The sequence below is a fragment of the Rattus norvegicus genome, chromosome 6 (assembly GCF_021556685.1).
Source record: "Rattus norvegicus strain SHRSP/BbbUtx chromosome 6, alternate assembly SHRSP_T2T, whole genome shotgun sequence".
Taxonomy (NCBI): domain Eukaryota; kingdom Metazoa; phylum Chordata; class Mammalia; order Rodentia; family Muridae; genus Rattus; species Rattus norvegicus.
In genome coordinates, this window is record NC_141539.1 from 31443800 (window position 1) to 31581419 (window position 137620).

A 137620-nucleotide genomic window follows, 5' to 3' on the forward strand; every position below is an offset into this window, starting at 1 on the left:
CCTCTTGGTCTATGGTTGACTTTATTTAATCTTGTTTATAATATTCAAGCAGAAATGTCTTAGATTAAAAGTGTGTGCTAAGGCTGAGCCACACCACAATTAAAAAGTTTTTTTCCAGTAAATAACAATCTCAGAGGTCATAGTATGAGTAAATATCCTGCCACAGCAATGCAGTAACAGCAGAAGCCCAGAAACCACACAGTCAGTAGTATCAGTGAATGACTAAGTAGTTAACTGCATAGAGTTACATACTAAGTAATTAGCTACAAAGTTACATACTAATTAACTAAGCAGGCAAGCAGAAGACTAGAAATAGAACAGTATATAGGAATATGTTCACTTAAACATAGCCAGGCAGGAGCTGAAGAAAAGAAAGATCTCAGTGTTTAAAGGGGTGTGCTGCTCTTCCAGACGACCAGAGTTTCCCAGCACCCATGTTTGGTGGCTTACAGCTGTTATCTCCAGCATCAGGTGACCTAACACAGCCACATGAATGTGTGAATACTCTCTCTCACACGTGCACGCAAGTAAGAACTGATTTTTTTTTTTTAAGACAAACTAGACATGGAGGTTTGTGCTTGTGATGAGCACACTTCACAGGTTGCCGCAGAGCAGTGGTGAGCTTCACACCACCTGTGGTAAGGGATGAGGGCCATAAAGAAGGGAATCTCAGTATAAATACATAAAGTGTGTTGGACCAACAATGAGAAACAGATTAATTGCCTGTGGGGTCTGTGAAGTTTGAAAATAGCTTTCGCCCAGTGTATCTTAAACTTTGATCTACGAGAATTTTTTTTTTCCAAAATTAAAGTTACTTAAAAATTTTGTGGGCTGGAGAGATGGCTCAGCGGTTAAGAGCACTGACTGCTCTTCCAGAGGTCCTGAGTTCAATTCCCAGCAACCACATGGTGGCTCACAACCATCTGTAATGGGATCTGATGCCCTCTTCTGGTGTGTCTGAAGACAAGTGACAATGTACTCACATACATAAATAAATCTTTAAAAAAAATTGTGATAAAACCAAAGAGAACTTAACCAGAGGCAGCAGGATTTCAAGAGATTTTGCTCATCAGAGCAGTAAATCTGTTACTCCCTACAAAATGTTTAGGAGCCAATATCTAAAAGAGGAAAAAATTATCTAAAAAAGGAAAATGCTGTCATTTGGGCATAAGGGGATGTCGGAGAACTGGGTGTTCTCTTTCTTTCCTTTTAAATTTTGGCTAAATCTCCTCTTTTTTTGGGAGGGGGAGGGGAGGGGAGGGATACAGGATTACCCAGGTAGGACCTGAAGTCCTGAGCACAAGACTTCCTGGTTCAGCCTTGAGTATCTAAAGACTACTGGTGGGAGACGACGAGCCCATTTTCTCCCTTCTTTATTTTATTTTATTTACTTATTTTTTGAAACAAGGTCTAATATAGAACAGGCTGATTTCCAACTTCCAAGTAGTCAAGGATGACTTTGAACTGTTGATCCTCCTGACTCCATCTCCGGAGTGTTGGGATTGTACGTGTACACCAATATGCCCAACTTCCACACTTTTCGTAAATATTTAACCAAGGGAATTAATGGATAAGCCTATTTAGAAAGGGAAAAACTAGGTTATTCCACCTCTTCCTGTTCACTTTAGTCACCCCTCTCCTGTGTAAGAGCAGACCTGTGAAATTCACATGGTTTTTAAAAGGCTCTGGAAAACTTGTTGCTCTAGTTTTCTCCATCGGAGGCCACCTCCCAGTGAGGGAGTGGCTTGAGTCCTGGGCTGACTCGCTCCTTTCAAAGCGCAGCCTAAGCTAGGCTCCCTCCCGCTTGTTTCTTCCCTTGGCCTATTTCCAAGCCCCCCTTTTCATTTTCTTCCTGTCTTGGCTCATTCACTGGCAGCAGAAAATCAGTAGATCTCTGGCAGCTGGCGGCGAAGGATTGTCTCCTAGTCCGTCGAAGCTCGGGACTGCAGTTAAGAATCGGTGTGGTCTGGCTCTTTTCTCCATAAAGCCAGAAACCTGGGTGGAAGGGTAGGTCCGAACGCTCGGCGACAGCTAAAGCGCGACACTTTCCTCTTCAAAGCTTTTCGGCAAGGTTGCTGGTGAAGCCACAGTGCCGCGCAGGCGCCGACCTCCCCTTCCGGTCGCTGAAATTCCCAGAAGGCCCTGCAGTGTCCTAGGGCCGCGGAAGCCACGCCACAGCTTGAGGGAGTCGGAGGGCTCAGCGCTACACCGCGCCGCGCTGCATTATGGAACACAGAGTTTAATAGAAAGCTCGGCAGGGAACGCATTCCAGACCAAGATTGCGTTTACCTTGTCTCGGGGGCGGGGCAAGGAAGAGCCGATCAAGATTTCGTCATAAAACCGCGACCCGACAGGCGGCGCCATCTTCGAACTTGGACTTCCGGAAGGACTTTGGCGCGGGTGAGTGTACCGCAACGGGGTGTGCGGGGGACCCAGAATTACTCCTCCCATTCTTTTGCCGTAGCGCTAAGGCAATGGGAACAGATTCCCGATTCCTCTCTTACCCCCGCGCAAGGCAGCGCGCCTTCTAGCCTTTGCGCTTCTCCCCAAAACCGTCGAGCTCTCACCTCCGTCTCCACTGGGGCCACTGAGCATCCCCCATCTCTGCCAGCCGGTCTTACCTTCTTACCCAACTCGGCGTATGTAGCGCGGCAATCTGGGGCCAGGCTTCCGCGCTGCTTACGTTGAACTCGTTACGTTGAGCCTTTGGACGCGGGTGAACCTGCTGTTGTCCTCAGGCTTAGGGAAATCAGGGCTCGTCTGCTGCTCGAAAGCTGCCCCCACGGCCAGCATTGGGGAATGGCAGGTGGCGGTGTCTCGACTGATTGCAGTCAGTCCTGTTGTGCTCATTCCCACTTAACTGTGTCCCAGCCTTTTCCTCCAAATGGCTCTTACCCCGGGGGTTGTGCCCCGCGCGCTGCAACCCCATTGGCGCAGCCAAGGGCCAGTTATGTTTCCTTGTCTGGTTCTTTTATCCCGCGGCAAGTTGGCCGTCTTTTGGATAAGACAGAGATGGCGACTTTACCTCCACAGGAGGTAATTCACTTTTCTGGAGAGGTTTAGGATATAACCAGATCTTTTTGTCCTTGGAGGCATATTGTCACATAAATTTAAATTAACCTTTGCTAACGTTACGTTTTACCGTTATCAACTGTAGTGCCATTTTCCTAATAAGTTCGAGTTCTACTATTCAAATTTACATTCCTTAGTTTCTCGCAGTATCAACTGAAAATGTGAGTTGCAGGTTTTTGTGCAAAATAACATGTTCGTTTTTGTACCAGTAAAATTATCGGACATATCACCGTTGCATGATAGGAATACTCTGGGAACCGGTTATTAAACAGTGTATGTGAAGTGAGCCCGTGTTTAAGATGTAGTATTGGGGCTGGGGATTTAGCTCAGTGGTAGAGCGCTTACCTAGGAAGCGCAAGGCCCTGGGTTCGGTCCCCAGCTCCGAAAAAAAGAACCAAAAAAAAAAAAAAAAGATGTAGTATTATCTAATTGTTTTTCTTTTGCGAGAGTAGTCATGTTAGCAGCCTGATGCAGCAAGGAAAGCAGACAGTAAAAACTCCATTTAGAATTTACTGAACATTTCTTCCTTTACTGTTTAAATTTTGTATTGTAAGATCCTAAACAGGAATTCTACCACGCACTGCCACTGCCTTTCACAAGAGGTGAATCTTTAAAAGGGTTTTTTGGTATGTTGAGTCTGAAAAAAGTTACATGCTAATTCGTGCATCGAGTTCGATGCATGTAGTAAACCAGATAGGCAAATTCTTACAAACTTTCAAAGAAGATAGGTTTTTGTCTTGGTTTTGTCTTTGCTACACTCTGAGTTTTGTTTTGCAAGACTACTTTCTTTGAGACAGCTTTATATTCCTGGTTGACCTGGACTCCAGATCCTTTAGCTTCAACTCCTAAGGGCTGAGATCATGGCCAACTGAAGCTTTAAAAATTTGAAGTTAGAACCTGTTTCATAGCTACAGTTGCCATAGTTACATAATTTCAATTTAATGTTCCACTGTTGTAAATGATGCTAGTGTTTGATATACAGTTTCTCTATTAGAAAGTCTTCCCTCCCTCCCTCCCTCCCTTCCTTTCTGTACTGGAGATTGAATCTAGGATTTTGGGAAATGCTAAGCAAGTGCTCTACTCCTGAACTATTTCTCTAGCTCATAGAAAAGGAAAAAATTATGTGGATCTTAAACTTGCATATCCAGGATGCCATACTGCTGCCTTTACTGAATGATGTATCAGCTTAGTGAAGGATTTCCCAAGGCTGTAATTCTTTTCTGATTTCAAGCATTTGTGAGAACTTTGAAGCAGGTCTGTTGCCTTTTCCTCTGTAGGCGACTCATCTCAAAATCACTGAGATGAGCAGAGATGTTCCTTTTTGAAATTTAGTGTTTTCACTCAGATAGTTTGCTGTAATAATTGTTTATTGATTTTCTTTCTTTTTCTTTTGTACAATAAGCCATTTCTTTATTTAATGTTTATGGATGTTTACCTGCATGAATTGAATGCATGTGCACCTTTTATGTGCCTGGTGCTCTTGGAGCTCAGAAGGCATCAGACCCTTTGGAATTGGAGTTGTGGTTGGTTGTGAGCCACCACGTGAGTGCTGGGGACCACCTAGGTCTTCTCGAGGCTCCTAACAGTGGAGCTACCTCTGCAGCACCCCAGTAAATAGTCTTGATTTATAAATCCAGGTCTTGCTTATTTCAGTATTTTGGAGGGTGAGAGTTTGAGAGGAGATGGGTCTCACTGTGTCCCTGCTGGCCTAGAAGTCTTCATCCCTCTGCCTGTGATACTTTCCACTGCTGGGATTGCAGGTGTGCTGTAATCCCTCTCTTCTATTAAATTTTTTTGTTTTGTTTAAAACAGGGTGTTAGCTATGTACCTCTGCCTTTTCCAGTACTCCTAATGTAGACCAAGCTGGCCTTAATCTCAAGAAATTTAAAGCATGTGTCAACAGCCCCAACCTCTTTTAAGTTTTTTTTTTTTCTGTTAAACACTGAGCTCTCTCTCCCCACCTTGCTCTCCCCTGCCCCCCCCATCTCATTTCTTTATTTGTGAAGTGGGGGCTCTCATGTTTTCCAGACTGTTCTTGGACTCCTGATCTCAGCACAATATTTCTCAGTCATCATACTTGTCTTCTTTTTTAAAACACAAATTTCTTAAATCAGGGATGATGGAGCACACCTTTAATCCCAGCGAGGCAGGGATTAAAATTCTTGTCTGGTCAAAGGCAGCCAGGGCAGCCTAGTTTGAACCTGCCCCACAAACAACAGCAGAGCCTCTAGATTTACTCCTTGTTAGCTAGTGTCTTTCCTTTTCTTGTGTCATTAATGCCATGTCTGTCATGTCGTTACAGCTAACTCGTCAGTCCAGGGCTTTTCTCAGTCTCTTCATCTCACTGTTGCAGTGTGGTTTTAACATGTTCTTTCCCTTCCCTTGGACTTTAGTTTTTACTTGATTTCTTTCCCTGTGGTGTCCAGTTTACTCAGGCCCCCTGCCATTGTTTTCTTTTGTTTCCTAGATCCTGTAGTGTTTGTGTTTGCTGAAAACTTTCTTCTGTTTTCTGGAATAGTTCTTTTGAAAGGTACTTTTCAACTTTTTTTCTTTCTGTCCTGTCTGTGCATAAGTCTCACGTTGGATTTTTTTTTTTTTTTTGCATATTAAGGGAGACAGACAGGTCTTCTATTTACCGAAGAACAATGAACACCATATACAGTATCGTTAGCATATGAGTCTGCATTGTATCCTCATCAGTTGAGTTAGAAGGTTTACTGCTGTCATTTATTTTTTTAAAAGATTTTATTTATTATTATGTATAAGTACACTGTAGCTGTCTTTAGACACACCAGAGGAGGGCATCAGATCTTATTACAAATGGTTGTGAACGCCGGTCCTGGTGGCGCAGGCCGGTAGGATGTGCTGAAGAGGCAGAGGCAGGTGGATCTGAGTTCGAGGACAGCTTGGTCTACACATTTAGGGCTGGAGAGATGGCTCAGCGGTTAAGAGTACCCGACTGCTCTTCCAGAGGTCATGATTTCAATTCCCAGCAACCACATGGTGGCTCACAACCATCTGTAAAGAGATCTGATGCCCTCTTCTGGTGTATCTGAAGACAGCTACAGTGTACTTATATATAATAAATAAATAAATCTTTAAAAAAAAAAAACAAACAAACAAATGGTTGTGAACCACCACATGGTTGCTGGGATTTGAACTCAGGACCTCTGGATGAGCATTCAGTGCTCTTAACCACTAAGCCATCTCTTCAGCCCACTGCTGTCATTTATAATTAACTATAGCTACAGGATAGGTAGGGGCTTTAACTTACATATTTCTTTTAGTGTTTTTATGAGTACACCTTACCAATGAGACTGGTGAATTATTTATCTTTTAGTTATGTCTCAACTTATGGAGGTGTCCCTCCTGGGACTTGAACTATTTCTTTCCCTTTTGTCATAGGCAAACAGGTTGTCCTGACCCAAAACTGGACCCTTACAGAGTTGTATTTGCTCGAATTTTTGGTTTGTGGTCAATGTTTTGCTTCTGCCAATCTCCTTGGCCTGTGATTATATATCTGATATCTTTGGATTCATAAAGATAGAAGATACTTTAGTCTGTTATTTGGTGTGGGAAAGTTCTCTTAATGTGATAGGATAATCTTTACTTATGTCATAGACTATAGGCATCCACTATCCCCAATTCAAATGTAACATTGACGGCTAGGTTCCAGAAAACCCTTACTCTTGTTTTGTTTCTTTTTCTGTTTTTTTTTTTTTTTTTTTGGTTCTTTTTTTTTTTTCCGGAGCTGGGGACCGAACCCAGGGCCTTGCGCTTCCTAGGCAAGCGCTCTGCCACTGAGCCAAATCCCCAACCCCTCTTTTTCTGTTTTTAAGGCATGATTGCATATAGCCAAGGCTAGCCTTGACCTTCTTCCAACTTTAAAGTGCTGAGATTTCAAATTGCTCTACCCCACCTAGCTCAGTACAGCTCTTAATTCTTACGGAAATCTGTTCCTTTAGTAATGCTCACAGAAATGAATGTCACCTCTGGGTACCCTACTTTAGCTTGGTCTGTTTATAGCATCTGGCAGCTCTTCATGTTTAATAGAGTCTTGCTGTATTATACCCCACGCTGGCTCCAAATTCCTGGGCTCAAATTATCTTTTTGCCTCAGCTTCCATAGTTGCTGGGACTTGGCACCATACATTCATAACTGCTTGGCCCATTATTTACTCTGTTTTTTAGGAAGTTATGATTCTTATCCAGAGGTACATACTTTTTACTCCTTTTCCATTGTGGTGGGGGGAATCTGAATATGATTTATTATTTTACTTCTATAATACTGACTTCCATGTCTTTACAACATATGAGAGGTATAAGTAACATTCATAGAGCATTTAATATTATGCTTGGCATGTAGTAAACATTTAAGATAGTTTGTTATTATCTGCTTACTTATTGTTTATTTGCTACATGAGAATGTAAAATCTCAAGAACTTAGTATCTTACCTGTTTTTTTCTTTTGTTTTCTGAAACAGGGGCTTGTGTGTACCCCAGGCTGGTTTCAAACTCATAGCCTCTCCTGCCTCAGCTTCCCAGGAGCTGGGATTACAGGTGTACACTACTATGCCCCACTCCTTTTTTGTCTTTACTAGATCCTAGAACAGGGCTTAACATAAGTTTGTGTGTTGGGGGTACGTTTATTTGTTTTTTGAGCGGGCACACATGTAGCGGACCATATGGAAGTCAGAGTACAACTGTAGAAATTGGTTTTCTCCTTACACATGCCATGCAGATCAGGGGGGACTGAATTCTAGTCATGAGTCTTGGCAGCAAGCATCCTAATCTAGGAGGCCATCTTGCTACACCAGTAGTTATTTGAATGAATGAATGAATGAATGAATGATCAGGATGCTTGGGTTTCTGGTTATGAGATGAAGGGGTAATAGAGAAAAATCTGAGCCTCTACAAATAGCTTCTGTGTTACACTCATTGCTATATCTCTGTATGCAGGGCAGCCATTTTGGGGGGTGCTGATGGATACCTGCGGGGTCGGCTATGTTGCCCTGGGGGAGGCCGACCCCGTGGGGAGCATGATTGTGGTAGACTCTCCTGGACAAGAAGAACTAAACCAGCTGGATGTCAAGGCCTCCTCAGAAACGTCCAGTGTGGAGGCCTCCATCGAGATGTCACTACCTCCTCCTCTGCCTGGATTTGAGGATTCTTCTGACAAGAGGAGGCTTCCTCCAGATCAGGAGAGCCTCACCAGATTGGAACAGCAAGGTATGTGCCTTGATCTCTCTCTCTCTCTCTTTGCTTAACTTAAAATGAGAGAGCAGATTGAGCTCATAGGTTCTTAAAAACTTGGTGCAGTATTCTGTAGTCCAAAGAACTTGAGCTCTGATCCCATCTCACAGACCATATTCTTCCCTACAGATCTTTCTTCAGAGATGGCAAAGGTCTCAAACCCTAGGGCCTCAAAGCCTTCCGGGAGGAGAGGTGGTAGGACACCAAGAGGCGCTAAAAGGCCTCAGCAACGTAAACCTCCATCCGCCCCTCTGGTTCCTGGTCTTTTAGATCAGTCCAACCCTCTGTCCACCCCCATGCCTAAGAAACGAAGTCAAAAGTCCAAGGGAGACCTGCTACTATTGAAGTTGTCCAAAGGCCTAGATCAGCCAGAGTCTCCACATCCAAAGAGGCCCCCCGAGGACTTTGAGACCCCTTCTGGGGAACGACCCCGCCGAAGGGCTGCCCAAGTGTAAGGATTGTGGCGCACTGCCTGGTGGAGGGGTGGTGGGGAGGTGGGAAGGTTGGAGAGATGGGAAGATTGGTGAGGTATCAGGTAAGTAGGGTGGTATCTGGGTTCTGGGTGGGGGCAACCCATTAGCTCGTAAGAGCCACTTCTGTGGTATGTGTTGCTAACTTGTATCTAAGTAATTTCTTTCTGTACTTCATACTCCATCACATTTTGTTTGTTTTGTTTTTGTTTTGAGACAGGGTGTCGCTGCCCAACCCAGGTTGGCCTCGAACTTGCGATCCTCCCAACTCAGCCTCCCGAGTGCTGGGATTGCAGGCGTGCGCCACCACACCTGGCTCTCCATCACATTTTTCACAGACTTCCCCCAGGTCTTCATTGCTTTTACCACTCAATTTATTTCAGTGTTTCTGTGCCTTTCCTTCTTTCCCTTGCCCTTTATGTTCTATGTGGTAGGGTAAAGATGCACTAGCCTAGTGTTAGAAAGCCTTTCATTTTCCTTGGTGTTTGGCTTGCCTGTGCCAAGTCACTTAATTTCCGTGGATTTCTATTTCTGCATCTATTGGAGGGAAGGGGAGACTGGTAGCTGCTTCACAGCATTACTGAGATCAATAAAACAGTAATAAAGTCTAGAAATGTGGGCTCTGTTGAATGCTTGTGAGGATGGCTCTGACTCCACCCTGTCCCACAGGGCACTTCTGTATCTTCAGGAACTAGCTGAAGAACTCTCCACGGCCCTGCCTGCACCGCTGTCTGGGCCTAAGAGTCCCAAGGTGAGCAGCCCCACGAAGCCGAAGAAGACCCGGCAAGCAGCCTCTCAGGGTGAAGAAGATGGACGTGCTCGGGATGAAGACTTTGTTCTCCAGGTCGAGGGTGAGGATGAGGAAGAGAGTGAAGCCCCGAGTGAGAACTCATCTGATCCTGAGCCTGTCGCACCCCGAAGCACCCCACGGGGACCTGCTGCAGGGGTAACGTGAATTAACAACAAAGAGATGGGAAAATGGGAATTTTAGCATTCTGAGTACCCATGGCTAGCCAAAAATAGTAACAACAAAAGGAAAAACTTCAAAAATGTGAGGCACTGGAGAGGCTATACAGGGAAGAGTGTAGTGAATAGATTGCTCATCCTGGAGTATTCTCTACTGAAGACCACATGTGAGAACAAGGATCCTGCTTCTTAAAGTTTTCAGTGTACTGAATGCCACAAAGTGACTTGGACATGGGGGGATGAGGGGGATACTAACTGTTCAGATTTCACAGAAGGCAACAGCAGCAGAAGATGGGGTCCGGAATAATGTACAGAGATTGATGGAGAGGACAAAAGGACTTAGGTAGCTAGGTGCCAACACACACTAGTTTTGTTTGTTTGATTTTTTGTGATTAGTTTGTTTGGTTTTTGTGATTAGTATCGGTAACATAAACTTAACATTTAAAAATGTGCAATTCTGTGGCTTTAAAAGTATCTGTACTGTTTAGTTTAGACTCATCTCCTACCTCAGTTTTCTTAGTCCTGCATTACCAGTGTGGACACTACACCCTGCTTAAACAGGAACTTGGTTGGGTAGACAGACAAGGCTGCACACACATGTGTCCTTGCTCATGTATACATGTACAAGCAAACTTGTGGCCATGTCTGCTAAGGTGTGGACTAGACCTTGAATCTCTCCTCTATTCTCCATTGTGTGTATGGTTTGGTTTTTTTTTTTAAAGATTGGGTCTCTTTCCTCCCTAAATGCTGGGCTTAGAGGCATACTTGGCCTTTTCTTTTGTTTGTTTGATTGTTTGTTTTTTGTTTTTTTTGTTTCTTTCTTTTTGTTTGTTTTTTGATTTTTGTTTTTCAAGATAGGTTTTCTCTGTATAAATCTAGATCTGCCAGTCTCTGCCTCCTAAGTAGTGGGATTAAAGGCACACAACACCATGTCTGACCTATTTATTTCTTAATTTAATTGAATTTTTTAGTTTCCTTTTTTGCGTTACTCCTAAATATAGCTCTGTAGCCTACAATTTGTAAAAAAAAAAAAAAAAAGTTGTGACTGAGTCAAGTTTATAATGATGCTAGCTTTATAATGGGACTTAAAAGTGGTAATCAGGGCTGGAGAGATGGCTCAGCGGTTAAGAGCACCCGACTACTCTTCCAGAGGTCCTAAGTTCAATTCCCAGCAACCACATGGTGGCTCACAACCACCTGTAAAGAGATCCGATACCCTCTTCTGGTGTATCTGAAGACAGCTACAGTGTACTTATATATAATAAATGAATAAATCTTAAAAAAAAAAAAAAGTGATAATCATCCCTGGGCCATGGGTGAGATTCCAGGGCGGTGTCCTCCTCAACATGACCTGTCAGAGGAAGGGGGTCTAGAAAGGAATACTGAGTGTGGGAGGAATAGGTGACGCTGTCCCACAGGGTGGGAGTTTGAGGACATGTAGGAGAGACCTCTGAGCCAAATGTTGTGGAGGCTGGAGAAAGGCGAGCAGAGAATGTTTTAATAGATATAGAGTAACTGGAGCACAGATCTCTTTAGAGGCTGATAGGATAGTTGGTAGGATATGTAATGCCAAGGAAAATTCAAACACTGAGAAAGAAAGCTCTCTTCTGGGACTTTCTCTAACCTAGAATGTTCTTTTTATATTTTCTTTACTTTGATCCTTAGAAACAGAAACCACACTGCCGGGGCATGGCTCCCAATGGCTTACCCAATTACATCATGGCTCCTGTTTGGAAGTGCCTCCACCTCACCAAGGACCTGTGAGATTGGGAATAAAGACAGGGCGGGGGAAGGGGAAGTATAAGGACCTAGAAAGAGAAGCCCTTGCTTATGTGTGGAGTGGTGGTGGTGTTCATTACTAAGGGACAGTGTTAAAAGGGCACAATCTCTTAATTCTTAACCACATTTCAAGTGCTGGTAGCTACTTACCTCTAAACCACAAATCATTCCCACCCTCTGGAAAATGGTCTTAGACAGTGCTATTGAAGAGTTCCTCTCCTTTTCCATTGACGACGCTTCTGTTTCTCTAGCCGAGAGCAGCAGCATTCATTCTGGGAGTTTGCTGAGTGGATTCCAGTAGCCTGGAAGTGGCAGTTGTTATCTGAACTGTAAGTTGAGTTGACGACTCTGACGCTGTATCACCTCCCTTTGCTGTGATAAAAATGCCCTGGCCTGGCAAAAGCAACTTAACGAGAGAGCATGTATTTTGTCTCACAGGACAAGGCTGTAGTCCATCATGGTGAGGCAGACCTGAGACAGCTAGTTACACTTTATTTACAGTTAGGAAGGAGAGAAGAGTGGGTGTGTGTACTCAGCTAGCTTTAATTTTATGTAGTCCGAGACGGACCCAAGCCTATGGGATGGTGCTGCCCACATTTAGGGTGAATTGTCTTATTTCAATTAACTGAATAAAGAAAATTGCTCACAAATATGCCCAGAGACCAGCCTAATCTAGGTGACCCTTCACAAGTGTGCCCACAGGCTTGCCTAGCGGGTGACTTGAGTCTTGTCAGGCTGACAGCATTAGTCACCATAAGGCTTGAAGGAGATGACAGACAAGTGATAGAACTCTAAGGATCATGATGGGAATCCTGGGACAGCAATCTTGTCGGTTCAGACTGACATTTCTGATTCCCACAGTGAAGCGGCTCCCTACCTGCCCCAGGAGGAGAAGTCTCCCCTGTTTTCTGTACAGCGTGAAGGGATTCCTGAGGACGGCACAATCTACCGAATAAACAGGTAAAAGACAGCAGCAGCTTAGCCTTTCTCTTCTTCCCTGACAGTGGAAGAGAGAAGTAGGAAACACTCATGTTTCAGGGGCTGGCAATTAGCCCTTTCCTCTCCTGAGTGCTGAGCTCTGTAATGCTCAGGATGGACTCCTGGCTGGAGCAGGCTGATCCTCTCTAATACAGTGGTCAGCTTTCTCTGCAAGCTGGACCCAGGGAGGCTTGGGGGTCTTGGGAGGCCAGTTCACTTAGCATGAAACCAAGTCTTGAAAGATTTGAGGGGTTCCTTTCTGAGCAGGAAGTGGGGGAGGTGAGCAGGAGTCGTGGCAGAGTCCCACTCCAACCAGACTCTGATTTTTAGACCTTTTTTTTTTAATTTTTTAACTTTTTTTATAAAGATTTATTCATTTATTATATATAAGTACACTGTAGCTGTCTTCAGATACACCAGAAGAGGGCATCAGATCTCTTTACAGATGGTTGTGAGCCACCATGTGGTTGCTGGGAATTGAACTCAGGACCTCTGGAAGAGTAGTTGGGTGCTCTTAACCGCTGAGCCATCTCTCCAGCCCTTTAGACCTTTGCCTAAGCCAGACATAACTTGTTCCAATGGAACTTCTCCATTTTGTCCTAACATTTTTTTGTTGCTCTGACTTTTCTCTAGATTTAGCTCAATCACAGCACATCCAGAGCGCTGGGATGTGTCCTTCTTCACAGGGGGACCGCTCTGGGCTCTGGACTGGTGCCCAGTGCCTGAAGGGTCAGCAGCCTCACAGTATGTGGCCCTTTTCTCCAGCCCTGACATGAATGAGACACACCCACTGAGCCAGCTTCATTCAGGCCCTGGGCTGCTGCAGCTCTGGGGCCTTGGGACATTGCAGCAAGAAAGCTGGTGAGGTGGGGCTGGGACACTGCCACAGGCAGGTGGGTGAGGGAGAAACGGGCAGGGCTTGTATTGGGCTGAGACAAGACAAGGAAGTGGAGCTCCATTAGTTATAAGCTCTTCCTACCCACTGTCTCCCTGTGTTTCTTTCTCCAGTCCTGGCAACAGGGCCCACTTTGTCTATGGGATTGCTTGTGACAGTGGCTGTATCTGGGACCTCAAGTTCTGCCCCAGCGGGGCATGGGAACATCCAGAAACCCTTCGGAAGGTACTTCTAATTGACTGAGCTAGCCTTGGGAGTTCTTAGGGTTGGAGGAAGGAAGGTTAGAGTGTGGCGGGTGGGTTTTTCCAGCAACCCCATGTCATGTTTTAAGGGACCAGAGCCTCGGGTTTTCTGAGAGGCACCTGAAAGCAGCAAGCCTCAGCACAGATCTGCTCTCACCCCCCAGGCTCCTCTCCTGCCTCGCCTGGGTCTCTTGGCTCTGGCCTGCTCAGATGGGAAGGTACTGCTGTTCAGTCTGCCGCATCCTGAGGCCCTCCTGGCTCAGCAGCCCCCAGGCAAGTTGCATAGCTGCCATGGTAGTAGCCAGAGCTCACAGGCCTGTCTGCCTCCCGTGACCTCCACTAGTGTAGTCTCTAGCATGAAAGCATGTTCAGTTAAGCCTTTATGATAAGACTATGACTTTCATTGGTCATTTTTGAGTTCAAATTCTCTCTCTTTTGCAGACTAACTGCACCCTTTCAACATTTTACCAGTCATTTCTCCCTCTTCCATATTCTGTGCCCTTGGAAATTGACTGTAAAGCATTGCTAAGGGTTGAGGCTGACAGGTGGTACTTACCTTTAGCTGATGTTTTTTTTTTTTTTTTTTACCCAGTGCTGATTTCAGGACCCCCCAGAGATCTATGTCCTCCCCCATACAATATCTTTTAGGAAGAGTCAAGAAAGATAGATTCTGTCCCATCCCCCACCCCTGTCCGCCCTCGCCTCCCCAGTACTGAGTATTTAAGAAGAGGGCATCTGGGTATAAGCCCTAGGAGGTTTTGTATTTGGTGGTCTGACCAAAGGACTAGGTTGAGGTGGAAACAGGAAATCAGGCATGACCAGCCCTTTGACATTATGTATGATGTCATCTACAAAGTTCAGTCCCAGGAACCTCACAGTTAAATACCAAAAGAAAAAGAACAATCCGCTAATGTGTTGAGACACATTCTTAGCTGTTCTTGACTGCATGTGGCGTAGGGACTGGATATACCTTAGATAACTTCTTTAGAAAGTTTAGTTATAGCAGATCACTTAGGAGGCAGGCAGGCAGAGCTCTATAAGTTCAAGGCTATGTAGGTAGACCCTGTCTCAAAAACATACAAAAGAAAAAAGGTTGATTATAAAGGGAGGTGACCTGGTGGATGTGGGCCAAAGGGAGGTACTTGTGTATTTCTTTTATTGTGTTTTGAGGCAGGGTCTCATGTTGCCCAGGCTGGTTTTGAACTTGCCCTGCAGCTGAGAATGATTTTGAACTTCTCTTTTCATCTCCCATGTTCTGGGGTTGCTACCCCTGACTTTATGTATTTAATCCCATAGAGGAGGCAATAGGGCATGTTTATATAAGAATGCAGGATCAAGTCAATAAGGAAAGAACAAGTAGAGAATGCAAAAAACCAAAAACCAAAAACCAAAGTTTTAGGTAAATGAGCAAAGTTGTAGAGACAAAGAAAGAAGATATCAGGTTGGAGGAGGCAGCAGTTCCCACAGAAGGAAAGCTAGTGTTGGGGAAGAAGGTGAAGGCAGGAAGAGATAGGGTCAGAAATTATATGCTGAGAAAAAGGATGAAGAAGTCATTGCTCAAACATGAGATCCTGATCTCAAAGCAAGGCCTGAGTAAGAGCTCAGCCCTCTGGATGCAGAGCATCATGTTTACCGCCGATCTTCCTTCCCTACAGATGCTATGAAACCTGCCATCTACAAGGTGAGTGAGGAACCTGTTACCATACTTGAGGCACCGTCCTCCAAGAGCCTCTTTTTACAGATTCTACAGTGAGTCTTTCCCTTTGGAATGGGTCCCTTTTTGGATTAAGAACTGATTGGAAACTGGGTGGGGTGGAGGCAGAGACAAGTGGATCTCGGAGTTCAAGGCCAGCCTGGTCTACAGAGTTCCAGGACCACTAAGGCTACACGAAGAAACAGAAACCCTGTCTAAAACAAAATAAAACAAAAAACAAAAACAAACTGATTAAAGTTTTATTTCAAACAATAAGGACTTCTTAACCCTAAAGTTATCTCTTCTGTCCTTGCAGGTCCAGTGTTTGGCAACTCTTCAGGTGGGGTCTGTACAAGCTTCAGACCCCTCTGAGTGTGGTCAGTGCCTTAGCCTGGCTTGGATGCCTACCAGGCCTCACCACCACCTGGCTGCTGGATACTATAATGGTAAAAACAGAACGAAGACCTGTTGCTCTTTAAGCGTTACATGTGCTTGGGTTTGGATGGTGCTTACTTTGCATGGCTTAAGCCTTTTCATGTTCAGTCCCTAGCACTACGTGAATTAGGCATAGTGTTACATGCCTGGAGTCTTCATACTTGAGAGGTAGAGGCAGGATGAGCAGAAGTTCATAGTTGAGGGTATAGCTACGTAGTGGAGCATTTGGTGGTCATCCTTGAAAATAGCTATTTTAGGCCAGCTATCTTTGACTTCTTCTCAAAGAAAAGGAAAGAGTGATGTGAACATAATTTAGTACACTCCTTTATGAAGATGAGATAACTAAATATTTGCTAGTTTAAAGAAAGTCAACTCAGAATTAAATGGAGGTGCTGGCAAGATGGATGGCACAGATGAAGATGTCTGCCACTGAGGCGCTGACCTGAGAGTGATCCCTGATCCCACATAGAAGGGAGAGAAGCAACTCCTAGGTGTCCTCCGACCTCCGCATGCCAGCTCGGACATGCATGGACCATACATGTCACAGACACACAAAATAAGTATGATTTTATTAATTAATAAAATTAAGCAGGGAATGTGGAGAGAGCTCAGTGGTTAAGAGTATATGCTCTGCCAGAGGACCATAGCACCAGTGTCAGGCAGCTCACTCTCTTGTAACTCCAGCTCCAGGGCCTTAGAGGTCCTCTAGCAGGTCAGGGCACCCATGGCATACACATTTAACGTTTTTGTTTCTTTTTTTAAACTGGCTGACAGTGACACACACCTTTAATCCCAGCACTTGAGAGGCACAGGCAGATGGTTCTCTGAGTTGGTGGCCAACTTGGTTTACAGAGCAAGTTCTAGCAACAGTCAGGATTATACAGAGAAACCCTGTCTTGCAAATAAGCAAACAAGCTACACACACACACACACACACACACACACACACACACACACACTTTTTTAAAGAGTTGGATGGCTAAATAAATAGTCCAGAATATATTGGTACTTGCTGTCAAGCCTGAAAACCTGAGTTCAATTCTTAAGACCCACATGGTCAAAGAGGAGAACTAATTCCTTCAAGTCAAGATGTACTTCTTCGTACACAGGCTACACTACACACATACAAAATAAATTAATGTAATTGTGGTTGTTTGAATAGGTTCGGCCCCTTGTAGATTCCTATGTTGGAATGCTTGGCCACAGATAATGGCATGACTAGAAGGTGTGTCCTTGTTGGAAAAAGTGCAGTCACTCTGGGTGGGCTTTGAGGTTTCCTGTGCTCAAACTCCACCCAGTGTGGAACAGTTCAGATCAAGATGTAGAGCTCTGGGCTCCACCAGCACCACGTCTGCATGCACAGTGCTACATACACTTCCCACCATGATGATACAGACTGTAAACCAGCCACGGTACGAGTTGCTGTGGTCATGGTGTCTCTGCACAGCAGTAGTTGGTACCAGGGACTAGTGATAGGCCTAACCATGCTTTTGCTGGGAGAAATGTGGATTTAGGGACTTTGGAAAGCAGTGAAATGCTTTAAGTGGGGTTTAGTGGGCCTTCCTAGCAGAAGCATAGAAGACAGTGGTGTTGAGGGCGATTGGAACTGTGGGAGGCTGGCTGAAGAGATTTCAGAAGAAAATTTTAGTTTGTGTCCTAGAGACTATTCTTTTGATGTTTTGGTGAAGAATGTAGTTGCTTTTTGCCCTTGTCTGAAGAGTCTGCCTGAGGCTAAAGTGAAGAGATTGCATTGACAAAGGGAATCTCAGAATAGCTTCGCATAGACTTTGTCCTGTGGGTCACTCTGTGGAGAGCCTTTTGATCAGACATAGCAAACTGAGAAAGGAAAAATACACAGTGTATATGCTTTAAAGATTAAAAGGGCACCAGGAAGTAGAATGGAGCTAAATCCTGTATTCAAATATTAAATGGAATTAAGGAAGTGGTGACCTCAGGGCAAGATCCCACCCAGCTAAGCTTATTGTTTATAAGTTTGCAGTTAACAAGGGAGAGTTTTATCATGTTAGGCATTGTTATTACCTGGTTATTGTTTTCATTCAGTCAGAAGGAGATGTGATTGTGAGTCTGGTTGACAAGGGGTGGATTATGAAGGCTAGTCTCAGTTCTCAGCTTGACTATCTGGAACAAACTACAACCCAGAGTGGAGGGCATACATATGATCCAGATTAATGCTGGGAGATACAGGCTTGTGATCCAGATCTTGAGGCATAGTAGTCATGTCTCTTGTGAAAAGGAATTACAGAAAAGCCTAGGACCAGGCATAATCCCAGCACTCATGAGACAGAGGCATGCAGCTCTCTTGAGGTCAAGGTTAGTCTACAGAACAAGTTTCAGGAGAGCCAAGTTTAGGCAGTGAAGGAAAATCATTGAACAGAAAGCTGGTGAAGATGTAATTGAACAAGGGGACCATGTACCAGTCCCAGCAAAGCAACAGAAATCGACAGCTTCTGCCATGGTTCTGGCTTTAGAGTCAATAGTAGACAGAGTTACTGAGACAATTGATGCTGGTTCGCTGGAGCTAAGAAATTAGCAGTGATTAAGAAGATAGTGTTACTGAGGTGGAATCTGCGATGTGTTCTCAGAGCACAAAGAAGCTTTGGTCCAGAGATAGAAATCATGGTGGCAGTTGAACTTGATGTATAAGAATCACCCAGGTGGTACTGGTTTTGAAAGCATGAGGGATCATGACAAGTAGCTGAGTTTTGGCACTGTGAGAGGCCAAGAAAGGTCATTGGTAAATGTGCAGTTTCAGTGGCAGTTGAAGGCCCTGTCGTGCAGAGAAGTTGAAGCTGGGCGCCATGAAGAGAACCTATGAGGGATTGTGAAAGTGCACCCTAGTTGTAGTGGAAGACCCCAGTGTAAAATTTGGAGGTGCAGTACTATGAGATTACCAGCAAGAACAGCAGCAGCAGTAGAGTGGGGTCAACCAGACCCTGGAGTGCTACAGAGGCCAGAGCTGGAGAAGTGATGCAAGCCCTTTGGAGGAGCCTAGAATATCATGTGGATCCCAGACATTGGAACAAGAGCTATAAAATTAAAGTTGCCTTGGCGACCCCAAGATATTAGAGATGCCAGAGCCGTGGGCCACCTGCTGGGGAAAGCTACTAATGGAGTTGACCAGCCAAGAGAAAGAATTGTAGTCAACAAACCTGAAAAGGAGTTGGTCATCAGACAGGAGATGCAGAGTTTGGAGTTTGCCCGGCTGGTTTTGGTCTTGGCTTTGGTCCATTACTTCCTCACTCTGACATTTTGGAATGGTAATGTATATCCTGTGATGTTGGAGGTACGCGATCTGCTTTTTGATTTTTGACTTTGTAGAGGATTATAGTTAATAGATTGCATGACGCTCAGAAGAGACTTTGAACTTTGGAATTTTAAATATTGTGATAGATTATGGGGACTTTCAAAGTTGGACTAAATGAATTTAGCATTATGTTATAGCTAAAAGCCTGCAGAGGCCAGGGAGTGGAATGTGGTTTGAATAGGTTTGGCCCCCATAGATTCATGTGTTTGAACGCTTGGCCATATGGAGCGGCACTATTAGGTGTGGGATTATTGGAGGAGGTGTGGCCTTATTGGAGGAAGTGTGTTACTGTGAGTAGATATTGAGGTTTCCTATACTCCACTCAGTGTGGAACAGTCTTGGCTGCCTTCAGATCAAGATGTAGAACTCTCAGCTCTTCCAGCACCAAGTGTGCCTTTATAAGAGTTGCCTTGGTCATGGTGTCTCTTTGCAGTGATAGAAACCTAACTGAGACAGGAAGTTTGAAAGATAGATGGACAAAACTGGTAAATACAACAGACTATTCAGCAATAAAAAAGTGATGGTCTCCTGACACATGAGGAAACATCTAAGACAGTCACTGGAAGAAACTACCCACAGTCACAATGCCTGATGATTACTGGTATGGTATTTAGAAAGTTGTTTGTCTCACTCAAAATAGATGCAAAGAGTCATAGGAATGTTAACATTTATGGAAACACTTGGGTTCTTGTTGGTGGGGTTATCTCACTAGTACAAGTAGCTAGCAAACTCATGGAATTGTGTGCTTGAAATTAATATGCTTCAGATAAATGTTCCATTATAAAATAGAAAAGAGAAAAATTCTCTGAAAATAAGCACACAGGAGTTTAAAGAAAGACGAGTTTATAGAAAAAAGATCATACTATATAAGCTGTTTAAAGGTGTAGAGAGCTGGAGAAATAGCTTAGCCGTTAAGAACACTGGCAGCTCTTTCAGAGGACGTGGGTTTGAGTCCCAGCGTCCACATGGCAGCTCACATGGTGACTCCAGTGCTAGGGGATCAGTGTTCTCTTGAAGGTGTTGGAGGGCCTAGCGGTGCAGGCCTATATCTCATCTGCTGTGAAGCCTGAGGGAGGAGCACCAAGTACAAGGAATGCCCAGGCATCTTAGACCATATCTCAAAAGTAAAAGGTTAGCAAGTGCTTTGTAATATTCATAAGGTCCTGGGTATAATCTCCCAGTTCCTCAAATAAGTATAATTTAAAGATATTTAATTACATATCTTTTACATTTATTTGGGGGGAGGGTGATGGGTGGAGTTTTGAAGATTACTTGTGGAAGTTGGTTCTTTTTTTTAACCATGTAGCTAATCCCTAGGGTTCAAACTCGGGTTGCCAAGTTTGGCAATAAGTGCCTTTACTGCTGAGCCATCTCACCAGCCCTGCCTTTATTGTTTTTAAGTGATGGTTTCATAATTATCATAGCAGTAGACTTTCTGTCAGAAAGCTCAGGCCATTAGCACCTTTTTAACCTTCCTCTATCACACTTGCGTCTTCTGTTTTCCTTGGTGGTATTTCCTGGTCAGGATACATGCTTCTTCTGTCTTTACATCCTCCCAGGACTGGTGATTGAACTCAGTCCTGGTGTGAGATAATTGCTGTGGTTTTAAGTGCTCTAATGATTCTCTTCCCCAGGCCCCTTTGGCTCCTTGCTGGGTTGTTTTCATTGCTTACCTACAAGTCACTATATTCTTTTTTGGTTTTGTTTTCCAAGAAAGATTTATAAATGCTTCACTCCCTAAGTTTATGTATACAAGGGGTTTTAGCTACAGATATGTTCCTAAACTATTATAAGATTTTTAATGTCCTTTATCCTTTATTTTTATCTGAATTACATTTGAGCACCTCTCCTTTGCCAGCCTTGTCAATCAAATTTTTTTGTTTGCCATTTGTTGTCTTTTCCTCTGTACTTTGTTACTTTTATTATTCTTGTACAGAAGAATTAGATAATGCACCAAATAGAAAGGATTTTAGACTTTATGAGCTATTTTGCCATTGTTGGTATTACATTCTGCTATTTGGATATGCAGTCAACCCTGACTGAGTAAGTGTGATTGTTTGTTTCACTGGAATTTACTGAGGCAGGCACCTAAGCCAAGTATTGGGGCTTATAATTATCATCCCAACACAGTGTGGGCAGAGCAGAAGCATGCGGTGAGTTTGAGACCAGCCTGCATACTCAGAAGCTGGCTCAAAGGAGCATTATGCAGTGAGGGTCTAACTCCATCCCTGTGAAATGGAGCACTTGCCTGGCATGCATGAGTACTAAATAAAGAAGGCAGCACTCTATCTGTCTGATTTGTTGGTTATAGTTTGACAGCTGCTATTCTAAAGGAGTTCTGTTTTGTTTTGTTGAGATATGGCTTCAGTGTGCCCCAGGCAGATCCTCCTGCCTCAGCCCAAATGCGGAGATTATAAATATGTCCCCCCATATCAGCAGATATGCACTGTTTTAAAATCCTGCTCTAGGAGATCCAGAACCACCTTCTGGCATCCATCTGTACCTACATTTACATATGTACATACTCCCACACTGACAAATACACATAATTTTAAAAAATCTCTCTATGTAGCAGCCATCAGATACACTCAGAGTGAAACCTTTCAAATGTGGGTCTAGGATTCCACCGCCATTTTTTAGTTAGTGTCAGGTTGGGTATTTGAGCTGAGCTGGGAGGGAGAACTGAGGCCCGTCATCATTGTCCTGCACTTTCACTGCAGTGTGGATTTGAGAGTAGGAGGCAGTCTGGAATCTCAAAGGAAGAAATAAGACCACAGAGCCTTCCTAGTGTAGCAGAACTCAACCCTCCTAGTGTCAGGGTGCTTTAGTGCAGTCCCTCACGTGGTCTGACCCCAGCCATGACATTATTTCGTTGCCACTTCGTAACTAGTGTTGCTACAGTTATGAATTGTAATGTAAATTCTTTTGGAGATAGAGGTTTTCCAAGGGGGTGGTAACCCATGGGTCAAGAACTGCTGCTCTGATGTCTCCACATTCTATCTCTACTTTAGGCATGGTAGTTTTCTGGAATCTTCCCACTAACTCGCCCCTCCAAAGGATACGACTCTCTGATGGCTCCTTAAAGCTGTACCCCTTCCAGTGTTTCCTAGCCCATGACCAGGCTGTTCGTACAATTCAGTGGTGCAAAGCTAACAGGTACAGAGTACGAGGGCTGTGGAGCGGGGAACTGTAGCAGGCCCACTCTTCCATACAGGCTCTGATCTCACCTCCCATTTTTTCAGTCATTTCCTGGTGTCTGCAGGGAGTGACCGGAAAATCAAGTTCTGGGATCTTCGACGACCTTATGAACCAATAAATTGTATCAAGCGCTTCTTGAGTACAGAGCTTTCCTGGCTGCTCCCCTACAATGGTGTCACAGTGGCTCAAGACAACTGTTATGCCTCGTACGACAAGATGAAGATATGAGTTCTGGGGACAGGCCCTGCGGGTTGGGGCGCGGAGCATGTCAGATTGTGGGACAAGGAGGGTTGAGTTTGTTGGCTGAGGTATCTGAATTCTGGAAGAAACAATGCTCTTAGAAAAAGGAAGGTTTATTTTCTTTCTCTTCTAGTTACGGGCTCTGTGGAATTCATTACATTGATGCGGGTTACCTTGGTTTTAAGGCCTACTTTACTGCTCCACGGAAAGGCACTGTCTGGGTGAGCCTCTCCTTTCTCCAAGTTTCAGTATGCAGGAAATGGTCATTCGCTCACTGTAGTAAGTCAGGAGCAGACAGTAACAGGACACCATTCAGGGCACAGGAGGAGCAGGTGTATGGTAACTGTATGGTTAGGGACAAGAGTGTTTTTTTGTGTGTGTCTCGCCTCAACCTCAGACTATTTAGTCATTATCACAGGAGTGAATGAGTGGATGGGTGAAATCAATATGTCTCTTCCTATTAGAGTCTTTCAGGTTCAGACTGGCTTGGGACAGTAGCTGCAGGAGATATATCCGGGGAGCTCATTGCAGCTATTTTACCTGACATGGCGTCAAACCCAATCAATGTCAAGAAACCTGCAGAAAGAAGATTTGTAAGTCTATGAACATTTGTCTATTAGATCATAGTCTGGCCAGCTCAAGGTAGAGTACAAGCTAGTGCTCGTGCCAGCCTCTGACACTGTCCTGTTGTAGCGAGGACTTATGTATAACCTCCTCTACCCTGTTAGAACTGAACATGTTTCCTAAAAATTGTTACTGGCATTATACTTATTTCATGTGTATGAGGTTTGGTGTAGCCAGAGGGCGACCTTGGAGAGTCCTTCTCTGTCTCTGCCTCAGGTCATCAGGCTCACAGCCCTGTGCCAGCCTCAGGGTGTTCTTTCTGTTCTTGAGACTTGGCCACTGTGAGCTGGTTTCCTTTCTGCTTTTGTGTTGAGTATTTAAAGTCTGTTTTGAGAGCTGGCTTAGCATGTAGAGACACCAGCTGCTAAGCCTCTCTGAGCTGAGTTTGTTCCCCAGGGTCCTCAGGATAGAAGAAAGAATTGACTCCCATGCATCCCATAGTATGTGCGAGTGCATGCAGTTATAAATAAAAAATAAAAATTTCAGATGCTAACCTTACGGTTTTCTCTTTAGCCTATATATAAAGCAGATCTGATACCATACCAGGACAGCCCTGAAGACCAAGACTACTCCTCGACCTCCTCTGAGACCCCCAACCCTCCCAAGGCGAGGACCTACACTGAGACCATCAACCACCACTACCTGCTCTTTCAAGACACAGATCTGGTAAGTCGTGACTACAAGTCATTGTGACATTAGGACAGATAGAAACCTTAGGTAACAGGGAGTCCTAAGAAACTCCACCTATGTTTCCCAGAGCTCCTTCCACAATCTGCTTCGTAGAGAACCGATGCTTCGCATGCAGGAAGGAGAAGGGCATTCTCAGCTTTGCCTGGACAGGCTGCAACTTGAAGCTATTCACAAGGTGAGAGCTTGTCTTCCATCTCTCCTGCCCCACTCTGTGTCTGTGATCAGTGAAGTGAGAGGTTTAAAGGCAGTGAGATGGCGGGAGGGGAAGCAGCCTTGATTCTCTCTCCTGGGTCATGGTATACAGACCTCATTCACTGACTGTCTCACATGGTCCAGTCATCCTGATTGTGACTTTATTTGTTTGGGTGTTTGGGTGGTTTTGATACAGGGTCAGTGGCTATCCTGGTCACCTCGTAGACTAGGTTGGCCTCAAACTCACGGAGATCCGCTTGCTTCTGCCTTCTGAGGGCTGAAGTGATCTGAAGTGGTGCGGTGATCTGTTTTTAAAGCTCATGCAGGCAGGGGTTTGCCCAAAGACACAACCCCTGAGGTTCTTACGGTTTTCTCTTCTCTTCACAGGTACGTTTCAGCCCAAACCTGGACTCCTATGGATGGCTGGTATCTGGGGGGCAGTCAGGGCTGGTTCGGATCCATTTTGTCCGTGGACTCACCTCCCCGCTGGCCCACCGTGTACAGCTTGAAAGCCGAGCCAACTTCAATGCTATGTTCCAACCATCCTTTCCAACTGAAGGGCCTGGTTTCTCTCCAAGCAGCCATTGCCTTCTCCCTAATCCCTAGTCTGGTCCACACAAACTCTTGGATTGAAGTCTGCCAAGAACAAATGGCCCCTATGCACAGAGCATAGGACCTGGGCCCTTCCTGGACAGTGATGGTGCCAGGCCTACATCTTGAGGCCTACATGCCCCAAACTCCTTAAATCCCTCTCCTTCTACAGACTTCTATGGTTATAGCTCCCTGCAGGTAGGGGGGCTCCCCCTCCACAACAATTCCTATGCCTAAAACCGTGGCTCACAAGAAACACTCAGGCCAAACCTAGGCTTGGGAGTCAAATTGCTCATATTGAGCATATGTGAAGGAGGTAAAGCTAAGTAAAGGCACTGGGTGTTTTTGAGAGCACTTGTGAGTGGGTATTTGGAGAGTCGGAAAGGACATCTTCATGAAGGCTCCTGTCTATTTCCAGGATTTGATGTTATTGCCTTCCAATCTTCCTCTTTAGAATAACCAACACACAGGCCCAGTGGTGGGGACAGTAATTTATTGGACTGAAGCTGCTCGTAACTTAACTGTAACCGAGGAGACCATAAGCACCTGCCAGTAGGACAGCAGCTAGCTCTTAACTTGTTCCCAATCACTGACATGGGACACTACTTGAACACTCCTAGATAGTGTTTTTAAAATTCTTGAAGCTGGGTATAGTGGTGCATACCTGTAATCCCGGCTCGTGGGAGGCCAAGACAGGAGGATCACAAGTTTGCGTTCAGTCTGGGCTATCTCATAAAACCAAAAAGTTAAAAAAAAAGAAAAGAAAAGAAAAAAGAAAAAAAAAGATCTTCCTTTATATCAAGTCAGAGTATACCTCTATTAATTTTAACTGATGGGTGTTAGGAAATAGTCGTTCTTCCCTGCGGCTGCCCTTTTTAGTACTTCACAGTAGCTATCATGTGTTTCCCAAGTCATTTTTTTCTCTAGATTAAATATCTTTAGTTATTTCAATCATTCTTTTACAAGTCATGATTTTTGATCTTTATGATATGGTCACATTGCTGACGTATTAAACATGTTTAAACTCTGTATAGAAAGTATTTAGAACCCAATAATGTATTGTTCTCTCAATTGAGTCCTCTATGGATAGCTGCACCTCACATGACTGATTACTGCCTTGAAAACACAGGCAGCCCTGTGATGTGAGATTGCCAGATCACAGCCAGGGGACACATTGACGTATACAGGCTGAGGTTTGGAAGGAAGTAGTTAGGCCATCTTAGGAAATAGGAAACAAGTAGCCTGTCTCCTCTTAGATGGGATGCAGTTGACATTAGTATTGCCCTAAACGAAATCTAGACTTTAGAGCACTCAAAATGGGTCTGTTATATCTGGGGACAGCTTTCTGCCTGAATAGTGTAGAAGATTTGTCAAATGCCAGAAGATTTTAAGAAGAGATTTAAGTAGTTGTGTCCCCTTCCTATACAGAAGAGGAAACAGACCTGTAGGACACAAAGATCCTTACACAGCAGAAGGACCCACAACTGCATTAGTGTTAGGAGCCAAGTGTTGTACCACTCTGTTGCGATCCAGCTCAGGCTGCGTCGGGCTTGCTTTTTGAACTAATAAAGAAGTGCCTTCCATTGCAGAGAAGCTTGGCTTGTCCTGCAGAGCAACCCATTGACACAGCACACCTGTGTTTCCCTACTTCAGTGGTAGAGAAGGTGGGATCCGGGGGGAACTAAAGCTGCGGCTGTAGGCTTGTGCCAGCAACCCTGCTCCTGGTGTTCAGTCTTGAGCTCAGAGGTAAATGTGGGCAGTATTTCCTGCTGTTTTATGCACTTTCCCATGAGCCTTTTCTCCTCAGTCCATTTTTCTCCCTACCTTTCTTACCTGGGTCTGTACTCTTGGTTCTCACTCTTCTTCCTCTGTTCCTCTATTCTGCTGCCTTCTCCATCAACACCTAAATCCTCTTTATCCTCCAAGATCCCATCTTGGCTGGGATGCGGCAGTGGAAGAGCATGTACTTAGTGTGTACAAATCCTTGGTTTACTTCCTTCCCCATATCTCCTCCCCTCCAGAAACGCCTAGGTCAAATTTCTCTGGGGAACTTTTTATATTGCTCTAGTTGGGGTAAAAATCTCCATGTGTTTCAGAGAAGCGGGATGGATAAAGGATAGTAAGCATTTGCCCTGCCTGAGGTGCTTTCAGACATATTGAGCTCTGTGGGGTAGGTACTGTTTTCTGTAATACGTAATGGCGATTGGATTCTGAGAGGTTAAAGCATCTGAATAAGGTACATAACCACCACTGGGGTTTGAATCCATATACCCTTGCTTAAAAACACCTTCCAGTCTTGCACATCCAGACTCCTTACTGCATCTACTAGTGAAATTCCGTTAGCACGTTCCATACACAGGAATCTAATTCCCCTGAGTCCTTACTCTCTGTAGTAGATAATAGAATCCATCCTTCATTAATCATTCAGGAGTTGAATAAATGAGCTGGTGGTAGGCAGAGGGCAGGAAAGTTGACCTTTCTCAACACTTGGGAATGTATACATCCTTACCTATCTCAGGAAGGTATTTTCAGGGAGTTGGGTGTTACAGCTTGAGGGAGACTAAGATTCCTAAACTGGTTTTTAAACAGTTTATGCTTTGTTTAAAATTACTCCAGAAACCTATAAAACAAAGCCCCCATTGAGTCCCCTCTTGTACATCCCTAGACGAGGACCCCTGATTGCTAGCCTGCTAGCCGGGTCATTTTACAAACTCATGACCTAGGTTGAGCAGTCTTGAGAAGACAGCATGGGCACTTTCAGGTTCTGCTATGCCAGTGGCTCACCAGAGAGTTGACTGCTTATTCAAAACTTAAAATGTTGGTATGAAGAAAAAAAATGGAACAAGTCTGAGCTCCGCTCACTTGGGAACTTGGGTACAATACAGAAACAACGTGTGCAGACACCTGCATTAAAGCAGCATTCAAGTTAAACTGAGAAGGGAATCCAGACCTGGCTACCACCGGGAGTACGGGTTTAGGGAAGGGAGACTGTATCACACCGAGGTTTGGTGCAGTCCACGATAAGGGGGCTGCCTACTATTAGGTAGCGGGCTGAGCCGCCTTCCTACTGGTATCAGAGGCCCCACCCACCTGCATTCTTCCTGGACTGCTTGAGTCCAAACAACAGCCCGGCCCGCAGGCGGACGGAAGAGGCGGTGCTCGATACGGAAGTCCCTGGGCCCGCTACGGTCACGTGAGTGAGGTTCCGCATAGAACTGGCACTCAGGTGAGTGGAGTTTCTTGGCAGTCACTGCCTGGAAGCACTGTGGGCCGAGAGTTCTTACAGGTCATGTGACTTTACAGACCCAAGTCCTTGGTTTATTTCCGGTGTGTAGTTGCACTCCTAAAGGATGCGGATTAGTTGCAGGGGAGTCTGAATTTGGGGACCTATCGTGTTTACTTGGGGGGTGGAACCCAGGCTCTGACCTCATGAGTTTCTGGATTAGGACTGGATGCCTTACTGCTGCTTCTCCAGTTGTATAGTGACCACGAGGCAGGAACGCGGCCCAGTAAGCAACTTTTCTGCGGCCTCTGTCATTTGCAGATTTTGGAAGTAGGGCGAGTGAGGATAAGGAAGTGGCAGGCATGTTCTTTACTGTGAGGTGCAGTGGGAGTGACTTCTCCTCTTGGTTTGACAGGAGGCATGGCACTCTGGCGAGCATACCAGAGGGCCCTGGCTGCACATCCGTGGAAAGTCCAGGTTCTGACAGCTGGTGAGTGTCACTCTGGAAACAGAGTATAATTAGAGCAGCTGATTTGAGGAGAAGGAGACCCATATCGCGACACCCATTTCCTCCTGGTTAGCCCCCAGAAGTGTTTTGCTTCTCCCTCACTATTATGTCTGTTTTGGAGGGTAAGCTGTTTTTAAGAGACACAGGTGGGAGAGAAGGGGGGTAGAGAGATGGCTCAGAGGTTAACAGCACATACTGCTCTGTAGAGGACTCAGCACCATGTCAAGTGGCTCATAGCCAACTGTAGCTCCAGGGGACCTGTCACCTCCAGCCATTTGAGGCACCTGCATTCACTTGCATAAACCAACACACAGACCTCACACAGTTCAAAATGATAACAATAAATCCAAAAGGAGAGAGATACACAGTTTGTCCTGCAAGACTTAAAGTCCTCAAAGAGTTAGGTGATGATTTTTGTTTTGTTTTTCAAGGCAGGGCTTCTCTGTGTTCCTGGCTGCTGTGGAACTCAGTCTGTGTGCCAGGATGGCCTTCAACTGACAGATCCACTTGCCTCTCCCTCCCAGATACTGGGATTAAAGGGTTGTGCCACCACTGCATAGCCTAAGTAGTCCATTCTTAAGAGCATTTCCCCCAAGAGACTTCATCTTGGGAAGCTAAATGTTTTCCTCTTACACTTTATAGTGTGCTGAGCACATTGTGTACATGCTTGGTAGTGTCCAAAGTTCTGTTAGCTGGAATGACTCCACATTAAATCACACATCCAACAAGTGCTGATGTAACCTACTCTAGTTTATTTTTGTAAGTATTTTTTTATTGTAAAGTGTACAAACCAGTCATATATTTGAAGTATATTTGAAGTCATATTAAAACAACACTTCTGAATCAGTAATCAGCTTTGGGACTCTGTTAAGTCCCTCTCCTCGGTTAGTATATTCCTCCTTTTTATTTCATTTTTATTTTAAGATAAGATTCACACTAGCCCAGGCTGACCTGGATTTACTATGTAGCTAGACTGGCCTTGAACTTGCAACAGTCCCGTCTCAGCCTTCTGAATGCTGATATTTCAAGTGTAAGCTGCCAGAGCCGGCTAGGTGACCTCTTTCCTGAGCTTAGCCTACTTCACTGTTTGTTTTTCTTACCAGCATATTCTCAGCATACTAACTAACTCTGTCAGTGATGAAATAGCAGCTTCACAGAGTACCTCCAGGTGCCTCCTGTGTCTGTTTCCACCTTCCTTTTGCTGGCAGCTAGTACAAGGCGACGGGACGAGGGAATATCAGCAGGCCTCTGATCACCAGAGCAGTGCAGTGGGCGAGCAGGTAATAAACAGGCCTTGTCTATGCTTAGAGAAAGAACCCATATTCTAAGGAGGGCTGTGGGCTTCTGAAGGGAAAGAGAGGGGCTAACAGGTAGGTAGAACAGAGGTCCTGTTAGCAGATAGCCATATAGCATTAGAAACTGCATGACTGGTCAGGAGATGGACTCTTACTCCTCTCTGGCCCCTCGATAGCATCCTATGCCCATCCACCTCTTGTCCTCAGCGTGTCCGGCCTGCATGACTCACCTGGCTGAGTGTGCCGTGACTCATGCTGGACTTGTGGCTGTGATGGGAACTGACATTCTGGCCTCTGCCCAGCCTCAGATTCCCTCAGGACCCTGCTGCCAGATAGACGGCCCCCTTGTGGCCATAAGAATGGTGAGCAAAGGACAGTGATGCTTCCCTACCTAAACGATCGGTAGCTAACGAAGGTGGAGTAAGGGCTCCAAGGGGTCTAAGTGCAGAAATGTGGCTGCTGGGGTCCCTGGTCCACCCGGGATGGGGTCCTAGTCCGCCCGTGGGGCTCGGCTCTTTATATGGTCTCATGTGTTCGTCACTCAGGAAGCTGCTGCATCTTCACCTGGTTCTGAAGCAACCTGTAGCCTCACAGCATGTCTTGCAGACTTCCCCTTCTTTACTGACAGGGTGTTTGGACCAAACTACAAATAAAAGGTGGGGTGGGCTTAGCTCACCTAACCATTTTGGACTGTTGTCAGAGCACAGTGTCTCCAGAAGTCCCATGGGATAGCTCACACTGAGAAACAACAGAGATCTCAGACTTGGAGGTAGAAGGCCAAGATCTAAATCTCAGAGCATAGCACTTAGTAACTGCCTAATTAGTCCACATCAATAAACCTCTTTGGGACTCAGTTTCCTCATTTAGAACTTAAAAGGTCAGTTACAGGAATTATCTCTGAGAAGAAGCTTTGGAAGTGTTATTTATTTATCTATTCACAACACTAAAGGCTGGGTAAGCACACTCTCTGGACACTGGACACTATGCCTATCTTTTTGTGCCTTTTATTTCATTTTACATTATTTATTGTGTTGTGTACACATGTGTGTTATGTGACTATGCAGTCAGTTCTCTCCTGGGACTGACTGGAACTTTTTTTTTTTTTTTGATTTATTTATTTATTATATATAAGTACACTGTTGCTGTCTTCAGACACACCAGAAGAGGGCATCAGATCCCATTACAGATGGCTGTGAGCCACCATGTGGGTGCTGGGATTTGAACTCAGGTCCTCTGGAAGAGCAGTCAGTGCTCTAAACCACTGAGCCATCTCTCCAGCCCGGAACTTTTAAAATGTATAATAAACTTGAAGGTTCAAGGAGTTAGCCCTTTGTATCATCATTGGCAACTTGTGTATAGCAAGTGCCTTTGTTTGTTTTTATGTTTCTTTGAGACAGAATTTCTCTGTGTAGCCCTGGCTGTCCTGGACTCATTCTGTAGACCAGGCTGGCCTCAAACTCAGAGATCCTGCTTCTGCCTCCTGAGTGCTGAGATTAAAGGCATGCGTCACCATGCCCAGGTGGTTATTTTCAGTCAGAATCTTGCTGTGTAGCTCAGGCTAGCCTTGAACTCATCAGTCCTTCTACTAAAGCCTTTCAAGTGCCTGGATCATAAGGCTTGCACATACCCAGCTACAGAGAAGTATCTTAGCTTTGGTTTGCCAAAAAACAGGGTCTGAAGCTTCTGTGCAGGCTAGAAAGTCCTCCTTCCCAAGGGTAAAGGAAGAGCGGGTACGAAGGTGTGTTAAACCAGCTGCTTTTCAGACCTCTGTGGCTCCGTACCTTGGAAATAAAAAGCAATTTGAAATGCCCTGTCAGATGAATAGTCATTTCAGAAGAGACCTCAGTCCACCAGCTTCTATTCCACCCTGGGAACACTTAACTCCTCTCTGCTACAATTTCACACCTGTGAAGTCCCCAAGGGCATTAACAGTGAGAGCCTGGGTACGCTGGGCTAGGCCTGAAGGAGGCCTTTCTGTTTCAACTGCAGTAATGACTAGAGCAAGGGACAGGTGAATCCAGACTGAAGTGGTTCAGTGGAAGTGTCTAGTACACCAGCTTTGGAGCCAAGCTAGAGTCACAACCAGGGCAGCCTGGGGGAAGGTTGACTGTGTTCTGCAGAGTCTGAGTCAGCCTCATCCCTTCCTTTCTGGAGGGCTCTTCCAGACTCCAGTGGGCCCAGAGCCCAGGCCTGGTCCCATCCATTGCAGGCCACGAGAGCAGCTAAACTGTGAACACTTATTTCCCTGAAACCTGAATTAAGCCAGAGTGTGAGTCTCACAGGCCTCGATACTACAGAAAGGGAAACTGAGGCACAAGCAGGGTATGGTGTACACTTAGGCATCGCATAGTCAGTTCTAGAGCTGGTCTTGGAGTCTAGGACACTGCTTCCTTTACTTGGGACACTGTCAACCCAGCTGGTCTGGGTCACACTTGGCAGACTGCAGAACTGGCCTTTTTGTCTCATTTTCTTCTGTGGGACACTTACGGATAGTAGTGAGCTGAGCATTCAGACCCATCCCAGGGAATATGCTTCCCCTTCGCCATAAAGTTCCAGCTGCCTCTGGGTCCTAGGTCAGTTCAAGCTCCTGCCCCAGCCAGGAGGGCCCTCAGTCAGCAGCATTGCTGGTTCCATACCAGGAATATCTGTACCTGCGGACCCCTCCTTAAAGGCACATCTCCTCTCATTCCGGAGAGCCACTCCCTGCGCATCTGCATTCTCATCGTCCAGCAACACCGTATTTGCCTATGTATAAGTAAGACTCTCTGCATATCAAGTGTAAGAGCAAAGGGACTTGGGGAATTTGTCTCTACTCGTGCTGTGGAAGAAAGTCAGGGCTTTTCCATTCACAGGCAGGGCATGGTCTCAAATAGCTCAGCCCAGAGCCAAGCATCTCTTTCCCCCACCTCCTGGATCCACGGGGAGTGACGAATGAGAACTGGCACCTACCCAGAGGTATGATGTCATCATACTCAGAACCAGTGTCTACTTGCTAGGCTCCATGCCCAGCTTGGATTTTGGGCCCCACTGCCCAACAACCCTCATCCCATTTCACCAGGGCTCTGGCATTATGTGTTTTTGGGCTCCCAGATCCAGCTCTCAAGTCCAGGCATAGAGGAACCAGATCACTATGCTATCCTGGTTAACCAGATCATTTTCTTAAAGTCACCCAGAGGTCAGGTGCTTTGATTGTTTGAGTTCTGGGCTGGAGAAAATAGGATAAAGAGTTTGAATGTCTGAGTCCTTCCCATTGAAGACTCACTTGGAACGCAGGCTTTGCTCTTGGCCTGGACCAAAGCCTTTGGCTGTCCTGGACTTACTGCAGGTCGAGTGGCCATAATCTCTTATGAGCAGAAGACTAACTTCCAGGCACTGCCATGTCAGAAATGAACGGACCTGGGCAGACCTACATTGGCTCTCCTCACCTCATCTCCCTGAAGATGGCCTGTCACCTGGCACTGCCTCGGGCTTGATGGGTGCAGTTTGGGACCTAGACTTTAAGGTTTGGGCTAGGGGATACTCAAACTGTGCTCACATGTGCCAACTCTTCTCCCTCTCCCTGCTCTTACGTGAGGTGTAAAAGAAGTAACAAATGCCATACTGTGGCTGTCTGAGTCTGTTCAGACATTCCCACTTCCCCTGAGGAGGGCTGTGGAGCACCCTAAGAAGTCAGCTACGATCGGCATCTACTGTACAATGGAGGCACCTTAACTAAAGGGATGAATCCTTCCCCACCCCTGTTGTCCAGAAATCAGACAGTCTAAATAAAAGCAAGCACATATGGGCTACTCAAATATAGCATGGGGCTCACCTCTCAAAAACCAACCAACCAACAAAACCCTATAGTAGGGATACCCTTTACCCTCGCGGACACTATAGAGAGGCCTTTTTCAATGACTAAGGACTTCCAGAGTCGTGGAACTGGTTTTTATTCCAGTTATGCCTTTAGCTGCTATGACTATTGATAAGTTATGAAAAGAGAAAAGATGCACATCTCTATTTCCTAAGAGTTGTCCTGCCTGCTCTCCCTATGGGTAATGAGAAATAGAGGCAGTAGAAACCTGGGCAGTGCGTACACAAGTGCTTAAGTATACAATAAGCACATATGTGCACATATGTGTGTGAGACCAGAAGAGGCCACTGGATCTCTTGAAATGAGCTAGAAATGGTTGTGAGCTGCCGTGTGAGTGCTGGAAACCAACTCTGGGTCTTCTGCAAGAACTGTAAATGCGCATAATCAATGAGCCCCTTGTTTGTTTGTGTGTCTCCTATGTATTCTTGTTGTTTTGCTTGAGACAGAGTCTCACTGCACAGCTCTGGCTGGCCTTAGGCCTCACAATGTAGACTTCCTTCGAGCTTGAAACAGTCCTGTGTCTCTGCCTCCATGTGCTGAGGTGACAAGTGTGTGCCACTGTGCCTGCTCAGGAAACACCTTTGCCATGTTGTCCCTTTAAGACGTTCCTTGGTTTGGAGCCTTGGGTAGCCCATGGCCTCTGAGCTTGCCCTCTGCCTATCCTCTTACCTTGTTCCCCTGGCTTGAGTTGATCCAAACTCTGCTTCCTACGAGGTCACTTCCTATCTCCAAGACTCCCTAGTCAGATGGACACGTGGCTACTGACATCTCAGATCTTTTGCAAGGATTCACTGATTCCTTTGTGAACTGTCACCATCTTATCATTGTGGACTGTTGTCCCTTTATCACCCGAGAGCCCAGGCCATTTTCCCCCTTTGTGCGTGGCTGCAGTAGTCCAGGAGAGAGAGCTGGAGAGAGAGCCCTGAGCACACAGCTGATGGTCACATAGTGGGAGGTGGTGGGGCTGAGGGAAGTGTTAACACACCGGGGCCAGGCAGCACATGTGGGTTCCCTGACATCCTAATACCTGACACATCTCCTCAGGTTTAGCATTAGAGTTCCTCATGCCTTCCCTCAAGCAAGCTTGTTGTTTGGGGCTGTGAGCTTTTAATTATTTCTGACCACATTTTGGGGTCTTGGTTAGGTGTGGGGAATGGAAACCACTATGTGTAAGCTCCTCCTTTGGCTGCCCCTCACACCCACAGATCCTGATGATGGTTTGGGGTAGATTCAGGGGAAGAGAGGCAGTACTGGTTGGCTGGGAGGCTGAGGGAGAGGAAAAGCCACTTGATGGCCAGCTGCCCGGGTCACGTAGGGTTGCCCATCGCCAGCTCTAGCTTCTAGCTTTCCCCAGCTGCCTCCAACTAGATGGCTCTGAGGAAGTGCCGTGGAGAAGGCGTGGGAAGGGCAGAGCTGTGTGTGCAGCCAGCATGGACGTCAGAGCCAGCCCCAGAACAAGGAATAGGGTTAAAGATGTGTTTGCCCATTGCTAATTGAGGGCACAGGGACAGTGGTAGCTTCGGGGCTGGAGGGGACTCTCATTACTCACTGAGATGGATGGGCGAGCCGGAGATCATGCGGTCATTCCCAAGCGGCCCTGTGACTGTTTGCAAGAGAGTGTCACACCATCATGACAAACTGGAGGCTCTAAATAGTGATGATTCCAATTCTGTCTTGGCTTCTAGGGGTTGGTGTCTGTAGTTAGAGGAGCGGGAAGCAGGTGCAGAGGTCTGAGGGGAAATGGCTCTAAGTCCTGTTGCCAACTCAAGGGAGAATCTGGGCTTGACTTCCTGTGTGTAATAGATGGCCAGGACTTTTCCCTGTGGAGGAGGCTTTTAATATCGAAACATTCTCTCTGGCACCATTTGAGCACATTTTAGAAAGATTTATCCATGCTGCTTTCTACTAATAAAGACCCCTAAAGCCAAAGCAGAAGACGCTGGCCAGAGTCTTGCTTTGGGCTGGCAAGAGAGAGAGCATCTCTCATTATCCCGAGCATAATCTGTTGGTATTTCAGAGTCCTCAAAAGGACAGTATTGGGCTTGGGGGTTTAGCTCAAGGCCCTGGGTTCAGTCCTCAGCTCCAAAAAAAAAAAAAAAAAAAAAAGGACAGTATCTAGGAGTCACATTACCTGCCTCTGTCGTATCAGCTGTGTGAAATTGTGGGCCTTCGTTTGCATCTCTAGAATAAGAGTTGAAGTGGAATGTTCTAGAAGACCTTTTCCATTCTGGCCTCTTGCTCTCAGCTGCGGAGTTTAGACTTTCATTCTTCTATCTGCATTCAGTCCTAGTTTCCTACAACTTACTTTGTGTTTGTAGATCCTGGTCTTCTCATTCCACTTCCCGTGGTCTCACTATGTGCTGACTGGTCTGGGACTCCCTAAGTAGCCCAGGCTGGCCTCAAACTCATAGCAGTCCTCCTGCCTCTGTCTCCTAAGTGTTAGGACGCCAGACATGCACCACCATACCCTTCATCCCGTGTCTGATAAGACACACGAGAGATGTCACCATTCTTGAGAAGCAGAGGGCTTCAAGGCAGCGCAAAGGGACTGGTCATTTGCCAGTACAAAGCCCTAGGTAGGACTCAGTGCCAAGCCTCATTTGGTCAGCAGACTTTCCTTTTAGGGTATGTCCTGACATCACCCATGTACCTTGTACAGGGTCACTGATGGGCCTAGGTGACATTATCTCACAGCAGCTGGTGGAAAGGCGGGGTCTCCAGCAACACCAGACTGGCCGGACCTTGACCATGGCATCCCTTGGCTGTGGCTTTGTGGTGAGTTCTGCTTGCAGTGGGGCTGCATTGCCTCGGCTGTGGAATTCATTCCCGTGGTTTCCATTGGCCTCTCCCACCTAGGCCTGCCTGTGCCCTGTTTGCTCTTAGAGTCTGCCTTCTTCAGGAGTTGGTTTCTGCTGCCTGAGGGAGAAGCTTTGTATTATAAAAGCTGAGGAGGGTCCATCATTGTGACCTGCTGTCCTGTCTCTTACTCTAAGGGCCCTGTGGTCGGAGGCTGGTACAGGGTTTTGGACCACTTAATCCCCGGCACCACCAAGGTGAATGCACTCAAGAAGATGTTGTTAGATCAGGTGAGCTGAGAGACAAGGGCCTGGAGGAGAGCCTGGCCGGGCCGTTGGGTGCTCTCACAAAGCTTTCACTTGGCTCCTCTTCCCTAGGGGGGCTTTGCCCCATGTTTCCTTGGCTGCTTTCTCCCACTGGTAGGGGTACTCAATGGAATGTCAGCCCAGGACAATTGGGCCAAACTGAAGCGGGTGAGTGGATCTCTGGCTAGCAGGTGAGCTGCCCCAGGGTTAGGAGACAGGAAGGAGTGATGTGCCAGGAGCGTCTCGGGCTCAGGAGGAAAGGAGCATAGGGGGGATTGGTCCGGAAGTGTCTTCTTGGAACAGAATCTGTGTGTGATATCCATGCAGGAACATGGCAGCCGCTTGGATATGTAAGTGTTAACTGTTCCTCCCTGTCTTTGCAGGACTACCCCGACGCCCTCATCACCAACTACTATGTAAGAGTTGACCCTTCCACTAGCTGTTCAGTCCTGAAATGCCCTGAGCTTGGGGCCCTCAACATAGGAATCCTCTGTTAGGGTCACTTCCTCATTCCCCACGAGGAGTAACCCTTCAGCCTTTTCTTACGTAGATGGTGACATGGGGCCAGGCAGGACAGGGGTCTGGGTATCAGGGAGGGGTACCTACTGACCGTCCCACTTTCTTCTTGTAGCTCTGGCCTGCTGTGCAGTTAGCCAACTTCTACCTGGTCCCCCTGCATTACAGGTAGGACAATCCCTTCCTCACCCTTGAAGGAAGATCTCCGTATCTCAGTTGGAAACAAAGTGGTAGCCATCCCAACCTTGACCTACTTTAGGACTTCAACTAGTAACATTTCGTCCTTGTCAGGCCCCCTCAGAGTCTCAGGAGCTACATTCAGAACCTTTGAGGCATTATGGAGGCCATCTTAGAGTGTCCCAGGCTGACCGGCTAGCTCCCTCGGGAGGCTTCTGCTCCCGAAAACCTTGTTTCTGTCCCACCCGAGTGCCGTGTTTGGTGCCTCACCTGCAGGAACAGTGCCTGACTGCGGTACATTGGCAGCCTACGTTAGACATAAAGGTAGACTCAAGGCTAAGTAGGAACCTTATCTGGTTAGCTCACTGTGGAGGATTATTTTGTCCTGGTAATAAAGCTTGTTGCTGAACAGCAATTAAAAAAAAAAAAACTGGAAAGTTCTGGAGAGATGGTTCAGTGATTAAGAGATCTCTCTGCTCTTTCAGAGATCGAGGTTAGATTCCCAGCACCTACATGGTGCCTCCCAACCATATGTAACTCCATTTCTGGGGTCCTACATCCTATTCTGGCTTCCATGGGTTCTGCATACACATACACGCAGGCAAAAAAACCCATAAAAGTGAAATAAAATAAGTAAATCTAAAATAAAGATTTTAAGAGTGGCATTCCAAGGGGCTGGGAAAAATGCTCACAAGGGAGGGTCCTAAGAGCACAAATATGAAAGTCCTCAAGATTTCATATGGTTGACAGTTACACAAGTGGCTTAGCTAAAAAGAATGCAGCTGTCTGAGCTAATCCTAAACATAGGAGTCTTTGGTAGCACTCACAAACTAAAACAAGGTCAGCCACATCAAGCCTTTCTTTTTTTTTCCCTTTGGTTCTTTTTTTTTTTTTTTTTCCCCCCCGGAGCTGGGGACCGAACCCAGGGCCTTGTGCTTCCTAGGTAAGCGCTCTACCACTGAGCTAAATCCCCAACCCCATTTTTTTTTTTTTTTTTTTTAGAATTTTTATAGACTTTCTTTTTTTTTTTTCTTTTTTTTTTTTTTCGGAGCTGGGGACCGAACCCAGGGCCTTGTGCTTGCTAGGCAAGCGCTCTACCACTGTGCTAAATCCCCAACCCCCCACATCAAGCCTTTCATCCCAGCACTCAGAAGGCAGAGGCAGGCGGATCTCTGTTACTTTGATACCAGCCTGGTCTATATAGTGAGTTCCAGGATGGCTGGAGCTCCATAGAGAGACCCCGCCTTCAAACAATCAAACAACTAAAGCAAGATTGGGAGTTCAGGTCCCTCCTAGACACATTCGCTCCTGCCTCAAAAAAACTTTTATTTATTTGTATATGAATGTCTAGCCTTCATAAGTTTATGTGCACCTCATGTATGCTGGTGCCCATTGAGTCAGAGGAGGGCATCAGATCCCTTGGAATTGAATTTACATACAGTTGTGAGCCACCATGTAGGTGCTGGGAACCAAACCCAGGTCCTCTGCAAGAGCAACCAGTGCTGTAGATTTCTCCAGCCGTTGAAAAACAAACAAAAAACATTTTAATTCAAAATATATTTAAATAGATGACATGAATTAAAAATAAAAACAAGGGGTTGGGGATTTAGCTCAGTGGTAGAGCGCTTGCCTAGCAAGCGCAAGGCCCTGGGTTCGGTCCCCAGCTCTGAAAAAAAGAAAAAAGAAAAAAGAAGAAAAAATAAAAAAATAAAATAAAATAAATGTAAGTTTTTATTATTGTTTTTCTTTTTTTTTTTTTTTTTGTTCTTTTTTTCGGAGCTGGGGACCGAACCCAGGGCCTTGCGCTTCCTAGGTAAGCGCTCTACCACTGAGCTAAATCCCCAGCCCCAATTGTTTTTTTTAAGATTTAAATTTTTCTGGGCGGCCTATGCCTTAAGTCCCAGCACTCAGAAGTAAAGATAGTTGAATCTCTATGCGTTTGAGGCTAGCCTGATCTACAGAGCAAGTTTCCAGGCTAGCCAAGGCTATAGAGCGAGACCTTGTCTCAAATCAAACAAATTTTTGTGTTTTTTTTTAATGTGTGTGGCTCTCTGCATGTGCAAGTAGGGGCACAGACACCAAAAGATGACATGGGATTCCCTAGAACTGCAGTTACAGAGCATTGTGATCTGCCACACAGGGGTGTTGGGAACCAGGCTTGGATCTTCTGAAAAGACCAGGTGTGAGGGTGCCCACTTTTTCTTTTTTGGTTCTTTTTTCACCGAACCCGGGGCCTTGCGCTTCCTAGGCAAGCGCTCTACCACTGAGCTAAATCCCCAGCCCCGAGGGTGCCCACTTTTTACCATAACATCAGAGAGTCAAAGGTGGGAGGATCGGGAGTTCAAGTGTTCAAGACTGTCTTTGGTGACATAGTGACCACAAGAGGTCTCTCTCTTTATGTATTATCTATGTATGTATGTATGTATGTATGTATATGAATTTTATATATACACATATAAATGAGGATATATATATATATATATGTGTGTATATATATATATATATATATATATATGGATGACGGAGGCAAGGCATTATTTTTAGAATTGAAATCTTGGCTGATAGAAGGTATACAGATATATTTGGAAAGGTCTAGATAGACGAGTCATTTGTTGACTGAGCTGCCGGTGGACCAGTGATATGACTCAGTGGCTAAGAGCCCTTGCTGCCAGACCTGATGCCCCGAGTCCATTCCTTGGAACCCACATGGAGGAAGGAGAGAACCAGCTCCCTAGAGCCGTCCCCTGACTTACATGTAACACGTGCACACAGAGACAAGTTAATAAGTAAAGGGAGTGAGCTGTGGAGGTTATTTAAGCTCTGAGGCCTTCGCCTGACAGGAACTCGGAGATAGAGCAGAGCTGGACTGGTTGTCTTCTGGTCTGAACCTACAGTCCCTACAGCGGCTCAGAGGAAGGCAGCCCAAACCTGGGACTTCCCAAGACCTTCCCATTGCTCTCCTAGCCTGCCCCTTCTCTTCTTCACAGTGGCATTCCTGTCCCTTAGGTTGGCTGTTGTCCAGTGCGTTGCTGTTGTCTGGAACTCCTACCTGTCCTGGAAGGCACATCAGCTCTAAGCCTGCCCTGTTCCGTGGTTCGCACCTTGCACTGCTGCTCCGTGGCCCTCTAATGCTTGGACAGCTTCTTCCAACTGAGCACAACAGGACTGGAGAGGTGGCTCAGCCGTTAGAGCATGGACTGACTGCTCTATAGGAGACCTAAGTTTGGTTCCAAACACCCACATCGGGTAGCTCACACCTCCGTGTCTCAAGCTCCAGGAGATCTGATGTCCTCTTCTGGCCTCTGAAGCACCTGCACTCACATGTACATATCAACACATAGACACATTCGTAATTAAGCACACAATGAAATCTTTTTTTTTTTTGGGTTCTTTTTTTCGGAGCTGGGGACCGAACCCAGGGCCTTGCGCTTCCTAGGTAAGCGCTCTACCACTGAGCTAAATCCCCAGCCCCTGAAATCTTTACAAGGAGGGAGTGTGTCCGTGATTCGAGGTTGCTGATCAGAGTAGGGCGACCACTCTAAAAACGTAACTGCTTTTGAAATCACTAAGACCTTTATAGTATTGCTGTCACTCTGGCACTTAACTGATGGGGACACACTAGAAGAATTGTGTCCTGAGCTAGAGAAATGGCTCAGAGGTTAAGAGCACTGACTGTTCTTCCAGAGGTCCTGAGTTCAATTCCCAGCAGCCACACAGTGTTTCACAACCATCTGTAATGGGATCCAATGACCTCTTCTGGTGTGTCTGAAGACAGCGACTATTCATATACATAAATAAATCTTTTTAAAAAAAGAATTGTGTCCTTTAGCAATTTTGTCACTGTGTACACATAGTAGTATATACTTAAACAGATGGTAACAGTTGCTTACATGGCTTCTCAGTCAGCCTGACATGCTGTACGGTTTTACAGGGGGCTTTTTTTCATATGTAGAACATTTTAAAATAATAAATATAGCAAATTCATGAATCAGTAACTATTGTTTATCACTAAGGTATATGTACCATACATAGTTGTACAAGCTATACGTTCATATTACTGCCAGTGTGTTTCCACCAGCATCATCAAAGACACGTGAAAAAATTCACCAGACTAAGACATAACTAATGCTGCTGTGTGGGCGGGATATTTCAGCTCCGCTGTGATTATATGAAGCCAAAACTGCGTGTGCTGCCATCACTGACTAAAGGGTCATTATGCAACGTGACCGTAGTATATTCCGCACAGATACTTGTAGAGTAATATGACCTTGCCACCCTTACACCTATGTCCCAATAGCTAGCACACGTCCCCACCCTCTATAGATACAACTTTCTGTCCAGTGTTGAGGCTTGAACCCAGCCTTGGGCATACTAGTCAAGTGCTCTAACACTGAGCAACGTCCCTAGACTAGAAAATGTTTCGTGGGGTTGGGGAGTTAGCTCAGTGGTAGAGCGCTTACCTAGCAAGCGCAAGGCCCTGGGTTCGGTCCCCAGCTCTGAAAAAAAAGAAAAGAAAAGAAAAAAAAAGAAGAAAAGAAAATGTTTCGTAATGTTTCTAGGTCCTAGTGCCCTTCCAGACCCCCCTCTGGGACTTTATAGACACACAGAAATAGATACATTATTATCTGGAATCTGCAGTGGCTGACATGTCTGTAACTAAAGTGGAGGCTTTTCATTTACAGACACCAATGATTTTGGAAGTGAGAGACCTGACCACACCTCGAGTTGATGTGAGAGCAGGAACTTGCTCACTTCCTAACTAGTGATTTCTTGTGTGTGTGTGGGGGGGGGGTGTTCAAAACTGGGTTTCTTTGTGTAATCTTGACTGTCTTGGAATTAGCTCGGGTCGGTAGACCAGTTTGGCCACAAACTCACAGTTCTGCCTGCCTCTGTCTCCCCGGTGCTGGGATTAAAGGAGTGCACCAGTACCCCCACCCCTAGTTCCTCACCTAGTAATCCTAACTAGAAGATAAAGGTATGAAGTACTATTTCTGTGGGTCCTAGGAAGTTTACTTTGGCAAACTCAGGAGGTGCGTTAAGTTCTGAAAGCCGAACGCCCTTTTATGCCATTCTGACACCTGTAGATTTTAGTTTCTACTGCTGTACCACAATGGTCAGTAGAATGGGAGGGACCTATTAGGGTGGGAGGGGCTTTGGGTGGGACTGTGTTGTCTGAGCCCCTTCCAGCACAGCATTCCTGATCTCAATCTGGGGACCCAGTAGCCGACCTAGGGAACTGTGTCTTGGCAGCCCAGGGTTCTCCCCAGAACTTCTGCCCAGATTCTTAGCCGTGAAGAAATTCAGAACCACGGACAGCTCCACAATCCTACCAATCCGTACTTGAGCAGAGAAACCAACCCCTGACTATCCTATTGTGGAGAGGCTGGTGGTGGGAAGGACTCTGTCTGCATCCGGAAAGATCTATCTTTAAGGCTCCGTCAGCCTCTCCCTCTACAGCCAGGGTGCTTCCAAAGATAGCTCCAGGGACACAAAGTCAGGATACGTGCCCCTCTGGGGGCTCGAAGCTACTGGACTCGAAGCTGCCAGTGTCACTGTTTCTACAATCAGTTCAGTTCTTCGCTGACGTCAGTCGGAGCTGTCCCGGTGCTATATAAGGCTGGCGGCGGTCCCGGGACCGACCCCGTGCTCCCCAAGGCGTCTTCAACCCGTCCCCGGGGACAGAGACTGGAGCTCCATCTTGCACTGGATAGACACTCCGATAACCTGTGAGTGGCTTGGAGCAAACGATCCAGACTCCCTTACCGCCAGGACTCTGCACTAAGCCCACCCACTTTGACCTGCCCGGAGGGAAAGGAGGGAGGGGTGGAACTGGAGTGGCACAGCGCCTTGGGCTGGTGGGCAGGTTGTGGACACCAGGCAACAGCTGGAGGGTCCTAGCGGGGACATTGGGCGTGTGCGCGAAGGGGCTCGTGTCACCTGTGACTGCTCCAAGTGCATCTCACCCTATGCTGCCCCTGTGTGTCCAGGGCAGGCGGCACCATGAGGCAGAGGGGACGCGCTACGCTCCTGGTAGCGTTGCTGCTTCTGGTTCAGCTGCGCCCGGAGAGCAGCCAGTGGAGCCCAGCGGCTGCGGCGGCGAATGTGGTCCAGGATCCGAATCTGCGATGGAACCCCGGAGTGCGGAATCAGGGCGGAGGTGTCCGCGCACTCCTCTTGCTGTTAGCGGAGCGCTTCCCGCGCCGCGCGGGATCTGAGCCTGCAGGCGAGCGGCAACGACGAGACGACCCGCCGTTGTCCATCGACCTCACCTTCCACCTGCTGCGGACCCTGCTAGAGCTAGCTCGGACACAGAGCCAGCGCGAGCGCGCAGAGCAGAACCGCATCATATTCGATTCGGTGGGCAAGTGATCGGCCCCGTATGGGGTCCAGAAAGCCTTGACCCTTTCCCCCACCTACCCCGGGGCTGGAGCGCGCACAACCGGAGCTGGCTCAGTCCCGCGTTGCAGCGCCGCCCAGAGTTACCCTGAACACTCTGACTGGATATTTTTTAATAAAACTGCCCAAGAGCTTAGCCTCTATCTTCTGTTACAGGGGTGAGGGGGCACCGGCAACCACAGTAGGGTAAGAACTTTTGGGAGAGTGGGGCTCTCCAGGCCGGTAGGAGAGACAAGCATGCGTAGTGGGATGGGAGAGGCAGCCTATCAGTAAAGTTCCTATGGCCCTTCCCCCAACCCGCCAAATCCCGGAACTCGGTGGTCTGAGACCCCAACCCAGACACCTTTCAGGGTCTCCGGCTCAGGAGGCCACCTCTGATGTAAAGGAGGTGCCACTTCGGACTATTTCACCTCCACCCCTTCAGATGGTCTGGGGTTGAGAAAGGGCAGAGTAATGGCGAGGTTGCTTCTATAGTTGAGCCTAGGAGTGGGCAGTGAAAGGAGCTGAGGACGTGGGACGTGGGACACATGAGTTCTTTATTGAGAACCATCCCTGGGGGTGGAGGCCGAGATGGGTAGCGCGATGGTCTCTGCGCAGATCCTCAGCATCCCTTGGCTCCCGGGCGTGCGCTCTGGATCAGAGTCGGATCAGTGCAAACCTGAACCGGGGGAGGGGGGAATGCTCGGTGGGTGGATGCTCCAAACGAACAAGGCCCTCCCGACAGCCAACGCTCCCAGGCAGCGGGATTTCCACTACTCCGGACCCTACAGGCTCCCCAAAGCCGTGGGAAAAGGAGTGCTTTTCAGAGCGCTAGGGGGTGCGCTTTGAGGTTCCTGTACAGTGGCATGTCCTGGTATCGCCGGGAAGACAGTCACCCAAGGGGCCACGAGCTTGCTAACTACTCTTCACCCCTAAACCTTCGTCCAACTCTCACCTTCTGGCCCGTCCAGCCGCTCCTCCTCCAGCCCTGTGTTGCCCTCTTCCCCGTCCAAAGTCACCTCGTCATCCTCTTCATCCCCAGAGGCGCCTAGGTGGAAGGGCAGGCCTGGTGATGTGGAGCCCCTGCTCTCCTGGCCATAGCGCCCACCTCATACCCCTTCAGCACGTCTAAACAGTCCCTCCCTCGGCTCCCTCACCCGGCTGGAAGTCGATGGTCCGCAACATTTCCGCCACGTGCTCCACGATCACAGAGAATTGCTCCATGCTCTCATAGCCTGGCTCCGGCCGTCCAGCCAGCTCCACCTTCGACATTGCCCCGACCCTATGATGGCCACAAGGGCTCAGCAGGGGGACTCCTCCTCTCCCTCAAGCCCCTCCCAGGTCAGAAGGAAAGAATCCGCAGGGTCCCTTCCTTTCCCACCGAGCAGTCCACTCACTTGTTGATCAGCTCCTTGGCCTGCTGCAGGGGAGAAAAAGAGGACGAAGGTGAGGACTGGGCCAGCCCTGGCAAAGCCCTATTTCCGACTCTCACGAATTCTTGCGGGGTAGGAGGGGATTTATATCCCGATTCATTAAGAAGGAGAGAGAGAGAGAGAGAGAGAGAGAGAGAGAGAGAGAGAGAGAGAGAGAGAGAGAGAGAGAGAGAGAGAAGCGCGACTCGGAAAAGTGACTTTTCCCAGGTGGTGGAAATTCTGGAGGGAAGACTTGACCCCCCCGCTCCCCAAACCCTGAGTCCCGACACCCTGAAGGCCCTCCGCCCTCCCTCTCCGCCCACCTGGAGGTAGAGAGCCATCTGCGGCTCCTCCATGGACTGGATGGCGGACTCCACCAGCTTAGAGGAGGCCTCCAAGTGGTCTCCGTACTGGCGGATGAGGCTACGCACGCGCTGCAGCTTCTCCTCTTGCACCCGAGCCAGCGCTTGAAGCAACTCGCCCTTGCGCTCCTCCAAAACCGCGCACAGGGTCTCGAACTTCTGGTTTAACAGTTGTTTCTGTCTGCGGCTGTTGTCCTGAAAGACCACAGCAAATCTGAATGAAGAAGGTCTCTCCTGAGCACCCCCAGAGCTGCGAGAGCAGGGCATTTTAGTCCTCTCCCCACTTAAGAAAGCCAAGAAGGAAGGCGATCTGGCTAGGGTCACACCTTGAGTTAGGGACACAGAACCCAGCTCAGATGTTTTCAGTTAACAGGGATGACAAAGGTGTCAAAGAATTTCAAGGCTGCTTCACTGGGAGCCAAGTACCACGCGGCTGGCTTTGGCTTTGTCTTGAACGAATTTTCACTTCCTTGTTAAGAAAATCAAATGAGTGGCTACTGTGTGACTACAAGCATCACCTTTCAAAGTTAATTGGGTTGATCCGGGCGCTTTTGGCCCAAGCCTTTAATCCCAGAACTCAGAGGCAGACAGATCTCTAGGAGTCTGGTCTACAGAGGGAGTTCCAAGGCAGCCAGGGCTACATGGAGAAACCCTGTCTCAAAAGCCAAAATTAAAATACAAGTAATTTTTTGTCTGTTATGAAATTAAGCTTTATTTCAAAATACAGACATTGGTTAGAGAGGTACAGAAAGGGCTTTGCTGTTAGTCTGTCCTCCTCTTGCAGAGGACCTAAGCTTTGTTCCAAGAATTCTTGTTAAATGACAACTTCCTGTAACTGCAAAGGATCCACAAGCTCCTCTGACCTCCATGCATGCTAACATTAGTGTGTACATGCCCATACACAGACACACAGGAACACACATAATCGAAAGTAAAACAATAAATCTAAATTTCTAGGATTAATTTACTGGAAATATTGCCACAATATTCAAATATGTTTGGTTAACTATGTATAATAAGGTATGTAATTGTTTCTCATTACATAATTTTAATTAAATGTATTCATTGATAAATGAATATATACACTGATATAATCTCACGTCCCAGCCTCTTTTCTCTCCCTCCATCCTCTATAAACCCCTCCTCCCCATGCCTCTCACATTTATGTCATTTTATTTTGCTTATTTATTTATTGCCACAATTTTATTTGCATTATTTTCAATTGGGTATACGATGTGCTTGGTGTATTTGCCCATGGCGATCAGAGGTCAGAGGGACTGAATTCTCTAAGCTGGGAGTTACAGGCAGTTTTGACCTTGCAGTGCAGGTGCTGGGAACTGAACTCTGGTCATCTGCTGTAGCAATACCTTGTCTCAATCACTGGGCAGTCTCTCCCGTCCCACTTATTTTCGAGACAAGATCAAGTGGGCCTTGAATGAGACATCCCCCTGTCTCAGCCTCCAGAGTGCTGCCATTATAGTTTGGGGCTCTCACACCCTGCTCAATTATTTACTTATTTTTTTTGAAATTTTATTTTTTATTAGATATATTTCTTTATTTACATTTCAAATGTTATTCCCTTTCCCAGTTTCCTGCCCATAAGACCCCATCCCTTCCCCCTCCCCCCATATGGTTGTTCCCCCTAATCCACCCCCCTCCCCCCCACATTCCCCTGCACTGGGGGTCCAACCTTGGCAGGACCAAGGGCTTCCCCTTCCACTGGTGCTCTAACAAGGCTATTCTCTGCTACATATGCAGTTGGAGCCCTGGGCCAATCCATGTATAGTCTTTCGGTAGTGGTTTAGTCCTTGGGTGCTCTGGTTGGTTGGCACTGTTGGTTTTTTTTGTTTTGTTTTTTTTTGTTTGTTTGTTTTTTTTTTTTTTTTGGTTCTTTTTTTCGGAGCTGGGGACCGAACTCAGGGCCTTGCGCTTCCTAGGTAAGCGCTCTACCACTGAGCTAAATCCCCAGCCCCAAGCACTATTGTTTTTATGGGGTTGCAAACCCCTTCAGCTCTTTCAATCCTTCCTCTAATTCCCCACAAGGGGTCCTGTTCTCAGTTCGGTGTTTTGCTGCTGGCATTGACCTCTGTATTGGACATGCTCTGGATGTGTCTCTCAGGAAAGATCTATATCCGGTCCCTTTCAGCATGCACTTTTTAGCTTCATCAATCTTATCTAGTTTTGGTGGCATATATATATATCATATATATACTTATATGATATATATATATCACATACATGTGGGGTAGGCTCTGAATGGCCGTTCCTTCAGTCTCCTATTTAGTTTATTTAGAAATAGGATTTCCATAATTCTCTTAGGCTGGCCTGGAACTTGCTATCATCCTACCTCCATCCCTCTGGTCATCACCATGTAATATAGCAAAAAAACAAACAAAATGAAAGCCTGGGAAAGGGAAATAATGTGACCAACGTTACAGAGCTGCTGGGTGCCAGGAGCAAGCTGGTTAAAAACAACCCACCATGAGCTAGAGTCTGGAAACTTTTTGACCAGCCTGACCAGAAGTCAAAGAACTCTTCTCTGTGTATCTCGGAGACTCTGAACGGACCACTTTGTCCCCTCTGTCCTGCCAGCCCGAGCTTACCTCAATGGTCTGGCACACCTCCTCCATCTGCGTGATCACTGCCTGCACACGGTCGTTGCCTGCCACCAGCATCGCGATGCCGTCACTCAGCTCACTCTGTCACACACACATGGGCCAGCGTTAGAGCTGGAAGTCCCAGCCCCAACCCCTCTCGTCCCACCTGGATCATTTGGGGACATCTGCAACGATCTAGAGGGCTGGGGAGGTGACACTATCTAGACACCCACCATGTACCATACTCTGGGCTAGATGCTTCATGAGCAGGGTCACAGCTTTCATTAATTCTGGAGGTCTTGGGGCTACCCACTCAGACAACACTGCTCCCTTCTATTCATGTCCTTCTGGGAGTCCAATAGGACTGTGTCCGCTTTCCCATTCTCCACCTGCCACTTCCTGGTGCTACTGCATTCTATTTTTTGTTTGTCCTTTTCACTTGTTTGCCTGTTTGTACTCTTCCTCCATTCAGTGATTCTTCTGAGAAATCCATCACTTGGTCCGTCTACTGATTTTCCCACAGTTATTAGCTTCCACTCAGTTCTTTCTCAGATCTATTTTCCCTGTGTTTTGGTTTGGGTTTTTCTTTGATTGGGCCTTTCTATATTATCTACACTGGCTTTGAATCTGATATCCTCTTTCCTTGGCCTCCCTAGTCACTGAGATTACAGTGTACATCACCACAACAGGCCGCTGCTGTTACATGGTCATTTTATACGTCTGTTTCAGGTCTGGGAATCTATCTAGGGCTTTGTGCTAAGGCAAGTGTCCTATATCTCCAATTCCACCTTTCGTTATTGTTGTTATCGTTGTTTTATTTCATCTTTATTTTTCTTTAAAACAGGGTCTTTCCTTATACAGCCCAGGCTGACTTGGAACTCTTTATGTAGCCCAGGCTGGCCACACAGCATCCTGAGTGCTCGACCACACCTGACATTATTCTATCTTCTAAAAACACCGTGTACATAGCAAGTTTCCGTTCTCAATATCAGCTTTTGAATTCCCTGAGGGTTCACAGTGTCACTGTTTCTTTCTTTTTTTTTTTTTTTTTTTGAGCTGGGGACCGAACCCAGGGCTTTGCGCTTCCTAGGTAAGTGCTCTACCACTGAGCTAAATCCCCAGCCCCAGTGTCACTGTTTCTGATAACTTCACTCATGTGGTCCATTTCTCTGTGTGTCTTCCGTTGAGAGAGATTGTGGCATTGATCCTAATCTAAGGGCCTGCACTGAAGGTATTTTCCTCCAGCTTGACACTTGCATTTGTTTGTCAAAAGCCAGGTGACACAGCTGACTGCCTTGATATCCTGGGACTTCAACCCCAGCTGATGTTTGGGGACTCAAACACACCTCTACCTGTACACGTTTTGCAGGTTTTGTGGCACAGCCTCCATCTCTAGCCAGAACTGTGCCAGCATTGGTCATCTGAGGAGTGGCATCTCTCCTGTCTACAGGACTTCTCTGGCCCTGCCCTCCCAACCCCTCCTAGGATGCCCTTCTCTTCTCAGAGGCCAGCTACTGTGATCTTAAAACCGTGCATATCTAGAAGCTAGCTGTGTGGTTTCACACTCTTGAGGGCATCTGGTCCTTTGGTGGATACGGTCCTGAAGTGGCTCCCGTCAGGTATTAATTAGCTGATGCTGTGACGACAGCAACTATGTCTTCACCTCGCCTGTCCAGAGAAGGCAGGCAAGGCCAGCGAGGTCAGGCAATTGCCTCAGGGTCATGTGCAGAGTCAGGACCAGAGCTGGGGATTTGCCCTGCTCAGCTACCCCTTACCTAAGTACAGTGAGAACTGCCCTGTCCAACCCCCTTCCCATCCCTCCCTGAGTACATACCTTCTGGCGTTTGTAAATGGTGGGCAGAGGGGCCACCTCACAGTCCTTGTGGGCGCCAAAGACCTTGCAGAGAGAGCAGGTGGGCACCTCACAGCTCAGACAGTAGATGTTAATCTTCTCGTCTTCATGTTCCTCACACATAAGGTGCTGTTCAGCCTTGGAGTGCAGTGGCCTGAGGGTCAGGGGCAAGACAGAGCGACCGTCAGGGAGTCAGGCTGTGACCAGTGGTAGGCACCTTACACACACAGCGCTCTCACTTTGGGGAAATAATGCTCAGAGGAGGCCTGGATCCAGGAAGAGTCCATTCCAGGGGACAGGAAGTCATGGGGGGTGATGAGGTCAAGGACATTGAGGTGGACTTTGGTCCCGGACCAGGAGGAGGGAGTAAGATTGAACACTGGCTCCCTGGAGGATCCCTAGGTTCTCTCCTTTCCCCATTGTCTCCTCCTCCCTGCGCTGGGGGGAATGTCCGCTTACACAGGCTAAAGTCATCTGAGAGGAGGGAACCTCTCAAGAAAATGTCTCCATAAGATGGGGTTACAGGCAGGCTTGTGGGGCATTTTCTTTTTTTTTTTTCTTTTTTTTTTTTTTTTTTGGTTCTTTTTTTTCGGAGCTGGGGACCGAACCCAAGGCCTTGCGCTTCCTAGGTAAGCGCTCTACCACTGAGCTAAATCCCCAGCCCGTGGGGCATTTTCTTAGTTAGTCATTAGTGGGGAGGGAGGGTCCAGCCCAGTGTGGGTGGGGCCGTCCCTGGATAGGTGGTCCTCTGTACCTTAACAAAGCAGGCTGAGCAAGCCACGAGGAGCAAGCCAGTAAGCAGCACCCCTCCACGGTCTCTGCATCAGCTCCTGCCTTCAGGTTCCTGCAGCCATTTTTGAATTCCTGTCCTGGCTTCAGTAATGACTATGATGTGGAAGTGTGAGCCGAACAAACCATTCCTTCCTACATTGTTCCATGATAGCAATGAAAGCCCTGAGACAACTCCTCTATCCCCGAGGGTTCAGGCTCTTCCCTCCAGAGAGGCAGGCAGCCAGGAATCTTACCGGGAGGACTCCTGTTTGTAGATGTCAATAATATTCTCCACTAGCAGGTTCCGCTGCAGGCCGTAGACGCCATGCCGGTCCAGGACAACCTCGTGCCTACAAGATGGGCAGCGGAAACGTCCTCCTGAAGACACAGTTGTGGAGCCCCGGGATTGCCACAGAGGGTTAGAGGCCTGAGAAGACAGGCGACAGGACAACGATGTAGTGAGGTGACAGGGAAGGCAGTCGGTGGGCTGACACAGGAGCTCTTCTCTGCATCTGGTGTTCCCAGACAACAGTCTGACAAATGATTTCCTCTGCCTCTGCTCGAGTGTCCCTGCATGCAGAGCCTCACATGGCGTCCAGCATGTGGCTTTGACAGGAGTGTGGACTGTAGGCAAGAGACTGGCAGCATAGCTAGTGTCCTCCAGCTTGGACCCTTGTGAGCACATGAAAGGTGGTGTGCATGTGTGTGCGTGTGCAGGTATGTTCGGCAAGATCATAAAGCTCATTGCAAACTCCACGTGAATGGAAGATAACCTTGAACTCGTGATCCTCCTACATTGACCTCCCAAGTGCTGGGGTTATAGGTTTGCCTCCCCCAATTCCCAGATCTGCCCCACCCCCTTTCTCTGACACAGGGTCTTAGGTAGTCCAGGCTGTCCTCAAACACTCTATATACACAAAAATGGCCTCCAATGTCTAGCTACCTGTCTCTGTCTCCCAAATACTGGGATAAAACACTGGGCCACAATAGAGCTTCTCTCTAGTACTAGGAAGAGGCACACAGATCAAATGCTGAACAGGGGCCGAGGAATTGCAACCAGGACTGGGGTGTGGCTCAGTTGTAGAGTGCTGGCCTAGGTTTGAACCCCAGGGGCATAGTGGTGCACTTGGGAGGTAGAGGCAGGAGGATCAGCTCCATAGGAGGTCTGGGGTCATCCTCAGCTACAGCATTGGGAAAGTTGAGAGCCACTGGACTAGAGACTCGTGACCTCGTAGAAAACAGTGGAAACAGTAGTCACTGCTGACTTTGCATGGTTGTGAGAATTTTGTACAGGGGGGCTCCTGGGGTCTCTAAATCCATGTGTGCCAACGGGGATGTAGGATCAGAAGACTCTTGGTGGCTACGGCACCATTTCATCACACACAGAGCCCCCAAAGTGCTCCGAGTCTCCTTCTTTTCTCCGGTGGCCAGGCAGGAATCATGGCCCTACGGAGCCGGATAGCTTTGTTTGTGGAGAGCAGAGAGCTCTGCTGTAAACACAGCTCTTCTTGGGGTTTCTTGAAAGTCACGGAGCTGGAACAGGAGGGTTTGAGATTACTGAAGGCTGGGCGGGTAACCCGTCTTTCTTACTTCCCCTAAGGATTTTATGAACACTGGCAAGTTTAGGGAATGTTTAAAGGGTCTGGTCACGGGTGTGAACTGACGTCAGAAGCTTTGGAGAGCCATGCCCATTGTAAAGATTCTTCACCACTGGCTGGGAACGGCCATGAGTGTGGGGAGTTAGAATGTTGCACTGTTGCAGGTCCACAGCCAAATTATCTGGCTTTTAGTTCTCTTAATGGCCATTCATTGCTCACCTCTGTGTCTGCCCTGATATCCATCTCTGTGGTGACTCGGCAAATTCCTTCTGTAATGTACAGACATACCACTAGCTTCCGCTACTGCCCCCCCCAATTAAAAATGTCATCTATGATACCCAAAGGCTGTTACCAGAGTCTTCAGTACTTGACTCTAACCCCCTTACTTGAGATTTCCACTAAGATACTTTTTTTTAAAAGATTTATTCATTTATTATATATAAGTACACTGTAGCTGTCTTTAGACACACCAGAAGAGGGCATCAGATCTCTTTACAGATGGTTGTGAGCCACCATGTGGTTGCTGGGAATTGAACTCAGGACCTCTGGAAGAGTAGTCGGGTGCTCTTAACCGCTGAGCCATTTCTCCAGCCCAAGATACTTTATTTTTAATCAATTAATTAATTTAGAGACTGTTTCACTATGCAACTCTAGCTATCCTGGAACTCACTATGTAGACCAGGCTAGCCTCAAACTCACAGAGCTCCATCCGCCTTGCCTCCAAAGTGCTGGGATCAGAGGCGTGCACCACAGCTGCAGAGCTCCACTAAAGTATTTCATAAGTGCCTTCATTTACAACTTTTTGCTTCTGCTACTGTAGATACTTTATAAGGACCAGGGAGAAGAAAGGTCGCCCAGTGATCTGAGTCCCATCCCCTGGACCAGTATGATGGAAGCCGCTACACCTCTGACTCCCACACAGAAGGTACACACACAGGATAAAATGGAAACGCCATCGAAACACTTCTTAAACTGATGAGAGCCTTCAAGTAACTCCCACCATGTTGGAACAAGTTGGGATAACTTGACCCTGTCTTCCCAAGTCTTCGTCACTCATATTCGCTTCCAAAATAAACTTTCTAATTCCTTTTTAAGTGAGAGCCATAGTTTTTGTTTGTTTGTTTGTTTGTTTGTTTGTTTTTGTTTTTCCTGCTCGATACAATACCCTATCAATATTTAGAACCCAAATAGGTGAGGCAGTAGCAAGAGACCTTGAGGCCTGTTTGTCCTGGAGGGAGCTAAATTACTTGACTAAAGCTGGCACTCATGAAGCATGTTCAGGAAAAGCTTGAGGGAGGAGAGGGGCCTCCCAGCAACTATGTCTTCACCTATCACCTAGCCTGTCCAAAGAAGGCAGGCAGGGCCAGCGAGGTCAGGCAACTGCTAAAACAGGTGTGTGTGTGTGTGTGTGTGTGAGAGAGAGAGAGAGAGAGAGAGAGAGAGCGAGCGCGAGCTGAGATAGCGAGTTTAAATGCTTGCCTCACATGATCGAGGATCTGAGTTCAAAACCCAGAACCCATGGGAAAGCTGGGCGGGGCGGCGCATGCTTGCAATCCCAGCATCGTTCCCTAGGCAACAGCAATGCAATCTGAGTAAAAGGTACAGCTCGTCAGCGTATCTGACTTCTTTTCTTTCCCCTCTCTCTTTTGACTTTTATCTTTCTTTCTCTGAGATTAAAGTTGTCACAGCAACTTTTTTCTTTTCTTTTTAGACAGGGTAACCCAAGTTAACCTTAAACTCCAGCTCGAATTTCCGATTTTCTTGCCTCCACCTCCCAAGTTCTTGGGTTACAGGTGTGCAGCACCACACACAATCGCTTCTATATAATTTCCAAATTTCTTTTTTTTTTTTTTTGGTTCTTTTTTTCGGAGCTGGGAACCGAACCCAGGGCCTTGCGCTTCCTAGGTAAGCACTCTACCACTGAGCTAAATCCCCAGCCCCAATTTCCAAATTTCTTACAGGGACTCTGGAGTTTGAAAAGATCAAACACAGAACTAAAACCATTCGTTTGTTCAAAAAATTCAATGCTCAGACTACTCGGGAACAGCAGGGGGCGCTAGAGTGCCATAAAAAAGAACCAACCAAGTAAGGTTTGGGAGAACCTTAGAAAACTATTGTCAGTTTGCAGGGTCCGATATTGAAAGTGCCACTTGGGATGGGTTTGAAGTCAGGATAGACAGATTGCCAAGAAAGAGGTGCTGAAAACCACTTGAGGAGATGGAGAGGCTACGGGAGCTTGTATGAAAATTGGGAAATCGCCCGCTGGTGGTGGTGATGGTGCATGCCTTTAATCCCAGCTCTGGAACGCAGAGTGAATCTCTGTGAGCTCGATGACAGCCTGGTCAACCGGCAAGGCTACATGGTGAGACTCTGTCTCCAGAGAAGAAATGAAACCACAAATTGTTTCTTGGCCTTTGTCTAAGGTCAAGTGTAGAAAGGGTCGTGGACTTCACAGACTGAAAGTTGGGTGGTCCACAGGACAAGAAAAGGAATTACTCTCTGCCCGGTATGTAGGTCCCTAAATTTCCTCATCACAAGTAGAAATTTTAGATTCAGGGGTATTGATGGAAACCTTAAGGAATATTCAAAAATATGGCAGATTCTATTCTGGGAAAAGATCTCTGCACCTAATTAATATTCAGTTATCAAAATCTGCTCTTCCATTTCTGTTTATCTTGCTACCTTGAGAAATAGCTGACTGTCATATGCCACAACTGTCGTCTTTGGCTCAGAGTCAGCCCCGTAAAGTACATTTTATGCCACCATGATATGTAGTGGAAATCCCACCGCCCTAAGAAACAGGACAGGACACGGGGATGAATGTCCCTACCCTGTCCCTTCGTGTGACTGTGACCTGTATTCAGTGTTCTCTCTCCTGCCACAGGCATAGCAGCACTCAGTGGAATCATGTCTGTGAAGGCGCCCAGTGAAATAAGAAGCACAACGTGAACATGAAGGAAATGTCCACGATCTTAAATCTATGGGAAAATAGATGATCACATAGAGCCATGGGGTATGAAATAGCCGCTCCCCTTCTCACGTGAAAGTTAAGAGGAAATGAATGGATTGAGAGGTGAGGCTCTGTAGCCTGGTACTTGGTGTGCTCCATCCTCAAGACCACGGAAAACAAGAAGAATGAAGAAAACTGTCTGAGGATGTCCCTCAGTTGGCAGTGTTTGCCTGATGTGCACAAGGCCCTGGGTTTGGTCTCCAGCATCATGTGATCTGGGTGAGGTGGGAGGCACTGCCTCTACCAGCACTTGGGAGGTAAAAGCAAAAGGATGAGAAGTTCAAGGTCAGACTCCAGTATGGACTGGGTTCAAGGTTCTCCTGAAACACAGGAGACCCTGGGCCAACCAACAAAAAATGGGGTGAAGGAGCTGAATTCTAGGCTTTGTTTAAGGATTTGGTGCAGCCATCATGGTCTGAACCTTTCTCTCAAGGCCTGCACGATGCCTTCTGGTCCCTCTGTAGTCTGTCTAGAGAAGTTCTATCAATCGAGTCACTCTGGCAAAGGTGCACACATAGTGTTTCCCTCTTCCCTGGTTACCCAGAGAACGCTAATATGGTACACAAGCTCAGTCACCCGTGTTGGAGGCTACCACTCCCGACCTGCTGGCTCTGTGGCTTTTGCGAGCCTAGATCACACTGGAAAAAAGCACAGGGATAGAATAGGCAGAAGACATCTGGTGAAAGGTGGCCCAGCCATAGGAAATCCAGTTCTTACTTAAAGCTAAAATGTTGTCTTCGAGAGGAGGGAAAGGCATAGACCTGGAGCTGGGAAACAAGGGTCCACTCCTGACCCAGGGACTGAGAGGCAGGGAAGAATGTGTCGTCAGCTGGGGACCCTGATAGCAGATGAGAAAGGCTTTAAATGTGATCACCCATACAAGCCCTAAGTGGAAGACGTCTGCTGTCAGCCTCTGTCCTCCACATGTGCATGCATGGGAGGAGAGGAAGGAGGGGATACTGCGGTCGGGAGGTAAAACAAGCAAACAAATAAAACTTTAAAAAGCTATAAATTAAGCAGAGCAGACGTTTCCCAGACTCCTCTCTTCTCTCTCTCTCTCTCTCTCTCTCTCTCACACACACACACACACACACACACACACCACACACACACACACACACACACACACACCACACACACACTGTCTTTAATAGCTCAGGCTGGCCTCGAACTCACTATGTAGAGGTAAGGATGACTTGTGACATTTCTGACCCTCCTGCCTGTACTTATCAAGTACAGCGTTTACAATTATGAACCACTACACCACTCTGCCTCATTTCTGCAATGCTGGGGGTCAAAATCAGGGTTTATGCACACTAGGCAAGCTCTACACTCACAGAACAAAGCCACAGTCCAGAAGGCTTCTCTTTGCAGCTTCCTATGTGTGTAAAGTTCTCCCTGGCTTGCCTTCCTCCTTCCTGTTCCTTCTGGTCTCTTGCTAAATGACAACAGGTTGCTTCTCAGAAACAAGTTGCCCACAGCAAAGCGGAGGCAGATACAAAAATACACTGAAGGCTGGCTTTAAAGTAGCTTGGACGTGAATAGAGTTTACAAATAGAGAAACACAGGGGAAGATGTTTGTGTCCAATTCCCACACCAACAGCTTTGCTCTCGTCAAAATTTTTGGTAGCTGAGTGGGTGCAGGTGTGGAGAGGGAGGGGGAGAAATTAGAGGGGTTAATGCCATATTTTGAAGTTTTCTGTTTCAGATTAGGGGGAAGGAGAGTTACAGCTCTAAATAGAATAATAACAGCAGCCGAGTAGAATAGTAGAGAGAAGAGGGATTGAAGGTAATCTGGTTTATGAAAATACTGGGGAAACTGAGGCAAGAGAAGAGTTACGAGTTCAAGACCAGCCTCATTTACATAGTGAGTACCAGATTAGCTTATGCTATGGTGAGATTCTATCTCAAGCAACAATGATAAAAGTATTAGGCAAAAATGAAGATAATTATGTTAGGTGAGCCAGGATTAGATCATAGACATTTCCCTCAAATCCTTAATCTTGATCAACAATTGCCCCTGGAAAAAAAGAACAAAACAAAACAGTGTCGTGTGTAGCCCGGGCTCTCGCCCAAATCACTGCATTGCCGAGGATGATCTTGAACTTCTGGTTCCTGTTTCCACCTCTTGTGTTGGGATTATAGATGTGTAGCAGCACGTGTGGTCTATGTGGTGTTGGGTTTCAAACCCAGAGCTCTGTGTGTGCTAGGTAAGCACTTTACCAACTGAGCTCCACCCGCAGCTGAACACAGCAATCATAGCTCCCCCAGCAAACAGTGGGTGATCACTAACATTAAACATTTTAGCAGGTGGATTGAATAGACGGTGGCCCGGTCATAACACTGTGCTGCTACCTCAAACAGGAAGCACAGCTGGGTGTGGTGGCTCACATCTGTATTCGGGCTCTTGGGAGGCTAAGGCAGAAAGTTAGCCTGGGCTACAGAATAAGATGTCTCAAAAAGCTAAAATAGAGCCAGCAGAGCTAAAGGGAAGAGACATTTGCCCCACAGCCCTAGTGACTTGAGTTTGATTCCCAGAAACCAGGCAAAAGTGGGAGAGAGCTGACACTATAAAGTTTACTCTGACTTCTATGCATGTGCCCCACCAAAAATAATATGTACTTAAAGATAAAATAACCAAATCATATACCAAAACAAAAGACATACTGTGTCTTCAACATATGGATATGGGACAATTTTTAAAAAATAAGGTTGGGCTTTCTTCTTTAATCCCAGCATTTGGAAGGCAGAGGCAGGCAGATCTCTGAGTTCAAGGACAGTCTGGTCTACAGAGCAAGTTCCTGAACAGCCAGGGTACACAGAGAAATCTTGCCTCAAAACACATACAAGGAAGAAGGAGGAGGAGAAGAGGGGCAGAGAGAAGAAGAACAGGAGGGGAGGAAGAGTGGGGAGGGAGAGGAGGGAAGGAAGGGGGAAGGGGAGAGGGAGGAAAAGAGGAATAGAAGGAGGGGGAGCAGGGAGAGGAGGGGGAGGAGGGGGAGGAGGGAGAGGGGGAGGATGATGAGGAACTAATTAAAAAAGATGGGCTTTGGGGTTGGGGATTTAGCTCAGTGGTAGAGCGCTTGCCTAGGAAGCGCAAGGCCCTGGGTTCGGTCCCCAGCTCCGAAAAAAAGAAAAAAAAAAAAAAAAAAAGATGGGCTTAGTTGATGTGTATCTACATGAGCAAGCATGTAGCTAAGCACGGAGCTTTCTAGAAAGTCTCAGAAGTATGAGAATGATAATGCCTGTTTGTATTTGGTGAAGGGAATTAAAGATCGGAAGTTAGCAGTGGATTCATTTTCCATGCTACAAACTTCCAAGGTGTTTGAAAAAAAATGTACACATAAAAATTTAAATGTGGTATACTGGCATCGTGTTCATAACTGTTAACTTTCTAGGCAATGTTCTGAAGGCTTTTTTTTTCCCTTAGTGGTTTGAAGTTGGAGGAACTAAAAGTCCTATTCTTGTCACCGTACTTAGAAAACAGACAATCTGATTATGCCTAGACTTGTCAAAATGTGGAGGCAATGTGTGAAAAATGAAATATGCTCATCTCTCAGACTGAGCTGGGATGAATAGACAGGGGGTGCAGCTGGGTAACTGGGTCAGCCTCCCCCAGGCCCTCCCAAATAAAGCACCAGGGACTGTGCTGTCCACTAGCTCCCTGAGGAATGCTGGGTGCTGTGCTCCAGATTACAGAACCATCATAGAACCTTGAGGGCCTACAGGGTTTCATGTAGCCCAGGCTGGCCTCAAACTCACCATGCCTCCACCTCCCGAGTCTGGGTTTATAGGCGTGAGCTAGCACACTTGGTTTGCTTGGTGCAGGGCTCTGTGTGAACCAGGCGAGTCCTCCGTTAACTCCTGGCTCCTTGTCCTCAATATGGGACTCAAAACTCACAGGCTCAAGTGATCTTTCTCACCTCAGCCTCCTGAGCGGCACCAACAAGTGTGTGCTACTGCACCTGCTCCTGCACAGATTTTGTCCCCAAATCTTCCTAGATCTCTCTGGGCCCAGATACGCTTTCTAGAGCTTTGATATTGTGCCTGGAAGAAGGAAGGCTATTCGTAGTCTGTGCTACAAACTTTATTATTCTCAAGTCAACATTCTCGAGTTTGTTTGTTAGACAGGGTCTCGCTACAGAGTCTTGACTGGCCTGGAACTTGGAATAGACCCACCTGTCTCTGACTCTTGAGTGCAGGGGTTAAAGGCATGTGCTGCCATGTCCAGCTCTGGGCTACTTTTTACAGAATACTTTTCTTAGTTTTCTAAACTTCTCTTTGGCTTCACATATTTTGGCTTCTAATAGCGAGATACCTCAGGGCCAGGGAGACAGCTCAGTGGGTAAAGGTGCCTGTCGCCAAGCCTGACGACCTGAGGTTCAATCCCCGCCTTCCACAGAGTGGAGGGAGAAAACTTATTCCTCCCAACGTGAGCCATGGGGAGGCATAGCCACTTACACAGAACTAGCTATGCAGCACAGGCTGGCCTCGAACTCGTGACAATCCTGCTGCTTCAGCCTCCTGGATACTAGGATTACAGGAGTACACCACCACAGGTGGCAAGAAATTTGTGTTTTATTTGTTGGTTTGAGACAGGGTCAGAACAACATGCAATCTAGGCCCCAAGACAGAGAAATCCAGGCCTCTAGTCCCAAACAATAGCAAGTTTAGATGCTCAGAATAAAAGGAACCCTGAAGAGGACAATGGAAGGAGAAATTCTGGGGTGTTGGCTACTCAGTGAAGGAGCAGAAGACAGATGGGGCATACACACATGCTATGATGTCCTAACTTAGCCCAATCGTTGCCTTCAAATATGCTGTACCAAGAAACCTGGAGGCCTAATCTCAGTGAAGCTAAGATCCACTGAGGAGGTGGGAGAGGCAGCCTGGCAGTTGCTAGCACACGCTGCTCTTTCAGAGGGCTAGAGTCTGGTTCCCAATACCTACATAATCGCTCACAAACACCTACAACTCCAGCCCCAGGGCACCTAAGACACTCTTCTGGCTTCCATGGGCACCTGTATGCACAGGCATGTGCACACATATGGATGGCAAATAAATATTTAAAAACAATAGCCTGTATGGGGCTTGTGGTATAGGTCAGTGGCAGGATGCATGCACACAAGGCCCTGGTTAACCACAGCACCAGAGGAAGGAAGAGGGGGGAGGGGAATCTGTGCTCAACTCATTTCCTCACACTGTGATAAGGAGGGAGAACTCTTACTCTTCTACTTTAAAGATTTATGTTGTGTGTATGTATTTTGCCTGCATGCATGGTGTCCATGGGGGTCAGAAGGGGGCATCAGAGCCCCTGGAACTGGAGTTACAGATGGTTGCGAGCCACCACGTGGATGCTGGGAACTGGACTTGGGTTGGTTGGGAGAGCAACAAATGCTCTTGACCACCGAGTCCTCTCTTCAGCCCCAGACAGTTATCTTTTCCTCTTTTGAGACGGGTCTTACTCTACAGGTATACAGGTATACTTGCTACATAGAGCAGGCTAGCCTCCAGCCTGTGGTGCTCCTTCCTCGCTGGATCCCAGGCTGGCTCCTGGCAAGAAGTGTATTCCTGGTGTTCCCATCACAGATTGCCCACCAGGAGAGCCAGCTCTGAGGAATCCAGGTTACTTCATCTGTGAGGTCCGGTGTCTGTACATGTGAGTTCTGTTCCTTCATTCTCCCTGACCTCTGATGCAGTCATAAACTACTCAGACCTCTACCAAGACACAGAGCCAGGAGGCAAGCCTAGGAACTTATAAAGGACTCTGGTTTATTTATTTAGTTAGTTGGTTAGTTAGTTAGTTGGTTAGTTAGTCAGTCAGTTGGTTAGTTAGTTGGTTAGTTAGTTAGTCAGTTGGTTGGTTAGTTGGTTGGTTGGTTAGTTAGTTGATTAGTTAGTTGGTTAGTTAGTTAGTTGGTTAGTTAGTTAGTTGGTTAGTTAGTTGGCTAGACAGCGTCTTATGCAGCCCAAGCCAGCCTTAACCTCCCAAGGGCTGGGTTTGCAGCCGTGCTCAGCTCTTCTGTTTTTGCGTTGGAGATGTGTAGATAAAATAGTGCTGTGACTTCACCTAGTTATGCTTGGCCTCATGACCACAGACACCCAGGCATTTCTGGGAAGTACAATTTTGTTTCTGCCGTCTGTCTGTCTGTCTGTCTGTCTGTCTGTAAGTCGCCTGGATACCATTTATCTCCTACTAGGTCAGGAAGGATCACCGGTGTGAAACTGGAGAGAATGTTCCTGCTGTGGCCCACTGTGTCTTATCAGACCCCTCAGGGACAGAGGGCTCTGCCTCAAATACACACAGTTCTGTTGGTATGGAAGGATTTCTCACCGGTTTACCAACAATTTTTTTTTTTTTTTTTGGTTCTTTTTTTCGGAGCTGGGGACTGAACCCAGGGCCTTGTGCTTGCTAGGTAAGCGCTCTACCACTGAGCTAAATCCCCAGCCCCAACAATTTTTAATTTTAGTTTTCTCTTTCTTATTTACTTTTTGAAACGGTCTTGTTTTGTTGCCCAAGTTGGATCAGAATTCACTATGTAAATAAGGTGACACTTGCTAGCATGGCAGCGATGTCTCTAATCCCAGTACGAGAGAGGCAGAGGCAAGAGGATCTTCTGTGAGTTCAAGGTCAGCCCGGTTTGAATAGTGAGCTTCAGGACAGCCGCCAGGGTTACAGAGACCCTGACTCAGAAACAAAACCAAACAATGACAATCCCCTTGTTTTAGCCTCCCAAGTGCTCGAATTACAGGCATACATACACCACCACACCAGGTTATTGTTTAAAGTGTGTGTGTGTGTGTGTGTGTGTGTGTGTGTGTGTGCGCCTGTCTGTCTGTGTTCATATAAGTGAAGGTCAGAGGTCAACTTTTGTGAGTCAGTTCTCTCTTTCCATCATTTATGTTTTGGGAATCAAACTCAAGTTGAGGTCTGGTAGCCACACTAGCTAACACACACACACACACACACACACACACACACACAGAGAGAGAGAGAGAGAGAGAGAGAGAGAGAAAGATCTCAATATATCCTTGATCTTTTCTCCAGAGTTTGTTTAAAAAAATTTATCTCTCTCTCTCATATGTGTGTGTGTTTGTATATGTATATGTATATACATATACATATAAAAGCCTCAAAATGAATGAAATCTAGTCCAAGCTCCCACTAAGCCCATGCGAGACCATCGATCTTCCTTTCCAGTTTCTGCTGTGCTGGGTGGACCCCACTTTCTAGTTGCTGTAGACACAGGTTATGCTTACCAGCCTCAGGGTAGCTGCTGACTCATGCTGACTCTGGGACCTTACTCTGGGACCTTACTCTGGGACCCTCAACTCTCCTGCCTCTCAGCCAGGGCAGTTTCACCGGCTCCCAGGGGTGGGCTCTCCCCCACCATCCGCCACCTGTCCCCCACCTGTCCCCCACCGTCCCCCACCGACCCCCACCATCCCCCACCTGTCCCCCACCATCCCCCACCTGTCCCCCACCATCCCCCACCTGTCCCCCACCACCCCCCACCTGTCCCCCACCATCCCCCACCTGTCCCCCACCTGTCCCCCACCGACTCCCACCGTCCCCCACCGTCCCCCACCATCCCCCACTTGTCCCCCACCTGTCCCCCACCTGTCCCCCACCGACCCCCACCTGTCCCCCACCATCCCCCACCTGTCCCCCACCTGTCCCCCACCGACCCCCACCTGTCCCCCACCGTCCCCCACCTGTCCCAGCCCACCTGGAAGACGTCGTTGGCACACTTGCGGCACAGGTTGTGTTGGCACGGCAAGATCACCACGGGCTTGGAGAACATCTCCAGGCAGATGGGGCAGATGAGCTGCTTCTCCAGGTTGTCCATGTTGTGTGCATCCCCCAGCAGCGGCTTGAAACCCACCGTGAAGTTCATCCCGCGGTGCTCTGGTGCCTTGCTGTGGCCCTGTTGCTGGCCTTCTCTCCCCCTGCCTGCGCGCCCTTCCGCTGTCAGTTTAGGCTGACTGTAGATTCTTGGGATCCCTGATATTGCTCCCTCTGGAAAGAGCGGTGCTTCCTGTCCCTTCCTCTAACAGCTCCTCTCTCCCTGGGCTATTTCCAGACACTCTGTCTGCTCGGAACCCTCACCAGGCACTTGTAGTTTATCTCTCTCTCCCTGTGAGATTCTCCTCCTGTCTCCCCAAACCACCCTCTTGCTCGCTCTGCGGGCAGCACTGTTTGTTCCTCCCGAGAGAGACTAATGTTACTGTGGGGGTGGGGACACAGGGGCACCGCTGTGACATTCCAGTTCCCAATTTAGCTCATGTAAGGCGAGACACAGCTGTCCCAGACTGAGTGGCCATGACTGTCAGGAATGGGTGGCCAGTGGCGTGTGGGGCTCTATCGCTGTCACTGAAAAGGCTCCTCCGAACACTGGTCTCCGTGCTCTGGCTTGGGACCTTCTTCCAAACAGAAACGCAGTGTAAACTAGCCTGTGGGAGAGGTGCCATACCTGGGCCCAGGTGGGGGGCAAGACCTGGACAGACCTGTAGACTGCGTCATCGCTTCCTCTACAGGCTTAGCCAGTGACCCGGCCCTCCTCCATGATTCAGAAGTGGAACGGCAGACCAGAGAGAGAGAGAGAGAACATCTTGTTCCATATGTCTGCCCCGTATTTGTTCTTGCCCAGCCTTTATATAAAAAAGCAACCCTACACTTATTTACTTAGGGGGAATGGTGGGTGCAACCTGGAGCACAAGTGGAAGTCACAGGACAAAAGAAAATTCTTTTTCTGCAGCATGTGCCAGAAATCCAACTCAGGTCCTCAGAACTGGTGACAAGTGGCTTTCCCCAGAGAACAATCTCTTCCTTCTCCCTTATTAAAGACAGGTTCTTGAGTAGGACAGGCTAGCTTTGAACTCATTCTCGCCATGGATGACCTTGAACTCCTGATCCTCTTGCCTCTACATCCGATGTGCTGGGTTGAGGGGAAAGCACCATTATCCCCATTTATGTGGTGCTGGGGGTCAACTCGGGGTCTCAAGCATGCTGGAGAAGCATTCTGCTAACTGGGCTACGTCACCAGCCCTTGGCTCGCCCTTGTGGCATCATCCTAGGAGAGCAGCTCAAAGGCAAGAGGTGGCTGCTGTACCAGGCCCAGACCTGCCTTAGGATTATGACGTGAGAGCGTGTGATTCTGGTCCACAACTACATTAGTCCATTGCAAGGATGCTAAATTTGCTTAAACCTGAAACAAGCATAGACTGGTGATGCCTCAGTGACCGGGAGAGCCTGCTGTTCAATCATGAGGACTGGAGTTCAAATCCCAGCACTCATACCCATCTGTAATAGTAACTCCAAGAGACTCAGCGCCCTTCATGGGCTCACAGACACGTGCACATAGACATTTACACGGACACATGCATGCAGATGCTCACACAGACACACATAAAGAAAAAGAAAAAAAAAGTTTTGAGAAATGGATCTGACTGGAAAAATTCTGCATCTTGGAAAGTTATTTGTACCCAAGCGAATCGCTCTGCAGAGAGGTCATAGGACACTGCCAAAGCCACCACCATCAGGCTCTGGGCATCATTGACTCCCAGCTCCACAGTGACCACAGTACTCACCATGCCAGCCTCATCCCAGGCATGAGAGCTAGTCATTGGTCTCTTTCTATCCCACACACACCGGAATTGGACAAAGCTTTTTTTTTTTTATTATTGATATTCTTTAGCCTTTCTCCCAGTGAGTACAGAGAGGTTTGACGGTTCGTTCCTAGGCTGTGACCCCACATGGGTAAGAAAGAAAAGATAAGGAGGGATACAGAGAGGATGCCAAGCACAGAGGGGCTAAATGACATATCCTGCGAGGTCTGTCCCCGTCACATTTCATGTCCCTGTGCTAAGAACAAGAGATAAGAGGATCGCCCTGCGTGAAGTATCGTGAAGGACAGAGGCAGCAGGACTGGAGCATGGGCTGCAGCCCGTCCACAGGACCACAGCCAAAGTCCAAGGGGAAGCCACAAACACAAATTTCCCAAGCTGTCTTACGAGTGGGATGTCAATGCCAGGGGTGTAGGTGCCAGAAGATGGTGAGACCAGCCTTCCAAAGGTGTTGCAAAGAAATGAGGCTGGTGCTAAAAGGTATGCAGTGTTCCAACAAAGGAGAATCAATTGGTCCAACAGCTCTTGGGATGGGAGCCACCTTGTTTGGTGATCAGGATCTTGGTGGAGTTACTGGTAAGTGCTCATGGGCCTACCCAACACTGACCCAGGCACCCACTGGAGAGAGCTGCACACACTCAGCCAACAGTTGCCAACACAGCTTGAGGGCTCATGTGGATAAAGACAGGAGTGAAGCTAAAAAGAAGAGCAGCCAGAAGGTTCTGTGGGGACAGGTTCTGTGGCACTGTGGAGGGCAGAGTTGTCCTTACGAGGATGTCATCATAGCTTCTGAAGCAGGGGTTGTTTTTTAAGAACAGGAGTCAAATCTGGGTCAGTGTCAGGACAGGGCTACCTGCTTCTCTCTTCAATGTATCCAATGGGCTGAGTGTCAAGAGACTCTCGCTGAGCTAGTACCTAATGGTAGAAACAGATGGGAGCTGATTAGGAATAACCGCCAATAGCCAAAAGCACATTCCTCTCTATGTAAGCAGCTGGGGTTAGTGCTATGAGAATACAGATTTCCCAATAATGACCCACCTGAAGTCCTCCTCTCCATGCACACACATGTAACGTGTATCTACTCTGTGTATACTATATGTAATGTAGGTGTCTGTATGTGTGTGTGAGTGCATGCTCCTGTGTCACAGCATGTGTGCAGAGATCAGAGGACCGTCTGCAGGACTCAGTTCTCTCCCTTCATGTGGGTCCCAGAGGCCTAACTCAGGCAGTCAGGCTTGGTGGCAAGCACCTTTACCAGACCAGCCATCTCACTGCTTCTCTTACTCTTTACCCATCGCTGCTTCTCCATTTATATACCCCACTCCTCTTCACGTCTCCTTAATTATCATCACGTCTTAATCCTCTTCTTCAATGTTATCTTGTGTTCCTGTGGTGGAATTATCGCCTGCTTAAGTAAACATAATAACAACTGGTCAGTTTTTTGGTTTTGTTTTTTTCAAGTCTACAAACCCTTACCTTGCAGTTACCCATTAGCACCACCAGAGGGCATTCCTCCTGCGCCATCCCCTCACGAGCACACACACACACACACACACACACACACACACACACACACACACACACACACGCACGCTCGCACCCGCTGGAGATGAAATCCAGGGCTTTCCACGTGCTAGGCAAATGCTCTGCTCCTGGATCATCCTTCTATTTGCATAAGTTGCATCTGCAAACAGCCTTCAGCTATTTCCATTGCAAGATGTGCTTTGCCAGTTCCTCCATAGGAAAGCCTACACTGAAATGCCAGTCTGTAGCATAAGGAACATTGGCTACCTTCTCAGTCTCTCTTCACCCCAATGAGAGACTCGAGACATTCACATTTCAGGGTTAACTGCTCCGTTCACACCAGTCTTTCTCACTGGCCCCTCATTCCACTCTACTTTGTCATGCCCGACTGAGACCTGACCTCCAATCCCTGTCTCTGCTCCTCACTTGATCTTGAAGGCTGAGAAGAGACATTCACTTGGTAATTCTCATTTTCTTCCTCAGCTGATGGATTAAGTCTACCACAGCATAAACAGCAGCAGCAGCAGCAGCAGCAACCGGTCAGCAGGCAACAAAGAATAACAAGTGTCTACAAGAGAGGAGAGAGCCCTTGGTCCCCCCGTCCTTTTTGTACCTTCATGCAGATCCCCCTCTCTCTGTCCTCCTCACACCCAGAAGGGGAGAACAGACACATTCGTCTTGAGAGGAGGGCAGCCTTTCTTCCTTACTCTATAGACACAGACAGTATCTTACTATATAGCCCAGGCTACCCAGTGTCTCCCAAGAGCTGAGCTCAGAGGTATGTGCCACCACAGCTACACGTATGTCTGGGCGCCATGTGCATGCCTGGTGTCTTCAGAAGCCAGAAGGCAGCTCTGGATCCCCTGGGACTGGAGTTATAGATAGTAGTGAACTGCCATGTGGGTGATGTGGATAAACCCAGGTCCTCTACAGGAGCCGAAGGTGCTCCCAACTGCTGAGCCATCTCTCTAGCCCCTCTAACTCCTTTCTTACTTCTGAAGGGATAGGAAGCGTGGTGTAGGAGTAGGAAGCACGGTGTACCTTGAACCAACAACTGTTCACTATAAAATAGGTTCGGACACCTTCTTCACCGAAATGGTCGTACAGGTATAACCCTAGCGAGCCGTGCCGGTCATAGATCTTCTTTTTTGTAGGGTCAGTGAGTACGGCATGGGCTGCGTTGATGTCTTTGAAGAATTCTGCCGCTTGAGAGTTCCCTGGATTCTTGTCTGGATGATACTGCAAGGCCAGTTTCCTATCCAGACAATAACCAAAAGGACAGTGGGGAGGGCTACAGGAAGCCACTGAAACAGGAGATCAGGATGAACTGCAGGTCTGGGTCTTTAGATAATGCACGGGATATAGGAGATGGGGCACAGAGGTTGCAGGCGAGGGACGCAGGCGAGGGAAGCAGGCAAGATCTACATTTCTTCTCATGTCAAGATAAAAGTGTCTTGGGATTTTTTTTTTTTTCCGGAGCTGGGGACCAAACTCAGGGCCTTGAGCTTGCGAGGCAAGCGCTCTACCACTGAGCTAAATCCCCAACCAGGATTTTTTTTTTTTAAAAGAGATTCAGGGACTGGAGAGATGGCTCAGTGGTTAAGAGCACTGACTGCTCTTCCAGAGGTCCTGAGTTCAATTCCCAGCAACCACATGGTGGCTCACAACCATCTGTAATGGGAATCTGATGGCTTCTTCTGGTGTGTCTGAAGACAGTGACGGTGTACTCGTATACATAAAATAAATAAATAAATCTTTAAAATAAATAAGGCTCGAAGATGCTAAAGTTATTGGGGAGGCGGGGGTTACCAAGGGTGAATAAAGAGTATTGAACCTGTAGGCTTTTTTGATCTCTTCAGGCTGAGCACCCTTCTTTAGTTCTAGCACTGCATAGAGGCTTTTCCCATCCTTGGATAGTCGCTGGGTTGCTTCATACGCACGAGGCATGCTCTGGGTCAAAGGGTCAAAAATATTAGTCTATTCTGACTTGAATCTTAAGAATGCAGAAGAACACAAATGTCAAAGAGGATATAGGTTCCTCTTATATCACATTTCCCATTGTCTGCCATGTACCTCACAGACCAGAGAGTCCTAACAAGGAGAGGTAGGTCTGAAACGAAGACCAGACTGACTTTGTTTAAAGCTCTTGCACGTGAAGTAGCTCTACACCTGTCCACGCTGGCGGCCGAGTTTGAAATTCTGGGGTAACCCAGCCACTACATAGGTTGGATCAGAAATCAAAGTCATAATAGTCATGGAGAGAACTAGCCAGACCAAAATTGGCTGCGGGAGGAGGTCAGGTTCAGGACCCCAGCAGGACCTAGACGCTTTTCCTCTCAGCTCAAGCCCACAGCAGTGAGAGCGGGATGGCTCTCTGGACAGAGGGGAGGTGACAGGAACTGTTGCAGGGGGGCACACTTTGGGGGAGGTCAGTAGGCCCCCAAGGGAACGAAGGCAGATAGCTCTGGGTGTGCTGGGACAACCTAGCATCTTGTGTTGACTCCAGCCCTAGCTTATTACCTCAGAATTGTTCTATAAAGCCAGGTAGGCCTCACACAAGCTTCCTTCTTCCCGGTGGATGTGAACTTTCATATTGTCTCTGGGGCTATGGCAACTGCGCTTGCGCACTTTGGAGGAAAAGCGAGTCCTTTTTTGGCGCTGCCAGCAGGACGGAGTAGGGAGCCCATATTGGGGAGCCCGGAACTTATGTCGCTCCAGAAGCCTCACCTTCAGGCTCAGGGCTGAGCGTTACTTCCAGCACAGCCTTCCACATCATCCCTCTTCCCTTAGGAGAGGCCATGACCATCCCGATCACCGTCACGGGTCTTCAACTCACTCACGGAAAAACTATGGGCTTGGTGACCTAGCAGATGAGAGGTAAGGCAAGGACTACCTTTGCAGACTTCCTCGGACTCTTCACTTGCCCCTTTTTATTTCCCTTCCACAAAGAAACTTCTCTACAAAGGTTGAAACTCACCTCAAATATCAGTGTTCCGGAAAAATTCCTCCTTCACCACTCAGTTGTCTCCTTTTAAGGCATTTGCGGCAGTAGACGGAAACAGTTTGTCGGCACGTCCCTTAAAAATGATCTTTTTGATCCTTTCCAAAAGCCACATCACTACTGTTCTTCCAGAATAAGGAGATACTACAATGTAATTATATAATCTAGTTTGTATATTGAGTCGTTTATAACTACTTGAAGGTATGTTAACCCTTTTCATCAAAAAGCTTATAGATGTCCTTGAACAAATTCCTGATTTCCGTCTAAGGATTGAGTAGTGGAAAAGGAGCTATTGGAGTTATTGAGTTAAAAGGAGAGAAAAGAAAAGGTGTGTGTGTGTGTGTGTGTGTGTGTGTGTGTGTGTGTGAATACACACATTGTGTGGACACCTGCGGTGACTAGCATGTGGAAATCAGAGGACAACTTGTGAGAATTAGTTCTCTCCTTCCCGTATGCTGGTCCCAGGGATTGAATTGAGGTGGCCATGCTTCGTGACAGTTACTTTCACCCAGTGAGCCATCTAACTGGCCCTGAGTATACACTTTTCAGCTTTCCCAACTTGGCCCTTTTATTTTAAGATTTCTTTATTTAATGTGTATGGGTGCTTTGCCTAAATGTATGTGTACCCAGTGTATACTTGGTACTTGAAGTCACAAGAGAGCATCAGAGCCCCTGGAATTGGAATTATAGAGGGTTGTAAGTCTGTGGGTGCTGGGAATTGAACCTGAATCCTCTACAAAGGATTAGCCTGGTCTATATAGTGAGTTCCAGGACAGCCAGAGTGAGACCCTGTCTGAGACAACAACGACAAAAAATGAAACAAAACAACAAAAAATGAAACAAAACAACAAAAACCAAAAGCGGGGTTGGGGATTTAGCTCAGTGGTAGAGCACTTGCCTAGCAAGCACAAGGCCCTGGGTTCGGTTCCCAGCTCCGAGAAAAAAAAAAAAAAAAAAGCAACCCAGAAACCAAACGAAAAGAATAGGTGTTTCTGTGCCATGCGGTGCATGTGGAGGCTGAAGCCACTCTTAGATGTCAATTCTCAACTCGCCCTTCCTCCTTTAGTGAGTTCTGAGGATCAAATGCAAGCCATTGGGCTTCCCCCCACCCCCAGCAAATGTTTTTACCCACTGTGTTACCTTGCTGACCCCAAATTGACTATTTCTGAAGTTCTTGGTCTATGCTGTTAACTTCCTTACTAGGGAAGCTCTGAAGGAAGCATTTACATCCACACCTGCTGGCTCGTCTCTACCTGACCGGACTTCTTGTCATTCCTCACAGGAGGCACTAGTGTTGCCTTCCTTTGCAGAGGGGAGTTCTCAGTGCCTCCTGGAACATGTAATGGAACAAGCTTTCTCACAGCAGTCACCCCGGTCCGTCACCCCTTGTGTAGATTGTAGTCTTTATTACAGCTATTCTTGCCGTTCCCTTTCTCGCCTGGGTTTTAAGTGTTAAGTCAATACTTCATTACTGAGATGCCAGTCACCTAGGCAAACATACTCACCAAGCCCATAGGATCAGGTCAGATGAGATTTGAAGTTACCCACGCAACCAGGAAAGGGGAAGCCACTCACGTACTGGTTTGTGTCGGATTTGGTTTTCCAACCTCAATTTTCAACAGCACCAAGTGTCAATAGAACCAGTGGGACACAGCAGCTCACTTAGGACCTGCGGGGGAGGGAGAGCAGTAGGCACAGAGCCACTTACAGTGGATTCCTTACCTCTGTTTCCCAGGTCAGTGTGGCTCTGCCCTGCCCCTTCCTCCAGGGTCTTGGAGAACCTTTGTACTGCTTGCCCTGCCGGGGTTTGCCTCCCTCCTTTCCTGTCACTTTGAGGACAGTGTTTCCTCTTCCCTGGGTTCTTCCTGAGTTTCACACCTCATCTTCATAGGTCTCAGGAGCATGCTTCCCCAGACAGGGTTTTTATCAAGACAGGGTTTCTCTGGGCATCCCTGGCTGTCCTGGAACTCACTTTGTAGACCAGGCTGGCCTCAAACTCACACCGTTGGGACTAAAGGAATGCACCACCATGCCTGGCTTTAGCCAGGGTTTTAAACTGACTTCTTTTCCTCCTTACGTACATCGTAACCTTCTCCGTGATACAGACAGACAGACAGACAGACAGACACACATTTTCTTATTAATTTGTTTAACCTTTGACTTTCTCAGTTGATGCCCATAGGGGCAGGGACATTGTTGGTTTGTGTCTCCAGTACCTACATCTATGCCTGGCTCACGGTGAATCCATGATTTGCCGAATGAACTAAAGGATCTCCCTCCTATAGAAAGTAAGCCTGGAGGTTGGCCAGCAACAGTTCCCTGGGCTAGAAGCCGGGGAAGTAGACAAGGTGACAGAGTATCTTTCCCCATACAGTTCTAGAGTTGAAAGCCAGGGGTGGGGGGGCACAACGGATAATATGTAACCATAATATGTAACATGTTCCCGCTACTTAGTTCTTAGTATCCAGCTCTTAACACAGTTATGGGGATAGTGAAAGTGATCAATGAATGCTGGTTGGTTGAAGGAAAGAGCACATGTGCCTAACCATCTCTGACCTTGGATGTAGACAGCGTGATTTACTTGCTTTACGGAGATGAGCCGAGTCTTGCCAGAGGCTCCAGAATGTGATTTCTTTTTATTCATATCCTCTGGTATTCTAATTCATCCTAGTCTGTGGCCCTTGAAAGAGCCTTTCATTCTTGTGAAGCTCTGCTCTGAATAAAAAGATACCGCAGCCTGGCGACCTCAAAGGGTTAAACAGAACAGGCAAGAGGGCCTGGTGTGCTGTGACCCGAGGCCTCTATGCTCTGCTTTCCAGACACCAAGGGCTCTTTATTGGTCCATGAGCAGGCTCTCTTCTCACTCCTGTTACTGAGCCTGCAAGTCAGACCCTAGATCTCCGTTCTGGCTCTGGTTCTAACAAGCCATGTGGTCTCAAACAGATCCCTGCACCTCGGACATTTTTCCATGTCTGTAAAATCACCTGCTACTCCCATTTGATTCCAAAACTTAGATTTGCTTGCAAAATAATAGGAAATGAAACAACAAAATAACCTTGTCAGATTCAGTTTTCTGGATTCTTTATTTTCCCATCATACCTCGAGTCAGTGAGCTTATTGTATCCCACAGCCTACCCCACAGCCATTTGGTCCTCTTTGAAGAAACCATGAAGCATCCTTTATTTATCCACAAACAAAAACACATTGTAGTCATATAGCTAGAATACACAAGACAGCAGACACTGGCTTATTTATACCATATATATTTGTATAAATATGAACATATGTAGTAGGAGAGAAAGAGAGAGATCATAATTTGTCACACCCAACAAGCAGGTTCTAGAATGACAGATTTTGAGCTGAAAAGAACCGTAAGATTTAATTGCATCCAGATTCCTTCATTTCCTAATTGAAGCACGCATTTTCCAAAGAGAGGGGCTGAGCTACTACCGAAAGTCACCCATGGGGTCCAAACTGTCTCCTGACTCCAACCTAGGGTCTATGCAATGACTGCCCTCTATGGTTTCTGTCCCATGTTAGTCAGGGTGAGGTCTCTAGAGCAACACTTCTCAACATGTGGGTCAAAACTCCTTTGGGCTTGGATGACCCCTTCACAGGGGTTATGATTCACAACAGCAGCAAAATTACAGTTATGAAGTAGCAATGAAAATAATCTTATGGTTGGGGTCACCACAACATGAGGAACTATACTAAAAGGGTCATAGCATAGGAAGGTTGAGAGCCACTGGTTTAGAAAGACAGAACTGATAGAAAAAATAGATGATACAATATATATATTCATATAGGATTATCTCAGGTTAGTGTTAGGAATATAAATACTAAAAATGCTATATATTAGGTTAGGTTATATATTATTAATATATTAGGTTAGAATATATATTCTATATATACAGATGATACAGATACAGATACATGAGATTTATTAGAGCGGTTTATAGGTTTTGTCCCCACTGTTGGCGGAATGTTTCTTTTTTTTTTTTTTTGGTTCTTTTTTTCGGAGCTGGGGACCGAACCCAGGGCCTTGCGCTTCCTAGGTAAGCGCTCTACCACTGAGCTAAATCCCCAGCCCCTTGGCGGAATGTTTCTTGTTGTGGTAAATCTCCAACCCCAATAAGCCCATGCAGCGATCACACAATTCAGTTATAATGTTTATAAGCTGCCTGCCTAGATTGGACAGATTCACCACTACACTACTCTATTCCCCAGCTATGAGATCCCTTGTCACTTGGGGCTTCTCCAGGCCACGTGGTTCTGCTCCATCTTCCTCCATCCTCCTCTCTCTCCTCTGTTCTCCTCTCCCCTTCCTCTCTCTCTCCCCAAAACTCCCAGCCCCACCTTTCCCTTCCACTGCCCAGTCACAGCTGTTAGAATGGGGAGAAGGTTCGGTGAGATCACCTGAGGATGTGACCCACTCCTCAAGAGGTCAGTCCCTCTCTGGAAGCAGAATTAGCGTCAAAACACAGACAGCACCCAGGCAATCCACAACAATTTCTGAAATGAGCCCTCTAATGAGGGTGGGAGAAAAACGACGTCAGCCGTACACATAAGCTAAGATAGCTACTGAAAATCTCTGATCCTGGGTGCCGTTTGTATTCTCATTTTATAGTCCACATTTATAAACCACAAGGCGGGGCAGTCAAGCAACCAAGATTTTACAGAGTAGCGGCCATCGGGTTGTCAGGGACCCACTGTTTGAGCTGCTTTCCCAGGTCATCTGCTTCAGGTGGCACGTGAGGTCACGCTTCCTAAGTAGGCAGTCCAAGCAGAGCTTTGAGTAAACCACTCATAAAATCAGCATCTAATAATTGGTCTTTTCTACCTTAGTCTACTTCACAACTATTCTAACAATGGCTGTCTCGAGACTGAATGTCTAAGAATCCAGTAGCTGTTCAGGCCACGAGGCTGGTTATCTCAGCTGGTCTTCAGGAGACACCAGAGTTTCAAAGAAGTAGGCTCTGACGCCAGTGTAGGAATGAACTTTCCAGAGAGTGCCAGGGCAAACAGGCAAAGAGCAAGCTTCCTTCTTCCCTGTCCTTTGTATAGGCTGCCCCCAGAAGGTCTGGTCTAGGTTTAAGGTGGACCTTCCCATCTCAGAAGATCCCAGATTTAGGGCGGGTCTTTCCGACGTCAGATGATTCAGTCATGAAAATTTTTTCCCGCTAGAGAGATAACTCAGCAGCTAAGAGCCCTGGCTGTTCTCCCAGATGTCCTGAGTTCAATTCCCAGCAACCACATGAAAGTTCACAACCATCTCTAACTGTATACCCATGGGAATGCCCTCTTCTGGTGTGCAGATGTACATGAAGACAAATTCTCATATGTGTAAACAGATAAACCCTTAAACAAAACAAAAAGAAAACAAGAAAAATTCCTCCTCTGTCTGGAAAAAATAAATAATTAAACTAAAGGCTAAAACTGAAAAGTTGGTTTTTAGTGGATTCTGATTGTAGCCAAATGGACAAGCATCTCATTCCATCATGTAGGTCTTGGGAATAGAACTCAGGACATCAGGCTTGATGGATGCCGCCTTTACCTGCTAAGCCATCTCCGGCCCAAGTGTGCTTCATGATAAATGTTTATTGCCTTTGTGAGACAAGGTCTCATATAGGTCAGGCCAGGCTTCAACTCTGTGTGTAGTTGAGGATGTCCTTGAACTCCTGATCCTCCTGCATCTGCCTCCCAGGTACTAGGATTATTGTAGTATACTACCCCACCAGGTGTATCTATCTTTTTTTTTAAGTGTAATAATTATTGTTACTATCATTGTAATGATGTAATGTCTTCTCTCCCCCTGACTTCAAAAAGAAAGAAGTTGCTTTTCTCTTGACTCTAAAAAGAAAGAAAAAAAAAGTCAAATCAAGGATTATTCTTCTGTAACTGTCCCTGGCATCCATCCTTCCTTCCTTCCTGTCTGTCTGTCTGCGATTTTTGTTTGGTTTGGTTTTTCAAGACAGGATTTCTCTCTGTAGCCTTGGCTGTTCTGGAACTCTCTTTGTTGACCAGCCTGGCCTTGAACTCACAGAAATCTGTCTACCTCTGCTTCCTGAGTGCTGGGATCAAAGGCTTGGAAACTGTGTTCCACCCACCCTGGTGTCTTTCTACCCCCACTTAATGCATCCTTCTCCCAGGCTTCTTACTCCACTCCCAATGCGTAAGTGGCATTGAATTCTGTAGTCAGGACCTGCTTACCCTCTCAGAACTCAGAGTCTCCCATTCCCTAACAGCCCTTCCACGGCCACCCACCTGTCCCTACTGTTCCCAAGCCGCTCTTCCGCTATGTTTGTTGTTCTCAGTCCGTGTTCCCCTCCCTATGAAATATCTCTTTTTCTTTATCATCAGTTAACTTGTTCAAGAAGTATCCACTAAGTACCGCTGATATGCCTGGAGCTTAGATACCTTGGTGAGTGGCCAAATTTCTTTAAATTTTTTTTTCTTTTTTTCTTTTTTTTTTTTTTTTTTTTTTTTTTTTTTTTTTTTTCGGAGCTGGGGACCGAACCCAGGGCCTTGCGCATGCTAGGCAAGCACTCTACCACTGAGCCAAATCCCCAACCCCGTTTCTTTAAATTTTTTAAAAAAGATTTATTGATTTTCTGTGCAAATGTTTTGCCTACATTTGTGTGTTTGTGCCACGTGTATGCTTGGTGCCCATGGAGGCCAAAGAAGGCACTGGATCCCCAGGATCTGGACTTGCAGATGGTCGTGAGCCATCACAAAGGTTCAGACCTGGGTAACAGGCGTGCTAACCACTGAGCCACCTCCAGTCCTCCAGAGTCCTTTTTTTTTTTTCTTTTTTTCTTTTTTTTCGAAGCTGGGGACTGAACCCAGAGCCTTGCGCTTGCTAGGCAAATGCTCTACCACTGAGCTAAACCCCCAACCCCCAGAGTCCTTTTTAATAGATTTTTTTTTTGGTCTTAATTGTGTATGTGTTTGTGTGTGTGTGTGTATGTGTATGTGTGTGTGTGTGTGTGTATGTGTGTGTCTGTGTGTGTGTGGTGTGTATGTGTGTGTATGTGTGTGTCTGTGTGTGTCTGTGTGTGTCTGTGTGTGTGTCTGTGTGTATGAGTGTGTGTGTGTGTGGTGTGTCTGTGTGTGTATGTGTGTATCTGTGTGTGTGTCTGTGTGTGTATGAGTGTGTGTATGTGTGTGTCTGTGTGTCTGTGTGTGTGACTGTGTCTGTGTGTGTATGAGTGTGTGTGTGTATCTGTGTGTGTGTGTAAGCCTGGAAATGCCTACATCCCCAGGAGCAGGAGTCACAGGTGGCTTTGAGCCACCTGACATGGGTGCTGGGAACCCAACGCTGGTCTTTTGCAGGAGCAGTAAGTGTTCCAATCTGACACCCATTTCTCCAGCCCCCAAAGTCCTTAAAGTCCTTGTCCTATCACCTAGTCTCATAACCTACTGAGAATCCCACTAGCTCTTTAACAAATGCTGGTTAAGTCCATCTGTTGTAGGTACTGGGGATAAAGACAGAAAACCTTTAGGGTCTCTCAAGGTGGCTCAGTGGGTAAAGTTCATGCTGCTAAGCCTGGTGACCTGAGTTCAGTTCTGGGTACACACACAGAGGAAGAAAGAACGGACTCCTCCACCTGTATACAGTGACACACTTTATCCACATACATACACACAACAACATAGACATGATATACACACACAGACACACAAGCTCTAAAGTTTACGTTTTTTGTACTATTTTGCTTATTTTTTAAGCTTTATTTTTAATTTCTTTTAAGGGCATGTGAGGTATGGGTATGTGCTCATGAAGGAGTTACAAATGGTTGCAACCTTCCTGATGTAGGTGATAGGAACTGAACTCAAATCCTCTGGAAGAGCAACAAGCACTCTTAACTGCTGAGTCTCTGTTCACCCCCACCTTTTTTTAGGCAGGGTCTCCCTGTGTATCCCGGCTGGCTTTGAACTCACAGAGATCCATCTGCTTCTGCCTTCTGAGTACTGGGATTAAAGGCGTGTGCCACCAAACTCTGTCTAAAAAACTTTTGGGGGGGGGTTGGTGTCTTGAGCTACCCCCACACTTAACATCCCATTGTTTGTTTATTTCGTGTGTGTATGTTTGCACGTGTGCCTGTGTGTGTTGGCGTGGAGGGCAGAGGACACCCAGCAGTGTTTGCTTTTCTCTTTTGGGCATGTGGTTAGGAATTGATCTCATGTTGTCAAATTTGGCGGTAAGTGCCTTTATTCTGCACCATTGTCCTGGTTCTGCTTTGCTTTAATTTTAAATGAGAAAGGGTTCTCTATCTGCAGCCCAGGCTGGCCTCAAACTCTGAATCCTCCTGCCTCAGCCGCCTGAGTGCTGAGATTACAAGCAGATGACAGCACATCTGGCTTGGAGCTTACATTCTTCTACTGGGCAAAAATGGTAAGAAAGGTAAGTAAAAGGCTAGAGCCAGGTTTGTAGCTCAGCAGTGGTGGAGTACTTTCTGAGCGTGCACAGGCCCTGGGTTTGAGACCTAGGAAATAGAACTAGGTCACTGGCACACTCGACAGAGTTCCCTACAGTTAGAAACATGGACAAGGGCCAATGTCCTGTGGCAGAGGCTTGTCTGGTATGTTTAGCATTGTGGGACTCACAGAAGGTAAGGGTAGCTGGTGAGTGGGAAGTGAGTTCAGTGCAGGGACCTGTGGGCTAATGGAAGGACTGTGACCTGTCCTCTCCATAAGAGAGAAAATGACTAGCAGGGCGGTGGTGGTGCACGCCTTAAATCCCAGCACTTGGGAGATCGAAGAGACCGATCTCGGAGTTTAAAGACAGCCTGGTCTACAAATCAAGGATAGCCAGGGCTACACACACACACACACACACACACACACACACAGAGAGAGAGAGAGAGAGAGAGAGAGAGAGACAGAGACAGAGACAGAAACAGAGACAGAGACAGAGACAGACAGAGAGAGAGAATGAATGAGAATATGAACGAATGAATCTGACCTGTGCTGCCTGGCTACCTGACTGGGAATGGGGAGGTCACTGGGAGGTGAAGGCAGCCACTGGGAGGACAGGTCAGGTGGTGTGGAGGGAGCAGGCTGTGCTGACACGTTGACTCTTGACAGGATGGCTGTAAGGTTTGTGGCCAGAGCAAATGGATGGTGGTGTTGTGGTCTGACATTGGAGCACTTCCGGAAGAGGAGAGTTGGGGTTGGGTAGTAACCAGGAGCTCAGTTTTTAACTTTATAAAACCTGAGGCGTGCGCGCACGCGCACACACACACACACACACACACACACACACACACACACACACACGAGACACTTGAGGTGGCATGGAGATGACACCAGGAAGGAACCATCATCCGCAGATGCTTTGACTCTTTTAAAATACATTTCAAGGGGTTGGGGATTTAGCTCAGTGGTAGAGCGCTTGCCTAGGAAGCGCAAGGCCCTGGGGTCGGTCCCCAGCTCCGAAAAAAAGAACCAAAAAAATAAATAAATAAATAAAATACATTTCAAACAGAAAATAGGATGATGGTTTCCCTCTACCCCGAATCCAGCCTCCACAGCCACCGCTGTCTGTTGTTACTCGGCACCATACTCGGCACCATTTAAAGGCTTAAGGCAGTAGGATAGCTCCGTAGGAGTGAATGCCAAGTCCTGGACTGATCCATCATTAAGAGATTGAAAAGACGAAGCAACAAGGAGAGAAAATAGGCAGGCAGCGAAGCAGGAGAGAAATATCCTTGGAGCCAAGTGAAGAGTCAAACAGCTGTTGAATGACAGTTAGAGTTCGGTGTGGTGCCTGTTCAGGCAGAGGAGGGAGGGTGTTTCGTGTGAGACCTGACCCAGTTAAGAGCCAGGGAAGGCTCCCTGGGGCTGAGGAGATTTAAATTGCAGGCTCTCGGCGGCCTCCTCTGCCCTCTACAGCCTCAGCCCACTTCTCCTGTTTGGAATGGCTTAATTGAGGACCATGTGGCAGCCACTAGTGGGGCGCTGGGGCACAGCATGCTTAGATTGCAAATTTCACCTGAGCCCAGCTTTAATCCTGACTTCAATGCTTCCACTCCCGATGGGAGCTGGTTCAGGGTGGACTTTTAACCTGGATACCCTGCAGTTTCTAGGCTGTTCTGACAGAGGCCCTCTGGAATCTGGCCCTGAATTGTCCTTCTGGGGACATCCAGAATTTCCTGCGTCACTGGAGCCTCTTGGAAACTAAGAAATGAACAGTGAGTCACCTTAGGGGAGACTGTTAGAGAGGGCATAGCAGGGCAGGTGGCTGGATGTATCAGTGAATCAGTATTACACTGGTTAACAAAGGACCATGGAAGAGAACTCTGTAGAAAGTATTAGGAGAGGGAGCACGTCTGTCTCACCCATCACCAATCCCCAGCTAGGATGGCAGTGGAGGGGGAGGGTAGGAGTCATATGGACTAAACTGGACAGTTCCATAAGGCCTTAGGCTGGCCTTCCAACATTGTCTCCAAGTGCAGTATGATTCACCCATGCCTGTCATTCATACAGACCCTGTGCAAAATTCCAGTAGGGCCTCTTGGTGCCTCCCAGAGAAACAGGCACAAACGCGGGTTTTACTGCCAAGCTTTTCTTACATAGCTTCCCAAGCGAAGGCAACTGTTGGTCTTCCCCCTGCCGGCGCTCTGGGCTGCTGGAGGCGGTGCATTAGGCAGCCAGACACACAGTGAGGCTGTCATCCATCCGACGTTTCTTTCACTTCCAGGCCTGCCGGCTTCCCACCCGGTGTTGGGTCCGGCACCTGCCAATATCGGCGCCCCCTCCCGGGCAGTCGGGAATGCTCTGCGCGCGCTACGGGCTGCCCAGGAAGGGAAATCCCAGAGGAAGCCATTGTTGTCATGCTCCCTGTTGTCGTCATCGACCGAGGCGTGTCTAAGCCGGTTCCTCATTCTGGAGCTCGCCCGGGCCTCAGGGAGGGGGGATTGGGGCGGGGGGGGGGGAGCTAGCACACTGATCTCTGAAGTGCGGAATGGCTCTTTGGCCACTTAAGCACCAGCGCCATTGGAATCCGGGGAACTCCAGGGCAAGCAGTAAATTTAGAAAACCGACGGTGCTGGGCAAGATGAGCTCGCTGGTTTAGCTGGACAGACACATGATTTCCACCTTTGCTCTGACATGGGCCGACAAGGTGACCTTGCCTGGTGGCTGGCTCTCCTCAGTATGTCCTCCTGAGACGCAAGCCGAGAGCTGAGGCCCTCGAGACCGTTGGGAAGTTGGAAGGAGAGAGCCCCCTTTGGTCCAGACGCCGGCACAGAGGGAAGGCGGACAGTGGCCCCGGGCGCGCGTGGGCGTAGGCCCGCGTCCAGGACATGCAGACAGGGTTTTCTGCTCTGTTTCCCGCTCACTACCATCCCTTTGCGCACGCCGCCCCGCAAACCTGGCGCGAACTTAGCCGCACTCTCCCCCGCCGGAACAACAGCCTGCCCGCTGCCCGGTTTGTCTAATCCGTTTTAAGCCTCACCTCCTCCGCGAAGCTCTCCCGCCTTAACCCCATCACTTCCAGACACGGTGTGGCTTTCTCGCGGTGTCTTTGACTTTATCGTTTTTTGTTTGGTTTGGTTTGCCTTTTGGAAATGCACACACGATCCCCTTGTTTGGAACAGAAGTGCTGAGGGCAGGTATCAATCCCAGGGCCTTAAATTCAGAAGGCTCGGTGTGTTCCAAAGGATGCGGTTGGTGGGTTTATTGCCTGGGCTCACTAACCCCCCTTTCCGTCCTTGCTCTCTCCCCTCCTCCCACGGACCCTCCTCTTCACAGACTGTCACAGCTGAAAATGTACAATTCAATTCTCCTCCTCTTTTCATCCCACAGTGGCGGCAGGTGCGAAGAGTAGAGAGCACTGAGCATTTGAAGTTTCCGTCAGACCCCAGCCTTAACCACCGACGGCTGTAAGTCAGTCCTTTCTCAGGGCTTTTGTCTTTCCCCAAATGAGCACCGCGTTACAGTTAAGTAGGCAAGGGAGGAGTCACGTGCTGACCAATCTGAACAAGCCGTGGCTGTGGACCCTCGAGAAGTGACAGAGCACCTCCCGCCGCCCCAACCTCCCTGTGAGAGGAAGGTAGTCCAGGCTTTTCAACTGCTAGCCCGTCGCTAGCAGGTGGGGGGAAAGGATGGGGCGTTTGTTCCAGGTCACGTGGCCTTGTACGCTTCTGGGACTTAGTTTACTTGTGTGGAAAGTAAGGATAGTGTATGGGCAGAAGGACAGCAGGAAGCTTTTTGTTACCCAAGGTCCCTATGTAAAAATACATGATAATTAGCGGTACAGTGCTTGGCAGCAGATTTTGCTCATGAATTCCTATTCCAGAGCCTCCACAGTGGGATTTCTGGCTGGAGTCCTTAGAGTTGTTTGGGAATGTGTCACTGCTCACCCCAGATTCTCTCTGTTTCTCGCCAGATCGATTTGGCACCTGTTTCTGCCTCCGCGTGGGGGCCAGAGCCGCAAAGTGATTGGGTGGTGGGACGACGTCCCTAGGCCGGCATGCACAGGGCAATCAGTGTACCTTCAAAAAGTTTGGTGTTAGAAGGGTCCCTTGATGTAAAGAGCCAGGCTGGGAACCGGTGGGCGGGACTTGGGGAGAGGGTGCTGTGGTGGTTCACCCCCACTGTCACCCCCACCCCACCCCACCCCACCCCACCCCACCGGGTCTCACTGGTGCGGGGAAATGGGGCTTTGGATTTGGGGGCGGGTCCTGGAAGGCGGGTCTTAGGCGTGGGAGATTGAGACTGGGGAGCCTGGAGGCGGGGTTTGGGGAGCTCGCCCCACGTGGGGCGGGGCTCCCGCGGCCGCGGGCTCTGCAGTTCGGACTCCGATCGCCACAGTCACCGCAGTTCCCTCCAGACTGGTGGCCCTGCTGGGAGTCCGGGTGGTCTTTGGGCCGCTGGGATTTGGCGCAAGGCCTGCCCCGCCTCACCCCCTCTGTGCGGCCTAGACGGTCGAGGCAGCGGGGACATGGAACCTTCTCCGGCCAGCGGAGGCTCGGAGACCACCCGCCTAGTGAGTCCCCGAGACCGCAGCAGCGCCGGCGGCGGCCTGCGATTGAAGAGGTAGGACAGACTTGGGCTGGCCGTCAGCCCGGGGGCCGCCAGACTGATGCCATCGGTCCATTTCGTTGTCTCCCTTGGCGCGGGCCCGACCCGCCTCCCCAGCGCCCCGCGACCCCCCAACTTCGCGCCGCCGATCTGCCGGCCGCAGACAGCCCCATTCCCCGCCTCTGCCGGGATACCCCATGTTCTCGCGGCCTGGCGAAGCAAGTCCCCTGCCGCCGCGGCGCCCTCAGCCTCCTGACCCCTGCGCCGCCTCCGCCGCTCCGTCGGACCGAGCGGGCCAGGTGCGGCGATGTCCGCATTGCTCTGTGCGCCGCGCTTCGGGGCATCGGAGCCCCAGCTATCGGAGCCCCAGCTTTAGGCCCCGGACCCTTCCCTGCGCACCCCGGGCTCAGGGTGCCCCATCCAGCCGCGGCCAGTTGTGGGCCCCGGCCCCGGGGATCCGCCCGGGCTCAGCGGGCCGCCGCGAGGAGCGAGGGGGCGGCGAGGAAGGAGCAGGTGCGGGCTGGGCGGTGGGGGGTATTCCCGGCTCCGCACAGACGGGGCCGGGGGCGGCGAGGTGTGAGATGAGGCGCGCAGCGGCCGGGACAGCGGGCCGGGGGCGGCGGCAGAACCTCCCCCGCACCCTGCGGGCCTCCCGCGCCCGCCGCTCGCCGCCGGCTCCGTCTGCCCTGCCATCTCGAGTGGCCACCGCCACAGACTCTCCCTGGTCACCTCCTCTGGCCTTTTTGTCTGGGAGCAGACCGTCTGTTTGTCTCTGGAATTTGACAGGGTTTGGGGCTTTTTTTTTTTTCTTCTGTTCTTCCATTCTTTCTGTTTCCCCTCCCCAGTCCTCTCCTTTTGTCTCTGATGTGGTCCTCTGTGTCACCAGGTCTTTCCTTGGGAGGGGGCCTTAAGCCTGAGTGGGTGGGAGAATGGGAGAGCAGAAGGACTGCAGGGGACTGCAGTAGTGGGCAGCTGTGGGGCTCTAGCTGTGTCCCTGGCATTTAATCCCGTACCCTTTGACTTGGCATCAACCTTTCTTACTTGCCCCAGGGATACCCCAGGCTGCACTGTTTTCCCCCATCCCATAAACCATTTTTCTTGTTTGTTGGGGAATTTCAGAAGGCCAGGGAAAGAAACAGCTGCCAGCCCTGGAGAAAACATAGTCACACCTCCACACCCCAGCAGAGAGGCCCTTTAGTGCCCACTTGATGCGGAACAAAAGGAGAAGCAGCCTGTTGATGGGCGGCTGCATTGATGGCTGCCTGTGTTGCACCTTTCAAGCCCGAGGAGGGTGACTTGCCACAGCCAACTGCTTCCTCATCACACTGCATCCTCATCTTCCTCCCGGGCCATTTCCGCCCTCACATGACCATTAGTCACCAAACCCTGCAGGATTTTCGGGAGGCTCTGTCTGTTTACCTGACCCTCCTATGATGTTGCTTGGCAGAGCATCGGGCTAGATCTATTCTAGATTCTTCGATGTCCTCTTTCTCCCACTCCACCATCAAGGTCATTTCAATGAAGACATTTGCTCTGTCAACCAGGGGGTCTGTTCTTTCCTTCCTTTGAACCCTTTGCCTCAGTCCTTCACCCAGCACCCCACTTAAATGCCAAGCTTCAAACCTGGATATCACAATCCCACCTGTCAGGAGCAGCTTCTATGACTTGTGTCTTCCTCCAGTGCCCTCCCTGTTCATTCCCACTACATTCAGTCCCTCCCTCCCTCCCTCCCCTGTGCCCTACAATGGCTTGGTCAGCCGCCGCCCCCCACCCCCGGCTTCTCCCTGGTGGAAATCACGTTATACAGTTGTGTCCTAGTAGACTGGGCTCCTTGTTTGCATATATATGGTATAATTCACAGAACAAACAGAGATGGGCTCTGAAGCCACCATCACCTCCCTGTGTCTTCTGGGAGTGCCAGAATCGTGCACACTCATTCTCAGTCTGGGAAAGGGTTTTCCATTTGAGAAATAAACCTACCTCCCCCCTCCAGAGTCTCCCCGATAACCTCTGGATGCCCCCCACCTTGGCTCACCCCTTCAGCAGTGTTCTCTCCATCCGGATGGCTCCCAGGGCCTCTTCCCATTTGCCGTGGGATCTATCTATTCTAGAGCCATCCTTTCCCCTCAGGGACCCTTGTGTCTCCTGTATTTCAGGCCTGCTTTCTGTGCTGAGGACCTGTATTCTGCTCTTTCCTTGCAAAGGATGGTTGGGGAGTGAGAACTGGGCTAGAATAGACCCAGTCTGTTTGAGCTCTGCCTGTGGCATTCCTAAGTAAGGCCCATCCCTATTGTCAGGGGATGTGTGGGCCTACTGGATAACTTGGGCTGGACTCTAAATCTAGTGCTCCTTTCAAAGGACCTCACTTGCATCTCCTGTCTTGGGAGGAAGGGACAGACAGTTTGGGAACTGTGGCACTGGAACAAGGCTGAGAGAGAAGTGCCCTGAGGCCTGTTTACCTATACTGTGTTCTTGTACCAGCTTTCTTCTGTGTTTCTCTGGCACTTTGACCTGTCTCTGTCACAACCCTCCACATTTCTCCAGGCCCTTCTCTTGTGGTTCCCGCCATCTCCCCACTAGAACTCCCTTGAGAATACCCGGAATTCCTCCAAGAGCAACATCTGCCTTCTGCTGTGCACCACTGTGTCTGGTCCACATGCGTTCTGCTCACTAAGAACCCTCATCATTCAGGAAGAGCATCCGCTCGTTTTGCATTCCTGAGCTGCATCTCACATAGACATTTTGGTCAGTGTTTAGTCTCTGCTCCCCCACCTGCCAGCTGTGTGGCCCCTACCCGTCCTTCCCCCGTTTGAGCCTCACATTTCACATTCATTCGTTAGAACATTAGACCACACTGCTGTAAGATACTTGCAGCTCCAGAACTCTATGGCCTTGTCTATGAGAGGCCGGGTCTGCCTGTTCATTAGAGCCCCACATGCCTGAAAAGCTTTGGGCATGAAGGGTCTAGCGAAGGGGCAGAGATGGGCTCATTTGCTGAGGCAGGCACTGAGTGACCAGGTCAGTGCTGGGGTCAGGCTCCCGGGTGAACATGTTGCCTGCCTCAGTCTTTTCACAGAGCCCTCAGAGCCCCTGCCGGAGGGGCCCAAGCTTGAGGGGATGGCCTTCCACCACTGCCACAAGAACCGCGTGTCTCAGTCAGGCCTCTCTCCAGAGAGGGCGCAGGCCCGGAGGCAGCTGTATGCTGCCTGCGTCGTGTGCTTCATCTTCATGGCTGGGGAGGTGGTTGGTAAGTTGGGGAACCCTCCAGTCCCATATCCTGAACTTCCTAGACCACTCTCCATCAAGAACCCCTGGCTTCCTTGGTGGAGAAGCAAGGAAGAGAAAGGCCGGGAGGGACTGGAAGGGCGGGACATGGAGGGGGGGCAATTCTAGGTGAACGAGCGAGCATGTGGGTTGTGGCCGAGGCCCTGTGTAAACTAGCCATTAATAATTAGCCTCTTGTTATGACAATCAAATCTATTGTTGTGGAAAGACAAGAAATAATACCTGTGTCCTTACCACATGAGAGAACCCCAGTCTGTTGTTGGTGTTCCCCTCCCCCTTTCTTTTTCATATTTATGTGCTCATACTGCATGTTTCCTAGAGTCAGGTTATGCATTTCCCCCTTGCAGGTGGGTATTTAGCACACAGCTTGGCCATCATGACCGACGCCGCCCACTTGCTGGCAGACATAGGCAGTATGATGGCCAGCCTCTTTTCCCTCTGGCTCTCTACTCGGCCAGCCACCCGCACCATGACCTTTGGCTGGCACCGCTCAGGTAAGCCCTTGCATGGTTTGGTGCCCCTCCAGCCCTGCCAGGCCCTGAGCTGATGATAGCTGTTCTCCTCGGCAGAGACTCTGGGAGCTTTGGCCTCCGTGGTCTCCCTCTGGATAGTCACCGGCATCCTCCTGTACCTGGCCTTCCTCCGCCTGCTTCACAGTGACTACCACATTGAGGCGGGCGCCATGCTGCTGACTGCCAGCATTGCTGTCTGTGCCAACATGATGTACGTCCTGGTGTGGAGTGAGCACCACGTGGGGCCCAGGGTGAGAGGGTGTTCTACCAGGATGGTAGAGTGTGCGTGTGTGTAAGTGTGTGTGTGTGTGTGTTCCATTGTCTTCATTGGGTGTGCCTGAAAAAGGATGGGAGAGAGACAGTTGAGCCAGGAGATGCTTATTTGTTGAGGGCCTCCTGGATACTACCCCTGCTCCGGTCTTTTACTACTTCGGTCTTAAGTCTCTCAATCCCTGAGTGCTGCTTTTCCTCCTAGTTCCTGTTAATGTAAAAGTTACTTCCAGGGGACCAGGTCACAGTTTAAAGAACAGGACCAGGACACTCATCCCCATCTCTGGTATCCTGTCCAGTATCTTTTGTCCCCGACAGCCTAACTTTTCTCTGCCAGGCAATGGTATTTTCTTTCCAGGATGGGAAAGAGGTGGAGGTGGGTGCTGTATGGGAAGGTGAGTGGGGCCATCTGCCTGAACTGCTCTCCTTCTTCAGAATGGCCTTTGTGCTGCACCAGACTGGAGCCCCCCACAGCCACGGACCTAGGGGTGCAGAGTATGCACCACTGGAGGAGGGGCACGGGCACCCACTGTCCCTGGGAAACACCAGTGTCCGGGCTGCCTTTGTGCATGTGCTGGGAGATCTCCTTCAGAGCCTCGGGGTCCTGGCCGCCTCTATCCTCATCTACTTCAAGGTACTATGACAGAGGCTGTGGTGAGACTCTGCATCCCCTCCCCTCCTCTTGGTGCCTGCTGCCTCCCTCATCCACTTCGCCTTCTAGCTTCCCAGGGCCTCTCCCAGCTTTGGGGCATGGCTCCTTATCCCTCTGCAAGAGTCCCAGGGTGCCTTCAGGTTGATTGCAAAGATGGACCCAGAGCCTCCTCTGAGCCATCAGTGCTGCTTTGTCTCCACAGCCCCAGTACAAGGTGGCCGACCCCATCAGCACCTTCCTCTTCTCTATCTGCGCCCTTGGGTCCACAGCTCCTACACTTCGAGATGTTCTCCTCGTCCTCATGGAAGGTGAATTCAGCACTGATGCTTCCCGCCCTGGGTCTCCCTCAGCTCGCACCCCTTCTCTAAAACACCAGGAGAAAGCTGATTTGTGGGGCCTGTTGCCAGGAAGAACGGGGTGGGCAAGGAAGGGGCTGGGGAGGGTGGAGTCGGTGGAGTTGCCCCTGAACAAGGCAGGCCCTGGCAGGAACAAGGTGGTGTTGGTTGCAGGTGCCCCTCGGAGTGTGGAATTTGAGCCTGTAAGGGACACCTTGTTGTCAGTGCCGGGTGTCCGAGCCACCCATGATCTCCACCTGTGGGCGCTGACGCTTACTTACCACGTTGCCTCCGCACACCTGGCTATTGGTGAGTGCGTTAACTCAACCAGCACCTTCTCAGAACCAGCCCCTCACTTCCACAGCGGGACAACCTAGAATACTGAGGCAGTGTTTGTTTGTTTGAGTCTGAGTCTCAGTGTGTATCCAGGCTGCCCCTGAGATCCTAGTGCCTCAGCCTCCTGAGGTGCTGGGATTCACTTATGAAATACGTTGTCCCCCACACCCCCCACACCCGTGCATACACACATTCATGTGCATCCTCATGCATACACACATTCTAAAGACAAGAAGGCCTGGGCATCCAGGCCTCTGAAGCAGCATGGGGAACCCAGTACCATTAAAACATCACCATTACCTCCAGGACGTAGTTTGGTGACGTGTGACCGCTCTATTCAGTAGGCTATCACATTGCTATTTAAAGCAGTGATTATGAAGCCTGTATGGCAACTAGGGGAAATGTTGTGGTATAATGCTTGAGAAAAAAAAAGAGCTGAATATAAATTATATCTACATTATGATTCAACTATTAAAACACATATACAGTGACTCATGAGCTGACAAAGGGTTTTTGAGTTTCTCCCAGATGCAAGAAGCAATCAGAGGCATGCAATTTGGATGCCAAAAATATCATAACTTGTGGGATGTTGGATGGTACCTCAAGAGGGACAGTGGGGCAGAATACTTAACATCTGGCAGACTGCTGAAGTAGCCAGCCTTTTGTTGATGCTCAAAGGCAGGAAGGAAGAGGTGAGGGGGCCTGATTTAGTGTTAGCATAGCCCATTGGAGTGAGTCTCACGTTTTATTTAAAATTTCGTGCTGTTCATATGACACAGAAGGAAAATTGGGAGCCTTATTGAGGCCTTTGGGGTTCTGCTGTGCTGGGGCCCTCCACTCCTTATCATAGCCCAGGGCTGTGCTGGACTCCCCGGGGACTGAGCTGCCTCTTATCGCCCTCCCACAGACTCCACGGCTGACCCTGAAGCCATCCTGGCTGAAGCCTCATCCCGGCTCTATTCCCGGTTTGGATTCTCTAGCTGCACCCTGCAGGTGGAGAAATACCGGTCTGAGATGGCCCACTGTCTTCGCTGCCGGGAGCCCCCCAAAGCCTGAGCCTCAGCCCCACCCTCGCCCCACTGCCAGGACTAGGCTTGTGCCTGGACCCTCAGCACCTGCCTCCCAGATCACAGAAGAGACCTTTCTCTCTCCATCTTCCACCTGCCAAATGCCCTCACCCCTGCCCCGGTGGTCAAGACCAAAGTGTATATGAAGGCAGTGGGGGGAGGGGAGGATCGGATTGAATAGCTGTAAGCGATTCAGGGGTGTGGGGCGTGTGGAAGCCCCCTGCCATCCGTGCTCCACATGGAGAGAGTCATGCTTGTCCTCTACGATTCCTGTGTCCCTGTGGCAGGCTGGCTGGCTAGCTGGGGACATCTGCCTGTCTGTGTGCTGTTCGTGTGCCTATGCCTGGGGAGGTCAGCAGGGGCCCCCTCCCCACGTGATCCTTGCTCTTGTCTATGCAGGGGCCCCAAAGCCTGCACTTTGTTTGTGTGCCCTAGTCTTGTGGTTTTGTGTGTTGTATATTTGCGTCCTTTGGTGCTGTGGCCTGTGTGTCCCTGTGCCTGTGTGGCTGTGCTGGTCGTTGTGAGTCTGCTCCACTTGTGTGTCCATATGGGATCTGTCTGTCCATCCCTGTGTTGGTGCTGTGTCCTCAGCTTTTCCCAAGGGAGAGGGGGGACTCCACTGCAGCTCCACCAATAAACTTGGATCTCACTGTATTTCCGCAGTCTGACTCCTCAGAGGTGGGATCCAGTCATCCCCACAGCCCTCCTGGCCCTTCGCACCTGTCCTCTGCCCCTGCCCTCAGATGGATTCAGACGGGGCTGAAAGCCACTGGCCATCTCCAGCTTTTCTTGCCCTGGCTCAGAGAAGTCCCTTTGTGAGCAGAGCAGGGCTGGAGGAGGTGATTCAGGAGAGCCATTCCCACTTACACCCTCCAGCAGGCCAGGATACATTCCTGTTAGTAGGTACCTGCACCCTCTGGGGGAAGGGGCTAGACCACAGGGCTGACGTGGGCTTGGTCCTTGTGCTGTGTCAGCAGGGCCTGGAAAGGCAAAAGGCCTTTGTCCAGGTGTCACGAATGTCAGGCTTTTAAAGAAAAAAAATATTTACTTTTCTGTATAAAGCCATATATAGTTCATCAGATTCTCACCCCCGCCCCATCTGTGTTTTTCAAAGTAGGGTTTCTCTGTAGCCCTGGCTGTCCCAGAACTCAGGGATCTCCCTGCCTCTGCCTCCTAAGTGCTGGGATTAAGGACCTGTGCCATCTGTCTCATTTTATTTTATTTTATTTTAAAACAAGATTTTCATGTATACCAGGCTGGCTTTGAACTGCTGTGTTGCCCTGGATACTCTTAAACTCTTTGAATCTGGTCTCCATCTCCCAAGCACTAGGACTGTAAGCACAGGCTGCGGTTACTTTTTTTTCTGTAAGCCTTGAAGGCTTTTGGTGGTAATGAACTGGTTGGTTTTTTGTTTGTGGGGTTTTGTTTTCTGTTTGTTTTGAGACAGGGTTTCTCTGTATAGCCCTGGAACTCACTCTGTAGACCAGGCTGGCCTCGAGCTCAGGATCCACCTGTCTTGGCCTCCTAAGTGCTGGGATTAAAGACGAGCGCCACCACCACCAGGTAGCTATAGCCATTTTTCCTGAGGTACACAGTAGAAATCAAAACCAGGGCTTCATGTGGGTAAGACAAGAACTCTTTAACAACTGACTACATCCCCAGTGTGTGCTCCCCACCCCTCACTTGTGCAGCTAGCCTTGAACTCTCAATCCTCATTCCTTGTTTCCCAACAGCTAGGATTATAGTCTTGAGCCTGCTAGTCCTTAAAAAAGCAAACTCGCTAGTTTTAGGCCTGTGCTTTGGAGGAGCAGGAGGAGGTACCTGGCCATTCCTCCCGGGGCTGATAGAGTTCCAACCCAAAACCAGGTCCTGGTCATAGTCACACATGGTCTACATAATGGGAATACTTTATCCTAACATTTTTAATCACAAAAGCAATATGTCCTGTTGGGGTTCAACAGAGGGCAAGTCGGTGTTTTCTGTACTTACTCCCAGAAGTAACTGCTGCCAGTCCCCCAGCTTCCTGTGTGCATACACACTAATGTCTATATAAGTGGGCTCCCATTATAGGGCCGACCCATGGTGTCAGCGGCTTTGATTACCACGGTGCATCCTGGACACATTTCCCCCAGCAGCACACGGACATTTCATGACATTTTCAAGCAGAGGCTTTTGGACAATTTGACAGTAGGCTCCCTCGCTGACATCCATCCGGCTGGGAGCCTGGCCAGGCTGGGCACTTCGGATGGCAGCAATGGCTGGTTTGGAGCCGGGGGTGAAGGGCTGGGGTCCACCCACTCAGGCAGGCTGCAGGGGCTGCCCCAGCTGCTCTCCACGCTTTGCTAACTCCTGACACTTTCTCATTTTCCGTCTCATTGATTACAGGCCCCAAGTGACAGCGTGGGGGTGGGGACGAGTGGAGAAATGGAGAGGAGTGGTGGCAGGGAGGACGACGTGGGGATGATCACCCTGTGAATAGCTTTAATCTGCTGCCACCAAGATGCCCGGGTCAGGGGAGGGAGCTGAGGACTCAGGATACAAAGAGACCATGCTTCCAGACTGGCTACCACCCCATACCCTACAAGAAGGTCTGAAAGGATTCACTGAGGTCACCTGCCTGTGACCTGTGTGATGGGGCAGGAACACAGGCTAGCCTCCCTGTTCTACCCCAGACCCTGTTTGTTCCAGCATACTGCTGCTTCCAGTCCTGGGGCTCTGGGGCCAGCTCTGCTGTCACCTTCTGCGAATTCTGGTCACTGCCTCCTTGGGTTTCAGCTTACCCAGTGGTGACATAGGGTTCCTCTGACACCATGGGTGCAAGCCTGCCTGGATGGGAGATGTACAAATTAGCTTTGGGGTGTGGCAGAGACAGGGACCGACTGTATTGAGAGCTGACTGTGCAGAAGACTGAAGTAAGGGAAACAGAAGCTGAGTTGTTCATACAACTCTCACAGTCAGAGTCTTTCTTCCTTTCGTCACCAGCCATAGAGGAGTAGGGCAAGACCAAGAAGCATTCTCCACTAGTCACTGGTATTCCCTCCCAGGGGAGCCGAGGAAACCCTTATCTGCAGTGTAGCCATTGCCCTTCCTATTGTCCCCAACCCATTTGCTTATCTGGAAGTCCCTTCCCCCAGGTACCCTTCCCCCCGCTGATAAATACATGGTCCGGGAGAGTGAGGTGAGGGAGCTGAAGTGGGGGGGGGGGGCAGGAGAAGCTGAAAGAACACATGCAAGGGGAGGACCCATCAGTCCATCAAAGGCCTGGCATCTCTAGCAGCTGAGTGACTGGGGGAGAGGAGGGGGGCCTGCCTGCCAGCCAGAGAGAGACCGGAAGGGAAGCCTAGCAAGAATGAGGGGGATAGGCGGGAAGCTGGGCTCATCTTGTGAAAGTGCAGCTGGGATTCTAAAAAGGCAGAAGCCACTGGAGACCAAGGGTAGCTGAGGCTGTTGGGTCTTAAGATGCTGGTGCTGAACAGATTGGGCCAGAGACACCAGGGCAGAGAGACCCCTTCTTATCAGGAAGCTCAGAGCCTGTCTCCATCATGTGTGAGAGCCACAGGCCAAGACTCAGCAATGCAAGGCAGTCTGTCAGGCTCAGGGGAAAGCATAGGACGGTTAGTTCATAAAGCCTTATCCACTGGGCTGGAGAGATGGCTCAGCAATTAAGAGGTCCTAAGTTAAACTCTCCGCACACATGGTGGCTCACAACCATCTCTATCTGTAGCCTCATGGGTTCAGATGACCTTCTGGTAGGCACATAGATGTACATGCAAACAAAACATCTATATACATAACAGGGAAGGAAGGAAGGAAGGAAGGAAGGAAGGGAGGGAGGGAGGGAGGAAGGAAGGAAGGGAGGGAGGGAGGGAGGAAGGAAGGAAGGGAGGGAGGAAGGAAGGAAGGGAGGAAGGAAGGAAGGAAAAGAGAAATAAGCTATGTCCACCTCCCTTTCAGGAACTTCACTACACACTAGTCTGAAGGGGGCGCTATGGTGCACTGGCATCAGGGAACCACAGTGGGGAGCAGCGCCCCCCTGCGGCTGGTGTCATGACAAAGGCTAGGGCGGCCAGATTTTGGAGAGAATCTCAACATTAGTTCTAACCAACATAGTGAGTGTCATACACCTTTAATCCCAGCACTCAGAAGGCAAAGACAGGTGGATTTCTGTGAGTTCAAGGCTAGCCTGGTCTACATAGTGAGTTCCAGAATAGTCAGAGCTGCGTACTGAGACCCTGTCTCAAAAAACAGAACTAATAACAAATACATGGGCTCTGGGGATTGAACTTGGGTCCTCATGTCTACTTGGCAAGCACCTTTCTGTCCGAGCTATCTACCTTTCCATCGCCATCCATGCCATTTCTTTAAAAAAAAAAAAGTTATTTTTAGTGGCCAGAGACCGTCATGGGTACTGGGAACCAAACTCAAATTTTTGGAACTCATAGTTTTGGTTGTGAGCCTAGCCTTTAACTGCTGAACCCAAGATCTTATTATTTTTCTTTTTCTTTTTCTTTTTTTTTTTTTTTTTCTTTTTTTCGGAGCTGGGGACCGAACCCAGGGCCTTGCGGTTGCTAGGCAAGCGCTCTACCACTGAGCTAAATCCCCAACCGATCTTATTATTTTTAATGTGTGTGTGTGTGTGTGTGTGTGTCGCGCGCGCGCGCGCGTGAGAATGTATGTCACATATGTGTGGGTAACCCTGGACAATTCCCTGGAACTGGAGTTTCAGGGAGCTGTGAGCCTTCTTATATGAGGGCGCTGGGAATTAAACTCTGGTTCTCAGGAAGATTAATGTGTGCTCTTAACCACCTAACAATTTCTCCAGCTCCAAAGATTTTGTTTTAGATTATGCATACTTATCTGTGCATGTAAGTGCAGAAGCCCACAGAGGCCAAAGACATTGGATCCACCTGGACCTGGAGTCACAAGCACACAGATGCTGGGAGCCAAACTCAGGACCTCTGTAAGAGCAGTAACCTTAACCACTAGGCCATCGCTCCAGCGCCCCACCCCCAACCTGTCCATACCTTTAAAAATTAATTTTTTATTTATTATGCCAGGTATGGTAGCACACACCTTTAATCACAGCACTAGGGAGGCAGAGGCAGGAGTTATCTCTGAATTCTTTTTTTTTTTTTTTTTGGTTCTTTTTTTCGGAGCTGGGGACCGAACCCAGGGCCTTGCGCTTTCTCTGAATTCTTCTAGACGAGCCAGGACTGCAGTGAGGCCCTGTTGCAGAAAAAGGGGTGTGTGAGTGGTGTGCGTGAGAGTGTGCATGTGCGTGCGCGTTATGTGTATGGGTATTTTGCCTTCCTGTATGACTGTGCACCATATGTCTGCAGTGCCTGAGGAGGTCACAAGAGGCCACCCCCCTCACATACACACCCACCCTCCCATCCCCCATGAGGGTGCTATGATTCAGTCATCTGCAAGGGTGCCAGTACTTTTGATTCCCCAGGCCATCTTCCAGTCCCTGGATGGTTTTTAGAGACAGGGTCTCAGTATGTAGCCCTGGCTGGCCTAAAACTCCTTATGTCTCAAACTTAGAGATCCACCTGCCTGTCTCCCAAGTGCTGGAATTAGAGGTCTAGCTGCTTTAGGTATAACCAAGGGCGGCTTTGAACTCAGAATCCTCCTGCTCCTGCCTCTTCAGCTTAACAGACCAGCCTGCTTCTGTACCATAATCATGAGCCCGTCATATTCCCCAACCCCCTCTGTTTTTCATGACAGGGTCTCTGTGTGGCCCTGGCTGTCCTGGAACTTGCTCTGTACACCAGGCTGTCCTTGAACTCAGACATCCACCTGCCTCTGCCTTCAGAGTGCTGGGATTAAAGGAGCGCACTACCACCACCCAGCACCCCTGCCATTTCTTAACTCTGACCATGTTTACTCAGCATCTCAGTTGACCGAAAGCTCCAGGCAGATCTCCATGCTGGTGGGATGGTGTTTCTCCCTCTCTTCTGGGATTTGTCTACACCATTTGTATACACTAGCCAATGTCCCTCCCCTCTGTGGGATGGTGCTACAGGGTCCCACTCCTGCCAGCTTTACTCTTCCTCTCTTCACAGCTCTCAGGCACTGACATGCCTAGTGGTCAGCTAAGAGCGGGATGCAGAGCTCCAGAGACTGCTGGCTTTCGGGCAGTTTTCTATACTGAAATCGTGAGTAGCTGGAGGTAAATGACAAAAGGTGTCTTCCAATGGGTTGGATAGATTTGAAGGATTCCTCTAAAGAAATATTAGCTAGGCAAAGTGCTTAGGTCGGCACCTGACACAGAACTGTTAGCTGGTTGGGGAAAAAACAGGTCAAATGTCTTCGATATTGAGGTCAGGAAACTGACTCCAGGCAGTTAATGAGAATCCCACAGCACACTCGAGTGGCTTCTCAGTGGATGGAGAAAAGGCTCAGTCAGACATGGCGTCTTAATTAAAATGTTTTCTTTGCTAATAGCTGCTTTCATTTTTATCTCCCAGTATTCTAAGACCTAACTTCTGGTTGTAGGGGAGTTTATTCAATTTAGGGCTGTGTTATGATTAGGAGAGCCAAAGCAAGCAGGGCAGGAACACCTCCCACCACTTAGCAACTGAGGAAAATGTGCATGCCACTTGGCAGCAAGTATTGCTTCCACACAGGGACCGCTCCCAAGTTCTGCAGAAATCTGTGGCAGCCTCATGGGCTCCAGTTTTACACTCGCACAGTCCAGGCAGAACAAAGTACCGGAAAGAAATGTTCTTCACATGCATTCCATCAAGCTTTACCCCTCCAGTTTGAGAATTGGCTGGGAATGGGGAGTTCAAGACAGACAGGAAAGGATTCACACAATAGCAGGGCACAGAACTGTACCTAGATCCATCGCTCTTCAAACAGCATCTAGGCTACAGACCCATGTTCCTTTAAGAAGTGATTCTCAAACCTCACAGCCCAGGGTACCTCAACCCCACCCACTCCGAGCAGGAACCCTTTGCCAACTGGTTCCCCTTTGTACGGTAGGCTGTAGTGTACCTGCGGTAGTGAATCTTTCACCCAGCCCTGCCTACCAGGCCTTTCTGAGTCAGCTACTTGCTCTGTGTAGCCCGTCTCTCCTGGTTTTGGATGTCCTTAAAGCCAGAAATGTTCCTTCCTAATAGAAAGATGGGTTTGAAGTCAAGCATCGGTCTGACAGGCTACCTACCAACTTCTCTGGACCAGTTTGCACATCTGAAAAAGTGGCCCAAGGGCCGTTGGGATGAGAGGAATATATTGAAGTTTGTTTGCATTGCTCTGAAGAGGGAGAGTCTCCTCCCACTGCTGCAAGGGGCTAACTGCTCCTAGGGAAGACATTTGCTTTCTTGAATGGTGTCTGAGCAGCTTGGACCATCGGGTACAGATGTCAGGCAGGTATTTAAACCACTGGATGCCTTTCTTATAACCTAAAACTGGAAATCCTCTAAGGACTTGGAAGGGTGAAGGAGGGAGGCTGCAAACTGTGGACGGCTTGAGTCGTAAGGCATCCCAGACACACCTGCGAGATACAGCAAGCGTTTGCCTAAGCAGCGGCCCCCAGGGGTCTTAAGATCCTACACTGATGGCAGCTGGAGAACACCAGGATACGGGTCTGAGGATGTGATGGCCACCCAGGGCATTGAAGGACACAGCTAATCAGCAAGTTAGACTTGCTGGAGGCCTAAAGTCTCAGCCACGCCCACCCAGCGCACGGCCTCCCTTTCACCAGGACCTGGGTGTTCTATAGAGAAGGCCAAGCCCCACTGCTCAGGACATGGACTGCCGCTTAACTCAGAGTAGGCTGGACATAGGCCAGAGTCTCTAGGAGAGCTTTGATGTTAGAAAAACACATAAATCAAAGAGCACCGAGTGTCAGCTGGAACGCTACAGAGCCCGGGGGGAGTGGGGGAAGGTGTCTGTCCCTACCAGAGGCATCCTCTGCTAGCCCATGGTACTCACGACGAACCAGGAACTGCTTGGCTGTTTTATTACAGTCAGTACAAAAGTAACTGTACAGATCTGAGGTGTAAGAACGGAGATGAGGCAGAGGGGCTCCCAGGATCTGAGACTGTACCCCAAAGTCAGAAAGTTCCCTAGTCTGGAGCCTAGAGCAAGGTCCCAGTTTGTACATATGTGCTTGGGCTGCCTGTATGCTCCAGGATGTCTGCTAAGCGTGCTGCCCCCGTGGGGGGCATCGGGGTTGCCTGCCTGGGCCTGAAGAGACGAGAGAGAAGGCTGGGTCCTAAAAACGGCCTAGCACGGTGGCAAGCAGAGCCATGCGGATGTACATGCCGTTCTCAGCTTGGCGGAAATAGGCTGCTCTGGGGTCCGAGTCCACCTCCACGCTGTCAGAGAAGCAAAAGTGTTACCACCCAGCTCCTGGAGAGCGGGTTCAGGGGACCCCCCCCAACCCCGCCAGCCCAAGGGTCTCTCTCCTAGGACAGAGAGGCCATGTCACCTTATCTCATTGACACGAGGCATTGGGTGCATCACCACCATCTTTTTCTTGGCCCGGGTCATGATGTGAGGAGTGAGGATGAACTGACCAAAGCACTGTCAAGGTAGGTAGGGACTCCATTAGAGGCTCAGGACAGAGATAGCCACAGAGAACACAACAGAGGCTGGCAACCTTGGACCTGGAGCTTACAGCTCAGTTCTAGCCTGTGCCCCTTCCCACTCTCTCACATGGGTGCCCAGTGGCCCGCCCCAGGCTTCTGCCTCAGGCCTTGTACTCACAGCTTCATATTCCTGGGAAGAGCCAAATCGTTCTTTCTGGATCCGAGTCATGTAGAGCACGTCAGTGTCTGGCAGCGCCTCCTCGATGCTCTCGAACTCCTCCTGGGGAGGGAGCCGGGTGAATGCTGTGCAGAGCTCTCAACCACCCAATCCTTGGCCCTTTGGTGTGGGCTGAGCCACCAGGATCTCACCTGCTTGGTGCCTCGGGAGGCCACAAAGTCCCACACGCTGGATGGCATGCGCAGGCTGGGAGGTGCCACGTAGCGTAGGCTCACACGGTACTGGGTGAGCAGGCAGGCCAGGGAGTGCACTGTGCGTCCATGCTTCAGGTCGCCTACCATAGTGATCTAAAGGAGGCAGCCAGTCACCAGGGGGGCTCAGAACACACATCTGTCCTGCCATTTCAAAGTCACCAGCCTCAGGACTGCCAGTGCCTAGGCCTCCTGGAGTGCTCCCCGCCCTCACCGTCATGCCATTGACAGTCCCAAGCTCTTCTCGAATGGTGAAGATGTCCAGCAGGGCCTGAGTGGGGTGCTCCCCAACTCCATCTCCAGCATTGATCACTGGTCTTCGACAGTGCTTGGCCGCCAGCTGTGAAGACAGGAGACAGCAGGAGAACCCTGCCTTCTGCAGCTTGGAAGGCTCTCCCTGCCCCCACTCTGAACCTCCTGAGTCCCTTCACCCATCCAGCCCAGCCCAGCTGAGGTACTGAGGTACAGGCTGGCCTCACCTCCACAGCTCCAGGCTGAGGGTGACGGAGTACAACAACATCAGCATAGCAACTCATGGTCTGCACCGAGTCGGCGAGGGATTCGCCCTTCTGGACGGAGGACGTGGCTTCAGAGAAGCTGAGAACGGCACCCCCGAGCCGGGCCATGGCTGCTGCGAAGGAGCTACTGGTGCGGGTGCTCACCTCGTAGAACATAGAGGCCATGACCTTCCCCTGGGGAAAGGACAAGTAGAAGGGGTATGTGCACGTGTGCCTTGGGAGTGCACACAGGGCAGCACTCACTCGCCTCCAACTTACACCAGAACCTCCTCTGACCTGTCACTGCCCGACATTTCCACACTACTGTGACTCAGAGCTCAAAGCCACGACTGTGTATGACCCCAGAGAGCAAATGTCAACGGCTCTCTCCTGTGACTAATGTGTATCAGATGACCCCATGTGCAGGGTCATTGCTAGAAGGAAGCCGAGGATGCTGGTCCAGAGGAAAGGGCCTTCCAGAGCAGAGACCTGCTGACAGTGCAGTCTGCATACATACGAAGGGACCAGATGGCAGCACACACCCGCTGCCCACTGTGCAGCCCTCCCGACAGGGGTTGCGGGGAAGGCAAAGGTTGGTACCCACAGCCCTGACCTTTAGGATGTCGAGGCTCCGTTCTTTCTGCACCATCATCCGTAGTGTGTGCGCCACGTTGAACAGATGAGACATCTATGAAGGACCTCAAGTCAGTCTCACAGGTCCCGACACACACACCACACCCCCAGGCTCTGGCGTCACCACCCTGGGTACCCTAGGTACCTGATCCTTAGTGAACTGCTTGACAGACAGGATGTGTTGGCCCACTAGGGAGTGCAGTAAAGGTGACATCTGGGGGTGCAGCAGGCCAGAAGATCCTAGATTCTGTGGTGATGCCTGTCTAGGTACTGGTGGTACAGGGTAGCAGGGGCCATCAGGGGTTCCTATCAGCTCTACAGTGGGGTGGTACAGAAGAGGCTGGTCAGAAGGTTCCCCTGCTTGGATCAGACTACAGAGGCCCCCTAGGTAAATATGCATCAGCGTGGGCTCACCTGATTCTGCTACCTTCCTGGGTGGCTTCTCTTTGGGTTCCTCAGCTGCAAATGACAACAGGACAGAGGTCACCTGGTGGCTATGGTGTGGCAAGCCCAAATGACAATGACCTCTGCTCCCAGTGCTTGTGTTAAAGCCACCTCAAGTCACAGGTGCTACAGCAGGTTAGGGGAGGCAGGAAGGATGCAGCAGCTATGGGGAGGGCCCAGGATTCCCTGTGGTGCCGTGCTGTATGAGCCAGAGTGTGCCCTCCCAGGGCCTTCCCAGCTGGCATAAAGGATCTGAGGCAGAGGAATGGCCAAGTTCACACCAACCAGCAAGCGGGATTTACCCCATGCTCGGCTGCCCCATGAGATCCCAGCTCCTGGGCGGAGGTACATAGCTGCCCACAACAGAAAAAGGCCTGTGAGAAGACGCTATGGGATGCCTACTTCCTACTGAAGTAGCTACTTTAGTCAAAGTAGGGTACAATGGATCAGACTAGGAGCAAGGGCAGGAGAGTAGCAGGAAAGGGGACAATGGAGTCTTGAGAAGAGCCCTGAATCAGTTACTGGGTAACTGGGCCCCCAACCCTGGCCCGTTATGGACACTGTGGAACAGATTCCACTCCTCCTTAAGTCAGGCTAAGTGGAACGTATCTATCCCTACACAGGGCAGTAGGAAAGAGCCTACGTTCTGGGCCATAGGGACATCCCTTACCTGGCAGCCCTGGGTCAGAGGCCCGGTGGATTCGAGGTGGCAGGTGGAATCGGCCATCAGGAAGGCCTGGGATGACTCGGCGTGGTCTCTCAGGTGTCTGCAATGGAGATGACCCAGCATGTTGAGAAGTTACTGACCCGTTGGTTACACACAGCCCCTCAGTAAAAGCCAGTGGCTCCTTGTATACAGAGTTCACTCCACCCCACCTCTGCACTGTTGCAGCCTCCCAACATGCTGGCAACGGCTGGCAGACAGACTGGCCCGTTGGAGGTATGTGCAATCTAGCAACAAGGCCTAGGCACACACATTAACACCAGGCTTGATCCTTAGAGCTGGCTTCCTACACTGAAAACCAGGCTCCCTTGGCAGTAGACAGGGAGGCAGGTAGTGTGATTTCAACTATCAAGTGCGGTACTTTCCACCAATGAAACTGCTGCTAGCCCAGCCCTAGGGCACGCCCCTCAGCTGGCGGCCAGACCCAGCCCAGGGGCAGGGTAGTTACCGTGGTTATTTCAGTGGTAGTAGGAGTTGGAGGAGGAGGCTGAGGAACAGCCCCCTGAGGCCACTTCCGTACATCTTGTCCATAGCCCGGGGGTACCAGCACCTGCACATGAAGGCCAAGAACAGAAGGGAGCAGGGAGTTCACATTGACTCTTAGAGAAGCAGACACGAGCAAGAAAATGTCACCTGGGACACGGGGCAGAACGTCTGTACTGGGCAGGAAGAGGTCACTTCTGAGACCAACTGGGGACCACACACATACCTGTCCATCAATATAGGCGACCTCCCCTCTCAAGACCACACGGCGCACGGTGCCCTTCACCTTCTGACCTTCAAATGGGGTCCAGTGGGCTTTAGAGAAGGGCATGTGGCTGGGGACCGTCCACTCATGCTCCAGATCCACCTGTCCGAAGGGTCAAGGGTAAGGTCACACAGGGTAAGGCCCAGCTGTGGGGGTGGAACTCTCCCCAGCTCCAGGCCCTCAACCCCTCACCTCTACATAGGTGTCCTCCTGGAGAGGCAGGTGGAAGATCCGCCGAGGGTTGTGGTGCAATCGCTGTAGCAGGTCATCCAGACTGAGGCGGCCCTCACTCACAGCTGTCAGTAGCAGCGGCAACATGGTCTCTAGTCCTGGAAAGCCTGGTGGAGGCTTAGGCCCACACTTCTCTTCCAAGGTATGGGGAGCTGTGAGAAAAACAGCTATCACTCTGGGAGGCAGGCTCCGCCACCTTGTCCTAAGACTTCACTTGTAGCAATGCCATGGTCCTGACCACCAATGCCCGTGGCCATGTTGTCCCGGCTGCCCTCTGGGGCTCGGCCCCCACACACATAGCCTCTCATTTCCTTCTTCTGACCAGTGTTTGTCAATTCCTGTGCTTAAGGACCCTGGAGTCCAGGCCTTGCTACCGCTTTCGTCCTAGAGCTGCCCCACAGCTTGAGGTGGGGCACAAGCATGCTGAGGCAGGAGATCCGTGCTCACCGTGGTCTGAGGCAAAACAGTCGATGACCGCCATATTCTCCCACAGGGCTTCCATATCCTCTCGGGAACCCAGCTCAGGGCGGACCTCTCCCTTCCCAGGTCCCAGGCGCTCCAAGTCTTCCCGGTTTAGGAACAGGTGGTGAGGTGCGACCTCACACGTCACTGGCAGCCCCTGTGCCTTTGCAGTTTTAATCAGCAGGATCTGGGGAGAGAGGAGGACAGTCCATATGAGGCCTCTGACATGGCAGGCCCTGTCCTTCCCAGTCTCTGTGCTTGGCATTCTTCCTCAGAACAGCGAGGGCCAAATGTGCCAAGGGTACTGGCTTGGGCTCTCCCAACCACTTCCTGCCTCCAAGGACTTGTGGTGACCTTTGGTCTTCCTGGGAAAGTGACAGGGGTACCAGGATCTCTGATGCACTCTCACCTCTTCCTTCCGAGCCACATGACATATGTGCACTGAACGCCGTGTCAGCTGAGCTACCATGAGGACTGCAGCGACACTCTGCCGCTCTGCGTGGGCCACAATGGGGAGGTGGGAAGGCCAGGTTTCAAAATGCTGGAGATGGAAAGAATTGACGAGAGAAAATGATGGGCCTTTGATGGCTCTCAGAAACCCCTGAATCCTCTCTGCTGGCAGCTCATGTAGATGAGGCCTCAAGCCAAGAGGTAGCATGTGGCGATACACTGCCTACCTCCATCCACTGGGCCACACTGTCCAGCCGTAGCTCAGAGAAGGTCTCATTGAGGTAGAGCTTCAGGCCTGCTGCAGACCCAGCCACAGCACCCAGAGTCCCTGCATTTTCAGATGAGGCTCCGAGGAAGAGGGTAAAGTCACAGCGGGCGCCAGCCTCTGCCAGCTAGACAGGGTGCATACACATGAGGTAAGGCTTGCTGGCATCGCTGCCCACGTAAGCCAGCAGAGCCTGGGTCACAGGCTCGACAGAGGCAGAGTCCCAGCAGGCAGGGAATCGAGCGGCTCACCTTCTGGGCAAGCGCCAGAGCTGGGGCATCAATGATGGGGGGCCGGGTATTAGGCATAGCACAAACCATGGTGACGCCCCCAGCCAAGGCGGCAGCTGTGCCTGAGGCAAAGTCCTCTTTGTGAGTCCCACCTGGTTCCCGAAGGTGCACGTGGACATCAATCAATCCTAGGAGGAGGTGGGGGTGAGATCAGTGTTGGAGTGGGAGAAAACTCACAGCCACTGATACAAGTTCCCAATGGAGAGCACAGTGGACAGAGGAGCTCACACCAGGAGAGTCTTGGGCCATCCACAGTCTGTAAAATCCAAGGAAGACAGTCCTGCGGCCGTATTTACCACCCGAAAGCCTCACTCACCAGGCAGGCGCACTAGCTTCTGGGAGGTCATGCAGTCAACGTGGACTTTCAAAGGAGGGGCTGGCCCGATCTGGCCTAGGGCCTGCAAGGGGAAAGCAAATCAGGACAGATTTAAGGGAAGGTAAGTTAGGACCCATTTCTCCATCACCCACACTCTCTTCTCCATCCACCTCACTGCCTCTGGAGCCACAAAGCTTTACCATGAACATGGCCTTTTCACAACGCCATCTCCCAATCCCCAGAACATGCTTTCTCTTCCCCCTATCACGGCACCTGTCACTCTAGAACCCAGGGCTGTGTTACCTCCACGAAGAGTTTGGTGCACTTGATATCAATGATGAGAGGCACGGAGAAATCCGCGGCCAGACGCCGGGTGCGGTAGCCCTTGGTAACGAAGGAGGAAAGACGCCGACCCCCAGCCCCGCGCATCGACAGGTTAATCACCAGCTCAAAGTGATTCTCGGCCAGCTGATCCAAGATGCTCCGTTGTGGTGGGCACTCACCATCCACAGCCTCTTCAAAGTGCCAGTCCACAGCTGTTACCTGCCAGCCCAGAACTAAGGTCAAGACCAACTTTACCCCATGTCAGTGCACTGGCTGGTTTGTGCACTTGACACAAGCTGGAGTTATCACAGAGAAAGGAGACTCCCTCGAGGAAATGCCTCCAAGAGGTCCAACTGTAAGGCATTTTCTCAATTAGTGATCAGAGAGGGGCCCATTGTGGCTATCCCTGGGCTGGTGGTCCTGGGTTCTACAAGAAACCAGAAAAGCAAGCTGAGCAAGCCAGGCGAAGCAAGCCAGTAAGCAGCATCCTCCATGGCCTCTGCATCAGCTCCTGCCTCTCCAAGGTACTACTGCCCTTTGCGAGACCCAGCCCTAACTTCCATTGGTGATGAACAGCAATGTGGAAGTGTAAGCTGAATAAACCCTTTCCTCCCCAACTTGCTTCTTGGTCATGATGTTTTGTGCAGGAATAGGAACCCTGACTCAGACAGTCGGGAAGGCTTATCTGAAAGGATCTAGCCGGAAAATGAGACTGATAGTCCATGGGCATGGGACAAGGTGCTGCCCGTTTGCCACCGGCAAGGTATGGTTCTCAACTGAAAAAGCCTTCATTCCTCCTGAGTGAATGGAGTTACGGTCGCCAACAGCACTGTGGACTCACACACATGTATAAGAACTTTAACAGTGCAGAAGAGCCTTTGAGAAACACACCCTACTTGTTCTACCCTGGGGCAAAGGGAAAGGAGAGACTCCTTTGGGGCCTGCAGGAGACAGCGGCCCCACTAGATACCTTGACGCCGTGCTCGGTGTAGAAGTCGGCAGTTCCCAAGCTGGCATACAGACTGTAGCCCAGGCTCTCCAGCAACCGCACAGTTGGGAGCAGCTCACTTTTATTCTAAAACCAAGCAGAGAGAGCAAGTGAGTCTTAGCCTAGACAGCCAAAGCCATGTGCTGTGTGTGTGACTTCCCACCTTCCCGGGTGGCCCAGGTACCTTGTAGCTGCCAATGGTCAGCAGGATGTTCTTCTTTGGGATCTTAAAGCCAGTGCTGAGCATGGCTTTGAGGTAGGCTTCACAACGGCTCTCTCCGAAGCCAGCCACCTCTCCAGTACTGGTCATCTCCACACCCAGGACCACGTCAGCACCGGCCAAGCGTGAGAAGGAGAACTGAGGTACCTGGGGGAGCAGTGGGACAGAAGAGTCAGGAGATATAGCAGAAAAGGGGGCCTGTCCCCATCACGCCCACACAGAAGGGCTGGCCCTCCAGCTTCCACATGGCCTCCACTCTGCCTGTTTTCTGGCCCTGGCCCCAGCCCCAAGGAGCTCTGTAAATCCAACAGCCTTACCATTCTTGCGACTCAGTTCCATTACCACCCTGTCTTCCAAAACACACTCTTGGAAACAACAGCGCCCATGTCTAAACTCCTCGTACATTTGGTTATAACTCGGTTATGTAGGTGTATGTATCACAGACTGTTCCGTAGCAAGCTATTTTTGAACCAAACTCCTTTTGCCTCCTACAGGGTAAACTCTTAAGGGATGATGACCACCGTATCATCCTATGGTTGGGCAATAATGTCTTGTGTGGGTGAGAGTTCATCTGTTCATTGAGATCTCTTCCCTTAGCTCAGCAGCAGAGTGTTCGCCTCGCACGCCAGAGCCCCTGGGTTCGAGTCTCCAGTAGCTCAAAAAGTATAAATTAATTAAATAAAGCAGCCAGGTGTCCCACATTTCACAGAACCATCTAGGTTTTGACCTGAGCTTGTTATAGCAATTAGGGGATCTATACACCAGGCTCAAGGGCCCCATCCCCCAATTTACCTTTACTCCCACGACTCCAGAGCCAGTCATGAGCCCCACGGACTCTACTTTCTCCCCCATGATGATCCTTGTGGCCAAGGCTACGAGGTCGACACCAAGTGTCTTGGACACGAACGGGAAGGAGCGCGACACCCGCACGTTACATTCAATGACCTTCAGCTGGTCGTCCTAGGGGAAGGGATTTGGGGTTAAGCCTCGTGACGTCCAGGTGTGCTGACATCGCTCTACTGACCTGGGCTCCGAGCCTCTCCCGATCGAGTAACCAGCTGAATGACTGTACTGGCCCGACACTGCAGTGGGCTCTAGAAATGACCCTTTCCCCAGCTTTGCTGCCTACATGGGTGAGGGTAAGAGACAGCGCAGGGCTTCGCAGCAGTGGGGCCAGCAGAGAACATGGAGGAACTGTAGGCTTCCACCCCTTCCTATCAACCTATTACCTTGGCAATGAGCTGCAGATTGAAGGGCCCCGTGACCTGTAGCTCCTGGCCCACAGCATGCACAATGGCTTTGATCCGCTCCAGAGTTTTGGGGGTGATGTCTTGTGGGGGGGTCACCAGCGTGGCATCCCCTGAATGCACACCTGCATTCTCCACGTGCTCAGAGATGGCAATAGCCGACACGATGCCGTCACAGGCCACAGCATCTACATCAATCTCCTGGAGGCAGACACAGGCAGCGGGATGGTAGGACAGGGTCATTTTCTCCTCCTCCCCTAAGAAGCTCCCTCTGTGAGACAGAGTCGTCAAATACATCCTTCCTGGCCCACTGTGCCCACAACCCAGCGAGTGCACAGCCTCCTCTGGGGCTCCTGGTTGGGGACCCTCACCTTTGCCTCCTGAATGAATTTGGAGATGACCACAGGGTGCTCCTTAGAGACAGCAGCTGCACTGCTCAGGAAGCGCTCCAGGTCCCCATCAGTGTAGGCCACGTTCATAGCAGCACCACTCAGCACATAGGAGGGACGCACTACGCAGGGGTACCCAACGGTCTGGCAGAACTGGCGAGCGGACTGTGGGAACAGGAAGTCCAGTGGGGCCGGTCACATTCACTCAGAGACAACATCCAGCCCCAACCCGGCTTCCTGCCAGACCCCAGCCTACCTCGAGGTCACTGAGCTCTCGCCACTGAGGCTGGCTGATACCAATGGTATCTAGGAGCCGGGAGAACTTGAACCGGTTCTCGGCTGAGTCGATGGCTTCGGGGGAGGTGCCCAGCACTCGGCACTGCTGCCGATGCAAAGCCATAGCCATGTTGTTGGGCAGCTGCCCGCCCATGGACAGAATCACACCTTCGGGGTTCTCTAACTCATAGATGTCCATCACCACCTGTAGTACAGGAGAGGAACAACCAAAGGGTTCAAGGAAGCCATCTGGATCAGTGCTTCCCTCAGCCCCCATCCCCATCAAGTACCAAGGAATCTTGGGCTGCCCGGCCTATCCCACTCATTCCCTAAGTAGCCCTTATCCCTCTCACCTCAAAAGAGATCTCATCAAAGTAGAGTCGGTCACACATATCATAGTCGGTGCTGACTGTCTCTGGGTTGTAGTTCACCATGATGGTCTTATAACCCATCTGCCATAGGGGGTGGAATACATTAGGGATTTAGAAGAAGCACACAGGGGCTAGAGAGATGGCTCGGTGGCTAAGAGCACTGACTGCTCTTCCAGAGGTCCTGAGTTCAATTCCCAGCAACCACATGGTGACTCATAACCATCTGTAATGGGATCTGATGCCCTCTTCTGGCAGGCAGGAGTACATGCAGATAGAACACTCAAGAGGAAGCACATGGAGTAGCTAAGCCAAAGCCCACACTACAGCCTGCCTGTTTCCAGCGAAGCAGCTAGACACAGGTAGACAACATGTTAGGGATGAGATTCAGGCAGAGAGAGGTAGCAAGATACCTTAAGGAAGGTTCCTAACCCAAAACCCACAACAGAAGGTTGTTTTTCTTATAGGATGTATATTCCTAGTGAACTGGAAGATCTAGGATCTCGAGTGGGAGGACAGGCAGCCACTACAGAAAGCAGGAAAACTAGGAGAGAAGAGGGCCTCTGACCTTCCGGAGCTGCTGGATGCAGCCCACAGCACACCAATCAAACTCAACGCTGGAGCCGATCCGGTAGACGCCAGAGCCAAGGACCAGGACGTGAGGTGTCCGAAAGTCGAGGTCATGGGTGTTGCCCCAGTATGTCAGGTACAGGTAATTTGTCTGGGCTGGCCACTCAGCTGCAACTGTGTCGATCTGCTTCACTGCTGGGCAGATCCCCAGTTCCTGACGCAGCTTCCGAACAACCAGCTCTGTGCTAAAGGAAGAGAAGAGACAGACTGGCCTGGGAACAGAGTACAGACTGACTGACAAGCAAGTGCTCAGCAGGGTTAGCAAGGAAACATCCTATGGGCAGTGAAGATTAAGAACATCCAAGGTTCCCCTCCAGTGGCCTTCCTGAGGCAAAAGTTCCCTCCCCACACATGTAGGTCCGAGGCCCTCACCACCATCTCTGACCTCAGGACTGCAAGAGCAATTTGCTTGTCTGAGAAGCCGAGGCACTTGGCCTGGTGCAGCAGGTCTTGGGGTAAGGGCCGTCCACGGTGTTGTTCCAGCAACTTGGCGTGGGTCACAATGCGCTTCATCCGGTGCAGGAACCAGCAGTCGATGCGGGTGAGCTCATAGAGGCGCTCCACAGAGTAGCCAGCCCACAGAGCAGCAGCCACCACAAAGATCCGCTTATCCGTCGGCGTCTCCAGCTCCTGGGGAAGAGCGCACGCAGATGGGCGGATGCAGGGCAGTGCAGGGGTGGAAAAAATACATCCAGGGAAGGGAAGTGAGGGACAGCAAATCAGGTGAACACTGCTGCCATCGCTGTCAACAAGCTCGAGCTGAGAGAGCTCCAGCCCAGCGGTGGCGTAGGAGAGGAGAGCTGCTTACCACGTCGCTGACTGGCTTCACTGTATGGTCGAAGCCTACACAGTTCTCGTCTACCATGCGCAGAGCCTTTTGGAAGGCCTCCTCAAAGGAACGCCCGATGCCCATGACTTCACCTGGAGGAACAGGACGGAGGAAGGGCTGAGAGCGGAGGGGCGGATAGATGCGGGGATAACCAACACACTCAAGGGTTTCACTCTGATCTTCGGTAGGTTCGCAAGGCTCATGGTGGTGGTGTCTTATGACGCCTCACCATTCAGAAACCTAAAACAGGCTGGGCATGGTGATGCAGGCCTTGCACCCCAGCGCTGGGGAGGCAGAGGTAGGCGGATTTCTGTTGAGTTTGAGGCCAATCTGGTCTACAAAACGAGCTATGATAGCTAGGGCTTGTTACAGAGAATTCCTGACTTGAGAAACCAAAGGAAGGGAGGAAGGAAGGAAGAAAGGGAGGGAGGGAGGGAGGGAAGGAGGGAGGGACAGAAAGGGAAGAAACCTAACTGTAATCTCTTTTCCTACCATCTCCACAGACAATCATGGCCCTTGGTGAGTGAGTATGGAGCCAGCATGTGTAAAATGCGCCTGTAGATACTGGGGCTGGTTAGTTAACAGCAGAAGCTCAACTGCTGCTGACTGTCCAGCTATCTGGCTGGCTTTATCACAATCATGATGGTACCATCTGGAATGTTTCATCCTAGAACATTAAAAAGTCTGGATGACGGGAAAACGATCCCACTCCTGATTAGCGTCCATCTGCACATCTCTCACATTCCCTCTCGTTCTCCCCTCAAGACAGGGTTTCTCTGTGGAGCCCTGGCTGTCCTGGAACTCACTCTGTAGACTCAGAGATCCACCTGCCTCTGCCTCACAAGCGCTGGGATTAAAGGCCTGAGCTGCCACCACCACCCAGCTGCCAACTGCGTTTAAAAAAAAAAAAAAGATTTGAAGGCCAAATGGGTCGTGTGCACCTTTGGTCTCAGCACTCAAGAGGCAGAGGCAGGTGGATCTCTGTGGAGTTTGAAGCCAGCCTGGTCTACATAGCAAGTTCTAGGACAGCCAGTACTATGTAGAAAGACCCTGCCTCAAAGTGAATGAATGAATGAATGAATGAATACAGACTTGAGGTGCTAAGGAGATAATGATATATTGCCTAGAACCTGAGTTCAAGCTCCAGACCCACACAAAAGATAGGTGCGGTGACACAGTTTATAATCTTAGAATCGGAGATGGTGACAAGCAGATCCTCAGGGCATTGGCCAGCCAGCCAGCCTATCCTGCCTTAGAACAGCTTCAGGCCAGGTCTTGAAAGAAAAGGGGAAGGGGAGAAAAGATAACAGTACCTGATACAGTCCTCTGGCCTTACATGCTCCCACACACCACACCTACCCACACCCAGACAAGGATGATGGTTTTTTTTCTTCCTGGACTCTCCCCTATATATGTTTTATAGACAACTGTGGTACACAAACCAGTTCTGTGTCCCCGCCCTCATTCGAAGCCCTTCCCCACAGGGCTGGACATCCTACAGCAATCCCTGGTTTACTGTAACTTAACTGCCGAATGCCTGAAGGGCATTTAGCTTTTAAGTGCTGGTGGCGGTGGTGAGGCTGTAGTATGTTGTTTTAGATGACTAGATTCCCAGAAGCCCAAGGCAATGGGGAAGAGTAAAAGTAGCCTTGGGAGGCACCCATCCCACCACAGAAGCACCTGTCCTAGACACAAAGTGTAAAGTGTAACTGGCTTCCTAAGTGGGAAGCATGAGTTTTGCTAACCATAGCTGAGTGTGGTGACTCATGCCTGTCACCTTAGCATCTGTGAGGCAGAGGCAGGACGCTAGAACCATAAGTTGTAGGCCAGACTATTCCATACATAGCAAGTTCCAGGCTAGCTACAGCATATAGTGACATCTTGTCTAGGGGGAAGAAAACTCAAGAGCCTGAAGCAGGAAAAGTAAGAGTTTGGGGACAGTGTGTGGGCTACATAGTGCAGACCAGGCCAACCTCATCTATAAAGTGGATAGATAACTGGATACACAGCGAGAGCCTGTCTCAAAGACAAAATCAAAAATCACAAAGTTATAAACGTTAGCATGGAGAAGATGGCATTTCTAGAAGACTGGGAGGAGTGAGACATTTCAAAGTCTCAGCTGGGAATCAATCAACCTTTGATTATTCTGTCTCTCATCCGCTTATTTTAGCCACAATTTGATTATGGCTCCGCTCCCATGTTTATTATAATTTTCATAACAGAAACTCATCTCCAGAAGGAACATCTTGGCAGTCTTGGAGGACTTCTAAAAACTCTGAAACAATGTCTGAGCTCAGACTCACTTGTTTAAAAGCCACTTGTGCTCTAAATGGAGACCTGGAGCATGGTGACATGCTTATCCAAATCAGCTGGTGGCACCTGACCTGGTTAGTGCCTGCCTCTTAGCTGAGGCCACCACAGAGACACTGTGCGCACATCAGCTGGGATTCCAGCTTGCTTCACCACTGCCTGGCAGTGACCAGCACGCAGTATTCTAAATAGTCTGATGGGCTTCTTGTTTTGTTTTTGAAACAGTGTCTCACCCGTTATGGACGGTTTAGAACTTACTACACAGCCTAGACTGGCTTTGAATTCACTCCTCCAGTCTAAGCCTCCCAAGTGCTAAAGCTCTTTGTTAGGTTAACTGTTGCTATCTTGCTCCGATCTTAACTCTGTATTAAAACAAAATTCCATTGTAGATCCTGGAAGTTGTTGCCAGGAGGAGACAGGCTAAGAATGGAGCCTGCTTGGTGGTGACCCCAGTTCAGTTCCTGGAACTCACATAAAGGTAGGAAGAACGGACTCCCACAGCCACACCGTGGCCTGCACACTCCACCCTCACATATATTGTGCACACAAACAGCATACTAACAAATTTTAAGAATTAAGGATTTACAGGGAAGCATCAGTAACCCTTCCCCTGGAAATATTTAAACAGTGAATAAAATGTCACTGGAATTTATCATCCTAACGATGCGGATGCGGCTGGAAGTGAGACGGCAGCCAAGAGGATGAAGTGTCTCGAGGAAGATTAGAGACGTAGTGAATGATGGGTTCACAACCGGCGAGATCTGGCTTTTGCTTTGACCCCCTACTCTTCTGTGAGCCCTCAGCCAGGTCACTTTCCTCCTGTGGTCCCAAGAGAGATCAAATAATCTGATCCTAGGAACTATATTCCTTTACAGGTTGTTATGAATGTTCTTTTTCTTTTTTTTTCGAAGCTGGGGACCGAACCCAGAGCAAGCGCTCTACCACTGAGCCAAATCCCCAACCCCAGGAACTATATTCCAACACAGGTTTCCAGATGACTTTGACCCCTGCTCCTAATTGAGGATAACTATCTAACTTGACAAGTACCTATTAACTGAGAAAGCTACCCCCCCCCCCGTCTCTTTGTCTCTGTCTCTCTCTCTGACACATACACACAGACACAGATACACACACACACACACACACACACACACACACACACACACACACACACACACACACACACCCTGCTTTTCAAGACAGCGTTTCTCTATGCAGCCTTGTCCACCCTGGAACTCGCTCAATAGACCAGGCTGGTCTCAAACTGACAGATCCACCTGCCTCTGTCTTCCGAGTGCTGGAATTGCAGGCATGAGCTGGCATGCAACACCATGCCCAGACTGATGATCTGTATTAAGGGCCGCGGCATCATGAAAGCTGAGAACCACTGCTCTCTTGGTTCTAGCAGGACCCACGGGAGTATGAAACTCACCAACACTCTTCATGCAGCTCCCAATCTTGGTACTGACACGCAGGAACTTGCTGAGGTCCCAGCGAGGAATCTTTACCACGCAGTAGTCCAGGCTGGGCTCAAAGGCTGCTGTTCCCCCCGTAACAGAGTTTCTGAGCATCAGTGAGTTGGGTGCCAAAAAGAGAGAAGAATATACAGGGTGAGCTTCCAGTCCCTCTCATAGGTTCTGTCTGATGAATAATTTCAATTTTCCCCTCCCCTTAACACCAGGACATCTCCCAAGTTATACCTGAGCTCTGGCAGGGGAATGCCCAATGCTAGCTTGGCTGCCACATAGGCTAGTGGATAGCCTGTGGCCTTACTGGCCAGGGCAGAGCTTCGGGAGAGCCTGGCATTTACTTCAATGATGTAATACTGCAAATGGGAGAACAGAAAGAATATGTCACTGATACCTGGCCTAGAAAAGAGCTCAAAGAGAAGAGGAGAAATGATTGGGTCCCTACTAGGGACGAAGAGAGAAAAGGCCCTCCCCAAGCTCCAACCCTAACCACAACAATCCTGGCTGCACTCTAGGTTAAGCAGGGCCAAGAAACCTCTCAACCTTGAGGCCCAAAGACCAAGCAAAGTATGAAGGCCACAGTGTCTGTCAGCCTCACAGCCTCCTCACCTGCTCAGACTCGGGGTTCAAGGCATACTGCACATTGCACTCCCCAACAATCCCCAGGTGCTGGGTGACCTTGATAGCTGTCCGCCGCAGAAGCTGGTACTCTCTGTCATTCAGTGTCTGGCTCGGAGCCACCACTATGGACTCCCCCGTATGGATGCCCAGTGGGTCTAAGTTCTCCATGTTACATACCTACAAATGGGGTCACGGAGGTCACCAACAAAGGGGGGTCAAAAGGCCCAGAAGAGGGACTCTGCTTTTCCAGAAGTTCAGGACACGCGGGCCTCTGGTGCCCCGGCACTCACCGTTACGCAGTTGCCATAGGCATCTCTCACCACCTCATATTCAATCTCCTTCCAGCCCTTCAGAGACTTGTCTATCAGCACCTGGCTGGTATGGGCAAAGGCTGGAGCCACAAGAGCTGAGAGTTCCTCTTTGGTGGAAGCAAAGCCAGAACCAAGACCACCCAGGGCAAAGGCTGCTCGCACCAGCACAGGGTAGCCTAGCCGCTCGGCAGCTGCCTGAGCCTGCGGTGAGCAGAAGACATGAACCAACAAGTCATTTCTGGACCCAAAAGAAGTAAGATTCAGAGGAAATGACATCATCGTACTTTTACTCAAACACCTAACAAACCTGTTCAAGAGAATTTGCCGCTTCACTGGGGGCAACGTGCTCTCCAATCTCAGCCATTCTGGCAGCAAAGGCTCGCCGGTCCTCAGTCAGTTCAATGGTCTCCACAGGTGTACCCAAGACCCGGACCCCATACCGAGCTAGTACCCCAGCTTTGGTCAGCTCCACACCGCAGTTCAGGGCTGTCTGACCCCCGAAAGTCAGTAATATACCATCTGGGCGTTCATTACGAATCACCTGAGGCAGGAGAGAGGAGCCGAAGGCATTAGGGGAAGAGTCGATCAAGCAGCTTAAGAGCCCAGAGTGACCAGCAAGCCCCCCTGCCCATCATGAGTCCCCCTCCTCAGGCTATCCTTATCTAAGTCGTACGTACCTGGGTTACGTAGTGAGGTGTTATGGGAAGGAAATAGACCTTGTCTGCCAGCCCCTGAGAAGTCTGCACTGTGGCAATGTTGGGGTTGATCAGTAATGTTTGGATGTTCTCCTCCTTTAGGGCTTTAATTGCCTAATAAAAGAAAAAAAGGCTGATCAGCCTCTTCTACAGAAGACAGAAGTTAGGCATTTCTTCACCTCCATGTACTCCCAGTCCTTAGTAAGTGATTTCTCTTCTTCCCGAACTCCACATCTATACACCGGCACACCCGATCCACATCCTCCCGGCAAATGGTGCTCATGCATTCCTCCTCCTCAAGACTCAACGGGTTGTGTATCCCGATGGGAGGCCACACGCCTTACCTGAGAGCCCGAGTAGTCAAATTCTCCAGCCTGGCCAATGGAGAGGCCCCCCGAGCCCAGGATCAGAACTTTTCGTGGTGGTGGGAGCCCAGAACCAGGAATGGGAAGCTCAGGGGGACAGAGGCGCTGAGCCAAACGTTCTCTTACTGTGGACGCAAAGTCATGGCGTGTCAGAGGGGGCGGAATTCCAGAGGCCATGCACATTAGACCCTTACTTTCAGGAAAGCACAGAGAAGGTGGGCACAGATCCCCTAACTCTGGAGTTCCTTTATACAGAAATGGCACAAATTGCCCACCGTCTGTTCTCTCTCTTCCCTCACAAATCTAACTTTTCCAAGTATGTCCCTCTTAGCCTAGACCTGGAGCTAGCCCTGTTCTTAGTTCTACACCCTGGCTCTATGACGGGGCTTACCTGTCCGGCCCTTGGCGTTCCCAGCTACAGTATCTCTCACGGTTTCTAGAAACACATCGAAGAGTAGCTCCATATCTGAAGGGCCAGCCCGGTGCTCGGGGTGAAACTGGACGCTATTGAAGAGATTGAAGGACATCTGCCAGTGGCCTCTGAGGGGACTGAGGGCCGCCACGCTCGCTGAGCCTTGCTTTCTCATCTTCACACCCCCCTGCTCACCTGAAGAAGGGCAGATTGTCGTGTACAATGCCTTCGTTGGAACAGTCATTGGCGTTGGTAAATAGAGGAGCCCAGCCTGCTGGCAGCGAATCCGCGTCCACGGCAAACCCGTGATTCTGGGAGGTCAGAAAGCAGCGCCCAGTACCCACCAGTAAACAGGGCTGGTTGTGGCCTCGGTTTCCGTATCTGGAGAATGGGGCAGAGTCACAACCCCTCTCGCCAACCTCTCCCCCACTACCTGAAACTCAGCTCTTTTAGATCTCATCGCTCCTGACAGAGTGATTGTTTCCACACCAATAAACCCCCAGCCCTGAAGACACTGCTAAGCGTGGGCTCCGTCTACTCCCACAAGCCCCACCTCATCTTGTAAGTTTTGGCCCCAATGGCTAAAGCCAATAGCTGGTGTCCAAGGCAGATTCCAAACACAGGTCGGGGATTAGGCTCAGATAAGACTCGATTCAGTGTGGACACCACACCAGGATAGGAGGCAGGATCACCAGGTCCATTACTTAGGAAGAGACCGTCATATTCTGGAATGAGCAGAAAAGGTTGACACCCAAGGGTTGAGGAGATGCTCAGCAGAAAAAAAGCTCATGTGAAGCCTGGTGGGCGGAGTTCATCCCAGACCCAGGGCGGGAGCCACCCAACTCCTTAAAGCTACTGTGCTATGGTACACACTTGCACCCACTACTACAGTAATCAAACTTGTCAAATAAAGCACACATCCATCCCGGACCACAGACATGGAATTCCTGGTCCCCGGTCCCGAAACCCCTCCTGATTTTTATCAGTTGTTCTGAGGGATAAAACCCAAGTTTCTTCCGCTCAAACCCACGCCACTTATCTGCACAGGTCCCAGATACTCACTCCGACTGTCTAATTCATGGTTCCAGGGTACCACGGTAACCTCAGCCCCAAGCTGGCAGAGACATCGGATCTGATTGTACTTGAGGCCACAGTCTACAGCAAAGATCCGAGGGGCACCCCCCGCATTGAATACCCGTGGGGTCTGAGGAGCAAAGAGCAACAGTGGGCAGCTGTGATCAGCAAAGGTAACACATGCCCACACCGAACCCCATCTTTGAAGTCCTTGAGTTTGCCCCATTTGTGGCCAGAAAAGTAACTACTTGTCTTCTGCGGGCAAACATGTCCTGTTCTCTTCCTCGGTACCTTAATAGAGACCTCTGGTGCCAGGGGCCTGGCATTGGGGTCCACAAATGGCAGGGCTGAAGGCTCTGTCCCTTTCTGGACCAGCTTCCCCAAAAGAGACCCTTGTTCCCGCAACTTCTTAGTCAGCTCCCGAGTGTCCACTCCTGTCAAAACAGCGCAGCCTCAGATGATGGTCCCAAACTCAGTCAACAGTGAGGGTAGATGTCCAGGTAGATGCCTCCTGCTCAGCCCTAAGTCAGACACAACTGTTCTACCAGCATCGAGATTCTGGGCCTGATGAACAGGCATTGCCATGAAGTGATCTTGCCCTAACTATCACACTCAAATTTGAACCACGATCTACACAGACCTAATTATTGAAAATACCTTCTAGAAGAAAACAAACATGTTCAACAATACTACAGGAATAGGAACAAGAGCTGGGCAAGGTGGTGGACATCTGTAGCCCAGGCACCAGGGAAGCAGCAGATCATCTGTGGCTACACAGTGAATATGAGGCAAGCCTGGGCTACATGGGACCCAGTCTTGAAATTCCCCCCACCCAAAAAGAGCATACTACACAATTCTCTTAAGGAAAATTGACAGACCCAGAAACCTTCCCGTGTCTCTCCGTCTAGGAACCCCGTCCTTTACTCAGATGCCCCAGTACTTGCTCTTGTACCTTGCAGGCCGGGGATGCCATGCTGTTGCAGCCACTCATGCAGGGTGCAGGTGGCACTCCAGTGGCTGGGCGTGGGACAGCATTCCCCAACCACCAGACCTGCCACATGGATCTCCGAGGATTCAAACCACTACGGAAGGAAAGAGATTGTGAGGAGTGAGCTCAGAGACAGCAGCACGTTCTCAAAGGCACGTCCCTCTACTGTCTGGCCACACACGACAAAATACCAAACACTCCCTGCTTGCAGACAGTCCCATACGAAACACTGAACATGGGCCCGGCGTGTCTAAGAGAACAGAAAATGACGCTTTCCCTTGTCCCAAATCGAGCTCACAAACCCTCTCTCTGAACACCCCACCGAAACATCCACTACAAGTTAGCTTGCTTTGGAGAAAGAACCTTTCCCACTTCAATGCTATTTACAACGTGTCTTGACTATGATCTTGCACGTGGCACAGACTGAATCCTCAAGCATTTACTGAGTGCTCACTAGGTGCAGGCCTTGTAACAGACGTCAGAAAAGACAGTGAGCAAAGGTAAGGGGTGCCTTGTCTTCACAGTGTGAACTTCCATCTCAGGGAGCCAGAAACTAACAAGGCAAGACAAACAAACATGGTAATAGTTATATAGGTGTGATAAAGACACAGTAATAAGATATTCGCACAGAACATTAAAATAAGTAAAGCCAGCAGGGCGTGGTGATGCTGTGCACCTTGAACTGGAACTCAGAGCTGAAGAGCAGCCTGGACTAGAGAAAGTTCTAGGACAGCCAGGACCACACTGAGAAACTGTCTTTAAAAAACAATATAGGGCTGGAGGGATAGCTCAGAAGTTAAGAGCACTGACTGCTCTTCCTGAGGTCCTGAGTTCAATTCCCAGCAACCACATGGTGGTTCACGACCATCTGTAATGGGATCTGATGCCCTCTTCTGGTGTGTCTGAAGACAGCTAGAGTGTAAAGTATACATAAAATAAATAAATAAAATCTTAAAAAAAAAAACAACACAGTTCTAGGACAGCCAGGACTACACTGAAAAAATAACACATACATATGTGTACACACGTACACACACGTACACACACGTACACACACGTACACACACACACACACACACACACACACACACACACACACACGGCCTGTAAACTTGAGGCCAGTATGGGTTACACACAGAGACCCTGGCCTAAAAAGAATTAAAAAAATGTCCATGTACCAGGGAAAGAAGCCGAGGCAGGAGGCTTCTGAGTGTGAAGGTCTACCAAAGTTGCAGCCTTGGGGATGTGCAGGGTGTTTTGGCTGGCCTGCCTTCCCCATGTGGAGTGAACCATGTACGTAAGTTCAGGCAAAGCAAATGCATTGGGCTGTAGGAGGCCTCGATCACCTGCTTCTATCAGGGGCCTCACTTTTGACAACTTACACATTAACCAAATTCATAAGATACTGCCTTATAGCCAGGAGATGGTGGTGTACGCTTTTAATCCCATGAGTTCAAAGCCAGCAAGGCCAGCCTGGTCTGTAGAATGAGCTACAGGTAGCCAAGGCTAGACAGAGAAACCCTGTCTTGGGGGAAAAAAAAAAAGATACTGCCTTGAAAACTAAAATGCAGGTATTCAAAGGTTTATGATGAGGATTCCTTTCTAGGATAACAATTAGTGTGCTCTCATCTAGCACTCAGGAGACAGAGGCAGGCGGATCTGAGTTTAAGGTCAGCCTCCATACTGAGTAAGTCAGAGGACAGCCAGGGATACACAAAGAAACTCTGTCTCAAAAAAACAAAAACAAAACAAAACAAAAAACCACTACCTGAACTTATGTCACAACTTGGGAGGCAAGGGCAGGTAGATCTGAGAGTTCTAGGCCACAAAGGTTACATAGTGAGACCTCTCTAAGCCTGGAATCAGGGTTTAAGCAAGTTTTGTGGAATTTTGATTCTACGCTATGGTGACTTCAATCTTAATGGCTGTGTTGATATTAGCACTTAACTCTCAGAGGCAATATAGTTTCCAGATTTCACTGAATAGGGGAGGGGGACCTCACTGTATGAGGAAATTTGAATTTATCTAGAGGTAAGCACTATTGAGGAGCAGAAAATGAAAAGAGGCCAAGTAAGGAGTCCAGATGGTGACCAATGTCACTCGCATGTAGAGAAACTGACAACGATTGGCCTTCTAAGGGGACCCTTCTAATTTCCAGTTTCTCACCAATTTAGAGCAGCCTAAACAGCCTTTTCTCAACCTGTGGGTCGCGACCCCTTTGGGGGGTTGACCCCTCTTTTACAGGGGTTGCCTAAGACCATCAGAAATATCAGGTGTTTGTTTACATTATAATTTACAACAGTACCAAATTTAGTTATGAAGTAGCAACAAAAATAATTTTCATATGGTTTAACACAGTGAGCACCGGGCTAACCACTGTTATCAAAGGGTAGCAGAATTAGTAAGGTTAAGGACCTAAAGGATTGTTTACCCCTATGACTCTGCTACTTAAAAAAAAAAAAAAAATCCTTTGCTGGTCCTTACAAAATAACTAGAAATTGCACCCCTTGCAATTTTGAAAACTGCTCCCATAAACCCTTTGCCATTTTCCTTGGACCATGCTTCCCCTACACACAAGAGGTGGGTACTCCTGAAGTCTCTCCAGCTCTCTGCCTCTCAAGGTACCTAAAAACCCTGTAACCACGGTCGCCTTAGTATATATAGCTGCTATCTCCAGGATGTCTGGCAGAGTGTCAGTGTCGTCACGTCACCGTTAACTTCTGATCTGAGAAGGGATGTAGAGAAAACACTGGGTGTGACTACCTTGCTCAGGCCGAACTCGTCCTCTTCATCTGAGGGAATACCGTAGTTGCCGATGAGAGGGTACGTTAGCACTAGGATCTGAGCTTTGTAGGAAGGGTCAGTGAGGGCCTCCGGGTAGCCGACCATGCCGGTCTGAAACACTGAAAAAAGGCAGGGCTGAGTTCTGGCAAGGGCACCCATCGGAACACTGCCCCGAGCGCAGCAAATCCCGGAGGAGATGACTGCTTCGGTCGTGAGTGTTGAAAGGGAGCTGGGGCTGAAGGTATTGACTCAGGGAGGGGAGTGTGCAGGCGGGGTGGACAGGTTAAACAGAGTGGGTCGGCAGCCCGCCCGGGCTTGCTTACCCACTTCCCCAGCAGTCGACACAGCGGCCCCGAAGGGCCGGCCCTGCAGCACCGACCCGTCCTCCAACACCAGGGCCGCCATCGGGTCGGAGCTGAGGCAGGGCGAGCACCGAGACGCGGGAGGCGCGGCGAGCCCCACTGGAACCAAGCAAACACCGCGCGCCGGAGTTGGTCCACGTGGCTCGCTGCGCGGGGCGCTGGAGAGCAGGCGGGAGCGGCAAGCTGGAGCCCTAAGCGTAGTGAGCTGAAGCACGACTGCGACGGCGCAGGCAGCCGGCAGCGTGAGGGGCGGGACCATGCACGTAAGGGGCGGGACCATAGGGTAGTTCCACAGCAGCAACCTTGGAGACGTGAGAAAATCCCACCCTCCCTAACCAGCCCGTCTAGCTAGAAACGCGCACAGGTAGGGCAGTATTCCCTAAAAACACTGGGGAAAAAGGTGTTTATTGTTGTCAATAATACAAATTAGTACTAGTCCACTCCAGAACCAAGTGTCCACAAGACCCCCGAGGCGGTGCAATTTGACACCTTCTTTCATTATCAAAGGCCGCTTCAGCCTTAAGCCGGTCGCTCACTGGCCTGTACTGTTTGTCAACGAAGTAAAGTCTTCCTGGCTGCGACGCGACCGGGACTCGATCGACAGGGTGCTCAGTCAGGTGAGCTGGAAGTCTTGTGTGATTCATGAAGCCTTGGCCTTCCGGCGCTGGGTTCCCCAAAGTAGAATGGAGATGGCTAGCGTGGTGGATCCCAGAATCCCAAAGAACATGAGCAGTGAAAATGAGCCCTGTGATTAGCAAACAGACAAGTCACTGCGGTGCAGATATATACCCAGGGCCTCTTGCTCAGTCACTTACCCCTTCATTTGGGCACTTCCCTTGTTTCCTACCCCCACCTGCATCGGTTCTTCCTCTTGTATCTTTCTGAGATGTTCTTGCCTAATGCATTCTTTTGTTTCTATAAGGTCCAGTTCCTCACCTGCCTCATACACTTGTATCCATGGAAACCATCGGCACAAACGCATTGCAAAAGACCTGGACCATCAGACGCACAAGACCCATTCTCAGGACACATTTCTGGAGACAGAGAAAAACAGTCACTGGAGTCTAAGGCCATTTACACCAAGAGCCAAGCTCCTCTGATCTCAGAAGCTAAACAGGGTTGGGCCTCATTGGTACTTATATGGGAGGATATCACTGGATCTCATTAGGTATTTTTCAAATCTACTTAGATTCTTAATTATTTGTAAGTCAAAAGTAGAGGGGAAAGCTGGGCATGGTGGTAAACATCTAAATCCCAGCATTGAGAGGCAGGGGTGGGCAGATCTCTGTGAAGTCTGGTGTACACAGCACGTTCCAGATCAGCTAGGAATACATAAAGAAACTCTGTCTCAGAAAATAAAAACAAAAAGAAATAACAGAAGAAAAGCCCAGGCCTTTAATCCCAGCCCTCGGGAGGCAAAGTCATGTGGATCTTTTTGAGTTTAAGGCCAGCTGAGACGGCAGAGTGAGTTTCAGGGCAGCCAGAGCTGTTATACAGAGAAAGTCTGTATCAAAACAACAACCAACAAAAATTTAGGAGAATAAAAGTCAGAATATAACAACAACAATAATAATTAAAACCTTTTCAGGGGAATAGAGAACACAGGACAAAAAGGCACTTTAGCGTCTTTACTTTTCTAAAGTAGAGAATAACTGCCCTTTAGGGAGAAGGAAAGCACTCCCCTGTGAGGTGGCCAAGCTAAAGCATACCTGGGCTTCCGGTGCTATTACAAAGGTCCTTTTGCCCTTGGCAAATCTGCTTGTCCATGAAAGAAGTAACACTGTCCCAGGCATTAATACCTCCAGGACAGTGGACATCTTGTGGTAGTATCCTGAAGACAACAGACATGATCATAAATGCACAGCTGAAGAGGTTGGGGTGTAGCTCGGTGATAGAACAAACATTCAACAACAGGCAAAGCCATGGGTTCGATCCCTAACACAGAGCACAGATGTACTGTCACGTGCATGTGCACACAGCAGTTGCAGCTCTGGTACTGCTCTTGTATTGGAGTACTCTCTCCCTTACTCTATTACTCACAGAGTCTGCAGCTGAGTAAATCCATGGAAGGTGCTGGTCAAGTCATCCTTGAGAGGGTTTGCTTGAAGGTCTCTGCAAGGTACAAACTGTTAGCACTCTGTTTGGAAAAGCATACTATTAGCCTTTATACATGCTGTCCTGAGCTATTGGCCCATTCTTTATCCGTAGTTGTACAAGGTTAGATGCTAATATTAATCCACCATTTTAAGAGTTATCACCATATTTATCTTTGGAGCAGGGAAATAAATAATCACTTACATGATGACAGCAGTATAAGCTGGGAAAAGGTTCGGATCCTTCAGGGAACAGTTCTGAAGGTCTAGCCTGAAGAAACAAAGTAATCAGTGTTAACTACACCTCCTTTTCATACCCCACTTAAGCTAATATTGATGGAATATCTATATTCAGAACTATAAGATTAAGGCAGGGCTGGAGAGATGGCTCAGCAGTTAAGAGCACTGGCTGCTCTTCCAGGGGTCCTGAGTTCAATTCCCAGCAACCACCTGGTGACTCACAACCATCTGTAATGAGACCTGATGTCTTCTTCTGGTGTGTTTGAAGACAGCTACAGTGTACTTAAATATAATAAATAAATTAATTTTAAAAAAAAGGCAAAACACTTAAGTTTTTCCCAAGTCGATTTTCTAGCCCAGGTCATTGTAAATGTCTATATTTTAAGGATTTAAAGACTTCAAACTGGGTGGTGATGCACACCTTTAATCCTAGCATTTGGGAGGCAGAGGCAGGCAGATCTAAGTTTGAGGCCAGCCTAGTTTACAGATGGAGTTCCAGGACAGCCAGGGCTACACAGAAAAATCCTATCTTGAAAAACCAAACAAACAAACAAAAAGGACTTCAACACATTATTTTTCATTTACTGAGTACCTACAAACTACAAAAATTATAACATTAAAAAATATATAACTTAGCATATGGCATGGTTGCAAGCCTGTAATCCCAGGAAGCTGAGGCAGGAGGATCACAAGTTCATGGTTAGTCTGGGCAATTTAGTGAGATAATGTGTCAACAAACTGAAAAGCAGGGCTGGAGAAATGGCTCAGTAGTTAAGAGCACTGACTGCCCTTCCAAAGGTCCTTGAGTTCAATTCCCAGCAACCACATGGGCAACCAACCACATGGTGGCTCACAACCATCTGTAATGGGATCTGATGCCCTCTTCTGGTGTGTCTGAGGACAGCAACAGTTTACATAAATTAAGAATTTTTTAAAAATTACTGAAGAGTCAGATGTGATGGCTTACTCCTGTAATCCCAGTACTTGGGAGACTATAACATTATGATATGATTTTGAGGCCAGCCCCAGCCTAGCCTGTGCAACATAGTGACAGGATAGCCAAAGAAAACAAAAGGAAAAGCTAACCCAAAAAGGTAGCTTGCACGAGATCCGACATTCCATAGTCCTCAGAACAACAATAAAAAGAAGATATTAAGGACTTAGCAGTCTCCTGCAGAAGACCTGAGTCCAGTTCCCAGCACCCACACGGGTCATCTCACAACTGCCTATCATTCCAGCTCCAGAAGGACCCAAGTCCTCTGGACTTTTCCAGCATCTGCACTCAAGTGCGGGTACTCAGACAGACATACACACACTTAAAAACAATTTGTGTATTTTAGTTAAAAAAAAAAAAAAAGACTTGGGGCTGGGGATTTAGCTCAGTGGTAGAGCGCTTACCTAGGAAGTGCAAGGCCCTGGGTTCGGTCCCCAGCTCCGAAAAAAAAAAAGAACAAAAAAAAAAAAAAAAAGACTTAATAACAAAACAATTTTTAAATGATGCCACAAAAGCCTGTAAAGTGACAAAAACCATAGTTTGTCATCTAGATTAAAAAGATCATTTACCTCTCGAAAAATACTACATCACATTGAAATGTTTTAGAATCAAGCATTAAGAAGCGCAAGGCCCGGAGTTCGGTCCCCAGCTCCGAAAAAAAAGAACCAAAAAAAAAAAAAAAAAAAAAAAAAAAAGAATCAAGCATTAAATGCCTCCAGTTAGGTACTAATATTTATCCCCAAAGCCAGTTAGGCAAGCCTGTAGACGCCAGTCTGGGAACTCTTTTGAATATCCAAGGATGTCTTCTCCTCCCTCACCCCAAGATGGTGCCCTTCTGGTTCAGGCAGCATCGGGCCTGCATTAGCTTCGATGTATCCTCACAGTAAGCAGCTACTCTGGACAAATTGTGCACACCTCCTGGACACCGGGTGCATATCTGCAGAAAAGAAAGAAACCTGATTAAGACTCCAGAAAGAAAAAAAGAGCAAAAAAGGATCAAGAGTGTCGGTAGCCTTTACAGAATTCCCATAATGCAAAGCGGAAAGGTGCCTTTTATAACCAGAACCCATTTCTTTCCCTTACAACCCGGCATCAAATCGGCGCACTGTATGAGTTCATGCCGAGAGGAGATCCTCACGTTTGAGAATCATTACTTGACAATATTAAGTCCTCTCCAGAGGCTTCTCCACCTAACATGAATAGTTTGGCAAGTGTTAAAGGGCTGCAGGTACACAGCGTACTCGAGCATCACACTATATAGTCGTGCCGTTGCACCACGCACAGCATTCGTGCAACAGTGGTTAGCAGAAGAACCATGGGACTCTGGAGTGGGAAGAACAATTTAAAGTTATTCAGAAGCAAGGAGATCAAATTTCAAAGGTCTCTGAATGTGGGCAGGGCGAAAGTGCTAGTGACCAGCACTATGTGAGTACTCGGGAGCACGATCCCTGCAGGCACAGGGCTAGGGGAAGCTTCAGGGACAAAATCGGAGCTTCGGGCTGGCTAAAGAGACAGACACTGGCGGGCGAACTCGACTCAAGACTGACGACCAGCAACCTTCTTCAGCCAGATCTCAGACTTTCTTCTGTACCTCAGGTAGAGCCAGGGCCCTTTCCATGCCTAGAACCAGGAGCAGGGTAACCGCCCAAGGTATCGGGCTCACAGAACTGCCTGGCTCCCGAGACGCCATTTTCCACTGCTTTCAAGCTTCTTGACAGCTCGCGAGAGCTGAGCGCGAGGCTCCGCCCCCAGCGTGTCACGCCTCCGCCTTGAGGCGTGGTTTAGCTCCCAAATCCCTGTCACTCTGGGGCGTGGCCTTGCCCGCCCCCATGCATGCGCTCTCGAGCGCCGCGTGATGTGCCGGAGGGCTCGGGCTGCTCGCGGAATTCTGGGCCCTTGTCCGCGCTCCCCCGCGCTTGTTCGTGGTGGAATGACCCAACATCTCTCCATTCTTCCTGTAGCGCAGGCCTGTCCACTTAGCACTTAGTTGCCTTGAGCTACTGCAAGTTCCCTCAGCCCGGGAACTTCCTCAGCTCCATCCGCCCTTAGTAAACATGGCGTTGCGGCGAACCGGGCGGGCGGGGGGCGGGGTTCGGCTGTCACCAAGCCAGGCGCTGCAAGCCCGGCTAGCCCGGCCGGCGGGCCGGCTACCCACGTGTGGGGATTTCTAAGGTGGGCCGGGGCGGGTATAGAGTGGACCGGGAGAGGCGGGGATTGGGCAGGGCGGGAGAGCTTGGGTTCAGTCGTCTCGGAGCGGGAGAGGCGGGGCTGGGAGGGGCGGGACGGGGTGAGTCTCGGGTGGGCTTTGGGGAAGGTCTTAAATACTAGCGCAAAGTGGTGGGTTCGCCACGTGTGGAGAGAAGGGAAAAACTGAGCCGAGAGAGGGTAAATGTGATGAAGGAGTGAAGATCAGCGGGCGAAGGGCAAACGCTGGCAGGAGGACACGAGCCTGGGAACCCTTCACCTTAATGTTGCGTAGTGTTCCAAGCCCGGGCAAGGACGCGGAGCGGGAAAGACGCTTTCTTAACTCCTGTTCTTTTCCCTGCCAGGGGGGAAAAAAACCAATGCTGATTTCGGAAAGAACGAAGGAACTTCGGTAGCCCTGGCCGAACCACCGACGCAAGGAAGGTAGCGCTTCCGCAGAGCGGCAGCAGTTCTGACTGGAGGGGCGCTCGCTGGGAGAGACCCATCACACCTAAGGGGACAGCTATTGCTCTGGGTGACGACTCCTAAAAAGGTAACTAAAGACAATTAGTTAACCTGCCTAAGCTTCCTTCCCACATGCTCCAGGTATCTGCTTGGAAATCCCGAATTTACATTTATCAATACATTTAGCTGCTGGGATATCTTGTTTTAGCGAGAAAAGCCATTCAGATCTTGAGGAATTTTAAGCCCTAGACATTGGTGGCAGTTGGCCCTGCAGATGTTCCCTTATATCCCTTATATTTTAAAGGGGGAAGAGAGTGAAGAATTAGCTCTGTGTTTTCCTAGTTCAGTCTTGTCCCCAGTACTACAAGAAACAAACCCACAAACTCCAGTACCTTTCTTTCTTTCTTTTTCCTTTTTCTTTTCTTTTCTTTTTCTTTTTTTTTTTTTTTTAAGAGCTGGGGACCGAACCCAGGGCCTTGTGCTTGCTAGCCAAGCGCTCTACCACTGAGCTAAATCCCCAACCCCCTCCAGTACCTTTCACTGCAGTTCAATCCAGTGCGATGTGAGAATTTTTAAAAGACTTGTGGGGTTTTTAGAAAGCCACTGCTCTTTTCCTAGAATTGGAGCATATGAAATGAAGGTTGTGTTACTACTGGATTGGCGTTTTCCTGTCTGCTTACCTCTTCTTCCTCTACCTTGGAGGCTTCTTGGTGCCCCATGCCTCTTGGAAACTCCAGCAGAGGAACCCAGTCAGTACTTGGACCTACCCCTGGCCCTTTGGTGTGTTTTCATTTTGAGACAGGGTCTTACTATGTGGCTCTGGTTGACCTGGAACTCATGTAAAGATCCACCCGTCTCTGCCCGCTGTGTGCTAGGATTAGTCTATAGAAGTTTTTTTTTTTTTTCTTTTTTTTTTTTTGTTTTTTCAAGACAGAGTTTCTCTGTGTAGACTTGGCTGTCCTGGTAATCACTTTGTAGACCAGGCTAGCCTTGAACTTAGAGATCCTCTGCTTCTGCCCCCAAGTGCTGACATTAAAGGTGTGTGTCCCTGTCTTTGTAGTCTATCCTCCTCTCCTCTCAGTGATAGCTTGCCAAGGAGAGAAGGAAAACTCAAGGTGTTGCAATAGGCAAAGGCCTGGGGCACCCTTAGGTAAAGCTGGAGTGCCCCTTAGAATCCTTGTTCTAGAGACAGTAGAAGAACGTGTGGCCCAAGTTCAGACCTTTTCTTTGTCCTGTGAGGCTTATAGATCAAATTTAGTCTGTGGGAACCGCACCTTGCCAACTAGGCAGTATGTGCCCAAGTGTGTTTGAATACAGTTCAGAAGATGCCCTGGTCTCCTGGTGGGCAGGATATATTAATCTGTCACCAGATTAGTTGAAATCTACACTGTTCCATGAATGACTGGCTATGGTTAGCACTCTGCTCCTTTCTTAGTCTTGGGAATAGTGAGGTTGGACCACTGGTGAATTACCTGTGAAAAATGTTTTTTTTACTGTTGTGCACCTGTGCGTGTGAGTGCTGGTGTGAGGAGACCAATAGGGACAGAGCCGGAGTTACAGGTGGTTACAAGCTGACTGATGTAGGTGTTTAGAACCAAACTTGAGTCCTCCACAGAGCAGCCAGAACTCTTCAAACCTCTGAGCTGTCTCTTCAGCCCCTATAGTAGATATTCTTCCTATGTGTGGTGATGTAAGCCTTGAGTTTAATGCTAGCGTGGTCTACATTGAAAGTTCTAGGCCAGTCAAGGCTACATGGTAAGATGTAAACCAAACCAAAAAGAGTGCTTCTAAGGGGATCGCTTCTCGAGATAAGACCATACGCTTAGGAGTGTAGAATGGACGAGGAGTCCCTAGGCCTGGCCTGCTTTTAGAAGGGTTGCTTAAGAAGCTGAGGAGATAGTTCAGTAGACCAAGGACTTGCCACCTAAGTATGAAGACCAAAGCATGGCTGTTGCCGTAGGTCTGTGAGCTAGCTTGGGAAGCACTGCCTGAAAAAATGACTAAGGAAGATGCCTGATGGTGTCCTGTAGCTTCCACATGCTCTTGAATGTGCACACACGCACGCACGCACGCACGCACGCACGCAGAGAAAAACGGTAACGTCAATGAGCTGGGCCTTTGTGTGCTTCTGTGTGAAATGAGAAGGCTATAAGTGATTTAAGGATTACGCATATTCTTAGAGCCATGATCTTTCTGGAGAGTTAGAAAAGTAACTTTCAGTCTTCTCTAGGCAACTCCTTTCTAACTCTGTCTAGCACACAGGGTGCCAAGAGCGATTTAGGCTGAGAGCCTAATCCACCCAGGAATGCTGTTGAATGTGAGCTCTCTGTTCTCCACTCTGAAACTTGTAGAGTTGAGTTGGGGGACATAGGGTGGTAAGGGCCCTCTAGGACAAAGCCTTGGTTCTGTGGTGAGCCCCAGAGCAAACAGCATCTGTGCTTCCCTCTGACGTCACTTGTTGATCTCTCCTCCTACTCAGAGAATCGGTGCCTCTACCTCTCCACGTAGCTCTGCTTCAGAACGGGGATTGCTTCTCCAGGTAGTATCTGACCACAGCAGGGTGGGACCGCTCACTCTCTGCTGCTGTCACTGTCCCCTTTCTCTGACTCTTTTTCCCAGAGGCCATGGAACCCTGACTTTGACTCTTCTGACTGCTTTATAGCTCTCATCATCTTATCTGTTGCTGTTTTTTATTGTTGTTTATTTATGTGTATGGGTGTTTTGTCTGCATGTGTATCTGTGCACCACATGTGTGCCTGATGCCACAGAGGCCATAAAAGGGTATCAGATACTCTAGAATTGGAGTTGCAGATGATTGTGAGATGCCATGTGGATGGTGGAACTAGAACCTGGGTCCTCTACAGGAACACGTACTCTTAAAGATTTATTTTTTATTTATTTTATGTATGTGAGGTCACTGTCGATGTCACTGTCTTCAGACACACCAGAAGAGGACATCTGATCTCACTACAGATGGCTCTGAACCACCATGTGGTTGCTGGGATTTGAACTCAGAACCTCTGGAAGAGCAGTCAGTGCTCTTAACTGCTGAGCCATCTCTCCCGCCCAAGAGCATGCACTCTTAAGCACTGAACTTCTCGCCAGCCCCTGTCTGTCTCACTTTTGAATCCTACTACTCTAACCAGATCAGCTCTTAACTGCGGTGTCTAGCAGGAGCTGAAATAGAGTGGTAGGGTTTCTCTGGGGATACTAAGAAAGGGGTACAGCTGGGCAGTGGTAGTGCATACCTTTAATCCCAAAGATAGAAAAAGGCACAGAATGATTGGCCTGCTGATGTTCCAAATGGACTTGAGACTGATAGGGAGGTGAGCTCACTGGGCAGTGCTAATAGGATGACACCCCAGGGAGGTGGGACTAAGGCCAAGAAGGATAGGGAAAACCTGTTGTCATTAGTCTCCACTTCTTCCCTGCTGGGCCGTGGCGCCAGGCTGGGCTCTGCTGGCTCAATACATTGTAGTGACTGGGTCTGTGCCTGCAAATGAAGCAGGGGAATTATATGAAGAAAATTAGGCTAGAGTTGATTTTTATTTTACTGCTTGGGTGGAGACCCCAAAAAAGTCTCAAATTTCATGGCTGCACACCCAAAGGTCCTGGCCAAGTTTCTGTCTGCTGTCTGCCTCAGCCCTGCTGCTCTCTCCCTGACATCTAACAAACCCACCTTACACCTTCTAGGTATTCACCACTGTGGTGGCTGGCTGGTCTGAGTCTGGCCATGACATGTCCAAAGCCTGTGTGTAGCCGTGAGGGCAGGGTAGGCTTGACTGAGAGATAAATTCTTACAGCTCCCCCTGGACCATGCCACTGGGTGGAAGAGGAACGCTGAGAGGCTGAGCGAGGAACCAGCTAGGTGACAACTCAGAGCCCAGGAGTACCAAGTCACTGTAAAGCATAGGCACCGTGAGGATGACTGTGGCGAGCACTGCGGCTCCCTCCTATACAACCTCAGACACCAACCGGGTTATTTCCACCTTTTCTGTTGTGGACTATGTGGTGTTTGGCCTGTTGCTGGTTCTCTCCCTTGTCATTGGGCTCTATCATGCTTGCCGAGGCTGGGGCCGCCATACTGTTGGTGAGCTGCTGATGGCAGACCGAAAAATGGGCTGCCTTCCTGTGGCACTGTCCTTGCTGGCCACCTTCCAGTCAGCCGTGGCGATCCTTGGGGGACCAGCTGAGATCTACCGATTTGGAACCCAGTATTGGTTCCTGGGGTGCTCCTACTTCCTGGGGCTTCTGATCCCTGCTCACATCTTCATCCCTGTCTTCTACCGCCTGCATCTTACCAGCGCCTATGAGGTAAGCAGAAAAGGGTGACTTCTCGGCATGGGGATGGAGAAGGGGTGTACCACACCTGGGAATCCAGAGTATGTTTGGATATCTATTCCCTTGTGTTAGTAGGCCTTTTTTTTTTTTCCTTTTTCTTTTTTTTCGGAGCTGGGGACCGAACCCAGGGCCTTGCATTTGCCAGGCAAATGCTCTACCACTGAGCTAAATCCCCAACCCCGTTAGTAGGCCTCTTGAGGAAAGAGGTTATGTACTGTAAAGGCTAGAGTACAGAAATACCGTGCCTTAAAAGATACATAAATTCTTTGTACTTCTAGTACCTAGAGCTCCGCTTCAATAAAGCAGTCCGGATCTGTGGGACTGTGACCTTCATCTTTCAGATGGTAAGTAGAATGTAATGGAAACTGAACCTGGGTGGAGAGGGAGCTGAACTCAGGCCTTCAGAAGTGGGTGGAGCTCCCCCTGCTCTCAAACTGACAGGATTAAAATTCCTGTGAGTGACAGTGTGGGCAAGTCCCTGATGGCATCCTTTCCACTATAGTAGGACAGTGGCGTATTCTGGGTTTTGGGAAAGGCGAGGGAGTGAGCCCAGGTGAAGGGAAGGAATCCATGGGGAGACTGTCTTCCCACCACATCTCTTCTCCACATCCTTTCCCACATCCTACAGGTGGTCTACATGGGAGTGGCTCTCTATGCACCGTCCCTGGCCCTCAATGCAGGTGAGGAGTCCTGGTCCCTGACACCTGGCCTTGGCAGACTGGAAAATGCCGTTAGGAAGGGCAGACAGAGAGGGTAGAGTACAGCAAACCATCTGACCTTGAGAGAGTTGACTCCTTGACTGGGCTCTTGGCTCAGTCTCTAGCAGAGGGAGAAGTAGAATTGGTTCACTTCAATCAAAAGCTGATCAAACATTACCATGCCATACCAGAACTTGTTCATCAGCATTTCAGCAGAGCTCTGAAAATGCTTTACATCGAAAAATGACTTATTTCATCTTTAATGATGAATTGCTTCTTTTATAGGTGGATGTTTGGTTGGTTGGTTGGTTTTGAGACAAGGTCTCTGTGTAGCCCTAGCTATCCTGGCACCCTACTCTAGAGACCAGGTTAGACTCCCAGAGATCCACATGCGTCTGCCTCCCAGAATACTGGGATTAAAGATGTGCAGCACCATAGCCAGCTCGTCTCTGAGTAGCTCCCCTTACCAGGGCTTCTCTGGAAGAGCTTGCAGAGATAAGAATGTGACTTTTCTGTTTACAGTGACTGGATTTGATCTATGGCTGTCAGTCCTGGCCCTAGGAATTGTCTGCAACATCTACACTGCACTGGTAATTTCAATAATTCCTGGAGTAATGACAGGAAGATGGGAGAAGGAAGAGAAGGGACAGCATAGACAAGACATGAAAGGGGTGAAGTTCCAGTCAGGGCAGGGTGGAGTGAGGGTGGAGTGTGCGTTGTGAAAGTAGGCAATGGGATTACTCCACTGTTTCAGGGATGGTTCAGGGGCTTTTGGGAACTGTAATGTCCACCCTTCTGGTTGAGTGACAGATGTGCTGCTTTTTCCCTACAGGGTGGGCTGAAGGCTGTCATCTGGACAGATGTGTTCCAAACGTTGATCATGTTCCTAGGGCAGCTGGTGGTTATCATTGTAGGAGCGGCCAAAGTGGGCGGCTTGGGGCATGTATGGGCTGTGGCTTCCCAGCATGGCCTCATCTCTGGGATTGAGTAAGTATGTGCTTCCCTATCTGGCATCTGCAGCACTGAGGGTCTGCAGAGCCTGGTCTCAGGCCTTTTAGTGAGCAGGGAGAAAGCCATTATACCAAACAGGGAGAAAGGCAATGGTGGGTGCTTGTTCTCTGTTCTATTCTTCACTGACCTCTCTTACCAGAAAGATGAGCATCTTGGCTGTGGCAGTGACCAGGTGGTATTGGTTGCAGGCTGGATCCTGACCCCTTTGTACGTCATACTTTCTGGACTTTGGCCTTTGGCGGCGTCTTCATGATGCTCTCCTTATATGGAGTGAATCAGGCTCAGGTGCAGCGCTACCTCAGTTCCCACTCAGAGAAGGCTGCTGTGCTGTGAGTGCAGGATGGGAAGTATTGGAGCAAGGGCTTGGAAAGGGGTTCCCTAAAGGTAATGCGGTGGGGCAGGGGCAGGGGCAGGGTTCTCACCTCCTTATTAGGGACTTCCTGGAGGCTCAGGAGGGCATGTATAAGACTGTTAATGTTGTCTCTGTCTTTTGCACTGGTCTTTCGCAGCTCCTGCTATGCAGTGTTCCCTTGCCAGCAAGTGGCCCTCTGCATGAGCTGCCTCATTGGTCTGGTCATGTTTGCCTATTATAAGAAATATAGTATGAGCCCCCAACAAGAGCAAGCAGCCCCTGACCAGGTGAGAAGGCCTCTCTTGCTCCTTCCTGTGCTCTTGAGAAGCCAGTCTGGGTCACTAAGCAGAGTATCTGTGTGGCTGAATGGGAAAAAATCGATGGCTAATTCTTAGCTATCCTGAGGTTCCCTGCTGTCAAGCATGTCCGATTCCAGCCCTCAACATCAGTGTCCCCACTTGATGGGCGTGGGCCAAGTGACGCCAACCCCCCACGTGCTCTCTTGGGAACTGATGCGTGTCTGTTCTCATCTAAGCTTCCCAAGCCTCACTTTACAGGAGACAGGCTTGGTGAGGTAGGCAGCATGCTGGGATCACACTGCTCATCTGAGGTAGTACTGGATGGGCTGTGTAGTTTGCTCTTCAGAGTCCATTTCTCCCTGCTTGAGGCAGATGCCTTTGTGTCTGGCTCCCCTTCCTGATGCACCCAGGCTCTGGATCAGCAAGGGCATGTCTAGGGGCTTCTCCACACAGAAAGCAGGGGTGGTATCTCTCTGAGTGTGCTCTGCTCTGCTTGGCAGTTAGTCCTCTATTTTGTGATGGACCTCCTGAAAGACATGCCAGGGCTGCCCGGGCTCTTCGTTGCTTGCCTCTTCAGTGGATCTCTCAGGTACTCCTTGTACAGCTTGCCCTAGATGTGGTAGGCTGTCCTGCTGGAACAGTATAGCCTCTTCCAAGACTTGCTTTCATTTGACAGTATCAGTTATCTACTTGATCAAATCTATACTTTTATTAGAAAAGGCTTGCCTTCAAACCTCTGAGGTAGCCTGGGCTATGGGAAGGGTGGTTTCTTGCCTTTATGCCTCTGATCCCTCTGTAGAGTTCTGCCTTTTTGGCTCTCAGACCTAACACGACTCTCTCTTCCCTCCCTTTCAGCACCATATCCTCCGCATTCAATTCACTGGCCACTGTCACAATGGAAGACCTGATCCAGCCCTGGTTCCCTCAGTTGACTGAAACCCGGGCCATCATGCTCTCTCGAAGCCTTGGTAAGTCTTATTCATTCTGAGGTGCACCCTGTTCACTGCCATCAGTCTTCTCTAGATTGCTTGTCCTGGACTCAGAATATGCACACCTCATGCAGCACACAGCCTTCACCCCATCATGTGTTGCTTGCAAGGGAGAATAGGCATACATAGGGTCTGGATCTCTCTCTGAAGACAGGGCCCTGGGCCTGGGGTAATTGACCTGTCTTTCTGGGCCTCAGAAGTGGTAGTTTGGTTGGAGAGTGGGAAGCCCTCCTTGTTTACTCTCATCAGTTTATTTCCTCTCCTGTTTCTCCCCAGCCTTTGCCTATGGGCTAGTTTGCCTGGGAATGGCCTATGTTTCCTCTCATCTGGGATCAGTGCTCCAGGTAATGACTGAAGTAGAGAAAGAAATTCTTGGTGGGGAATGGGGGGTATTTGTAAGAGACAAGAAATAAAGACAGCTGTTTTGAGAGGGATGGGAATTTGCCTTTCAAAAAAAATTATTGTATTTAAGCTGGGCATGGTGGTGCACACCTTTGATCCAACCCTGGGAAGGCAGAGATAAATGGATCTCTAAGTTCAAGGCCAACCTGGTCTACAGAGCAAGTTCCAGGACAGCCAAGGCAACAACAACAAAAACCTGTTACAAAACACTAAAGAAAACAATTGTGTTTATTCATTTCTTCTGTGTGGATACTTCCGGGCCAGTGCCCAAGTAGAGAAGAGAGCAGTTTTAGGGGCTGGTTCTCTCCTTAATAAGCAACTACCTGTATCCCCTGAGCTAGCTCACTAGCCCTGTAAATTCTTTTATTAAAAAAAGATTTGGGGTTGGAGAGATGGATCAGCGGTTAAGAGCACTGACTGCTCTTCCAGAGGAAGAGCTGCTGTGTCTGAAGACAGCTACATACCAGAAGAGGGCACCAGATCTCATTACAGATGGTTGTGAGACACCATGTGGTTGCTGGGATTTGAACTCAGGACCTCTGGAAGAGCAGTCCATCTGAGTCCGCTGAGCCATCTCTCCAGCCCTGCCCCATAAATTCTTACCTAGATGGCCTTTAAAAGTAAACACTCTGAAGTGACTAAAAGCTCCAGTGCCATTTCTTGAGTGTGCTGTTAGCACAGAGAGACCTAGAGCGTCACAGCCAGAGTGCATCTTCACAGCCATTGCTGCCCTGGAAGACACCAGCAGCTGGTGACTGGGCATGGAAGCTGGAGTCTCTGAGCCTGCGTGTTCTCTTTCCATCAAACCCAGGCAGCACTCAGCATCTTTGGCATGGTTGGAGGGCCACTGCTGGGACTCTTCTGCCTTGGGATGTTCTTTCCGTGTGCCAACCCTCTTGTGAGTTATCTGTCCTCCAGACATGCATGTGGACGGGACGGGGCTACTGGGACTTTCAGCAGGAGCTCTGGGGACTGATGTGAAGGTCTATGACTAGCCTAAAATAGAGTTACCTGTCTCTGGGCAGGGTGCCATTGTAGGCCTGTTGACGGGACTCACCATGGCCTTCTGGATTGGCATTGGGAGCATAGTAAGCAGGATGAGTTCTGCTGCAGCATCCCCTCCCCTTAATGGATCCAGCTCCTTCCTGCCCAGCAATCTAACTGTCGCCACTGTGACCACCCTGATGCCTTCTACCCTGTCCAAGTGAGGCGGGGTTCCACTCTTTCTCCTTGGGTAGTAGCTCAGTTTTGAGGGATTTTATGGGGACCTCACTAAGGGGGGATGGGTTACTATAGGCTATAAGCAGGGTTAGGTTGGGTTCTGAGACTTTGTAGGTGGGTGGCTCAGTGTGAAGAATGCCCTGTGAAAGCACTGCTCACTGTCACCTCTCATCCCAGGCCCACAGGACTGCAGCAGTTCTATTCCCTGTCCTATTTATGGTACAGTGCGCACAACTCCACCACAGTCATTGCAGTGGGCCTGATTGTCAGTCTGCTCACTGGTGAGGGCATGGGATTGCCACACAGGAAAATGAGGGACTGGGGACACTTCTCAGTCCAGGGGAGGTGGGACCCTGCCTGTGAGGACACTGAGTGTCAGTAGCAGCTGGTCTTCCCGATGACATCAGTGTGGGTTGGAGGACTGGAACCTTGGTGCAGAGAAAAGCTCTAAAGGATTCTGACTGACAAGCACATTTGCCTTCAGGGGGAATGCGGGGCCGGTCCCTGAACCCTGGCACCATTTACCCTGTGTTGCCAAAGCTCCTTGCACTCCTGCCCTTATCCTGCCAGAAGCGGCTTTGCTGGAGAAGCCACAACCAGGTGAGAGCTGCTGTCACGTGCAGCCACTCCACCATTGTTTGTGCCTGCCTGGCTCCCTCCTGGGAAAGTCTGAAGTGGACTCTCTCACCTTTGCTCCACCTGCCCTTGCCCACCCTCGCCTCTGCTCTTTGTGTTCCCCAGGATATCCCTGTGGTCACCAACCTGTTTCCAGAGAAGATGGGGAACGGAGCGCTGCAGGACAGCAGAGACAAAGAGAGGATGGCTGAAGATGGCCTTGTCCATCAGCCATGCAGCCCCACCTACATTGTCCAAGAGACGTCCCTGTGACCTGTGACGGACCTCTCACTGCAGAGCAGTGGCCAGAGATACTCTGGAGTGCAGAGCTGAGTCACTGCATGAGTTCCGCAGCACTGGGGTGGATGACCTAGCTCACAGCAAAGGACCTTGATCTTTAATGTTTCACCGCCGTGGGAGCTGTCGCATGCAAGGGACAGACAGTTTTTCCTTATCCCTTGCCAGTCTTCTTTTAGGATCAGGTTTGCAAGGTACAGAATCACAGCACACGTGGGGAAATATACTGAGGAAAGGGTGGCTTTTGATTAAGTGACCAGGGTTCTTTGGGGTGAATAGGAACATTTCTTACAACTCCCCTTGAGCAAGTTTGGCAGGATTGACCAGCTCCAGCATTTAGCATGAAGTCCTCAGCCCTCTGGTGATTCCCTCACTCTCATGTCAACCTGGGTTATCTCAAGCCAGTGTGGGCCTGTGGTCTTCAGGTTCTCTGTAAGACTCAAGTCTCCTCTCATTCTACCTACCTCTGTTTGTGAGAGGGAGGCTTTGGAGCGCTTGGGTCTCAGCACTTAGTGCATCTACTTGGTGTATAGACCCTCGCTCTCTTCAGGTGGTACATGAGAGACAGGTACATGAGAGAGGTCACCAGGACCTCTTATGCAGTGTGCTATCCTCTAAACTCCTAAGCTAGGCCACCCTGGTGTCATTCTGTCATCTGTGCAATTCTTATTTCCTTTGGGAGTTTCCTCCTCATGCATTTTGTTCCTAGGGAATAAAAATAGCCATTAGACCTGACGTCTGGCCTCTGTGTTCCTTCAAGTAACCACCCGTGCCCTGGCAAAGATCAAATCTCTGTGCGTAGGTGTTTTTCTCTACTGAGGCAGAGGATTTGTGGCCTCCAGTCTCTGCAGGTGGCTAGAGGAGGCGGGGGCAGAGTTAGGGCCATTGCTTTTTGAAGTGTCTCATCCCATCACCCGCCAACCTCACTTAGAAAGAATATTAACTTGAGAAATAACATTGGCTTGCCTGGTAAACATTATACTACCTGTGCCTCCCATGATTAGCCTCTTACCCTGCTTGGCCCCATCATGCTATTCAGCACAACTGTGCACATATTCTCATGGTCTCAATAGAAACATGGGGCCAGGCAGATCTGAGGGTTCAGCCACAGCCCAACCGCTCTCCCAGTCCCATGCAGCTCAGACCAGGACTTTATGTCTCTATCCACCCCGAGTTTTGGCTAAAGTACAGCGTAGGCCAGTGGCTCTTGAAAGTTGTCCTCTAACCACAAATATCCCATGGCACGTACACAAACACATGTAAATGTAGCGGAGGCCTGTCTGTGATGTCAGGATTTGGGGGACACAAGGATGTTGATGTTACTTTATAGGGGAGTTTCTGCCCCACTCTTTCCTGTTTAGCTCCCAAATAAAAGACACAAGAAATCTGGTATTTTATTTACAAGCAGCTGGCACTGTGCTATGCAGGTTCCGAGCCGTTGTAAACCAGCCAGGAAACTAACCAGATACATGCCCCATCACTTGTCAATAGACACTTGCTCTGTTTCACGTGTGTTTCAGTGCAAGCTTCCTCTGGCCATGTGCTCAAGGTCCATCCTACCTCATGGCAATCTCCTGTCTTCTCATGGTTGCTCACTGAGACTCCATCTCCAGCCCCACCTTCTTCTTACTCCTGCCCAGTCACAGCCCCCAGCCTTTTACTAACCAATCAGGGACTACTGGGAGGCATTCTTTACATAACACTGGCTAATACAGTGTCCCAAGATCATGTAGCAGCCTCAACAGGGGTATAGAACTCAGCTTCTGAATGCAGACACAAGACTAACCCCAACACAAGACCTTAG

General features: G+C 49.1%; 9 protein-coding genes across 66 annotated transcripts; 5 read left to right on the forward strand and 4 right to left on the reverse strand.

Moving 5' to 3' along the window:
* The first annotated feature begins 2134 nt into the window (after positions 1 to 2134).
* On the forward strand, positions 2135 to 27236 carry Gtf3c2 (general transcription factor IIIC subunit 2). 9 transcript variants are annotated; one of them, NM_001025120.2, is made up of 21 exons: positions 2135 to 2400; positions 5540 to 5602; positions 8031 to 8300; positions 8454 to 8775; positions 9015 to 9143; positions 9464 to 9740; positions 11426 to 11520; positions 11791 to 11868; positions 12401 to 12499; positions 13151 to 13378; positions 13526 to 13637; positions 13819 to 13927; positions 15310 to 15335; positions 15664 to 15793; positions 22119 to 22263; positions 22350 to 22511; positions 22679 to 22766; positions 23010 to 23138; positions 23683 to 23835; positions 23927 to 24034; positions 24439 to 26230. In NM_001025120.2, the coding sequence occupies exons 3-21, from the start codon at positions 8054 to 8056 to the stop codon at positions 24655 to 24657; spliced, it is 2856 nt and encodes a 951-aa protein (NP_001020291.1). In that variant the 5' UTR covers positions 2135 to 2400; positions 5540 to 5602; positions 8031 to 8053; the 3' UTR covers positions 24658 to 26230. The 9 variants fall into 9 exon arrangements, 5 of the variants coding, with proteins under 5 accessions (NP_001020291.1, NP_001430926.1, XP_087409205.1 ...); XR_015621850.1 differs by lacking the exon at positions 15310 to 15335 and having other exon boundaries at positions 2375 to 2400; positions 13819 to 13948; XM_087553079.1 differs by lacking the exons at positions 5540 to 5602; positions 24439 to 26230 and adding an exon at positions 26232 to 27236 and having other exon boundaries at positions 2375 to 2400.
* Positions 27237 to 27841: 605 nt separating this feature from the next.
* Mpv17 (mitochondrial inner membrane protein MPV17) lies at positions 27842 to 41128 on the forward strand. Of its 23 annotated transcripts, none has more exons than XM_087553624.1 (9): positions 27842 to 27969; positions 28281 to 28355; positions 35959 to 36097; positions 36181 to 36296; positions 36515 to 36607; positions 36695 to 36790; positions 37006 to 37038; positions 37254 to 37306; positions 40322 to 41077. In XM_087553624.1, exons 3-9 carry the CDS (start codon positions 36022 to 36024, stop codon positions 40389 to 40391), a joined length of 537 nt encoding a protein of 178 aa, XP_087409750.1. In that variant the 5' UTR covers positions 27842 to 27969; positions 28281 to 28355; positions 35959 to 36021; the 3' UTR covers positions 40392 to 41077. The 23 variants fall into 23 exon arrangements, with proteins under 23 accessions (XP_087409750.1, XP_087409749.1, XP_087409762.1 ...); XM_087553623.1 differs by having other exon boundaries at positions 27842 to 27868; XM_087553625.1 differs by lacking the exon at positions 27842 to 27969 and adding an exon at positions 27980 to 28151.
* Positions 41129 to 43006: 1878 nt separating this feature from the next.
* On the forward strand, positions 43007 to 43837 carry Ucn (urocortin). The gene is made up of 2 exons (NM_019150.2): positions 43007 to 43041; positions 43303 to 43837. The coding sequence occupies exon 2, from the start codon at positions 43316 to 43318 to the stop codon at positions 43682 to 43684; it is 369 nt and encodes a 122-aa protein (NP_062023.1). The 5' UTR covers positions 43007 to 43041; positions 43303 to 43315; the 3' UTR covers positions 43685 to 43837.
* A 389-nt stretch (positions 43838 to 44226) lies between these two features.
* On the reverse strand, positions 44227 to 63374 carry Trim54 (tripartite motif-containing 54). The gene is made up of 9 exons (NM_001013217.1): positions 63023 to 63374; positions 50939 to 51111; positions 49896 to 50067; positions 48068 to 48163; positions 45426 to 45659; positions 45088 to 45110; positions 44848 to 44972; positions 44646 to 44738; positions 44227 to 44369 (listed from the first exon to the last, which is right to left on the reverse strand). Exons 1-9 carry the CDS (start codon positions 63188 to 63190, stop codon positions 44359 to 44361), a joined length of 1095 nt encoding a protein of 364 aa, NP_001013235.1. The 5' UTR covers positions 63191 to 63374; the 3' UTR covers positions 44227 to 44358.
* A 1575-nt stretch (positions 63375 to 64949) lies between these two features.
* Dnajc5g (DnaJ heat shock protein family (Hsp40) member C5 gamma) lies at positions 64950 to 69153 on the reverse strand. 11 transcript variants are annotated; one of them, XR_015622043.1, is made up of 6 exons: positions 68964 to 69148; positions 68278 to 68393; positions 67485 to 67698; positions 66870 to 67011; positions 66211 to 66327; positions 64950 to 65834 (listed from the first exon to the last, which is right to left on the reverse strand). XR_015622043.1 is itself a non-coding variant. In XM_087554044.1 (6 exons), the coding sequence occupies exons 2-5, from the start codon at positions 68388 to 68390 to the stop codon at positions 66275 to 66277; spliced, it is 519 nt and encodes a 172-aa protein (XP_087410170.1). In that variant the 5' UTR covers positions 68391 to 68393; positions 68964 to 69153; the 3' UTR covers positions 64950 to 65834; positions 66237 to 66274.
* Positions 69103 to 89581, forward strand: Slc30a3 (solute carrier family 30 member 3). Of its 12 annotated transcripts, none has more exons than XM_087554051.1 (10): positions 69120 to 69320; positions 75805 to 75865; positions 81253 to 81329; positions 85536 to 85717; positions 86103 to 86249; positions 86325 to 86478; positions 86973 to 87171; positions 87392 to 87497; positions 87699 to 87833; positions 88768 to 89581. In XM_087554051.1, the coding sequence occupies exons 4-10, from the start codon at positions 85588 to 85590 to the stop codon at positions 88914 to 88916; spliced, it is 1020 nt and encodes a 339-aa protein (XP_087410177.1). In that variant the 5' UTR covers positions 69120 to 69320; positions 75805 to 75865; positions 81253 to 81329; positions 85536 to 85587; the 3' UTR covers positions 88917 to 89581. The 12 variants fall into 12 exon arrangements, with proteins under 12 accessions (XP_087410173.1, XP_087410177.1, XP_087410179.1 ...); XM_087554053.1 differs by lacking the exon at positions 75805 to 75865 and adding an exon at positions 85015 to 85215 and having other exon boundaries at positions 69231 to 69320; XM_087554055.1 differs by lacking the exons at positions 69120 to 69320; positions 75805 to 75865 and adding exons at positions 80352 to 81059; positions 85015 to 85215.
* A 7294-nt stretch (positions 89582 to 96875) lies between these two features.
* Cad (carbamoyl-phosphate synthetase 2, aspartate transcarbamylase, and dihydroorotase) lies at positions 96876 to 119833 on the reverse strand. 2 transcript variants are annotated; one of them, XM_087552251.1, is made up of 45 exons: positions 119577 to 119817; positions 119233 to 119372; positions 116434 to 116563; positions 115773 to 115915; positions 115470 to 115611; positions 114961 to 115132; positions 114603 to 114788; positions 114387 to 114499; positions 113975 to 114120; positions 113613 to 113744; positions 113243 to 113476; positions 112915 to 113136; positions 112613 to 112801; positions 112235 to 112359; positions 111967 to 112097; positions 108204 to 108316; positions 107781 to 108025; positions 107334 to 107580; positions 106751 to 106849; positions 106378 to 106602; positions 106104 to 106286; positions 105715 to 105933; positions 105278 to 105445; positions 104450 to 104632; positions 104248 to 104352; positions 103257 to 103496; positions 102954 to 103035; positions 102599 to 102765; positions 102310 to 102474; positions 102042 to 102173; positions 101618 to 101819; positions 101132 to 101322; positions 100901 to 101041; positions 100640 to 100741; positions 100138 to 100234; positions 99770 to 99820; positions 99438 to 99482; positions 99169 to 99338; positions 99004 to 99078; positions 98373 to 98585; positions 98108 to 98233; positions 97834 to 97989; positions 97643 to 97744; positions 97365 to 97459; positions 96877 to 97251 (listed from the first exon to the last, which is right to left on the reverse strand). In XM_087552251.1, exons 1-45 carry the CDS (start codon positions 119656 to 119658, stop codon positions 97149 to 97151), a joined length of 6729 nt encoding a protein of 2242 aa, XP_087408377.1. In that variant the 5' UTR covers positions 119659 to 119817; the 3' UTR covers positions 96877 to 97148.
* A 157-nt stretch (positions 119834 to 119990) lies between these two features.
* On the reverse strand, positions 119991 to 124663 carry Atraid (all-trans retinoic acid-induced differentiation factor). Its single transcript, NM_001127526.2, is given in 7 exon segments — positions 119991 to 120360; positions 120552 to 120649; positions 121325 to 121446; positions 121656 to 121727; positions 121914 to 121979; positions 123761 to 123879; positions 124534 to 124663. Coding segments are annotated over 7 exon segments (681 nt in total). The 5' UTR covers positions 124633 to 124663; the 3' UTR covers positions 119991 to 120255.
* Positions 124228 to 136551, forward strand: Slc5a6 (solute carrier family 5 member 6). Of its 6 annotated transcripts, NM_130746.2 has the most exon segments (18): positions 125284 to 125327; positions 125492 to 125679; positions 128071 to 128130; positions 129395 to 129905; positions 130211 to 130276; positions 130561 to 130612; positions 131153 to 131220; positions 131463 to 131617; positions 131830 to 131970; positions 132151 to 132280; positions 132793 to 132881; positions 133148 to 133260; positions 133558 to 133625; positions 134495 to 134581; positions 134709 to 134887; positions 135082 to 135185; positions 135389 to 135504; positions 135646 to 136551. In NM_130746.2, coding segments are annotated over 15 exon segments (1905 nt in total). In that variant the 5' UTR covers positions 125284 to 125327; positions 125492 to 125679; positions 128071 to 128130; positions 129395 to 129515; the 3' UTR covers positions 135793 to 136551.
* The last annotated feature ends 1069 nt before the right edge of the window (positions 136552 to 137620 follow it).

Coding starts and splice junctions, on each gene's coding strand:
- Gtf3c2 (NM_001025120.2), top strand. CDS start 8,054: ATGGATACCTGCGGGGTCGGCTATGTTGCCCTGGGGGAGGCCGACCCC. Junction 22,767..23,009: donor CACGGAAAGGCACTGTCTGG/GTGAGCCTCTCC, acceptor TCTTCCTATTAG/AGTCTTTCAGGTTCAGACTG. Junction 23,836..23,926: donor TCTTTCAAGACACAGATCTG/GTAAGTCGTGAC, acceptor TATGTTTCCCAG/AGCTCCTTCCACAATCTGCT.
- Mpv17 (XM_087553624.1), top strand. CDS start 36,022: ATGTCACCATTCTTGAGAAGCAGAGGGCTTCAAGGCAGCGCAAAGGGA. Junction 36,608..36,694: donor AGAAGATGTTGTTAGATCAG/GTGAGCTGAGAG, acceptor CCTCTTCCCTAG/GGGGGCTTTGCCCCATGTTT. Junction 37,307..40,321: donor CTGGTCCCCCTGCATTACAG/GTAGGACAATCC, acceptor CCTGTCCCTTAG/GTTGGCTGTTGTCCAGTGCG.
- Ucn (NM_019150.2), top strand. CDS start 43,316: ATGAGGCAGAGGGGACGCGCTACGCTCCTGGTAGCGTTGCTGCTTCTG.
- Trim54 (NM_001013217.1), bottom strand. CDS start 63,190: ATGAACTTCACGGTGGGTTTCAAGCCGCTGCTGGGGGATGCACACAAC. Junction 50,068..50,938: donor TACAAACAGGAGTCCTCCCG/GTAAGATTCCTG, acceptor CCTGACCCTCAG/GCCACTGCACTCCAAGGCTG. Junction 45,660..48,067: donor AGGTGTGCCAGACCATTGAG/GTAAGCTCGGGC, acceptor GTGGTCTTTCAG/GACAACAGCCGCAGACAGAA.
- Dnajc5g (XM_087554042.1), bottom strand. CDS start 68,390: ATGCCTCGTGCGTATGAAGCAACCCAGCGACTATCCAAGGATGGGAAA. Junction 67,012..67,484: donor TGAACAGTTGTTGGTTCAAG/GTACACCGTGCT, acceptor CCTCTCTTGTAG/ACACTTGTTATTCTTTGTTG. Junction 65,835..66,843: donor AGCAGAGACAGGGATTGGAG/GTCAGGTCTCAG, acceptor TTCTACCATTAG/GTACTAGCTCAGCGAGAGTC.
- Slc30a3 (XM_087554046.1), top strand. CDS start 80,534: ATGATTTCCACCTTTGCTCTGACATGGGCCGACAAG. Junction 80,570..81,252: donor CTCTGACATGGGCCGACAAG/GTGACCTTGCCT, acceptor TTCATCCCACAG/TGGCGGCAGGTGCGAAGAGT. Junction 85,718..86,102: donor CATGGCTGGGGAGGTGGTTG/GTAAGTTGGGGA, acceptor TCCCCCTTGCAG/GTGGGTATTTAGCACACAGC.
- Cad (XM_087552251.1), bottom strand. CDS start 119,658: ATGGCGGCCCTGGTGTTGGAGGACGGGTCGGTGCTGCAGGGCCGGCCC. Junction 105,934..106,103: donor AATTCATTCAGGAGGCAAAG/GTGAGGGTCCCC, acceptor GTCTGCCTCCAG/GAGATTGATGTAGATGCTGT. Junction 98,586..99,003: donor GGAGCCTCGACATCCTAAAG/GTCAGGGCTGTG, acceptor TCCTTTCCCCAG/GGGAAGGTCATGGCCTCTAT.
- Slc5a6 (XM_087552175.1), top strand. CDS start 129,516: ATGACTGTGGCGAGCACTGCGGCTCCCTCCTATACAACCTCAGACACC. Junction 133,626..134,494: donor ATCTGGGATCAGTGCTCCAG/GTAATGACTGAA, acceptor CATCAAACCCAG/GCAGCACTCAGCATCTTTGG. Junction 135,186..135,388: donor GATTGTCAGTCTGCTCACTG/GTGAGGGCATGG, acceptor ATTTGCCTTCAG/GGGGAATGCGGGGCCGGTCC.